The sequence below is a fragment of the Saccopteryx bilineata genome, chromosome 10 (genome assembly GCF_036850765.1).
Source record: "Saccopteryx bilineata isolate mSacBil1 chromosome 10, mSacBil1_pri_phased_curated, whole genome shotgun sequence".
Lineage (NCBI taxonomy): Eukaryota > Metazoa > Chordata > Mammalia > Chiroptera > Emballonuridae > Saccopteryx > Saccopteryx bilineata.
Window position 1 is genome coordinate 49655251 of NC_089499.1, and position 114263 is coordinate 49769513.

The 114263-nt window shown below is 47.0% G+C and overlaps 1 protein-coding gene across 1 annotated transcript; it reads right to left on the bottom strand.

Annotated features, from left to right (window-relative positions):
- Positions 1–24269: 24269 nt before the first annotated feature.
- Positions 24270–67512, bottom strand: SLC6A1 (solute carrier family 6 member 1). The gene is made up of 16 exons (XM_066245023.1): positions 67339–67512; positions 45311–45373; positions 43721–44062; positions 43185–43316; positions 42543–42643; positions 41585–41694; positions 39831–39963; positions 35946–36080; positions 35613–35716; positions 35236–35360; positions 33869–33981; positions 33357–33488; positions 31880–31982; positions 30555–30655; positions 29488–29655; positions 24270–26568 (listed from the first exon to the last, which is right to left on the bottom strand). Exons 3-16 carry the CDS (start codon positions 43956–43958, stop codon positions 26464–26466), a joined length of 1800 nt encoding a protein of 599 aa, XP_066101120.1. The 5' UTR covers positions 43959–44062; positions 45311–45373; positions 67339–67512; the 3' UTR covers positions 24270–26463.
- Positions 67513–114263: the final 46751 nt, after the last annotated feature.

The following is a 114263-nucleotide window of genomic DNA, read 5'->3' on the forward strand; positions in this document are numbered from 1 at the left end:
TTCCGGCATTGGTGTGAGGCTTCTGTGTGTATACTTTCTCTGAGTGTGTATTCATGTGCTATAAGTATGCATGCATGGGCATACTCTGGAAGCTTCTCTGCTCATGTGTCTCAGCAAGTGTGAGCTTTCCTAAATGGGTTCCAGGTGTTGTGGGCTGAGGAGAGCGCCAAGTCAATGAAGGTGCCCCCCCAAACCCCAATGCCAGCTGGATTCTACAGTCTCTGTGTCCTTGCCTGTCACTTCCCCAAAACAGGCAACTGTTAGAGGGACATGAGCACCAGCTTTAAAATCAGGAAGGCCAGATTCAGATATCAGCTCTGCCACTGACTGGCTTGATGAATGACTCCAGTCTGTTTTCTGATCTGTAAAATGGAGACAGCACTTCCTAGTTCCCTGTGAGGTAATGCTTGTGAAAGGGCTTTGTTCGTTATGGAGATGCTGAAGGAGTGATTTCCCTTCCCACTCCATTTTCAAAGGCTTGACCCTCTCCAGATGCTGGAACTGGAGGTGGCTCTGCATCTCTTATGTGCTGCCATGGCAACAACCACTGCCTCCTGTTCAAATGTCAGCAGTGCAGGATGGAGTTCTGTCGCCCCCTCACTGCTGGGCCCAGGGTGGCAGGTCAGGGTAGAGGAGCAGGCTCTCTGGCAGTCGCTTCGCTTCCTAAGTGGGTCAGGGAAGGATTCAAGGAGAATCTGTTATCTGTCTTTGCTGCTTCTGCTCTCCTCCTTTGTCTTGCCCTCTCTAATGGCAGCTCAGTTTGGTGCTGGAGCAGTATCTTAAAACTTAGCCAACCTCAAAATCACCCAGGCAGTTTTGAAAAATCCAGACCCCTGTGTCTCATCCCAGAAAATCTGATTCTGTTGGTCTGAGCTGGGTACTGGGCACTCACATTTTTAATATTCTCCCCAGGAACCACACCTGAAAGAACCCTGTGCCCTTAGTACAGGACCTGGCATAACCCGCTGGCATATCTTGCTGGTCCCCAGAACATAGCCATTCACTCATTCATTCATTTATCCACTTATTCATTCATTTATCCATTCATTCACTTAGTCATCAGTGTATTTGCTCTCTCATTCAATCATTCATCCATCCACTCACACTTAAAAGAACCATTTCCTCATTTATTTGCTTATTTATGTAAACACACATTTATTAATGTCTTAAGCTCTGGTAGAGGGAAGATAATTAAGTATCTAACCCCTGTGGCCCTGCAGGAAGTTCTGGAGCAGTGTTTTTCAGACTGTAGCAAAATGAATTTAATCCATTTTGACTAGCATGTTTTAGAAAATGAAACAGAATAGACTATAATAGAAAATATTACTGTGCATAGCAGGTAGCGCAGGAAATCAGAGTTTGGGAAACTTTTGCATCTGATGTGCTTTTAAGCGTGGGCATTGGATTTCAATGTGAAATGCATTTTCTGGTAGGGGTATGGAGGCATGGAAACAAATGTCAATGGTGCATGCTGGTGCTAGAGTGGGGATGTGCTGGGGGCACTCACAGAGCTCAGTCCCTCTGCCAGAGTGGCAGTGGGGAAGCTTCACATAGAAGGCAACATTTCAGCCAGATCTTGAACCATGAGCAGGAGTTTCCTCACTGAAAAATAAGGAATGGCCCTGGCCGGTTGGCTCAGCGGTAGAGCGTCGGCCTAGCGTGCGGAGGACCCGGGTTCGATTCCCGGCCAGGGCACACAGGAGAAGCGCCCATTTGCTTCTCCACCCCTCCACCGCGCTTTCCTCTCTGTCTCTCTCGTCCCCTCCCGCAGCCAAGGCTCCATTGGAGCAAAGATGGCCCGGGCGCTGGGGATGGCTCTGTGGCCTCTGCCCCAGGCGCTAGAGTGGCTCTGGTAGCAACATGGCGACGCCCAGGATGGGCAGAGCATCGCCCCCTGGTGGGCAGAGCGTCGCCCCTGGTGGGCGTGCCGGGTGGATCCCGGTCGGGCGCATGCGGGAGTCTGTCTGACTGTCTCTCCCTGTTTCCAGCTTCAGAAAAATGGAAAAAAAAAAAATAATAAGGAATGGAATTGCCGGGAGAAAGAACAGTATGTGCAAAAGCGCAGAGGCATGAAAAAGCAGAGAGAAGAGCCAGACAACCAGTGGGCCTGTATGGCTAGAAATGGTGGGAAAGGAGGCTGGAGAGTCAGAGGAGAATGGGTCCCAAAGGGCCTTGAAGGCCAGAGAAAGTGCTTGGGTTTTACTATGACATTGTCTGGAGAGAAAGTAGGGAAGTGTCATGATCAGAGTGAACATTTGGAGAGACCACACCTGCAAGACGATGGGAGACTGTGGCTATTACATAGTGAGCAACAGCGGTAAATGGAGCCAGGTAAGTGGAGTTTGTGGTTGGGGCTGAGAGATAAGGGTACACTTGAGAAATGTTTTAGGATAGGGGTCCCCAAACTATGGCCCTTGGGCTGCATGCGGCCCCTGAGGCCATTTATCGGCCCCCCGCCACACTTCTGGAAAGGGCACTTCTTTCACTGGTGGTCAGTGAGAGGAGCACTGTCTGTGGCGTGGCTGCAAAGTGCAGCCTGGCTCACGTACAGTACTACTTCCGGTGACACGGGATGCACGCGTCATGGCTCCGGAAGCGCGTCATATCACTTGTTACGGCTAGTAGTGACAAATATGGAACCAGACATTGACCATCTCAGCCTAAAGCAGGCCCATAGTTCCCATTGAAATACTGGCCAGTTTGTTGATTTAAATTTACTTGTTCTTTATTTTAAATATTGTATTTGTTCCCATTTTGTTTTTTTACTTTAAAATAAGATCTGTGCAGTGTGCATAGGGATTTGTTCATAGTTCTTTTTATGGTCTGGCCCTCCAACGGTCTGAGGGACAGTGAACTGGCCCCCTGTGTAAAAAGTTTGGGGACCCCTGTTTTAGGAGGTAAAAGTATAGGAAATGGTGACTGGACATGGGAGGAGGCATTGGGAAGAGTTCACAATGAGGCCTGGGTTCCTGATGTGAAAAGCTGGATAGTTGGAAAAACTATTTACTAAAATAGGGACCCTTGATTTGCCTCTTGGTAAAGGTCTTCACCTGATTTTAGCACAGCCTGTCGCTCTGGGTTGGAGGTAGTTACCCATAATTCCAAATGGGAGGGGCAGGTTTTATACCTTAATAATTAAATACAAATTAAGCCAGTAATAGAGGCTCGCTGTGGGAATAATAAGAATAGCAGTGTGGTACCCATTGTTAATTCAATACCCCCTATTCTGAGAACCTGGAGGACCACACTTCCCCTCCTTCTCTGTGATGAGTGATTTTATGTATCAACTTGATTGGACTATGGGCTGCCTGAATGTCTGACTGATTAAACATTATTTCCGAGTGTGTCTGCGAAGGTGTTTCTGGAAGAAATCAGCATTTGAATCTGTACTGAATAAAAGGACTGCCCTTCCCAATGCAGCTAGGCATCAGCCAATCTGTTAAGGGTCTGAACAGAACACAAAGGCAGAGGAAGGGAGAATCTTTCTGCCTAGCCCTAACCGCTTGAGCTGGGGCCTTGTTTTCCTGCCCTTGGACTCAGACTTACACCATCTCCTGGCTCTCAGGCCTTTGGACTCAGACTACAACTATACCATCTGGCCTCCTGAGTCTCCAGCTTGCAGACGGCAGACTGTGGGACTTCTCAGCCTCCATAACAGCATGAGCCAATTCCTATATTAAATCTCTTTATATAGAGAGACATAGATATAGGTATGGGTTTAGATAGATATAGATATCTATATATTTCCTACTGATTCTGTTTCTCTGGAGAACCCTGACTTATGATTACACCCTTGAAGTTGGACATAGGGCCTGTAACTAATTCTGTGAGAGGCAGTGATGTATGTCATTTCTAATCAGGAGCATCCAGTTGCTACAGCTGCTGCTCAATCTTTCACCCCTCCCTTCCCCTGGCTTGGTGAACTCTGAACTCGTATGTCAAAACATCAGCATCATAAATTGGTAGCACCTTAATCAGCTGGATCTCTAAGTGGAGGGCCTTCACCTGGACCTATCTTTTGTTGGACATGTAATTTGAGCCAGATATGATTCTTGGTTGCTTTAAGCCACTGAGATGTGGAGTTATTTGATATCCAGCATAACCTAGGGCCTAGGCCAGTGGTCAGCAAACTCATTAGTCAACAGAGCCAAATATCAACAGTACACGATTGGAATTTCTTTTGAGAGCTAAATTTTTTAAACTTAAACTATATAGGTAGGTACATTCCTTATCGATGTAGTGCCCACATGTAGTATTTTGTGGAAGAGCCACACTCAAGAAGCCAAAGAGCCACATGTGGCTTGCGAGCCGTGGTTTGCCGACCAGGGGCCTAGGCCATTCTGACTGTATAAAAAGCCACCAGTAATTAAGCATATACTATGTGCCAGGTTCCTTCCTTATGGAATAGCTAGAAGGACCATGTTACTAGATAAGATGCATGACACTCCATTGTTGAGAACCTTCTTAGCTTCCCATCCCATTCAGAGTGAAAGCCCTTCTCTTTCCACTGTGACCTGGAAAGCCCTCCTTGTCTGGTACCCTGCTCTGACCTCCTCTACTACCACTCTCCTAGCTTCCTCCACTCCAGTCCTACCAGTCTTCATGCTGTTTCTTCAGCACACCAAGAACATTCCCACCTCAGGGCCTTTGCACTTGCTTCCTTCTGCCTGGAATGTTAGTTTCATTGTGGTTTGCCATCTCACCTCCTTTGCTCAAACATCACTTTTTCAGCAAGGTGTTCCTTGGCATCTAACTTGATTATTTAAATGTTTAACCCCCTGATGACAGACTTCCCAACTGCCTTCTCTGCTTTACTGTTTTTCTTTATCATCTTTGCCTGATTGAATACATACTTATTTCTCTGTTTATGCTCTATCTCCCCACTGGAATGGGGTCTCCCCAAGGGCAGAGAATTTTGTAGGCTTTCATTCCCGCTGAATCCCCAGGCCTGGCACATAAAAGTTCTTGGATAATTCATCTGAATAGGTGACTACATGAGCTCCTTGAATCTTTCCCACAGCCTGTGAGGAAGGGATTGTTAGCCTCGTCTTCAGAGGAGAAAGCAGAGGCTAAGCATCTGGCCCGAGGTCACACAGTAGTAAGTGACTCACAGGGCTGATGTTCTACAGCTGGCCCGTCTGTCTCATAGGCACCGCGATAACAATACTGTGGAGGATTTTCATCTTTTTCTGAAGTGCTGGACAGGCTAGTAGCACTTCAGGCAGGTTCTACTAAGTCCCTTTTCAAAGACTGGCATAGACTGATCTGAGAGGGGCTAGGGCTCTGGGCTCGTACTGCAGGGGTGGCTGGGGCAAACAGCAGCGCCACCTACTGGTCACACGAATCCTTTTGCGTTTCTTGGTGAGGCCTGGTAGCTGGGAGGAAGTGTTAGGCTCACACCCTGGGACTTAGCCTTGAGGGCCTCAGAGAGCCTACAGGGCATGAGCTGAGAGACTCCATCATTCCTGCACTTATTCACAGCCTGCTTAAGAGCTCCAGGGCTAGGATCCAACAGACCTGGATTTAATTCCTGGCTGGACCCCTTTCGAGCTGTGCAACCTGAGCAACACCCCTGAACCTCGGATGCCTCATCTGTAAAAAAGAGATAATCTTAGAACCCACCTCAGGGATGTGGTGAAGATCAAGCTGGTACTGCCCAAATGCCGTGACTTCAGAGAGACCTACCCTCAATTACACTCCTCTAAAAGAGCTCCGTCATCTCTAGCCAAGATATTCATCATCCTTTTGCTTTGCCTTAAGTTTTCTTGATAGCATATAACACCATCTGACACTTTAATAATTCTTATTTACTGTTTTTCCCACAAAATTTCAGCTCCATCACAGTAGGGACTTTGCTCGTGCCATAACCCCAAAGACTTCAGCTATGCTAGGTGCATCACAGGGCTTCAAAATATTTGAGTTCACACATACTTTTTACAATGATTAACAGGTACAAATTATGCCTGACTATTATTATCATGATTATGCATTTAGTAATTCACTTATGCATTTATTCATTTGCTTACTTCTTAGTTGATTTACTCACATATATTTTTTTAATGTGATAAAACATACATAAAAATAATTTATTGTTTTTTCCATTTTCAAGTGCGCAGTTCTAATACATTAAGTACATTCACATTGTTGTGCACCCATCACTGCTATCCATCTCCAGAACCTTGTCGTTTTCCTCAACTGAAACTCTGTGCCCATTATGCCCCAATTTCCCATTCACCCTCTTTGTCCAGGGCCTGGAAACCACCATCCTACTTTCTTTCTCTATGATGTGACTGCTCTAGGGACCTCATATGCTATAAGTAGAATTATACAGTGTTTATCTTTTTGTCACATATATTTCTTGAACCCCTAGTACATGCATAGCGAGTAGTTCTCGTAGTGCTAAAGTGAGAATTGAATGAGATCAATGCAGGTAAAGCACCCAACACAGGGTGAGTCACAGAAGAGCCCAAAATGTCCCAGTACCCTGCACATCCTCTCGGAGCCATGAGGTGAGGTGATGGTCCCACTCTGGGCAGGGAATTCTCAAACTCCTGTCTGTATTTCCTTCAGTGCTGCTGTGTCCCTCACAGAAACCAGGTGGCAGCCTTGTGCCATGGAGCAACCTTTGCCAGCCTAGGGGGGAGAGAGAGAGAGAGAGAGAGAGAGAGAGAGAGAGATATGCTGGGGGAAGAGGGAGTCCGTCTAGAGGTTCAGGGACAGCAGGAAGTGATTAAGAAGAAAGCTCCTTGGGATGGGACACAGGGGCCTCAGTCCTTCTGGGTTTGAATCCTGTGCGGGCAGTAAGACCCCCAACAAAAAGAGGGAATGGGCTTCATGCTGCAGGAAAAAGAGTCAGGGGTTGGTACTGGGCCACATGTGGGCTCAGGTCCATCTCAGCCACTTTTCTGCTGTGTGTCGCCTCTTCACCTCTCTGAGCCTCTACTTCAGCATCTGTAAAATGGGTCTTCTGATAAACCCCTAGCAGGGTTGTAGGGAAGAGTAAGTGAAAAGGAGACTGAAGCTTTGGGAACACAGCAAGCACTCGTGTTTTGTTGGCGTTTACTGGTGTTGATTATTAACAGAGGCAAGAGAAGTACATAACCAGGAGGTGAGTGGAATCTTTATTCCTCCTCATGCTATTCACGAAAGGTCATTTTAATTCTTATTTAATAAGTTTCCACTACAGCGTACTAAGTTCTTACTATTGCCAGATGTTAAGCCAGGTCCTTGGCAAACCCCAGGAGGTCAGCAGGTATCCTGGTCCACTTTGCAGCCTATGGGTCTGGGGTCCTCTTCCAGCCTGAGGCTTGGCACCCGGTGCTTCCGCACGCTCTCCTATCTTCCAAGCAGTAGCGGCTAAGCAGGGTTGTTGTGTTTCCATGTTCCAGATTCCTCCCTGACCGCAGAAAATAGCTTTTATTGTCCACAAAAAGCCTGATATAAGAAGCCAGACACAAAAGGTCACATACTGTATGATTCCATGACATGTCCAGAAAAGATACATTTTTTTTAGTTGTTAGTGGCTAGCAGCGGCCGGGGGAGGGGAGGATGGATGCTTAATGAGGTTTTGTTTGGGGGGGGTGTGAAATGATTTGGAACTACATAGAGGTGATAGTTGGACAGCATTATGAATGTACTAAACGCCACCAAATTTTTTACTTAAAAATAGTTACATTTATGTTATGTGAATTTCATCTCAATTTTTAAAAAAATTCTGATTTAAGAATATGTAACCATTGTTGTAACCATTAAAGATAAAAGCTGAGGGCAGGCAGAATGGCCTTCCAAACCTTAAAGTCCAAAATTGGAGCTTTTCTCCCTTTCATGCCAGGGGAAGGACCAGCACCTTCCCTCTGTCTGTCTATGTGTCCACGAGCCTTGGCAATCACTCATCTACCCATCCATTCACCCACTCACCCACTAGCTAGATCATAATACAGTATGTCTACTCTCCTATTACTCACCCACCAATATATCATTTCCTCTCTCCTCTCACTTACTTGTCTATTTACCCATTCATCTGTCCCACTATCCATCTATCCATCCACTCATTCACCCACTTATTCATCCATCCATCCATCCATCCATCCATCCGTCCATCCAATTATTTATCTATTTTTCCATTCACCTATCTACTCGTTCACTCACTTATCCACCCATCTATCTGACTATCTATCCATCCATTCATCCTTCTATCCATCCAACTATTTAACATCTACTCTGTTTCAAGCATCATAATTTCAATAATAAACAGCTCCAACTTGGTTTGTATCTTCAAGGAGTTACCTAAATACAAAAGGAAATAACACAGTTTCAAGTAATTACAACAGAGTATGATAAATGGTTTAAAAAAAAAAAAGGAGCCCTGGCTGGTTGGCTCAGCGGTAGAGCGTCGGCCTGGCGTGCAGGGGACCTGGGTTCGATTCCCGGCCAGGGCACATAGGAGAAGCGCCCATCTGCTTCTCCACCCCCTCCCCCTCCTTCCTCTCTGTCTCTCTCTTCCCCTCCCGCAGCCGAGGCTCCATTGGAGCAAAGATGGCCCGGGCGCTGGGGATGGCTCCTTGGCCTCTGCCCCAGGCGCTAGAGTGGCTCTGGTCGCGGCAGAGTGACACCCCGGAGGGGCAGAGCATCGCCCCCTGGTGGGCAGAGCATCTCCCCCTGGTGGGCATGCTGGGTGGATCCCGGTCGGGTGCATGCGGGAGTCTGTCTGACTGTCTCTCCCCATTTCCAGCTTCAGAAAAATACAAAAAAAAAAAAAGGAAAGCTTAGGAGGTTGTAGAAATCCTCAGCGGGGAAAGCTAACTCAGTTTAGAGTTAGGGGAGTATTGGGGAGGATTTCTTCAAGGAAGTGATGTATAAAGTTTAGCAGTTGTGGTGAGGGCAGAGGGAATAGGTAGGCAGCTTCTTGCAGAGGAAACTGCGTGGTCATATGCAGAGGTGAGAAAACATGGCACAAAGCAATGTTCAGAGTGATCAGAATTGAGTGGTTGAAGTGTGTGTGTGGGGGGGGGCAGAGTCCAGAAAGGATGGAAGAGGGATGCCAGTCCCAGACCAGATGGACAGGAGCTTCAGGGTCATGACAAAGAGTTTGGATGCCCTTGGAGGGTTTTAGTCTACATGGACAAGACCAGATCAGATCTGCATTTTGGACAGATCCCTCAGCTGCAGAGTAGAGGTTGGATTTGAGGAAGCAGGAGGGTGGGGACAGGGGAGAGCCATCTTTGTGGTCCCGGCTCCAATGGAAGTGACAAGATGGAGATGGCCCACGTGACGGGTGTTCTTACTCACCTCCTCACATCCCTAGCTGCCTCAGCAAGGCCACCCTTACTGCTCCTTTAAGCCCAGCCTGCTGGGATCTTATGCCATGGGGGCTTCATGCTTCATCCCTCCCCATTATGTGGTGGTAACCTGGTTCAAGGGGTCTGCCTCTGGCTGCCATGTGCACTCTGGGCTGCGGTGAGGGGCAGGGAATGAAGAGGGGAGAAGGAGCCCCTTCCAGGGGTGGGGTCCAGGACCCATTGGAGACAGGTCCTTCTCCAAGTGCCCCTCCCATGTCCACCTCCATCTCACAACCCTTCACAGAGATGGTATTACACCACCTCTTACTCTATTGCAGACCTGGACAGGGACAGGGATTCTATTTCATAGACTAGGCAATGAAGGCACAGAGAAACCAAATGACTTCCCCAAAACAATGCACCTAGAAAGCAGCCACACTAAGGCTTGAACAGAAGTCTCCCTGACCCATCAGCCTCCTGCTCTTGCAACTCTGACAACCACCTTCTTAATATTCATTGTCTTTTAAAAAAATTGCTACAAACTACTATTCATGCTTACATTTTCACATCTACACATTCACGCAGAAACAGAATAAAATGGTGGCTGTGCATATGGGCTATGGAGCCCTAGGGCCTGGATTTGAATCCTGTTCCTCTCCTTACTAGGTGAGCTCTGTAACCTGGGGAGTTACTTAGCTTTTCTGTGCCTCTGTGTTTGCATCTGTCAAGAGGAATAATGAAAAAAATTAGAGGGATAATGAAAGTGATTACCACATGGGCTATTGAGATGGATCAATGAGTTAACCTGTATAAATGTAAAATAATTTAATAACAGCTAACATTTATTGCCAGAAGGAAAAGGGGGTGGAGGGAGGGGAGTGGGAAGAGGGGAAAATGGAGTGGAAAGTGACTTTGCATGGGGCTTGGTGGACACGATGTGGTGGGTAGAGGGAGTTATATTGAGTGGGACACTTGAAACCATGTCATCACAATAAATTAAAAAGAAAAATTAAAAAGAAAACAGCTAATATTTATTGAGTGTGGGCCATGTACCAGGCACTGTTCTTACATTTCACACATGTTTACTAATTTAATTCTAACAACAGTCCTGTGAGATAGTCTTGAGATACTATCCCTGTTTTACAGGTGAGGAAACTGAGGCCCAGAAAGGCTGTGTTCCAACATCTGCACTCTTTCTATGCACCTCATGGTCATTGTAGCCATCATCATCACTGTCACCATCATCACCTCCCCTCATCTGAGCCTCCAACTCTGGGTCCAGGAAGGGGATGTGTCACTTCACTCGGGAGAAGTGACAGTGTTGAACAGAAAACCTGAGAAGCCAGGCTGGCTCCTCAAGTGGAGCAAGAGAGAATGGGAGAGGAAGTAAGAAAGCCTGGAGACTCAGAGCTCTCCTTGGGCCACACCCGGAGCCTGCTCCCAGCTAGGTTTACACATGCTGTCTCCCTACGTTTCCTACACTCTTAATAGTACTGGTAATGACCGCATCTCAGGGGATGGGCCAAGGGGGTCTTCGCTTCTAATAACTGGTGCCGTTGGAGATTAGCGGCCTTTCTCAATGCCATTCGGATGCCTGAAGCTTACAGGAGACTAAGTGGAAATGCAGGAGCAGGAGGGTAGCTCCCTTCTCCCCGCCACCCCACTCCTCTGGCATCACCCGCCTGCCCTGCCCTGCCTGGCCCTTTTCTCTCAAGGATACCTCCGTGGCCAACCTTAAATTTCTTCAGAGAGCAGTTTAGAGCCACCCTGATCCTCACTTTAATTAAAAGGAACTGTCCTCCCGGTGTTTTGGGGCTGATTTGTCTTTTCCTCCCCGGAATATTTGCTCAGCCTCTGAGCTAGAGCCTGGTGCCTGATTAATTGAAAGTTCCAGATGAGCAAGGACACGACTCCCTTGGGAGGAAACAGGAGAAACACAAGCTGGTGTTGGCCTGTGCTCGTCCTGTGGGAGGGAGCAGCCATGCCCCAGGCTGGTGGGCAGAAGGAGGGCCGTGGTCTGGGGTGCCACTCCCACATCCCAGCAGGTGCTGGCCTGTGCTCGTCCTGTGGGAGGGAGCAGCCATGCCCCAGGCTGGTGGGCAGAAGGAGGGCTGTGGTCTGGGGTGCCACTCCCCACATCACAAGCTGGTGCTGGCCCGTGCTCGTCCTGTGGGAGGGAGCAGCCATGCCCCAGGCTGGTGGGCAGAAGGAGGGCCGTGGTCTGGGGTGCCACTCCCACATCCCAGCAGGCCTCCTCCAGCTGCTGTGGACCCCGTGGAAGCCCCAGTTGCCAACTTACCCAATTTCTAAATAACTCATGTGCTTACTTTCCGTAGAGAAATAACAAACTTGAATAAAATGAAGGTCCCAGAATGCTTCAGTCCTCCTGCCAGCTGGAGATAATCATTGCTCACATTTGGGTGTGTACAGCCTTCCAGAACTTTCTGGACACTTTGCATAAGTAAACAATTTTATTGCCTTTCCCCCTTGATTATGTAAGTGATAGATGTTCACTGTAAAAAGCTTGGGGAACAGTTTCCAAAGCATACAAACATTTTAAACTGTCTACTCATAATATTATACCAAAAGACTATGTACAGAGGAGTAGAGAATGGAAGTGTGGGCCTGAGTGCGGGCTCTGGAGTTGGACAGGCCTGGCCTTGGTGAGGAATTTAATTTCTTGTGCCTTAGTGGTCCCATCTGAATGGGAATCATGCAATAGGGACTATCTCAGAGCTATTATGAGGTTAGACCATTGACTATCCTGCATAGCCCTACTCAATACATTTAACCAATATTGCACGGAGTAAATTCTTGAGAAGATGTCCTTCCAGGTATATAATAATAGAATACAATACAACAGAACAAAACACAATACCACACAATACAACACAATACACTACTATGCAATACAATATTAATGATACTATGTATTTATAATTTTGAATCCTATTCATTTTTACTCATTGAATTTTGGGCACTTTTAGAAAAATGAGATTTACTTTTCTTTTATACTGTCAGTTTTAGTAGCTGGGTCATGATTTATGTGCTGAGACTGCATTGTTTATCCCACAGGCCTACTGTTGACCTTTTAGGTGAAGGCCTTTCTTTTGCTGTTATTGCTATGTATAATGGTGCAATAAAAACTTTTGAATACAAATTTTGGCAGCATTTCTCAGTATTTTCTGAAAAAGAGATTCCTAGAGTGGAATTGGTAAGTCAGAAAAATCTTCTAACTATATTTTATTACCAAATTATGTCCAGAAAGTTTTTTAAAAATAAGATTAGGCATCTGTCCTACCTCTAAGAATGAGTTTGTTTCCCTGCATTCTTGCAAATACCCCTCAGATGGTTTTTTTGGGTTTTTTTTCCTGGTTGCTTTGGATACTAGGTGAAAAGATGGGTATTTTGGTATTTTTTAAAATATATTATTTATTTATTTATTTGTGACAGAGATAGAGAGAGGGACAGATAGGAACAGACAGACAGGAAGGGAGAGAGATGAGAAGTATCAACTCCTCCTTGCGGCATTGTAGTTGCTCATCGATAGCTTTCTCTTATGTTCCTTGACCAGGGGGGCTACAGCAGACTGAGTGACCCCTTGCTCAAGCCAGCAACCTTGGGCTCAAGCTGGTGAGCCTTGCTCAAACCAGATGAACCCACACTCAAGCTGGCAAGCTCAGGGTTTACAAACCTGGGTCCTCTGCATCCCAGTCCGATGCCCTATTCACTGCGCCACCCCCTGGTCAGGCTATTTTGGTATTTGGTAGTTGAGAAAGCAGGTTTCTTGTCTCGCTGCTTTTCTGGTTTCTCATCTATAAAACAGGGATAAAACTAATACTTATTTCACAGGGCTGTTGTGAAGATTATATGAGTTAATATAAAACTTTCAGAGCCCTTGTTATCAATGCCAAGTAAAACTCAGCAAGTGTTACTATCTTGGTTGCTATTGCCTAATTCCCCGCATAATCAGCAGGGTGGGTAGGGTGGGGTGGGGTGGGGGCACTGTTTTCAGATTAAAACAACGCTCTAACTGTGTAGATCTCTTGTCCTCTTTGTCTTCAATTTCTTTTTTTGTTTTTTGTTTTTTTGTTTTGTTTTGTTTTGTGGGGGTTTTTTTTGTATTTTTCTGAAGCTGGAAATGGGGAGAGACAGTCAGACTCCCGTATGCGCCCGACCGGGATCCACCCGGCACGCCCACCAGGGGCGATGCTCTGCCCACCAGGGGGCGATGCTCTGCCCATCCTGGGCGTCGCCATGTTGCGACCAGAGCCACTCTAGCGCCTGAGGCAGAGGCCACAGAGCCATCCCCAGCGCCCAGGCCATCTTGGCTCCAATGGAGCCTTGGCTGCGGGAGGGGAAGAGAGAGACAGAAAGGAAGGAGGGAGGGGTGGAGAAGCAAATGGGCGCTTCTCCTGTGTGCCCTGTCCGGGAATCGAACCCGGGTCCCCCGCACGCCAGGCCGATGCTCTACCGCTGAGCCAACCGGCCAGGGCCTGTCTTCAATTTCTTAACCTGTCAGTGGGGCAGAGAAGGCCTGTCTTACCTGCCTGTGAAGGATGCTAAGAGAACTGGATGAGGATTTGCCTCAAGAGAGTTGGGCATGTGTGAAGGTTTACAGTCTCTCTTCTTGCTTGATGGGTCTCAGAATCCATAGAATGGCCCTGACAGTCCAGGAAGTTTTCCTGGATGGTGAGTACCAAAACCAAGACTTGGAAGAGAAATTGGAGTTAGCCAGCTGGATGTAGCCCAAGGCTGCCTGACATCTGAACAGTATCAGGGCATCGTGCTGAGGAAGAAGGGGAAAATGGCAGTTGGTTTAACAGCCAACTATGTCTTTCATGATGTCTTCAAAGAACACCTTGACAGGTGGGAAAATGGGCTTGGCGGAACCCAAGCATCCCCTGAGGAAGGGAACATCCCAGGTGGCTGTCAGCCAGGAGCCTCCAGTTGGCTGTCTTGCCTCATTTGCTTCCGGTTATGTTCCCCGTGGGTCTTGGCAGGCCCTGGAGACTCAAGAAGCAAGGGATAGAACCACTTCTCCCATTAGGGTATGAGGGAAGTGGGGAGCAGGAAGCCCGGCCAGCCCTTGCCTCTCCCCAGTCCCCAGTGAGTTGGAGCTGAGCTGCCACCAGTGAACTTCCATCCCTAGGGTTTCAACTTTGGGGAGCTAGTGCCAATTTGGAAGGGGATAGGGCTGAGTTAAGATGCCTGCCCTCTAATTCACAGCAGTGCTCAATTAATATTCCATTAAATCAGTTTTGAAAAGGATTTGATCCTGGATTTTGAGCAAATTACTGATACTCCTCTGGCCTCAAGTTCCTTATTTATATTTATAAATGGGAAAGTAAAGAAAAAGGAGAAAATTTAGTAAAGGAATCTCTGTCCATCCTTATGGCACTTGCTTTCCCCAGACCAGCAAGCACTATCTGTAACCCCTCCCATCCTTCTCCTTTCTCAGCAAAGGGCTAGAAAGAACACTTCTAGAGCCCTGGACCTCCAGTGCACCCCACACACACACACACACACAGCCAGTAGCCATAGCAGCATCGAAACTTGTTAGAAATGCAGGTGACCATGACCCATTCCTGACTCCTGGATCAGTGATGACCACGCTCGTTTGAGAAACACTGATCCTTCCAGGTGGCACGGACGGTGTTGGTGCAGGGACCACACTCTGAGAACTACTCAACCCTGGCTGCGTGTTAGAATCGCCAGGGACTTTGAAAACCCTGAAGCCTCAGTCTTCCCGCTACAGACTCCAAGTTAGTGGATCTGAGATGGGTCCACTGGCATATTTCCAAAGCTCCCAGAAAGTTCCTACATGGAGCCAGGGTTGAAAATCATTACTTTCAACATTTTGGAGGAAATGTTCTCTCACTTTTTTATGTATTCATCCTTTTAATTGTTTGTGTTTATATTTATTTGTTTATATTTGTTGGTTTCTTTCTGCTAGGAATGCTGTTTAATCTGTTTTCTGGCATTCTTACTGCTTCATGCATCTACGCATTTCAATCAGCACATGGTTATGGAGCCTTGACAGTGTGACAAGCAGGTGTTTGGTGCTGGGGAAACAGTGTGAGCAGAATGGTCCCTGTCCTCATGGGACTGACAGTCTGGCTGGAGAATGGAAGTGGGAAGAGATGAGAATGCAGTGCATTTGTGCCCAGCCAAGCAGGTCTGGCAGCCTCCCGAGCATGGGAGGAAAGGGGCCTGGCTCAGGAAAGGGGCCTGGTGAGAAGGACACTCCAGAGGGCTCTTGAAGTATGAGCAGAAGTTTACAAAACAGAGTTGGGGTTGGGGGGAGAGGGTGTACTTGGCAGAGGGCTGGCTCGAACAAAACCAGAGATGAGAACAGGCAGCAAGTGTGCAGAGAACAAGGAACAGCTGGATGTGGCTGGAGGTGGGAGACCTGGTCAGACAGGACCCTGCAGGGTACAGTGAGGAGTTGAACTTGATCCTCAGCACAGCAGGAAGCTGTTGGAGGGTTTTCAGCAGGTCAGTCTTATGACCTGACTTCTCCTTTAGAAAGAGCTCTCCTGCTATATGGAGAACAGGTAAAAAGGTCTAGAGTGAAAGCCAGCAACTAGTTAGGAGGCCACTGCAGCCACCAGGTAAACCATGATGGTGGCCTGGGTGGGGGAGGGGACGAGGAGAGGCTCTGAGTTGAGTTATATACGAAGGGGCGAACCTCCAGGTGAAGGCCCCACATCAAGAGCTAGTGGTGGTCTGGGTGGGAGAGCTGGGGGGCTTCTGGCTGAGGCTGAGAGGGTGCAAACAGCCTAGCTGGCTCTCAAGCCCCAGATGGGCCAGCTGCGGGGCCACAGGACCACTATTAGTCTCATTGGAGGCTGCTTCCTTGCTTTAAATAAAGTCTAATGAGGCCATGATTTTGTTGAAAAGCTTCAGCTTAAAAATACTCTAAGTGCAAGGGCCATTTTTTAAAATGAATGCTTTAATGGATCAGGACTCGGCCATTAGAAAAATATTTTTCTTGGGTTGAGGGTTAGGCAACAGCAAGGAAAAGAGAGCAAATGGTTATCTTCAAGCAGCCAGTGTCCCAAGTCCTTTCTCCTGTGGACCAGGTCAGCAAGCATCTGCTGCCAGGAGAATCATAGAATAAGCCCTTCCCAGGTGTGCAGCCACCTGTCATCTTCCTTTCATCTCTGTCAAGGTGGGGGCCTCTGCTTGCACACCTCTAGGAATGAGGAGCTCCCCTCCTATCTAGGCAGCTTGTTTTGTTATTGGATAGTCCTGACTCTGAGACCATGCTTCCTTTGGTTGAACTGGGATCTGTCTCCTGGAGTTCCCCTCACACCCCTAAACACACACCTTTGGCCCCTTCGAGATCATAGAACACTCCGTACATTCTGCCTTATTCATTCATTTATTTATGCATTCATTCACTAAGTGGTTTTTTAAAGCAAGTCACTCATTTCTCTCTAAGCATCAGTTTTTCATCCATAAGATGAGAGTAATCAGACCTAGCTCAGGGCTTGATAGGTACTAATGAAACAGAGGTTAACTTAGTTAACTCGTGTGTATTGTAAAGTACAGGGTCTCGGGAACAGGAAATCAAAGGTGGCATGTGGCAAACATCGTACCAGGATTGGAAGCACAGGACAAATGAGACCCAGCAGACATCCCCTCCCAGCCCCATGGGGCTCACTGACCAGTGAGGGCAACAGTGCTGTGACAGGGAGCTCTGGGAGCATGGGGCACCCAGCGCAGCCTGGACAGTGGTGATGCTGAAGGGCTTCAAGGAGGGAACACTGCAGCTGAGACCTGAAGGAGGAGTTTTCCCGAAGAAGAGGGGCTATCAAGGGCTAGGAGTGTGTGAGTGAGCGGCTGTCCTGGTCCAGGCCAAAGCCAGTGTCTCCTTCTCCCCACCTCCCTCATCCCTGCAGGCATCTCCATCCCCAACACTCTGTATGGGCTCTCAGTGGAGGACCGTGACACCAGGCTCTTCCTAGATTGTGTGTTTAAACCATTTCAGACTTAGAAGTTTCAGAATTAGTATAATCTGTATACCCCTAACCCAGACTTCTCAAGTATTACCTGCTTTATCACTCTCTTTCTCTCTCACTCTACACACACACACACACACACACACACACACACATGTGTATATTATTATTTTTCCTCAATTATTTAAGAATAGGTTATAGACATAATGTCCCTTTACCCCTAAATATTTCAGCATGCATTTTCCAAAAGCAAGGACATTCTCTTACAGAACCACAGTGGATTGATCAAAATCAGGAAATTAACACTGATACAATACTGTATAATTATCTAATCTACATATCTTATTCAAATTTCACTTATTGTTCCACTAATGCCCTTTACAACAAAAGAAAAGCAAACTCTTTTTCTGGCCCAGAATCTAATTCAGGATTATCCATTGCATTCAGTTGTCATGTCTGTCACCATAACTAGAACATTCTCCAATCTTTGCCTTTTATGACCTTGACATTTTTCAAGAGCATAGGCTGGTTGTTTTATAAAATGTTCCCAAATTTGGGCTTCTGGATTGTCTTAAAATGTTTCTTGGTGTGATCAGCGGCAAAATTTCCCCATGAGAAAGGGTTGGGCTGCTTTGCAGAAGGCCACTCCTGGGCCCCAGCCCGGACTTTCTGTATCAGGATGGGGGGTGGGCCTCGGAATCAGCTCTACGTCTGACAACTTGCGAATTCTCAGGGGCATTGCGGTCTAAAGCTATCTTCTGAAGAGTCAGTTAAGGTTCTTTTGTTCCCTGGGCCTCTGGGCTGGGCCACGTGGGTACTTTGTCCTGTATCTCTCCCCTTGAGCCCCTCACAGACTCACTGGGTCAGTGTAAGGCGTTACTCCAGATTGTCCTCAGAAGAGACAGGGGACAATCTCAGGCTCCAGCAGAAAGGGGGCAGAAGCCCCTGACATCCACACCATGGAATTGTCTGGATCTCCCTCTGGTCTGAACTCCGCCTGGCCTGAGACCGTTGCCCATGCCCTGTGTCTCTGTCCATAGAGGCGACTGTGGTGTCCAGTCCCATGACTTACAGCGTGTGCGCTTGGGGGAGCTGTTTTCCCTCTCTGAGCACCAAGATCTCACCTGTAAGTAGAAATAATAACCCCCACCTTTGGGCAGATTGGTGGTGGAGAGTAACAGCATTGCATGAGAAAGTGCCTGGCAGGTAGAAGGCATTCGGGAAATGTGGCATCCTTCCCTTGCCCCTGCATTCCTGTGACTCGACCTGCTGTGGAGAGCAGCCACCGGCAGCCTCCAGCTGCAGCGCCTTCAGGGTCTGCCATGGTGTTTGAACAAGTCCGTACTCTCCCTGGCAGCCCCGGTCAGGGACTGAGCATTTCTTCAGTGTGAGACTCCTCTAATGACAGTCATTGCACTGGGGCTGTCCACTGGTCTGGCTGACCCTGTCCCAGCACTGCCTGCAGCCTTAGGCTCTTCTTACCCCAGCTTGCTTTCCTCCCCCTCTCCTTGCACTGGTGCTGGCGTCACAGCAGAGGGCTGAGTATCCCCCCACCTGCTCCTGCCCTTTCTCCCCTGTCATTTAAAGGCAGTCACCCAAGCAAAGCTATCTGGCTTTTCATTCTGTCTTGGTGTCTGCTTCTTTTCAGACCTGAACTGACCCAAACTTCAAAGAAAATACCAACAAATCCCCTCAAAAACATCCGGTGGAACCTCGTGAACACATCACTGGAGCCCCTGGCTTCTCCTTGGATGATGTGATTATTAGAGTTGTCCACCGTAGCTGGCCTCGCCACATGTCCTCAGGAACACTTTTTAGTCCAAGAAGACTGTCCTCCCAAAGCAAGATATGTATAGTCCTTAATTATATGTGCATTGTAATGAGGTGATCTTGTTGGTAAATTGTCCTCCTCCACATTGGCAAGCTCATGTGGCTTTGTACTTTCTAAAAAATACAGCTTATTATGTATTTTCCATGATAAAAGGCAATGCTGTGTCTTTGGTCTAGACAAGAGGTGATAGATACGCACAAGAATAAAAACGGGAAGGGGCCCGAGGAGGTGCAGCTGGGGCACTAACCTGAGGATCAGCCACACCCTGTGGGCTATTGGGAGGGGCCATGAGAAAACACTTGGCACATGGTTGGCACCTCCTTCTTATCTAATGGGGCTTTAATAAGTGCTCATCAGCATTATCACTGTGTTACTGACACTACTGGGTGGCTTCTCTACATGGCCCTGACAGCTTGGTGAGCCTGAGTTGTGACCCAGGGGAGTTTCTGAGAGGACCATGAAAGGGACGGTTTGTCAGGACAGAGAGAGGAGACACAAAATAAATACAAAAAGACCAGGAACACATGGAAAACAGAAAAGACCAGCATTAGTGAAATTCAAAGAAATATAAGCTCAGTTATTAAGATATCTTTGGTTGTGACATTGGAAATGATTTTTTTCTTTTTTTTTTTTTTTTTTCATTTTTCTGAAGCTGGAAACAGGGAGAGACAGTCAGACAGACTCCCGCATGCGCCCGACCGGGATCCACCCGGCACGCCCACCAGGGGCGGTGCTCTGCCCCCCAGGGGGCGATGCTCTGCCCATCCTGGGCGTCGCCATATTGCGACCAGAGCCACTCTAGCGCCTGAGGCAGAGGCCACAGAGCCATCCCCAGCGCCCGGGCCATCTTTGCTCCAATGGAGCCTTGGCTGCCGGAGGGGAAGAGAGAGACAGAGAGGAAAGCGCGGCGGAGGGGTGGAGAAGCAAATGGACGCTTCTCCTGTGTGCCCTGGCCGGAAATCGAACCCGGGTCCTCAGCACGCTAGGCCGACGCTCTACCGCTGAGCCAACCGGCCAGGGCCTGGAAATGATTTTTGAAAATAACAAGACCTGGTTGGAGAAAAGTCATGGGGGAATTATCACCATTGATGGTTCGGGTGTGAAATGAAAATGGACATAACTTACTTGGAAGACAATTTAGCCCTGGGCGTGAGTGCCCTTAAACGCACGTAAGCCTCAAAATTCATTCAGCAGTCCCACTGCTGCAAGCTCATCTGAAAAGAGAGATGTGCACACATTTGAGCTTCAAACCATGAGCCACGTTTTGTGATCTTTTCTATTAACTTGACCCCCTGGGTTGTGGTCACCATGCTTCCTCAAAGCAATCTTCATGGCTTTGACTTTAGAGAGGAGAAATGCAAAGTCTGCAACCAAGTATTTCATGAGCTGTAGGAGACAGAGATACCACCGAGCCCTGGACCAGTGAAGGTCCTTGGAGAGACCCGTAGGATGTCTGGAGCCTCTTTTTTCATAGGACATGGAACCCAGAGGAATCACGTAATTACTCACTGCCAGGGTGAGCTGGGTTCCTAAAATGCCACATTGCTTTATTTTTGTCTGAAGTCATATCAGCTCAATGCTGTCACCCTGGATACCTCATGCTAATCAGGAGCTCTAATTAGCAGCCACATCTGATTAATAAAAAAGAGGACTTATTATTAAGTGACAGTTTGATAAAAAAAAAATCCTTCAAAACACAGGGCTCTGGGTGAGGGATGACCCTAATTAAAAATATTCTTTTGCCTGACGAGGCAGTGGTGCAGTGGATAGAGCGTCAGACTGGGATGTGGAGGACCCAGGTTCGAGACCCCGAGGTTGCCAGCTTGAGTGTGGACTCATTGGGTTTGACCAAGGCTCACCAGCTGGAGCCCAAGGTTGCTGGCTTGAGCAAGGGGTCACTTGGTCTGCTGTAGCCCCCTGGAAAAAGGCACATATGAGAAATCAATCAATGAACAAATAAGGAACCACAACGAAGAATTGATGTTTCTCATCTCTCTCCCTTCCTGTCTGTCACTATCTGTCCCTATCTGTCCCTCTCTCTGACTTTCTCTGTCTCTGCCACAAAAAAAAGAAAGAAAGAAAGAAAGAAAGAAACATGTGAGCATTAAAGTAAAAAAAGAAAAGTGCTTCCCTTCTAAGGGAAGCACTGCTATAATAAACTTGGTGTTTGGTGCATGCTCATTTTGGGTCAGGCACTGTGCTATGTGCTTTCCTTGTTTTAACTCATTTCACTTTAACCACAATTTTGTGAGGAAACTGAGGCAGCAAGAGTTTTAACTAACATGTTCAGAGATGTATGGAGGGAGAGTGAGCAAAAGAGCCAGAACTCATGTCCAGGGCTGTCTGATCCCAAAGCCAGGCACCTTGATGGCTGTTACCATTTCATTCCCTGTCCATATTCATTCATTCGTTAGTTCATTCATTCATGTCTTTACTGAGCTCCTACTGTGCGTCCAGCATTTAGGACACAGCAGTGAATCAGAAAGTCTTTGTTCTTCCAGAGCTTCTGTTATACTGGAGGGGCAGACAAACTAATAAACATATGAATGGTGAAAATAAGAAAAAAAGCATTAGGGGATAGATAGAGATGGAGAAAGTGTTATTGTAGGTAGGGCAGTCAGGGAAGGCCTCTTGGAGGAAATGACATTTGAACAGAGACCTGAATGAAGGGGAAAGAGCCGGGCTGAGGCTATCTAGAGGAAGAGCCACAGGCAGAACATGTCCCTGGTTCGCCCAATACAAGAACTGTGATTTGTTTTGGTTTTTTTATTTTGTCAAATCAAGCCTGAGTGAGTTTGGGCGTCTCATTGTGTCAGGTCTGTCTGGCAAGTAGAGGTGCTCAAAAGTGATTCCAGGAGACATAAAACTCAGTACAACGTCTGATTCAAGATCAGACAAAAGTTGCTATAAAGGGCATTATCAGGACAATTAGAGAAATTAGACATGGTCTATAGCAGGGGTCCCCAAACTTTTTACACAGGGGGCCAGTTCACTGTCCCTCAGACTGTTGGAGGGCCGGACTATAAAAAAAAACTATGAAGAAATCCCTATGCACAGTGCACATATCTTATTTTAAAGTAAAAAAACAAAACGGGAACAAATACCATATTTAAAATAAGAACAAGTAAATTTAAATCAACAAACTGACCAGTATTTCAATGGAAACTATGGGCCTGCTTTTGGCTAATGAGATGGTCAATGTGCTCCTCTCACTGACCACCAATGAAAGAGGTGCCCCTTCCGGAAGTGTGGCGGGGGCCGGATAAATGGCCTCAGGGGGCCGCATGCGGCCCACGGGCCGTAGTTTGGGGACCCCTGGTCCATAGATTAGATCATTGTATTATAACTGAAATTTTCTGCATTTGATAAATGTCCTTTTTCCTAGAGGAGATATGTTCATGTTTTAAGAGAAGCAGTGTCCAAGTGTCAGTAACTTACTCACAAATGGGTTAGAAAAATCATCATCATCATCATATTATTATTATTATTGTTGTTATGTTTGTGTGTGGGAGAAGGGAGTTGTATTGTTCTACTTGGTTAAGCTAAAGGGCATTTCTCAGAACCTCCTTCTCTGTTCTGGTTCTGGATTAGAGTTGGCCAAAAGCAACATTTGCCCAAGATTTGGAAAGCAGAAGTAAAGCAGGAGCCATTACTCTCTGAAGGTCTTCAAGGTCAGAGGCAGTGAGATACCTGTGGGCTCCCAGAGGTGTGGGAGAGGTCTAGCTTGTTCTTGTTCTCCCTTACACGGTGTCCTACTGACCAGTGGCTCCAGGTCATCTGCCAGACATCCAGAGGTGGAAGCTATGCAGAGGCAATACCCTTCCCAAGACTTTCCCCATGGCCCACTACTTTATTTGAAGGTTATAGTTCACAAGGTAAATGTTCAAAAAGCAGGAAAAAGACTATTTAAAGGACTAAAAATAAGGCTTTTCCTTCCTTCTATGGTCTTTCTCTCAATTGGCCATGGTGTTTTTTAAATACAGTCCTAAGTAAAGAAAAAAAAACGTAAAATCTAAATCTTTAACGTAAATTTTACTGTTCACTTTTATAGTATGCAAATGTATTTAATTTGTATGTGAATTATACAATATGTATTTTGAAGCTTGTACATGTTATGCATTTCATTCTTGGCAGAACTGTAGAAGCCTGCACAAAACAGTTGTTTTTGTATCCCTTCTTTGATATGCACACATGCTGCCAATACTATCTTCAGCTTGCTGATAAGGAAAAGAAAGTATGGGTTAGCATCTTTCTCTTTCCTTCTATGCAATCATTTTCAGTGTAAGTAGTTGGCTTTCATAGGGAAGTAACTTGAGTAGGAAAGACCATGATGACGGTTCCTTGGGTGATGGGTGTTTCTTAGAACACCGTTGCCTTCCTTCTGCTTTGGAACCAAGTTCTAGTTCAAGTAGTGCAAGGCCTGTGAGGGCTCTCCGAGCCCCTGCTCACTCAGTTGTAGGCATAACACACTTACCTTGTGCTGGCTTTGAGTCTCACTCAACTCCCACACATTGTAGGTCCACTGGAATTCTGTGTTCGTGGGACATTGAGAATATAGCAAGGAACTGTGGGGACACACACACATTGCCCACACCTCTTCTACGCAAGTTGGTTAGTGACTTAGCACTGACCGCCAACTCTCTCTTTCAGGTCCTTACTTTCGAACTTCTACCTCAGTTACATAAGGTCTTCTTCCTGTAATAAACCCCTCAGGCTCTAATACTCCTGTGGTTATGCTTTCCAGACTGAACTCAGACTGACAGTATCATCACCAAGTTGACAAATGGTGAATTCAGGTGTCCACTGAACCATTCTTATAACTTCTCTGTGGAATTCAAATTTTTCTAAAAAGATTTTAAAAAAACTAAAACAATTTAAAAATAATAGTATTTTGAGGAATGAATGAATGAATGAATGAGTGTCCTTGTTAACCAAATGTGTTCCTATTTACCCCTGGTTTTAGACCTTTATTTAGTTGATCACATTAAAGTTTTTTTTAGAACATTAATATACCTCCCTTATGTAGCTCAGTCATTTTTTATCCACACATTACAAGTCCAAATCTCTGTGTGTGTGTGTCAGGGAAAAATATTCTATGTGTTGGTCTGATTAAAGAGGTTATTGTGCCCACACCCCAAAGAACTGAAGGTCTGATGTTGTATATCATAGAACCTTTATTATTTTTGCTCTAAATTCTTAGACATGTACATAATGTCCGTGCTCTAGTTATGACACCATTTATAGACATTTAAAATGCATCTTCATTTATAAATATTTTACATTTGGTCCATAGAACAGATAATTTTACTAAATACTGTATTTTTTAAAACAGGCTCTGTATATAGTTTGAATATGTTTATATTACATATATTTTTTTATATAGAGATAGATTTACTTGGTGTTCTGAGAATAAATCCTTATTGCAAAAAAGAAAAGCATATATGATAATACAATATCTTTTTCCTCCAGGGCAAATACCAAAAAAAGTTACACATATTCACAGTTCTCACAGTAATTGTAAATTGTACAAACATAATATTGTGCTATATAAGTAGGTTTGGATGGAAATCAGTTAGGGGATTTCTTGCCAAACATCTCACTTAGATTTGCTTACAAACATGAAATACACTGCATTTGTTTTAAAAAGACTTGGTCTTACTTTCACATTGAAGAGTAAAGAGAAAGTCTGAAGTCTTCCTGCCCTTATTCTAAAAGAAGTCACACAGGATGTGGGGGTGAGGCCGTGAGACACAGTGAAGGGTTCCTTTCAGTCTAAATCCTATAATATAACAACACATATGCAGTTTGATCATGGATTCACCAGTTGGCATTCGGGATGCCTTAGCAATGAGACTATTTTACAGATGACCTCAGGAAAAGGTTTTAGATTTCCTACACAATATCAAACAAGACCTTATATACCACATGTGAGGATGAGTGTACGCGTGTGTGCATTTATATGTGTACAAGTACTTTTTGTTTTCTCTACAATAATGTGCTTAATATTCTGAGGGTAATACCTTATTGCAAGAACTGGTATGCTGGTCACTGGTCACTTTCAGATGAGAATGACAAGAGATTAAAAAACCCACAGTCACAGTTATTTATCATAGTTATTAAGGACTAGTTGTAAAACAGTTTGTGAGCTGACTAGCTAAGGAGCTATAGGGCACAACAGACAATTTGCTACATGGGAACCCATCTTCCTGGCAAATGAGAAATGTTGAGTTACTGGGACTTGCAAGGAGCTGTCTTCACCCGATTTGCCAATTTGCCAACCACCATGGAGCCCCTTCCAGGAAGAAACAAAAACCACTTCCCAGCGAAGCAGTTTTACTCTTGGAAGCACTTTGGGGGGGAGGGGGCTGCTTTAACACTAGCTTCTTAGTTAGTGGCTGGGTGGATTTTAGTGGCAGTGAGGGGAATCCCACTGAGGAACTTCAGAGGTGAGAAGCAGCAGCTTTGAATGGGGTGGCAGTGAGGGAGATAGTCTGAAAAGGATAACTGGATCCATTCTGACTCAGGGACAGGACTTCACTTTGATGTCCTCTGCAACTGCTCTGTGCTCTGTGCAGCTGGGCATCCTAAGAGAAACCGGAGCTTTGATTAGGGAACTTTCCCAGCAGGATCTTAGGTTCCCCAGAGCAGTGATACAAGAATTAACTGTGCTGTGGCAGTGTTCCCACCAGCGCGGCCAGGTGCTATCAGAACAGCCTGGAGAGGAGGGGCAGGAAAGCTTGAACACAGACGCTCACTCGGCCGGCAGCAGGGGAACAGGACATGGTGCAGATTGCTTGAGAACAGCTCTGGGAATGCTGACCGAGGTCCTTGGGGCTTGTTTGAAAGTCAAGCTGCCTCAGGAAGGAGAAAACCAAAAAAATGAAAGAGCTCCGCTGGCTCCCTGGTACTTAAGAGTGAGCTCTCCCTAGAAATCTGTTATACAAAATGCCCTTTTCATGTGTGCAGAGCAGCGTTCCGACAGTAATGAACTCCTGCAAAGTCCAAGGTAACAGTCGTGGGTTTCGGCAGTTAGGAGAACAGTCAGGAAAATAACTAGCAGCCAGGAGGGGGCAGCCTCACCACGTCACCGCTGGTGGGATAAAAAGGATCCACCATGGCAGTCACAAATGCCGACTGCTTGATGCTTGTGAGGCCCGGGTTAAAAAGGTCACTGGCCTGTGGGTGCCAGAGCCACAAGTTTCTTTGCCCAAGGTAGGACCCACCAGGGGTGAGACTGTCCCCCACCTCCCTTCTCCGTGTGGTGATGGTGTCTGGACTCGCCACTCGAGGTAGGTTGAGATAGACGGTATCTTCAGACATCAAGTGGTGGTCACGCTCAGCCAGGTTGAGGGGTGAGAGTGTTAGGTTGGTGAGCTGCCCTGCACCCCTAGATGTAGGCCTCTTTGCTGGCCGAGCTGCTGGCCTGGGGCTGCTCTGGACCATTCTCTGGGCGAACAATGTCTTCACTGGGCTGGATCATAACCTGAATGCGCTGTGGGCACCGGGAAGAATGTGGGTTGAGATGGAAGGAAAAAGGTCCCTCCATTGCCCCACCTTTTCAAGTCTATTCTGTCTGCTCTGCCTTCAAACTCTGCTCACGTCTGCACATCCTCTACACCCTCCGATGTTCCCATGCACACCTCTTCTCATTTGGGTTAGAGCAATAACTACTCACTGGACCTCCACATCCATTCTTGACTATCATTCCTTTTGTTCTATACTCTACTCAGCAGTTGGAGGGGTGATGTTGCATCCCTCCTCAGGATGCAACAATAGCTCCTCCCATTTCACCAAAGTCCTACGAAGCCCCATATGATCTGGCTTCTGTCATCTCAGACCTCCATCCTCTGTTTATACCCTCCCTTACTTCACTCCAGTCATGCTTGCCTCCTCACTGTTCCTTACACATCCCAAGCATGCACCTGCCTCAGGGCATTGGCACTTACCCTCTGACTGGTACATCCTTCCTTTCAAATAGTAACACAGTTTGATCTATACTTCCTTAGGTCTTGGGTGTTATCTCCTCAGTGAGGCCTCACCCAGCACTCCCTAAATCCCTTCCTACTTTATGTTTCTCCATAGTACTTCTCTTCCCCATCTAATGTGTTTTCATTTTGTTATTTATCCATCTTCTTCCACTAACATGTAAGCTCCAAGAGGATGAGATTTTTGCCTGTTTTGTTCAATGCTGTGGCCCTGTTCTGACAATAGTGTCTGGCATGTAGTAGGTGTTCAATACAAATTCTCTGGGTGGATGAATCTCCCACTGCCTTCTCCACACACATCCCCTGCAATCCAGTCTCATCAGCTACCACACCATCTTCAGACATGCCCTGCCTTTCCTACCACTGTGCCTTTGCACAGGCTGTGCTCTCTTCCATAAAAGCAGACCTGATTTCCTTCTGAGGCTAAACCAAGGATAATGGAAAATGAAAACATTAAACCTAGAGTTGGTGCCTGGCCAGGTGGAGGCACAGTGGATAGAGCATCGGACTGGGACACGGAGGACCCGGGTTTGAGACCCTGAGGTCACCAGCTTGAGCACGGGCTCATCGGGTTTGAGCAAGGCTCACCAGCTTGAGCCCAAGGTCGCTGGCTCAAGCAAGGGGTCACTTGGTCTGCTGTATTCCCCAGTCAAGGCTCATATAAGAAATCAATCAATGAACAACTAAGGAACTGCAACGAAGAATTGATGTTTCTCGTCTCTCTCCCTTCCTGTCTGTCTGTCCCTCTCTCTGACTCTCTCTGTTTCTGCCACACAAAAAAACAAACAAAAACCAAAAACACCTAGAGTTGGAAAAAAAGGGCTGCAAGCCCCAGCTCTGCTAATAACTTACTGTATGTGAGGAATGGGTAAGTGGTTCCCTCACTTGGGCTCAGTTTCTCCATCCGTGATAAAAGGAGGCTGCCCACCAACTCTAGGGGCTGCACACAACCCACTATCCACTTACCCTGCACTGCAGACCTGAGAGCCCATCCTTCTGACTCTGAGTGGGTCTAGTGTGTACACCCTGGTGGGTATTAAGGTTGACAGTCACTGATCTGGGGCCCTCCATAATCTGATTCTCCACTAGTGGTGAGATTCAAATAATTTAACAACCAGTTCTCTGCCTTAGTGACCATTTTAAGTATAAAAAAAAACAATATACTAAAAGGTAGTTTATTATTTCATGCATTTAATACTTAAATAAGAATAAAAAAGGTACACAAAACTAGATTATGTTATAAGAAAGAATTTTAAAACATTAATGAAATAATATTAAATAACACCTGCCAAAAAACAAAACATTTATTTCCATATTGCTTCTTGACTGGCACCCTCACTTCCTACTGAAGTAACAAACGCAAGGAAATTAAAATGTAGCATTTCATCAAAGGTATAATGAGTTTTATGAAATGAATAAAAAAGTAGTATAAGCATAGTTCTGTCAGATATTTTTCACCTATGGATGGAAAGAACATTATTACTATGGGCGCTTAGAATACACTGTTGCGCAGATGAATGTTAGAAAAGAGTAAGGATGTAAATTTGTGATTTCTACATTGGGCAGCTGCCCAGGTGCTCACCATAGAGAGAACCCTGATTACAAGTGCCATTTTAACAACTGGTTTGCCGAACTCAACAAAAAATTAGGTATTAGTTCTGCCGAACCAGTGCAAACCGGCTGAATCCCACCACTGTTCTCCAGCCTTCCTCAGTGAAATCTTCCCAGCCTACACTTACTCATTAATTTCTCTAGCCCTTGGGTGCCTCCCACGCTGCCTTGTTTCACTTTAGAATTTAACATAATTTACAAAGAGCTGGCATGGACCTAGTATGTGCTTGGGCCCCTGCTAGGGGCAGTGTGCCTGACATGCTTTGTCTTTCCTTAAGGGTAAGACCATATTTTCTCTTTACCAAGCTCACAAATGAGCTTCAAGCTTTATGTGCTCTGAACTCTCAATGGCTCCCAATTACCTTCAGGATAAAGTCCAAAGTTCATGTTCTGATTTTCAAAGCCTCCATGATCTGGCCAAACCTTCTCAAATTTACAACCTCATCTCTTATCACCCCCCCCCCCCCCATACACACACACCTCTTCACTCTACCCTCCAGCTACATGGATCAGGTCACACCTGTGGACCTTTGCACATGCTTCCCACCCTCTTCTAGGAACATGACTTCTGCTTCTACTTTTAACTCTGGCTCACACTTAGCTCTCCTCTCTTTCAGCTATCACCTCCTCAACCCAAGTAGGGCTTACCCACTTCCCTGGTTTAACCCAATCATGATACCTCTAACACTCCATTGTCACTGACCATTGATTTGTTTCTCTCTCCAGCCAGACTATGAGCTCCACCAAGGTAGGGGCTGTGCCCAGCACAGTGGGGGAAGGGGACCAACAATGCAAAGGGTGGAGAAGGGGCTTACCTGCTTCAGGGAGCCCTTTAAGGTGAGGAACATGTAGGCCATGTACCCAGGAATGAGGACCATGGAAGACAGAGCCATGAGCCAGCCCACGCCCTGGCCCCACTTGGGGAAAACATAGCTTCCCATGGTGAGAGGAGTCATCTGCACAGCACTAAAAATGAACACGCCCTGGGAGAGTGAAGGAGAAGGGGTGGGGGGCAGTCAGGCACACATATTGGACAATCAAGGCCCCTCCTTAGGTCCTACAGCTGATAGGTCCACTGTCCTCCACACCTACCCTGTGGTTGATCCTCACAAGGGCCCAACATCTTGGGAATCCTATAATCAAGGGCACTTCAGTACATCAGGTGCCTTTGTATATGAGAGAAGAAGGTATCCCTTCTGGGAGAACCAACAGCAAACAGAGCCTTCTTTGTGACAACCAATAGAAAAGGATACCCTTCCCGGGAAAACAAATATGAAGAAGGTACACTCTCTGGAAGAACCAACAGAAAATTCTCTGAGAGGACCAATAGAAAAGAACATCTCTTTCTCTAAGTTAACCAACTTGGCAAACAGAACAGGGGTGGGTGTTAGTCCCCATCAGCCGTTGGCTGGGTACCCTTGTGCAGGATACAACACATGCAGTGGCCCAGCCCCCACCCAAGAACTGGGGCAACCCAAGGCCTGCTTATGCCTCAGCTTCCCCTTGCAGAACGGAATGGGAGATGCTGAAAATGAGAGGCTTCCCTGTAAAAATAGTTTGGGCTTCAGAATCAGGCCAACCTGGTTTGAATACAGCACCAATACCCTGGGTATGCTGGCTGGGTGGGTGCTGGATCCCTCAGCAGTAAGGTGGGTCAATAATGCCGATTTTTCTGAAGTTTGTGAGGATAATGTAATGTGCCTAGTATTATGCAGAGCACAGAATAGATGCTCAACAAATGGGAGGGAGTGGTATTACTAGGGAACAGGGGTGTGGGGCCTCTTCTACCTACTTCTGCCTCCAGAAGTTTCTCTCTGGACTGAGTTGCCCCAGGGCCTAGTTGGTTCTCATCCTAACAGGGCTGGTCAAGCCTTGTCCTTACCGCCACAATGATTGGGGTGAAGAAGGACCAGCAGAGCTTCCACCAGATGCAGGGCCTGGAGCCAACCATCTCTTGGATGTTGTCATAGAATCGGTTGACACCTGCAACATTTGGAACAAAAGCAGGAGGGATGGATGAGTTGTGGACACTACAGGCTAAACTCAATCTGTCACTTTTTCACAGTATGACCACAGGCAAGTCACCTAGCCTCTCTGAGCCTTGTCTGTAGCATGGGGCTAATGCACTGAGGGGTGCTCGTTATTTAAGTATTCAGTAACTAAATCCCCATAGCAAGTGTGTTGTGGGAAAGCAAATCATCTTTCCTTACAAAACTTGTCCCTATCACTCTTAATGTCCCTCCAAGGCAACATCTAGCCCAACCATTCCTGTGAAGCCTTGCTGGGCAGGGATGGTTTTTCCTGATGACCTGATGCTATCAACTATTGGTGACAAATCACAAAGAACTGCAAATCTTGCAAAGGCCCACGGATGTTATGAAGTTCATGAGAGGAATGTTGGGTACTTCTTCAATTATAAGCTAAGTCACTAGACCAGTTAGAGTTGAGGAAAGGAAAATGAGGAGGAGGGTGAGGTGGCAAAGAAGATACAATGATTATCATGTACTAAGAAGGACCTTGGAGAACATTTCTCTCAAGCACACCATCTTGTGATAGAGTATAGGAAAGGATATATCCTTTGACTATCATGCCATTGGGTCTGGAAAACTAGCCAACAAAACAAACAAACAAAATCATTACTTCTTTCTTTTTTTTTTTTTTTTTTTAAATATTTTATTTATTGATTTTTAGAGAGAGGGGAGAGAGAGAGAGAGAGAGAGAGAGAGAGAGAGAGAGAGAAGGGGGGAGGAGCAGGAAGCATCAACTCCCATATGTGCCTTGACCAGGCAGGCCAGGGTTTCGAACCGGCAACCTCAGTGTTCCAGGTCGACGCTTTATCCCACTGCGCCACCACAAGTCAGGCTCATTACTTCTTTCATTCTTTGTTCTAAGATAGAGCATACTTTTAGCTTTAGAATTTTTTTTTCCCATAGTTTTGGTTTCCCTTTTCTAGATAAAATTTCAAACAAATCATTTTATCTCAAAATTCATGAAGAAATTTTGGTTCCTATTTTAAATGAGTTTAACTGTTCTTACATGGGGCCTCCTGTGCTAACATAATTGAGCTGTTGTGAGAACTAAATTCATGAATGTATGGAAAGGGCCTGGTGTTCAAATTGTATTGGTTAAATGATAATTGAAGGAAGGAAAAGAATGAATAAATGAGTAGGGTGGGGGGTGAGGTGGGGAGAACAGATTGATGCTTACCGTAAAACCAGGAAATGGAGACACATTCAAAGAACACGAGGAACAGCAGGCTCATGCCACTGGCAGAGTAGTAATCAAAAAGCTTGAAGACATAAATGCCCCCCTGCAAGAGGAAAGGGGTGAGGATGAGGCCACTTCCATCAGGGACCAGTGCATTCAGTCAACCCATGCTTTACAGTCTGATAAGGTTGGGTTTAAGCTAAACTGCAGCAAGAAGGCTTGTGAGTAGATTCAAGGAAGCTCTTGTGACCCTGAGAGGATGTGAGTGTTGATTATCTGGGGATTGGGAAGAAAAAAGTGAGGGGTGGAGGGATATGCCCTATTTTGTTAAGACTGGAGGGCAGAAAGAGGAGCCATCTGTCCACAATTTAAATCAGTCATGTCCCTCCCCTGCTTAAAACCTTCCATGGCTTAAATGAGACAATAACACAATACATAAATAAGTAGAAAGGTATAAAATAAAATAATAAAATAAAATACGAATGCCTTGGCCTTCAAGATCCTGCATGATCTTGGTTCTGCATCCCCCACTTAGTTCCTCACTCCCTTTGTCCCCACCACACTGGTCTTTTTGTTCCTCAAGTTCACCAGGCCCATTCCCACCTCAGGGCCTTTGCACCTGCTGTACTTTCTTCCTCTAGCTAGATCTTTCCTGGCTGACTCTTCCTTGCATTTGTGTCTCAGCTCAACTATCACTTGCTCAGACGAACTGCCCCTGGTTACTCTGTCGAGGTAGTATCTTTCCAATGCCTGCTGGCCATCCTCTGTTCTACTATCCTCTTTTCTTCAGGTTAATATGTCAGTCTTGCCCACCAAACTGAAGCTCCAAGACAGCAGATACTGTCACGTTAACGGCTGAATCTCTAGTGTCACACCAGGCCCATAGTAGATGTTCATCAACTATGAGAGAGTGAATGAACAATAATTCTATGTCTGCACTGTATTTGGTTCCAGGGGTGTTTTTGTGGATTGTAAATCATACATACTCACAGGGCTGAGCTCATGACTTTAAGGTCATTTATTTTTACTGTATAACTTATCAGTTATGTTTCAGTTTTCTGAGCAAACTGGGATGGCTTTTGAATGCAGAGAGCCTTACTCATTAATATCCATAGAAAAAGAAAAGTAGGAATGAGAGAAAAGGGCAGTGTTAACTTCAAAGGCCCAACTTGACTCTCCAGTTAATTTTTTTGTGAATCCTTTAAAACATAGCCCATCTCCCCTCCTCCAGGAAGCAGTCCTGGGTGCTCCAGGACAGGAACTGTATTCTCTAGCTTTGTCTATTTCCAGCTCAGTGTCTGAGTCTCCCACTAGCCCAGGGGTCCCTTGAGGGCAGGGGCCCCACCTCACTCCTTGCAGTGTGTGCCAGTCTTGGCACGGAGATGGTGTTCAATGAACAGGGGGAAGGCAGGCTAAGACAAGGCCGGGGGAAAGAGGGCCTGGGGCAGGGGGTGTGCCAGGTGCTGCCTGTGCTTACCTGAGTGATGTTAGAGAGGCCAATTAGGTAAGAGACGACGCAGACGGCAGCAATGAAGAGCTCCCTGCGGTTGCGGAGGAGTCTGGGGTACTCGTCTACCAGGGCTGTGATGAAGCCCTCCACGGTGCAGAACTTCATGGGGAATGGGGTCAGCCACCCGTGGCAGACACCAACCCCAGCCCGCCCAAAGCCTGACTCTCATGAAGACCAGGGAGCCCAGCAATATTGGGACATCAGGGCCACTTGGGCCCTGGGATCCAAGTCTGACCTGCCTCTACCTCCCTTTGTGAAATCAGGGGACCCCTTCCCTCTGCATCCCTTTCCCCATCTCAAGAATGGGGAAGGTGGCGGGGCTGTTCCCTCAAGTTTCATGCAGTGGGACGTTCTAGGGGTCTGAAACTCTTGGCCATCTTCTCAGGGGGCCCAGGGCAGTGGTCTCCTCTCCCTGCTTTCTCCTATGTGGGCGAGGCTGGGTGAGGGGCCCCTCGAGGTGCCAGGGAGAACGTCCTCACCTGGCTGTCAATACCCAGCATCAGCAGCATTGAGAAGAAGAGGATGGCCCAGAGGGGAGAGATGGGCAGCTGGGTCACTGCCTCTGGGTATGCCAGGAATGCCAACCCAGGGCCTGCGGGGGAAAGGATAAAAAATAAGTATGTAAATAAACAAGCACGTCCAGCATGTTTGGTACACACCCCGTTCTAAGCTTTATTTCATTTCATCTTCCCAGAATCCACTTGGGTGAGTGTGGCCAGCCCCTTTTTTTAATGAGGAGAAAGTGTGTGTGTGGTGGGAGCAGTTGTAGGGTCAGGTCCGGAGACAAGGGACCAATGAAATGAGATGAGGAACCGCAGTGGCCTGGCCAGCAGTGGGAACAGTGTGAGGGCAGAGAGATGACCAGATGGAGAAGCAGGAGGTGGAATGAGCAGGTCCTGGCACTGGTCGGTTTGCGAGTGAACGGTCCAGGGCGATGGTGGGGCTCTGGCCGAACCTGCTGCTGCCACGAGGAGCAGGGAGGAGGAGGAGGTCGAGGAGGTCAGTTTGGGACACGTGTCTGAGTGTCTGGGTGGGGTGATAGTAAAGCAATCAGGAAAATCTTGGCAGGAAAAGAAGCCACTGTAGCCTCCCTGGGATCTGGCTTTGGAAAGAGGGGTGGTAGCTGTGAGCTTCAGAGAAATGAGGTGGCAGGCCGCCCGAGTAGGGGAGATTGGAAGCTCAGTGGAAAACCGTGACCAGCTCCTTCTGCATGACCAGCTCAGTTCTCCGTGTTGGGGACGGGGCAAATCACGTTTCCTTCCCGCACCTCGGAGCCCAGGGCCTCTGCTGTAAACAGCAGGTCCTCATGTTTGCTGCCTTCCTGGCTGAGCAGGGAGGTAGGGGTTGCCTGGGTTCTTCCTTGGATGCTGTGGCTCACTGTGCGGAGAGCAGAGTGGACACAGCCCACTTGGGGAGAACATTCTTAACTGGGGCAGACGCATAGACTCGGTGTCATGGTGTGAACATGTCTGAGTTGGACCAGAGTTTATATCCCGGAGGGCAAGAGTGAATCCTCTCCCCTCTGATGTCCAGGGCTGTGCTGGAAATGCCAGTATGGCCAGGCTTTGCAATCAGCCAGGCCTAGTCAACTCCAAAGTTCTACCATCTGTCTAGCTCCCTGAGTCAGGTAACCTCAGGCAGTCTGTTTCCTCATCCATGAAATGGGGATAACAAGAGTCAGTGTTAGAAAGATTCAGGGATACAGTCCACTTAAATGCTCAGTGCACTGCCTGGCACCTAGGGACCTCAATGTCAGGGAGTCAACGTGGTGGTGATATGATGACCGCAAATGCCAGTGCAGTTAGCCCCTCCCTCTCCAGAATCCCTGGTCTGATGTGGCGCTAACCTGAGGCCGCTACATCAGCAATGGACCTCTTGGTGACATGGGCCATGAAGCCCACGATGGAGAAGATGACAAATCCTGCAAACATACTGGTGCACGAATTGATGCAGCAAACAATTATGGAGTCCCTGTAAAGAGGAAAAGGCATAGTCAGGGAGCTGAGGCTGGCAGGAAGGTCACCCAGCAGGCAGTGTCTAGCAAAGGCTAGGTGGGGAGGATGTCTGGGACTGGGGTTACAGGGAAGACGGGTCCATCCCACCCCTAGGGAAGGAGCAGAACCAAAAGAAGTGGCCAGAGGGATTGGCTCTGAGAAAGATGGAGTCAACAGTGGAGAAAGGCCTGGGGGTAGCGTGGCGGAGGGTGCTCCTGTACGCGGGCACCTGTAGACATTGTTATGGAAAGAGTTGTAGCTCCCAAGTGCAATCAAGGATCCTAGGCCCAGCCCATAGGAGAAGAAAATCTGAGTAGCAGCATCCAGCCACACCTACAGGTAGAATGATAAAAAATAGTCAAAATTATAATCATAAAGCCACGGCATCCCAGAGCCTCTTAACATGGGCTAACCAGTTCTACCTGACAACGATTCCGTTTACATAGGAGGGTTGGAGAGCTGCAATAACTTATCTTAAAGCTGGTGAACTCTGGCTCAGGACTCAGTGTGCACTTAACCCAGCCAGCGCCCTCTAGTACCTGGGGCCAGGAGGACCGCTCACCTCGGAGTCCGACAGCTTGCGGAAGTTGGGTGTGATGTAGAAGAGGATGCCCTCCTTGGCGCCCGGCAGCGTCACTCCCCGGAAGAACAGGATGATTAGCATAATGTAGGGATATGTGGCTGAGAAGTAGACCACCTGGGAGGAGAGTGGGTGACAGGCTCACACCCCCTCTGGTGCACCTATGCCTCCCTATTCCCCGCTTCACCTACATCTGTACCTGTTATGGCTCTGGGCTTGGTTCCAGTTCTCTTCCTCCAGAAAGCATCCCTGGAGTCCTACCCTGCTCTGCTTGGCCACTTTTCTGCTGCCCTCCTTGGAGTCTGAACCAACCACATCTGTACCTAAATTATTACTTCCCCTTCCCCTGCTACTTTTTGATTTCTGAAATTAAAGTAATACATGTGGTGACAGGAAAAATTTAAAAACCACATATGAACACATGAAGTTCCTTTCAACAGTCTCTAAAATGTAAGTTACATGAAGAACAGGGCTTGTCCTGTTCCCTTCTGTTTTCCTAGGACCTAGAACAGTCCATGGAATATAGTAGACACTCAATAAATGCCAGACAAATACATAAATACATGAATGTTAGTATTTTATTGCTCTTGAGACTTCCCTCAAAAGATATATATGATCACATTTTCTTACAAAATGAGGTTCAAATTATGTACCTGCATTTTCATTTAACATGTTTAAAATTAAAAAAACAGTGCATACAAAGTTGTTTCTGGCTTTGTTAAAGATTGTTTTATTGTCTCATAACAATGTAATTTTTAATTACACAAAATAGTACCGTGGGAAGTTCCAGCATCCACTGAGGTTACCTTCAATTTTATGTGAATCTCAGTAATACTACATTGGCCACCCCTGTACATAAAACTTGCCAAAAAAAAGTAGATGATTAAAAAATTACTACAACTTATGCTAAAAAAAAATTAGACTAGTCTTTGGAAAATTTTCCAGAAGTGGAATTACTGTGAAAAAAGGAATAAACTTCTCAAAGGCTTTTTATCCATATTGCCTAATTACCTTCTAGAAACTGAACTTGGTCCAGCATTACAGAGAGTACTTAGCCTGCAAAGATGCCAGCCCTGGGTATAATTACCTTAAAATTTAATTTTTTTTTTGCCAAGTTGATAATCAAAAGACTGAGATCATTGTCAGAAATTACATTTCTTTACTCACTAGTGTGAAAGAGCAATTTTCAAGTTCAATGACCTTAGTAACTCAGAGTCATGCTCAGCATAAATTGTTCTCCTGGTCAGTTTCATCTCTCTGATTTGACTCGGAGATTCTTCAGGGTTAGGAAAGGCAGTCACAATCCCATAGCAAAATCATTCTACTCAGAATTAGGAAAAGGCAAGGGGATTCAAAACCATCTACATCACCTACAAGCTACGTGACATTGGATCAATTTCATATCCTCGCCTGACCTGTGGTGGCGCAGTGGATAAAGCATCAACCTGGAAATGCTGAGGTCGCTGGTTCAAAACCCTGGGCTTGCCTGGTCAAGGCACATATGGGAGTTGATGCTTTCAGCTCCTCCCCCTGTCTCTCTCTCCTCTCTCTCTCTCTCTCTCTCTCTATCCCTCTCTCTCTCCTCTCTAAAATGAATTAAAAAATTAAAAAAAAAATTTCATTCCCTGAGCCCATTTTTTTTCTTGTCTGGAAAATGGGTACAATCAACCTTGCTACTCAGAAAGGTTGGTTACATGAAGACATACACCATGCTTAAAATTGGTTGCAGGATCATGCACTTCACTATGTCTTCCATGTTCAGCATAGAGCCAGGTACACAGTAGGTGCTCAGTAAATGCTTACTGATGGATTGGTTGACTCGCCCAAAAGATGCAGTGAGAGAGGCCCTACTCTCTGTCCCCAAGAAGTAGCCAGTCTCATAATGTAGCAGAAACTCCAGATACCACCCAAAAATGATTATAACTGCTGTCATGTATTGAGTGCCTACCATGTGCTACACACTCTGCACAGATTATCCCCCTTAGTCTTCATGACAACCCTGTAAGGTACTATTATTGTGACCTCTTCACAGATGAGGAGATAAGGCCTTGAGAAGTGAAATGACTTGCCCAAAAGCACATAGCTAGGAACCAGGGGACTGAGATTCAAACTCAGCTCTATCTCTTTTGAACCCCTTAGGACCTACATTCTTCTCCTTCCAAAGGCTGGGCCTGGAGACCACTATGCTCTCCTCCTCCCTGTGCAGCCTAGGGACAGAGGAGAGATGCTTTGAAACCAGCCTTGAATCTGAGAAGCTTTTGGGTCCAAAGGTCCCACCAGACTGAAATAGGGCAGTTTTTCATTAGCTATGCCCTTGTTCAAGTGTGGGATTCATGAAGTTCTGTTTTGCTCATTCAGCTTCTTATGTAGTTTAAACCTCCCTGTCACTAGTCTTAGTCAGCTCAAATCCTTTCTCTCCCTTACTTGCTCTAAAGCCTCAGATACCATACTTGCCCTGAGTTCATCAGGCTAAAACCAGTGAAAGACATGGCCATCTTCTGTCCCCGGACTCATGGGGTGGGGCTTAAAAAAATGTATTGCCCTAGATGGGTGGCTCAGTGGATAGAGCATTGGCCTGACTTATGGACACCCTGGGTTGGATTTCCAGTCAGGGCACACAGAAAAAGCAACTACCTACTTCTTTTCTCCTCCCTCTCCCCTTCTCTCCCTCTTCCCCTCCCATAGCCAGTGGCTTGATAGGCTCAAGTGTTGGTCGGGGCACTAAGGATAGCTCGGCTGGTCTGAGTGTCAGCCTTAGGTGCTAAAAATAGCTCAGTTGATTCTTGCATCGGCCCCAGCAGGGGTTGCTGGGTGGATCCCAGTCGGGGTGCATGTTGCAATCTGTCTATCTTCCCTCCCCTCACTTAAAAAAACCATTTATTGAATTTTAAAAATTTATTGAGTTTATTGGGGTAACATTGGTTAATAAAATTATATAGGTTTCAGGTGTACAAATCTATAAAACATCATCTGTAAATTGTACTGTGTTCCCATCCCAAGTCAAGTCTCCTTTCATCACCAATTTACCCCCTTTACGCTCTTCTATCTCCGCCGCCCCTTTCTCTCTTGTAATCCCCACACTGTTGTCCTGCCATTGTCTGTGTCAGTGAGTTTGTTTTCTTTGCTTACTTCTCCCCCCAGTTTGATCGGCAAGCTCCCCTGATGTCTACAGGCTGGATACCCCAACTTGGTCTGGATCTGCCTTTGCCAATAGTAAAAATAAAAACAAGAACTTCCCTTGCTGGCTGCTGAGTGCCTTATAAAATCCTCAGCTCATTTGATCTGCATAACAAACCAACAGATAAATATAGGTATTAGCCCCATTTTTAGAGGAAGAAATTGAGTTTCAGAGAGGTGAAGTGACTTGCCCAAGGTCACAGGCCAACTTAGTGGCCTACTTGGGATCCGAACTTAGGACTATTTGAATACAAGGCCTGAGTATTCAACTATTAGCTATCCAAGGCTGGGATATGTAATGTTCACCTCTGGACCCACCCACACCTAGAAAAAGGCTTTGAGCAGAGTAGTTGCTCAGGGACAGTTTGTTTAACAGTCCAGGAGTAACATTCGCCTGCAGTTTTGTGATGACTCTGCCAGGCCTGAGATTTAATCGCAAGAGATTTAATGCAAGCCTAGCATCGTGTTAAGTGCTTGACTTGCATTATTTCTTTTAATCCTCACACCTCCTAAGAAGGCAGGTAATGTTATTCCCATTTTATAGGAAAGGAAACTAAGGCACAGAGAGATGAAGGAGCCTGCTTAAATTAAGGTTGGATAGAGTTCCTGGGAGGCACAGACAGCTTACCCTTGGCAGAGGTCCCCTTGTAGACCTAGCCCTCTCCAGTTCCCACTGGGCACATCTCTTACCTTTCCAGTCCAGCCAACACCTTTCCAAATACAGAAATACACAAGGATCCAGGCGATGGCCAAGGTAATGGCAAGAGGCCAGCGGATCTGACCCGGCTTATCCAGCCCGTCTGTCATCTGATGCATATTGCGCCTGATGGAACAGTGCAGGAGAAAGTCACATGGGTCTGGAGTGACTCGGGGAGCACAGGCCAGTGTGTGGACATGAGTGATATCCTCTACTGTGACTGTGCTCACTTCTGAGATCACTGCTATCTAAAAGCTGGGTGGGGACTGCGTTATAGCGGTAGAAAGCACTAACCTGCCAGTGCCTTTATTCAGCCATTGTTGCCCACCTGGATACTGCAGCAGCCTCCGAGCAGGACCAGTTCCCATCTTTACTTTCTCTCTGTCCCCACTCCAGTGCCTAGGGATCTTTCTAATTGCAAATTTGGTCATGTCATTCCTCCACTTAAAATTCTGCAATGAATAGCTCCCTACAGTTTTCAAAATGAAGCCCAAACTCTCCAGGTAGACCTTATAAAGTCTAGATGAGATTCTCTCTAATCTTGGTTCTCACCACAGCCCCCTCAAACTCACATAAACTAGACTATTTATTATCCCCTCACTACAGCCTTGCTTGCTCTCACCTGCCTTCAAGCCTTCACTCATACTCTTCTTCTTGCCAACACCTATCTTCCCGACACTGCTTTTCATCCTTAGATGCCACTCTTCTCTCAGGCTGGTCCAGGCACCTCTTTGGGGCCTCCACAGCCTTCCGTGTGTCCCTCCTCTTAACACTGGTCATCTAGTGTTGCCACTGCCTATTTACTTATCCACGTCTCTCACCACACTAGCCCATCACAGGTGCTCAAAAAGTGTTTACTGAATAAAAGGTTGAATGAAAAGCCTGAACATGTGTGAAACAACTGTATGCAGGAGATGCTAGAAAGCAGAAGCAGCCGGAGCAGAGTCTGATTGGTACTTGGAAGGAGAGAGCCTAGCCAAAGGCATTTCAGCACAAAGTGATTGGCATCACATGTCCTGACACCTCCTGAGGATGGCTCCTCCTGGCAGCTTGTCCAAGGTGCAGCGGAACCTTCCAGGTTGCTCCCGGGAGAACTTTTCAAGCAGCCCAGCATAGATGCTTCCCTCATGCCAGAGATTTGGGCCCCTGGACCTCATTTTGGAAATTTAATGCCTCCAGCATGCATCTTGTATGATTAAAAATCGTCACGGCCTTCGCTATGAACATGTATGTGTGTGCATGCGCGCGCACAGGCGCACCTTCCTTTCCAGTGACTCTGCACTGGTTTTCAGGTGCATTGGGACTTGATTGGTCTCTCCTGGTGATTCCTCTTGGCCTGTGATAGTTTGATGGTTATTCCTCTCTGTTGCTTGCCACCCTTCACCCTGCTCCGTACCCTGGAAGCTGAATACTATGGCTGCATCACCAGCTCCTTTGCCTCTTCCAGGTTTGACCAATAGCAGGAACTTGGGGGGTAGGAGGTGAGAAATGTCAGGGATGTATTCTCCCCACTTTATCTGCAACTGGGCTTCTCTATCGAAGGTCTAGTGCATGTCTAATGGCCTTTCCAAGGCTCAGCTCTCTCTGGGGGTGGAAGGGGCTTCACCCTTTCTTGTGGCTTCCTTATCCCTGCCTACACCTCCACAAACAGTCCTGCACCTAACTCCTCCATCAACCTTTTGAGTGTGCCTCTGTGCCTGTTGGCCCTGGCTGATATGCCACCCACCAGGAAAAACCGTGCACTTACTCCCAGAACTCTACCACAGCGCTGGTCATGTTGGTGGTGTTCACAATGCTGTAGTTGGAGAAGCAGCGCTCTGTGTTCCAGGGGTTGTCGCACTGTTTCCACGGCAGTGTCTGCAAAGATACAGTGGCACAGATAAACCCTACTGAGCCCCTAGGGGCTAGCAACAGTGGTCCTAGTGCACTGTTATAGTCTCCTGGGCTTCCTCACAGGCATTATCTCACCTCCCCTTCCCAAGGGTTTCCAGTTGCAGGTCATGCTGTGAACCCCGTTTTAGAGATCAGAAAGGGGCAGCAACTTGCTCGAGATCACACAGCTCCTAAGTTTCACTGCTGAGAGTTGAACCTCTACCTTTTCATTCTGAAAATGAGCTTTCCAAGCTGCACTGTAAAGTTTTGTGCGTCCATCTTCAGGCCACTTCCCAGCTATGTAACTTTGGGAAAGAGACCTCACCGTTTGAGCCTGTGTACTCTGACATAAATAGTGCATACTTACAGTGCTTGCTCTTTGCCAGGCACAGATCTATGCACGTTACACACGTTTACTGCTTAATTCTTACAATTCTGGAAGGTGGGTTTCCCTTTTACCCTCATTTTATAAATGAGGGCATGGAGGCTCAGAGAGGTTAAGTCCCATTCCCAAAGCTGCACAGCTGGTATATAGTAGGCTCTGGGTTTGAATCTGGGTCCATATAAAATAGGCTAACAGTGCCTATTTGACACCTTAGAGGGGTGTCATGAAGATTAGATGTTAGCCCACAAAGTGCCTGGCTCAGTGCCTGGCTTGGAGCAGGGGCTCAGGTCACAGTGCTGTATTTGTGGGGAGACAAGGACTGCTAAAGACCACCCCACACTCCTGCGGCTGAAGGAATAGCCCTGTCAGCAGAATGGTGGTCCCAGGGGATAGAAGGTGGGCTCCGGGTCTTGCTCCTTCTCGAGGAGCAGCTGGAGGGGCCACTCACTGTGGTGAAGGAATTGTATAGGTAGTAGATAGCCCAGGAGATGATGACGATGTAGTAGATGTTCAGCCAGAAGGACAGCACGGCAGCAGCAAGGCCCACACCTGGAAGTGGACGCACCATTTAATAACCACAAGTTCCCCAGTGTGTGTCGTTGTTACCATTTCTTACAACGTCACAACTCACTCAGCCTTGGAGAGAGGCAAGACTTGGCTAACGTCACAGGCACCTGGCATGTGAGGGAGCCAGGCCTTGCATCTGGCTGAAGACAGGGCTGGGGCTGGGTTTGCCAGACAAGCAAGATTCCCCACACGTTCACCTGAGTGTCTGTCAGCACTGAGCAAGGAAACTAAGAAAGTCACACCCAGCACATGCCAGAGAAACTCCGGGAAATGGGCTCACAGAACAGGGCAGGCTGATGAGCATGTGGGGGCCTCTGGATTGGGTCCTCCTCTCCACTGCCCTAGGTTCCGACCAGTGTGACCATATGTCACCTGGTCCCTATCAGTGGCTCACTCTGCTCAGATGTGGCTGAGCAGCACCCTCTGCCCAAAGGGCTTGAGCATGTTGGAAATGTCCTGGCTTCACCACCATCCCGTGGGCAGGATCACCACCATGACCCACAGCCCCACTTTGCAGACTTACCCTTGAACATGGGGGCCAGCTTCCACACCCCCAGGCCCCCGATGGATGTGTACTGGCCCAGAGAGCACTCCAGCAGAAAGAGTGGGACCCCCGCAAAGATGAGCGTCAGGAAGTAGGGGATCAGGAAGGCCCCTGTGGGGTCGAGAAGAGAGATGCTCGTGGCCCCACAGATCTGGAGAAACCCCGGCCGGAGAGAGCATGATGGCAGGGCCTTCTGGGGTCTCTGCCACAGTTTCCTTATACTCTGTCTCAAAAGCAGCACCCACAGCCAAAGTGAGGCCCAAGGACATTCTCTGCTCACAACACATGCCCCACATTTTTCAAATGAAGAGGTAAACTTTTTGGTATCATTGACTTAGGACCATCGCCCTTTGAGAATCCTTTGGTAAAAAGACAAGAAACAGGGAGTGGGGCTTGACACTACTTCTGGAGTCCTTAGGAGACCCATTCAACTAAGGTTTCCCCAGAAAAAGTCTAAGAGGGACACTTTCTCTGGAGTCCAGGCCTAGCTGGAAGGTGGCCAGGCCAGCACCTACCGCCGCCGTTTTTTCCACAGAGATAGGGGAATCTCCAGACGTTGCCCAGACCAATGGCGTAGCCCACGCAGGACATGAGGAAGTCGAAACGACCCTTCCATGTGTCCCGGTCCGGAAGGTCTGCCGCTTTCTTCTGCACTTTGACCACCAGGGTTTTGGGCTTGTCATTGGCCACAGGAACCTCGCTAACCTCTGTAGAGATCTGCCCATCAGCCACCTTGCTGCCATTAGTCGCCATGTCTCGGAGTTTGGACACAGGGATCCTGGCAGATGGATGTGCGATGTCAGCCCCAGTCCACGTGGACAGCAGTTTTGCGGCTCAAGGTCACCTGAAAGAGAGGGCTGGGGTAACAGGTAATGGAGGGTAAGATTATGGAGTTGCCCCCAAATAACAAAAACAAAATAGGTCACAAAATAACTAGGGGCCCAAGAAAGCTCTCCTACAAGTCTTCCTCCTTCTAGGTTTTGCTTCCAAAGAAAGGGAGGTGCCTTTTGTTTCCAAAGACAACATCTAAGGGTGTGGTTTGCAGTCTGCTGGACTAGCTTCAACTCTGGCTGTGTCATGTGCCCTCCATTATACATCATGCTCAGTAGAGAAACCCAAGGTGACCAAACTTCCAAATATAAATATTAAGTGCTCCTCATCTTTGCCTCCCTGAATGCAATCAGGATATTTCATTTCCTGCTGCTGTAATAGCCGTAGCAGGGTAAGCGATCACGGACCTGAACGTGGGGCTGACCAGGGAGGTCTCCTGCGGCAGGTGGTGGGTGAAGGTGGTATATGACCATGAACATTGCCCATGATCAAAGTCTTCTTTACCACTTTCAAGCTGCGTGACTTTGAGTAAACTTCTTAACCCTTCTGGGCCTCACTCTCCCTATCTTTTAAACTGAGGCCGATAATATACAGTTCATGAAAAGTAGGGGATATTTAAATATGAAGTAATAAGTATCTCCTACTTTTTGTGAGTAGTGTAGTATGTCCCTCATTGGGCTGTTCTTCACTTATTTATTGAAATACATTGTGTCTGGCAAACAATGAAAACTTGTTGCTATTTCATCAGCAGTTTCTGAAGCATGGCTGTGTTTCCAAGTTATTTGGGAAGCTCTGTAAAGACACCTTCCCAGCTCCCACCCAAGATGTGCCACATCAAAATGTCCACACGAGCCCAAAATCTACCCTTCTAACAAACTTGCTACAGGAGATTCTTACCCTGGGAGCCCAGCCCCACCCCTCAGCTGGAGGAAGAACCACTGACTTAGATCCTCCCGGACCATCGGTCATCCCCAGACAATCTGTCTACACTGCACCCTTCTTACCTCTAGTTCCAGAGAAATTGAGGAGTAGAGGACAGTGTGTGACATTGAACTCAGTCCTGTCCTGGGTTCAAATCTCCACACTGTCTTTTACCAGCTGAATGGCCCTACATAATATTCCCTTCTGCTCTAGGCTCAGTTTCCCCATCTATAAGACGTGGGTAATGGTATCTGCCTTGTAAAATTGTGGCAAAAATGAGTTTTCATGACTTGTAAGAGTGCTTTTCACCTGACCGGTTTAGAAATGGTTACGCTTTCGGCTGTTGATGTTACCTGATGATTTTCTGTGGTGGGTCAGCTCCAAAGCTGCTCCCTCTGCAACCCCTGAGCTAGAGCCTGCAAAGCAGAAGAGAGGGGGCAGTGAACTGGCAGGCAGCACTGACGGGCAGCCCTGGGCAGGGACAGGGGTGCAGGAAGCCTGCCCGCGTCCGTGCTGTGTACAAGCCCTTTGGAGCCACCCAGCTGGGGTGAGCTCAGCAAGTCCATGCAGCATGACTGGCCCATGAGGTCCTGGGAACATGCAGGAGTGGGGCCCACTGCCCCGGAACAGCTGTGGGAGTGAGCATGAGGGTCCTGTGAGGAAGACGTTCCACAATTTTATCAGAAACAAAAGATAAAGCACAGAGGGGCTGCAGTTTCTCAGGGCGCCACTGGGAGCCAGTGCACACAGCTGATACTTTTCTTCATCCACCATCAACCTGTAGTAATGTGAAAAACTGGAAGAAGTCCTTGTTTTGTGGAATGAGAAAAGCAGGTTTCAAAAGTTTATTTAGTATGATCCTATTTTTTACCTCTACCCCAAATCTGTTCATTAAAAAAGAAAACAACAACAACAAAAAATGAAAAAAACACTAACAGATTTACCCTAATATGTTCCCAGTGATTAGTTTCTAAGTGATTTTTGAGAGTTTTTTTCCCCCCACACTTTTATGGATTTCTAGAATTATTTTTAAATTTCTATTAAAGTTTTAAAATAAAATAAATTTCTACAAAATATTTTAAATAAAATCACACAGAATAAACTTACGGAACTCTCAGAGCAAAAAGGAACATATGGAGCACTGGTCTTTGGACTCTCAGATGAAGGAGCCGAAGGACCGTGTAGCCCCTGCTCCAAATGAACTCTTCCCCTTGGCCTTGCCCTGCCGGGGGACCCAGGTTTGCTTTGCACTCATGTTCTGGCCCCTGGCATGCACCCCCATTACCAAACACCATTGCCTCTTCCTAGCGTTCACGGAGAACCGAACAACTTCAGACAATCCAAACTTTATGGCCAACCCTGCTCTCAAAAATGACCCACAGGCTTGTCTTGGATGCCCATCTAGGTCCAGACCTGGCATGGCACAGGAGGAAGTCTAGAATCATGTTGTCAGGAATGGCAGAAGGAGGGTGATTCTGTGGCTTATCATAAAGTCTCAAGGGAGAGAGCAGCCTCAGGGAAGTGGGGGAGGCTAAACTGGACCCCCGTTTGGGGTCAGCCACTAACTGTGATGCCCTTGTAACGGTCCCCATGATCTACCTTGTGCACTCCGGCCACCATGGTTGTTTAAAATGATGCGATCATGGACCAGGGCAGATCACCTGACTGGCTACCAATCAAAGCTCCTTCCCTGGGATTTTGGCATGGGATGGAGAAAGAAGACCAGTCTCTCAGTGACTTGTTACCACTGAGGCAGCCAATCTTCTGACCACATTGTACTCAGAGTGGCAGAGAGAGCTGTTCTGCTGAAGAGGAAAGAGCAGAGATCAAAGGATGACGAGAATCTTGAAGGCATTCTACTTTGTAGTTCCAGGCTTTCTTAAGACTGGCTATGTTTCTGCTCTTGGAGTTTACAAAGCAATCCCACAGTCATAAAATAAATTCTCTACTTTTTGCTTACATTGGGCTCAGGGGATTTCTGCTACAATCTCAAATCTCTGCACACTACCTCTCACCACTTGACCAAGTTCTCAGGAATGTCTATCGCCTGTGGGAACAACTTCTGGCCCCCACTCTAGATTTACTGGTTGATTATCATGGAGACTCAAACCAAACTCCAAAATCTACTAGGTTTTTAAAGCTGGTGCTATGCACTGGGCCTCAGGATCACCCATCACCATTCAGAGAGAGAGAGAGAGAGAGAGAGAGAGAGAGAGAGAGAGAGAGAGACAGGTGCAGCTCTGGTTCACTCCCTGCAAGCAGGCAAGAGAGCAGGACATGTTTCCCAGGGTGAAACTTAGTGTGTATGTCCTTTGAAGAAACCATTCAACAGCAACATAAAGGAAGGTCAAAAGGTCGGGGTGGGGAGAGTTCTTTTCACCAGGAAGTTTATGCTGTTCTCTTCTTCATGAGCACAGTACCTCCTTGTGCCAAGTCTGGAGGGATCAGACACAGTGGCTGCTCTGGAGAAGTTCACCATAAGGAAGCCGGACATGTGATCTCCAAACTACAGAAAAGCGCATCTAGATTTGACCCTATGAAGAACCACATAAGCATATGTAGAATGTTCCTTTTAGAACATGTGCGATATATGAAGATCAAAGACATAAAAGCCACAAATTAATAAAACTGATGCTTCTTTGAGGATTCAGATTAACAAGACCTGTTGACTTGCATGGCAGCAAGACTACCCCAGTGCTAATCAAGATCTCAGCTCCTTCTAACACTTACTAACGCTGGGTGAGTTACTTCCCCATTTTGATCTTCATTTCTCAAGTGGGATCACTTCTTTCATAGGTTTGTGGTGAAGATGAAATGAGAAGCATGTGAAAGAATGCGTGGCTCAGAGTGAGGGCTCAGGAATCTCCACCGGCATCATCACTGTGACTGTTGCCATCTGTGTAAGGATTGTGCTTCTTAATCTGGTATTCACAGCTTCCTAGTGGCTATAATAGTGATGAGGGCAACAACGATGATAGTGGCAAACCTCCACTGAGGGTTCATTATTTGGGCCCTTCAGTATCTTTCAGCATTTTCAAAAGCCAGTCAGAAATCATTCTTTTAGTTGCCATGGGGAATACTAGCTAATAAAAATGTCAAGTCCTTTGCTTTGGCTCTTTTTATACCAGTTCAAAGTGGTCTAGCTGATCACTTAGGGCCAGTCAGAAGGTGGGAGTATATGTTAAAATAATAAAGAAACATTCTGTAATAAGTGTGGTAAGGGGGGGACCATGTAGTAGATGGGAGGAAAAGGATAAAGGAGCCCCTGTAGTGAAAAAGCCTGGACCCACTGCTTACATAGCAGTTCCAGAGCTGCCTCGCTCACACACTCAAGGGGAGAAGCTGCGTGGGAATTTTAACTCCTGGCACCAGCTGGTTAACCTGTTGCTTCTCTCATGACAAACAGCACACAGAAAGCACAGGCATGTGCAAGTTCACAGTAAGGGAACCTGGCTGTCTTTCTAGAAAATTAATGCCCTCTGAAGCAAAACTAACCTTTCACTATTGTTACCTCCCCTTTCCTGACACAGGCTCCTGTGCTCTGTGGAGCAGAGGCTGCTCTGGGTGGGAGGACGGCTCTGGGTCTGCTGCTGTAAGATCACACATCTCCCGGCTCCTGAGGGCCAGCCTGTGGCCCATCTTCACCTGCTGGCAGAGCGGGTGGAAGAAAGACCTCTCACCAGCTCACGACATAAGGCCTTTATTTTTCCAAGGCCACCTTCCACACTCTTCTAGTTCTTCCTCATCAGGTGAACAAGTACCTAGTTTCCATGGTCCTCCAGGTCCTTGATACTCTACCATTAACTGAATCCCACCAAAGCAACGTTCAAAAGGGCACTCTTACTGTGAGATCACAAGTGTATTCACTCACCTACACATTCACTCCTTCATTTATTCAATAAGTCTTTACTGAGCACATGCTAGGAGCTGGAATGGCGCTGCAGCAATTGTTTCAAGCATTTTGTGTTCCGAACTATGTATTCTCCGGTCACCAGAGTTTGAATCAGTGAACTAACAGGGGCCAGCAGAAAGAGTTAATTCTGTAAATACTTACTGAGGGCCTATTGTGTACATGGCGCTGAGTTGGAACTCGGGTTGCAACAATTAATAAGGTAAGGTCCCTGACCCTGACAAGGTCATGGCCTAGAAGGAGAAATATCTCTGCCTATAGCTAATCATAATCGTAAGTACTGCAAGTAAGTGTATAAATAAGACACTGTAGGCCTAGAAGGCATGAGTTAATTCAACCAGAGAAGATATCCCAGCTGAGGGAACATTTGATCTGGGTTTTAAAGGTTGAATAGGTGTTTATCAGGTTCAGAAAGAAGGGAGAGCATCTGAAATGGAGAAAAATACATGAATGAAAGTAGGGAGGTTTGAAGCTTGGAAGGTCAGTTTGTGAAGGGTCTTGAAAGCCAGACTAATTAGGAACCAATTGCAGGAATGGGACAGGGGTGATAATGTGATCAGATTACTATTATGGAAGAAGACTCATTTGGGGGTGGGGGTGGCTCTGGGAAGGAGTTAAAGAAAGAGACTTAAGGCAGGAGTGTTGAAAATGTTCCCATGAAGCCCCATGCTTCCTTGATGTGCTCTCTGTGACAGGGTCCAAAAGTCATTGATAAAAATGGGCCAAACAAAACAGAAAGAATACTTCTAGTAGTCCCTGAATGAGGAGATGCCCTGTACGAAAAACAAATGTGGAGTTTGGAAGCTCAAATGGGTCAAAATTGGCCCTTGGGACTGTCTTATTTGGCCTGAACAACCCCTCCTCCCCCCCCCCCCAGTTTGAATTAGGAGCCAGAAATTTGACTCTCTGGGTTACAGCATTTCAAACAGAGGAACAGCAAGTGCAAAGGCCCCAAGGCAGATATTAGCTTGGCTTGTTTGAGAGAGCATGGAGGCCAAGGTGGTTGCAGTCCAGTGCAGCAGGGAACAGAGCCAGTCAGAGGCAGGAGGATCACACAAGGTCTGACACTACACGGGGGTTCAGATTTTATTCTACATGGGACTGGAGCAACTGGAGGTTTAAGCAGTGGGGCGATCTGACTGTTGTTTGTTAGTCTCACTCTGGCTGCCCAGATGAGACTGTGGGGCAAATGTGGAAGCACGAAAGCTCATTAAGGGGCTGAGTCCAGGCAAGAGATGTTGGTGACTTGAATGGCAGCAGCTAGGGCGGAGATGGTAAGGAATGGCACTGGGGATCTATTTTGGAGGTGGGGCCTGCGGGCCTTGCTGGTGGTTTAGCTGTCAGCAGCCCAGCCCTGGGCCAGATGGCAGGCTGGGGGGTGGGGAGCATGTGGCAGTCACTTGGACAATCCGCCTCTGTCCTCCTGCATCACAGGGACAGAAGGCTGTGTGGGATGGGAACTTAGGCAGAGGCCAAAGAGCCAAGGCCAGAGTCTTAGGGCTGCTATTGTCCAGGGCCAGCTCTGGGCCCAGAAAGTACTTGGAGTTTGTGAGGTGCCATGCAGAGCCGGGGAGGCAGGAGAGCAGTGGACGGGGAGTAGGGCCCCACTCCTTCCCATGACAACTGTGTGCATTCCTGCTTTGTTTTGCTTCTGTTCTGTTCTGTAATTACAGAAATTACAGAGGTTTGCTTCAGACTGCAATCACTCTACTTGCTTTTATTTCTTTCTGAAGCTGCGGTTCAGGGAAAAAAAATTAATATTGGGTTTGGCTTTATTCCAAGAGGAAACATAATGCAGTTTATTCTCCACTTTAGGGGAAAATGCTAGGCTCAATCAATTGGACAAGTCTTTACTAAGCATCTGTTGTGCACCCAGACCCATGCCAGCTCCTATCAAGGGAGAAGAGCCAGCATTTATCGAGCACCTATTGTGTGCCAGGCATTTCACAGGTGCTATAACATCCACTCCTCAGTCCAGTTCTGTCAGCTGAACGTAAATTCACACAGCTGACAGATAAGGAAACTGAGTCTTGCCAGCCTGAGGCTATTGCAAAGGAGTCTCAAATCGCTTAGTGATTTAGTGCCTTGCTACTCAAAGTGTGGTTCTCTGAGGGTAGTATTGGCACCACCAAGGAGCCTGTTAAAAATGCAGAATCGTGGGCCCCCCTCCAGACCATGGAATCAGAAGCTGCATTTTAACCAGGCCCTTCTGATTCAAGTGCACATGGCAGCTGCAGAAGCTGCAGGGCAGGGATGACCCCGATTCTTTCACGGAGCTTAATTCCGAGGCTGAATATTTAGCTTGTTTGCATCTCAGTTTCCTCATCTGTAAACATGAACTTCACAGGATTGTTGTGAAACTCTGAAGCGAGATGATGCATGGAAAAAGGCCGGGGAAAGCAGAGGGCCTGGCACACAGGAAGTCCTCAATAAAGAGCAGCTTAGAGTGTCATTCAAAGAGATGAATGGCCACGGAAGTGCTTTGTAATTTAGAAAACGTTGCAGGAATGTGAGGACCAATTAATGGCTGATGATCAGGTGCAGAAAGTTAGAGGAGCGTTGGAATTGTGCAGGTGGATGGCAGGTGCTGTGGCAGCCCTTGTAATGCACTGCCCCTGAGGTCAGGGAAAGCTCTCTGGGGAAGGGGCTCTGATGAAGAGGCAGCTGGACAGGGTTTCAAGGCCTCATGGTTTAGGCCTCAGAGGCTTGAACCCAGTTTAGGGACAAGGAGTCTGTATTTGCCAGGGTACAAGCTACAAGCAGAACGAACAGCGGCAGGTCTGTGTGGTAGGCTCTCGTTCCTGGATGCTCAGCCAGCAGGGAACGGGACCAGGAACCATGCAGGCCCCTTTCCAGTCCACGCCACACCACCTGGTCTACACTAGCAGTCCACAGATAAAGCAAAGGCCCAGAGAGGGCTGTTGGCTGGCCCAAGGTCACACAGCACACAAGTGTATGATCCTTACAGACCTTTACAACCCCAACTCTTGGCTTGTCGCACACTTTTAAAAGATGAAGGAAACCAGCTCTGCATCTTGGCATGAACCCCTCAGCTGCCTTAACCTACCTGAGAGGTAATATGCAGACCAGGATGCATTTCTCAATAGCACTTATTGAATGCCTAATCTTCACAACATCCCAGTGTGATTTTCAAGTAAGTTATTTTCTCTAGTGTTTGTTTCCTCGTCAGGAAATGAGGCCAACAGTAATCACTCACAATGACTGGATTTGTATTTTCTGGCACTGTGCCCAGCCAAGTGCTAAAGATAGCAAAGCTAAAATGATTATTAGTCCCATTTTGCAGATGATGATACTGAGGCTCAGAGAGGTCAAATGAGCTGCCCAAGGTCACAAAGGATTTCACCCTAGCCCTCTGAATCACAGTCCGGTGGTATCTGTTTACCCAGCAGGTGCCCCCCAGATACTGGCCTCTGTGAAGTTCTTTGCAGCCTTTAGAATGTGGCCCTATGACCTACCCGAGCCTGTCTGCTGGATTCCAGACGAGAGGGACTTCACTGCATGGAAGTGAGTCCCCTGGCCTCACAGCCCTATGACAGCCGAGAAAATGGAGGCTCCCACCCTTCCCCTCTGCTTGCAGCCTCTGAGAGCCTGGAAGTCTGGTTTTCTGGGTGTCTCCAAAACCAGCAGGGAATGGGAATGTAGAAGAAGAATGTAGAAGAAGGCTAAAGGACATCCCAACCCAATAACCAGAGTGAAAAAAATATCAGCTTTATAACTGCTGAAAACTCAACAGAGCCATCCAAAGGTGAGATGAACTCTAGAAGTCATGGTTCTCTTTCTCCTGTGGTTGCATACAAAACAAAAACTAAATCTAAAAATATCCCCAACTTTTCATTAACAAAGGGAAAGAAAAGGAGAGCTCAGAGTGTAGGAAAGAGGTGAGCTGGGCACTACCAGGGCCTCTAAATGTTTTATGTATATTAATTTGCTATTATCACCCCTCCCTATTTTATTGATGGATAAACTGAGGCACAGAAAGGTAAACTGACTTGTTCAAGGTCTCCCAGTTAGGAACCAGGAGGGTTAGACTTGAACCCAGGCAGCCAGGCTCCTGTGCCCATGCTATTAACCACTCTATTCTGTTGTCTCATCTGAGGTGCTGTGGCACCCCCAGCCCACCTTTGGTGAGTCTGAGAGCAGCCCATTTCCAGCAGGCAACTCCCTCCAAGACAAATCCCCACAAGGATAAGGTCTGCTGCTCTTTTTAAGCCCAAGAAAGCTGCTGGCATGAGAACTTCTGAGCTCTGGCTCCAGGCAAGACCCATGGTTGTATTGAGCAAACCCTGCAGGTATCCCAGGAGCCAAAGACAGGTCACATGGGATCCCAGCAGAACAGCTCTCACCAGGCCCTGGGGCTGGGGGCTCTAATTAGTCTCTCCCAGGAGGCAGCGGAGGCACCAGCTGTGCTCCAACTGCAAATATTGCTTGTTTTTGCAGTAGCCAGGTGGCTCAGCCTTAGCACCTGTCTAAAGAGGAGATCCTTTCCAGAGGAGGAAACACAGTTAGTTTGAGACTGTAGTCCACAGACCCCGTTTGAATCCTGGATCTGTACTTGACTAGCTGTGTAATCCTGAGCCAGTCCCTTTCACTCTCTGTGCCTGTTCTGTTCCATGTTCAAGAAGAGTTGGACTCTGAATTCTAGTGCATTTTGACTTTCATCCTCATTCCCATCTCATCCTGCTTGTCTTGCTCACACAATCAGTGGTTTGCAAACATCTGTTCTGGCCCTTAATTGTCTGCAAAGCCAGACTGAGCACTGCTTTGTCACAGCAATTTTCAAACCAATCCAATCCCTATCAACTGTGCACCTCCAGGGACTCAGGTCCCATGCTGGGTGCAGGGGAATAAAGATACAGTCAGAGTCTGAGGCTCGCTGCCACTGAACTCTCAGGACCGCTGGGATATGGCCATGGAACCACATCCACATGATAAGTTCTTCTGCAGCCCAGAGAAGGAGGGATGGCACCCTGCCAAGCAGACCTGGGTTTCAGCGAGCAAACAGGAGAGGACAGCATTTGGGTTGGTGGGAAGGGAACAGAAGTGAAGACATTCTTTTATAATCACAGCTACTGAAGCAGGACTAGAATCCTCAACTGGTTCTGGTTCATTCCAGATAGAGCGACCAGAGCAAAATGCATAATGTATTTTGAGATGGTGAGGAACCTGGGTTGGTTGGTGAGAATCTGGGGTGATTTAGGGATCCTGGCTGGGGAGATGGTCAGTAGCAGTAAAAGGCTATGAATGCAGGGAAAGGGCAGAGGATTGTTGTATCCTGTAATAGAATAATGATCATTCAGGTTGTTTATTAAGTTGTTATTATGTTTAGTGCATTCGTGGATGATAACATTTAACTTTCACAAAACTCCATTGCTCAGATGTGGAAAATAAGCCTCAAGAAGTAAAGCAATTTGCCCAGGGTCCCAGGTCCAGGAGGCGGAAATTTGATTCTAAAGCCCATGCTTCTAACATCCCCTCCCCACTGTGGGCATTGGGGGAATTTAGGGGCTACTGGAGACTTTTAGGTGGGGAGCTTTCATTGCATGGTGATTTGGTAAGATCCTGGCAGCTGTGTGAGCGAGTGGGAGGGTGGTGAGAGGATGAGAGGACAGTGCCTGAGCTGGGACCGTGGTAGGGGCGATGGGGAAGGCCTGGTCACTCTACACAACTTGGCTTCTGTCCTAATTCTTCTGTCCTATCTCCCCACCTACAGGACAATAACAAATAGGACCTGGGTTGTCAACTGCCTCTGCTTCTCCTCTAGCACAGCTCAAACAGTGATATACACAAACTTGCTCTCCTGAGTCCCACAGTCTGTGACAGGGGACATCGTTATTACAAGACCTCAAGAAATGTGTTTTGGAGCAGGTGGCACCAGTCCCCAAAGCAGTGCTGTGACGGCCAGTGTTTAACAAAGAGCTCTCGTGAAAGCATGAAAGAGGCCCGTTTTGGGGCAGCTGCTGATTTCTGCGGTGTGAATGCTCCCACCACAGCTGTTTTGGGGACCAACAAGGTCAAGGACTGTGAAGAGATGTGCAAACGCTGCAAGTGGGCTCTCGCTTGCTTCCTGGATGGAAAGCTCCAGGCATCACCTCCTGGGCTGGCATCAGAGCAGATGCTGCAGCTCCTGTTGGTGCTGCTGGAGGGAGGGGTTTAGAGCCCCTAATGAATGCTTTGGAGTAGGAGACAAGAAGGCAGGAAGGTGGAAAGGTAGGAAGGTGAGGTGGAGAGGAAAAGGAGAGTGAAGATAATTCCCCCAATGCCCACAGTGGGGAGGGGATGTTAGAAGCATGGGCTTTGGAATCAAATTGCCGCCTCCTGGACCTGGGACCCTGGGCAAATTGCTTTACTTCTTGAGGCTTATTTTCCACATCTGAGCAATGGAGTTTTGTGAAAGTTAAATGTTATCATCCACGAATGCACTAAACATAATAACAACTTAATAAACAACCTGAATGATCATTATTCTATTACAGGATACAACAATCCTCTGCCCTTTCCCTGCATTCATAGCCTTTTACTGCTACTGACCATCTCCCCAGCCAGGATCCCTAAATCACCCCAGATTCTCACCAACCAACCCAGGTTCCTCACCATCTCAAAATACATTATGCATTTTGCTCTGGTCGCTCTATCTGGAATGAACCAGACCAGTGAGGTGGAGAGGAAAAGGAGAGTGAAGATAAGAAGAGACCAGTTGAGTGACAGGGAAAAGGGCACAGGAGGAACACAGATACTCAGTGATTTCACTGAACCTTCGGGAGAACCCAAGGAGGGAGGGAGCCTGCATTTTAGCAATAAGAAACCTGTGGCTGGAGGAGCACAAGGTCACAAATGGTTGAGGAGCTGAAGGGCCTCCCTGCTGAATTCCTTTAGTTGGTTCTAACTGGATTTTTGGTGGGTGAGCCCATCAGTTTCAGTCTTCCAAGGAGGGCCCGAGGCACTAATAGAGAATGTACCGGAGCCAGGCACAATGGGAACCCCCAGTGGAATAGGTCAAGGCTCCCAGCCTCCAGGCCCTCGCAGTCCTGTTCCAGCTTGCTTCTTTCTTCCCATCTTCCTCTGGCTGGTGTGCGGAATTCTCAAGCATTTCCATTCCAGGGGATGCCTCTGAAAAGGCCCCTGTTTCAACAGGCCTTAATTCAGATCAGAAAATAAAAGTGGTATGATGACTACCTGGCATTCTTTGATATCACTCTCTGCCTTTTGTAAGAAAAGCAGGGGGTTAAATCACCATTTCCTCCTGCTCAAGATACAACTGAAAGGCTCTGAAGGGCACTGGGATAAAGGCCTTTAAGATCTCAGTTTTGGGAAAATAACACTGCAGGGACTGGCTGAACTAAATGACAACCTGTAATAAATCACACACAGACACACAGCCCAAATGGAGCGCTGACTTTGTGTCATAGAATGGCACTTCAATGACAGTGGTCTTGGGCATCTCCACGGTTCCTTGTCAAATGTCCACACCATTTCCACCTCCCAACAACTCTGCAGGCTTTATCAGCCCTTCTAAAGATGAACACACTGAAGCCCCAAAGATAAACTGTCTGGATCAATGGTAGTCAACCTGGTCCCTACCGCCCACTAGTGGGCATTCCAGCCTTCATGGTGGGTGATAGTGGAGCAACCAAAGTATAAATAAAAAGATAGATTTAACTGTAGTAAGTTGTCTTATAAAGATTTATTCTGCCAAACTTAGCAAAAATCCGACATAAAGTACTTGGTAAGTAATTATTATTATATACTTTAACTTGCTGTAACTCTGCTTTATAAATTTTATAAAGTAAAGTTACTTTCCTACTTTATAAATCACCATTACTGTGGAACCAGTGGGCGGTTAGAAAATTTTACTAATAACAGATACACAAAAGTGGGCAGTAGGTATAAAAAGGTTGACTACCCCTGGTCTGGATCAAGATTACACAGTCACAATAATTTGTGTTACAGTAATTGAGATCTTCTACCAGGGATCTCAAATTAGTGGCCTGCAGGCCAAATGGGTCTCACATATGTGTTTGGTTGAGTGGTATCATCTTAGAATTTTAAAATTTGAATTTTCATGCTTTGTGGGTGTTTTCCAATTTACTACAAGTCCCACCATGACTTTCATCTTGTACATGACATCTTTACTCATTTCTTTGACCTATCTGGCTCTCAATGGCCTTTGGATTTGCAATGCTAACATACATGGTACAATCTAGTCACTCCAAAGAGCTTTCTCTAAAGTGGCAGAAAAAGGACTAGATTAGTGTTGCCCTAAGGGAGATGCTAAGTTGGGGGGGGTGATGTTTATAAAAGCACATTCAGTATTATAATTTTATATTGGGAAACAACAAACCCTACTGTTATCTCAAGCTCAGATGGATTTTAAATAAGATGTCAAGAGACCTGCTTTAGGATAGTTTGCAAGAAAGTGGAGGTTGTGTATCTTCACATTAAGGTTCAGATTCCAGGGTCTCAAATATTTCCCACAAGAGAATGTTGATTTTCTTTTTAAAAGACTTGAATGAAGCCTGACATGTGGTGGCACAGTGGATAAAGCGTCGACCTGGAAATGCTGAGGTCGCCGGTTCAAAACCCTGGGCTTGCCTGGTCAAGGCACATATGAGAGTTGATGCTTCCAGCTCCTCCCCCCTGTCTCTCTCTCTCCTCTCTCTCTTCTCTCTAAAAATGAATAAACTAAAAAAAAATAAATTAAAAAAAAGACTTGAATGAAGGCTCATTTCAGCTAATGCTTCTGTTCTTGATTCATTCACTTAAGCTTTTAAAAAGAATCTTTATAGTATGAATCCCCCCTTCTTTGTAAAGTGACACATCCCACAAAGCAAGAATAACCTACCCATTGGGGGAAGTGGGATTTTTACTGAGCAACTTTTGTTAAGTTCCATGCACAATAAACAAATTCAAGGGGTATTCAGATATTTACTTGTCATGAGCCATGATAGGGGCAGGCAGAATAAGGCACAGGCCTGAGGGGAAGAACATGTGGTTTTGAGTCTTAGCTCAGGTGCTGTGTGGCTGAAGCCACCAACCTCTCTGTCTAAGACAAAGGTAATATCTACTGTTAGGGCTGCTGTGAGGATTAAATACAGGAATATGTAAAGTAGTTAGTACAGCACCTGCAAGATAGTATGCTCGATACCTGGCAGATATTATAATAAGTCACCTGATTGGCCTAGTATTATTTGTATTTGTGTTTTACAGCTGTGGGAAAAAGTCTTGAGTAGAATGTCACAAGTATCTTAACCTATAGGCAATCAATACACAGGAATGGTGGGAGCCACTGGGCAGAGCTGACCTAACCAAATTCTCGGAGCAAATTGTTCGTTAAACATGATGCCCAAATTGGACATGTGTACCTATTCTGTAATTAGCACATTCATTCAAATCCTGGTTAATGTCAACTGTCTTCATTTGTCCCCTGCCCCTCTCCTGCTTGCAAGGGCTGGAGGTGTCAGAACCTGAGGTCTCAGGCTCACTGCTTTTCACCCTGTCATCCAGCCCCAGGGTGGGCAGTGGGCAAATGGCCCTGGCTCTCCTGCAACCCAGAATCAGGCTGCTACCTCCGGGGGTGAACTGACTCAGACAGGTTTGCAGGAACAAACAAAATGGTTGCTTGCCTCCAAGTAGCCAGGACCTCAGCTCTCACCATTGCTTTTGAAACAGCCAAATGCCTGAGCCCAGCACCCTCTTTCTGCTTCCAAAATGGAATGGGGTTGTCTGCCAACTCTCATCACATCTCTGCCAGCATGCAAATGATGAATTTGGGGTTTCTCAGGGCGTTAACCCCATACTCTCCAATCCCCGATTAGGAAAGTAAATATATTGAGCCAGCTGTGCAGGGGAGAGAGATGAATAGAGAAATGAAGAATGTGGGTTTGCAGTGCAGAGTCATTTAGATAGCCGGCATGGAGAAAACACAATTTCCCCGAACGTGGCTTACACGTAGGCTTTTAGGAACAGTACATTTGCAGGGAGGAACATCAATCATGTTTTCCAAATGCAAATATTTATGCCTATTTTTGGTGATGGGGGCCGTTCATTCTGATATTCACCAGCCTGGAATGAAGAGCCTGTTATTTATCATTCTTATACTTCCTTTAGCCATTCCACTCTTCTAACCCCATAAATTAGAAGCAATACATGGTTGGGAGCAAACGGACCGTTCTCCTAGCCTATCCTCTCTGGTTAATAATAATAGTGACTGTTGATTGAGCTATGCCCAAGAGTGGGGCTTGATGCTCTATCTACCTTACCTTAGTTAGTCTCACAAAAATCCTATGAGGTAGGCCTGTTACTATCTCCATTTTGCAGATGAGGACGCAAGCTCAGACTTGCCCAGGTCACACAGCTTGAAAGTGGAAGGAAGGGCACTGACTTTGGTGCCAAAGCTGAGATTTGGAGCTTTCCCCATTCCTCCCGTGCTGGAATTGTCGCTCCTGGTCCATCCGATCCTCTTAACACTCTCGTTAGCACTGTCCTTAACAGCTTTTAGAGAGATCCAGGTGCTCTGACTGCAGGGCTCAGAGCTGGCTCCCTTCTGGGTCCTTATGCCACCAACCGCCCTGCCCCTCACAGTGTCCCCTTCCAGCCTTCCCCCGCTACCCCCTGCAATAATTTGGGGTTTAAATCCCAGCTTCACCTCTGGCCTGCTTGTGTGACATGCAGAAAGATTCACTTCACCTTTCTTCACCTCACTTTGTGCCTCCATGAAGATGTGAAGGTGATTATCCCTTTCTGCCAAGGTCATAGGGAGGCTGGAACTAGACAAAGCACATGTCCTTACACCTGCCCCTAGCCACACCAGCCCTGAGTATCCTTTACGGGGAATATCAACCCCTAGACACAGTCCCCTCCACTTTCGTGCTTGCTCCAGCAGCTCCCAAATCAGCATTCAACACACATCATTCTGCCTTGTACAACGCCATTATCTCCCGAGGACACAGGCTCCGTTGCCAAGGCAACCAGAGTCCTTCCACCAACTCTATTTAATAATTTCTCAACAGTGGAGTTGGGCTGGCTTGGGGCAGGGGAAAGAGCACTGGGCTAAGGTTTTAGAATCTCTAGTTTGTAGTACCTGTGGGCCTAGGATGTTTCTCTAGGCCTCAGTTTACCCATCTGTAACGTAGAGGTGTCTGAAATGGGTAGGTTTTGTGGCTTTCTCTGGCCTAGAAAAAAACTGAAAACTAGCTTTTGAGGTCCAGGAAGTAGGACGCAGGGGACCAGAGCCACTGTAGAGGGGCTGGAGGTCTAAGGGACATTTCAAGTCCACAAGAACAAGAAGCTGCTCTTGGTGACCACATTTCCTCCTGCTGATTTGCCTCCAAAATGTTACTTTTCAGACATTTATGCAATCTCCGTGACCCACCATGTTCAGGGTGGGGTTGGTTAGGGGACATAGTTTTTCTCGCAGCCATCACAGCCCCATTCTGCCCAATCTGCAGATGTGCAAACTGAGACTCAGAAAGGGCAAAGGGGTTGTCCATGGTTACCCAGCAAGTAAAAAGTCAAGCCACCCAGAAAGGCTGGGTGGGTGGTGCCTACAGAATAGAGACAGTCACCTTCCCTGTTCCTCTGCCCCGCTCAGCCCACGGCTGATTCTGCTCTGGCCTCCACCTGTGTGGCCGCTGGTTCTCAATTAAGGAGCCACACAATCAAAAGCAAGAGGTAAGTACCTAGCATGTGTCTTTGACTATGCTGGCCACTGAAGACCCGGAAGACACGGCACTTCTACTCTTAGGAAATGTACACGACTTTGACTGTGAGCAGCAATTCAAAACAGAAACAAGACCTGGTTTACCTCCATAGTAGTGCCTGGCACAGAGTAGGTGCTCAAAGTTTTATTTGGAATAGTTGTTTGCCCACATCTGCTCCTGAAGGTAACTTGTCTAGCTCCCCCCAGAGACCTCTAAGAATATCTCCAAGGAACTACTGCACACTGTGCTAGGGACAAGACTGGTGTGAATGAGGCTTTGTGATTTCAGCCTGGCTCTAAGGTTGGGAGGGGGTCGTCTGCCTTGGCCCAGGACGAAGGTATCACTTCTAGGCACAGCCATTGTAGCCCAGCGAGGCTATTTAATTCCTCTGAGGTTGGCAATCTCATTTAATACCCTTGGCATAATTAACAGTGCCACATCTGCTCTGTCATTAATGGCATTCACTGCCTTTTGAGAAAGGGCTCTTATTTTCCCCAGTCATTAGTCTAGGGAGGCTATTATGGGGGAAATGGGAGAGGAAGTGAGGCGTGCAGCCTCCCTTCCCCTGCCTAGGCACCAGGAAGAGCCAGCACCCTGCCCACAGTTCTCAGCAGGCTTGGGGCCACTGGACTAGAGGCTGCTCTTCCACTTTTTTCTTAGGTCTGTAAGCCCAGGTGTTGGGATCCTGCAGACCCAGATCTGAGTCCCAGCTCTGCCACATGCCAGTGGGTGACCTTGGACAACCATACAAGCTCAATGGGCCTCAGTTTCCGTATTGAGGATCCTATACACTGCTTGTAAAGTACTCTGCTCAGGGTCACAGTCAGAGCTCAAAATGGGCTTGTATGTATCGAATTATTTGGGGTCACCATGCTGAACAAACATGTTAAATAGGTACATATAATACACATATACATTTAAATTCTATCTTCATAGAATTCTCTCCAGTAAGACTTCTTCTTCCCCATCCCCAAGCCCACTTCTGTTTTTTAATCATAGGTGAGTTCTTGACCTCAAGCTCTGGAAACATCTGAGCAAAGGGGTTCAGGTGGCAGTGAGGCTGGGCCGTAACATGGAGCACAGACAGAGCACAGAGAGCCAGTGGCCTCTGTTCAGTCTGCTGGGCCACTTGGAGTTAGCAGGTTTACCTTCCTCAGCCCAGGATGCTGCTGAGGAGACTTTCCATATTTGGTGGTCAGGGCCAGACTGGCCACACACACAGGGAACGTCAAACTCTCAGGTGTCCCTCCTCTCTCCCCCAGCACCCCAGAAATAAGTTCCCAGAACTTGTGATATTTCACAATCTTTAGCATGGATAGCAGTTCAAGGACAGGAGAAGGAGGGGGGAGGCATTGCCAGGGTGAGTGGTTTCCATTCCAGAGCCTCTCTGTTCCCTACCCTGTTGTCTGGGCACAGCTCAGCATCACACAGTCCATTCCTTCGGGTGGGTGGGGGATCCCAAATATTCTGAGGCTCAAGTCTGAACATTTCCCCACACCATCTTGGTTATCACGGCCCTTAAATCCTTCTAGGGGCCCCTAGTGTTCATCTTCACCCAAATCCATCTAGGTAAGCACACCTGTGCCTGCCTATATGTCTGAATCATCCCTTCCTTTCTTTCCACGCCCCACCACTGCTGGGGACTCCCTGGCCAAAGGAGCACACTTCAGACCCCAAACTCTGGTTGTGACTGAGGACACATTAGCCTCCAGCCAGAGCTCAAGTAAGATGCCTTGGCTCTTTCCCCCTGAACCCCATGGCCATGCGTCCCCACGCTGCCCTGCAATCTCCATCTGTGTGCGCTCTGTGCCCTGCCTCCTGCAGATCGGGCTTGTCTGGACACCTTCTCAAGGGCCTAGCTGGTGAATTTGGATCTGTGCTTAGTAAAGGTGATTCCCATTAGCTGGGAAACCAGAGGTTAGGGATAAGGGTGTTCAGGGCTCCCTCAGCCTCAGTTTCTTCATCCAAAAAATGAAGACAATGGTAATAATAATATTACTTTCACTTGAAGCTCCCAGGGCTATTGCATGCTTCAATGGAGAAAGCACTTAATAAAATTTACATAAATGTTAAGTGTGCATGTACTCACGTGTGTGCAAAGAGGCCTTATTTGCGTCAAGGTCATTCTGATTTGAGCTTTATGAGGAAACTAATTTTAAAATGTCTATCTTTGTTTGAGAGAAGATTCTTCCCCAGGATATCAAGGAACATATTTTCTTCCCCTGAAATATCATACTTAATACAGGACCATAAGAAAGAATAGTAGCAGAGCATTTTTTTTTCTTTCTGCGAAGCATAAAGTGTTGTCCTCATGTCTGGGAATGTTGTCATAAGCACTAAGTTCCAGCAAACAGCAATACTGATACCAAATGTCATTGCTCACCTCCTTGTGGCTGCTGCCCTCATCCTGCACAGAACCTCCTTACCAAACAGTAAGGCCATGAAAGCAACCTGGTGTCAATGTCTTTCAGGCCATCTTTGACCTTGAACGTTCCTCTGGCCAGGGCTCAGTTATCTCAAGAGCTGGCATTTCACACTGATCTCGCAGACACTATGCAACTGACAGGTGGGCAGAGCTGCAGGTCACTGTCCAAGGCAGCACCCTTCAGCCTGCCTTTGTGCCAGGATCCCATCCAGCTCTGGAAGTTGTGGACCCCTTTGCCAAGAGTCAAGCCCAAGAGGGCCCCTGAACCCCTAATGTGGCCCGTTCCGCCTAGCTGCACAGCCCCTGCTTTCTGAGCACCACAGCCAATCGCTCTGCAAGACCTGGCCTCCTTGTAATTTCCAATTTGTGAGAAATGTAAAAATAGAAGGCCATTCGCTGCAGGCAGCTTGCATCAAATCAGATGCCACTTTTGTGTCATGTCAGATCACGGTAAATGGAGCTGATGGCTTTGTCGGCAGCTCTCAATGGCTTCCAGTGCAGCGAGAGTGGTGACAAATTGGGGGACACATAAGAATGAGGGAGAGATGGCTGGGTGCACAATGTCAACACCAGTTTTAAATGAATTTAAAGTCTAGATCACAAATATGTTGTAATAGCCTTGGCACCTGAGTGCGAATTCCAGTTCTACAACTTAGCAGCGGAGGGATGCCTGGCCCTAGCTTCCCCAGTTATTAAACAGTGGCTGCTGCGCCATCAGCCACCAGAACTGTGGAAAAGCTCCACTGATGGAAACGGAAGGGGGAAGTGCATTCTAACAGTGCAGCTCCTTAAATGGGGAGTCGTGGTCCTAGCTAAGCTAAGTGACACTACCATTGTGGTTGAATTGGGGCTCCAGGGCCAGTTAGCAGCCCAGCAATCCTGTAGCTAGTACCCCAACCTCTCTTCTTATATGTTCCTCCCTCTGTACAGGGACAATTCTACTGTGTATCTCATAGGGTTTTGTGGAAATTAAATGCAATAATATAAGTAAAGCACATGGCATATTCCCTGGCAGTCATCAACTTGCAATAACTATTAGTTATTATTATCAATGATATTATCATTGGAAAAATACTGATTTTTTCCTTCTGTTTGTGACTGAATCCAGACCTGCGCTGAAATATCACAGCTTGCATTCACACCTACCGTCTATGCCAGCCAACCCTTATCTCCACTGTTAGCTGGCTTCCCACTCACTCCCACGTTCCCTTTCCCTGGCTCCTGAGAGCTTCAGGTGAGCTCCAACGGAACATGCTGAAAGTTCACAAAGCTTTCTGTGGCACATTTCCTAGAAAGCACTATTTTGGGGTTCACATCTGGCCTCCCTTTACTCTCCTAAGGACCCTTTTCTTTCCCTCCACCTCCCAGTGACCTTCAGAGAATGGGGGAAAGGTGACAAAAAGGATTGCCGACACTGGGCCCACTTGAGGAGCTGGAGCCAAGCAATGCCACAGGGCAGTGGACAAACATCTGATGATCTCCTTCCTGAGAGGGGGCCCTGCTGCTCTTTGCAATTGGAGTCAATTCAAGGTTGTTTTCATCATGCCAGGGGCTGTGTTCTGCCCACCATTTTGGGGGCACAAAGAAGCTGGTGTGACTGCATGGTTCCACTGAAGTAGCAGTTCTGATGCAGGCAAAGACAGCCCTGAAGCTGGGCATACCTCAGGCCAGGTGACAGGGACAAGCTTCAGCATCCCACTGGATCCCAAGGACAAAGGGGATGTATTTCAGGATGCAGGCAGCAGGAGATGACAGGCAAGGCTTAATAGCTAGGGGCTGACACTCTGCCAGTGATGTATATACAAGCAAGAAGGGGGGTAAAGATGCATCCAAATTCCAAGTGGTTTGAAATATCTTTGTCTCCACTGACAAGAAGTGTCTTTATGTGATGGTGAGAAGCCGCGGACATTTATGCTTTATTCAATGTCGCTCTTAGCATATGCCAGAAAAGTAGAGGAGCAGCCTCAAGGCAGGCCCAAGGGGCCTATCTATCATCAAGTCCTGATCATCTCCCCACCATATCAATTTATGGAGCTGAAAACCTAGGCCTAGAGACTCAGCAGTGGGGTATTGGCTAGGGAATCAGAAGAGTAGGGTTCAAATCCCTGCCCTACCTCCTTCTAGCTGTGTGACCTTGGGCAAGTCATTTCCCCTCCTCTGAACTGCAGTTTCATAACCTCTGCAGTGGAGGATTAGTATTGTGCCTGCTGTACAGGGTTATTGCAGGAATTACAAGCTGGGCATGTTGGAAGTTTTTGGTACTCCATTCCTCCATTCCAGTGCTGCCAAGAACTTACCCAAGGTCATTTGGCCAGAAAAAGGAAGCACCCCAGCTCAAAGTCAACCAACTCATTCCTGGTATCATCTCAAAGGCCACCTCTTATAGCCTTCCTGGCTCAATGATATTGGTATATATTGTAGGTAGGTCCACGCTAGTGCTGTCATCACCTTCCATCCATGCTAGCTTTATTCTAAGACACTTATTGAATGCCTGCTGTGTGCTGGGCATAAACAAATTCATACACTTAGAGCTCCTGGTTGCCAGGCATGTGAAGTCCGGGAGCCACAGAGCTGTTGTGCTTCCTTCAGCTTTGAAGAAGCAGGTTGTTTCTTTATCGTTACCCTCTGAGTTGCCTACTCCTTGGCTTCTAGAAGCACCTCCCAGCCCCATCTGGAGTTCCTGGGGACCTTACTTCTCACCATGCTTCTAGCAATGGCATAAAGAGTCACGAATTAGGTGAGATAGTTCCCGCTTCCTCTCCCAGGCAGCTGCCTCTCTCCTGTGTGGATCACCCCACTCTCCAGATGCTCTGCCAGACAAGCCAGGCTGTGTGTCCCGCTGAACTCACTGTTTGTCCTTCAAGGACTGGCCACTGAGCCAGTGCTTGGCTGGAGAGAGAGCGCTTTCTTTGTTTGCCGCCTGCCTCACAATTTATTTCTGAGGCTCAGGGGAGGCTCAGCCATTTTACCCTGGTTGCTCTGGGAAAACGTCCCTCCCACTCCTTGCTCCAAAGACAGAGACAGAGGGTGCAAGAAGCCTGTAGTCCCAGTGACCTCTGTTCTGGAATTTGGGAGTTGGGGTAGCCTTTGCAGACTCCATTATGAATACATTTTCCCCAAAGTTGCCAAAGACAAAAGCTAGGCAATACCCATTACCGTAAAACCACTCTCTCACCAAGCACCCACCTTGTATGTCACAGAAAAATGAAGGTCAGTTCCAAAGTCCACTTGTATAGCTTGACAGTCTCTCATTTGGGGGTGTCACCAAAGCTCAGAAGCCATTTCATTCAGTGCCCCCCTCCCAGTTCTTCATGGGGGTGAGGCTGAGCTTCCTGAGAGAGAGGGGGCAAAGCTCCAGCCTCACATTAGAAAGCAACGGGGTATAATCATCTGCCTTTTAAAAATCCAATTTTTTCCTTGGGTTCATGTCTATTTTGGGAGGGTACTAGCTCAGAGTTTCAGTAGGGGGCTGCCAGGTCTGAATTCCTTGTCTGTAGATCAAGCCAAGCTAGAGAGCATCTGTGGGTGCCACCCGTGTGGATGTAGGGGTGCACGGAGACCTGATGGTCTTTGCCTCGGGGTCATCGCAGCAGGCAGAGTTAGTTGCCTCTTTCCCCCATCCCCAGGGAGTAAATGCCAGGAAACAAGCAAGAAGGTGAGAGTGGTCCCGCAGTGGCAAGGGGACACAGTCCTCAAAACCTCAGGTGGATCCCCCTCAGCCCACATCCCTAGGGGAAAGAAGTGGGGAGAATGGCGCAAGCTTGTGCGCTCTCAGACCAAGCTGTGGTGTGCTTTTTAGGTAACATTTCTTGAGAGCTGGAGCTGCCCCGGGATAGGAAGGAGGTGTCCCATCCCCAGGTCGCCGGCCTACTTAATCCTTGAAGAATAAATGAGGGGCATGGCTCTGACTCCACGCAGCTGACCCTGAGATAGAAAAGTGGAGCAGCGTTCCCCAAACATTCACTCCCGGGTCCCTCACTATTCCCTGGGGAAAGGACGCGACGCTTCGACGGCTTCAGCAGCAACCAGGACCAACCTGGGGGTCCATGGGGGCCCCGCGACAAAGAACGGGCATGGCGATTCTGGCGACTCTCCCGCGAGACCCCTTGCCCTTCGAGCCTCCCAAGGGAACAGGCAGGACGCGCGTCGACGGGCGGAGCGGCGCCCTGGCTCCTTCATGTGGCCCGAGGCGAGGCGCTGGGGTTGTAATCTCCGGGGTCCGCCCCCCACCCCTCGTGGCCCGCGGCGGCGGCTCGGGGCGTCCAGACGTCCGGCCCGGCCGACCCGGGCTCTGAGCCCCGCGCCCCGACGCCGTCCGTTCGATCCTACCTGCAGCCGGGACTGCGCCGCCCAAGGCAGGCGTTACGCGTGCAGCTTGGCCACTTCGGTGACTACGAGCGCAGGACCGCTCCCGGCTCGGGCCGCGCTGCGCTCCCAGTTTCTTGGGTCCTCCGGTCCGCGCAGCTAACCCGCAACCTCGTCGTCGCTCGCTGGGTCTTTCGAGGGCGGGAGGAGGGACGCGGAGAAGTGGGGGGCGGGGGAGAGCGGGACGGAGGGGCGGGAAGCTCAGGCAGGGGCGTGGCCCTGAGCAGGAGCCCGCCCACCGGGGGAGGGGCTTGTCCGTACCGCCCGGCCCCCAACCCTGTCCACCTCCCCACCGCCCCCCTTCCCGGCCCGGCAGCTCGCAGACCTCCTTGCTGCCTCCGCGACGTGTCGGTGCCCTCAGCCCTAGCACTTTACCTCATCTTCTCTCCCTTCCTTTTCCAACCCTACTTCCCTCTTTCTCCCATTTCCGTCTTCCAATTTTCCCTTCAACATCTGTCCTACTTCTCACCCCCCCCACACACACACCTACCCCGCCTCTCCTTTTCTTCTCTGCCTTCTCTCCCCACCTCTCCCAAACCCTCTCTTCTGCTTGGCTTCCTCTCCCTTCCTCCTCTCACTCCTCCTCCAGTCTGTTGCCCTGTTCCCTACCTTGGCTTTGGGGTCCTCAGCCTGTCTTGGTCTCAGCCTCCTAGTCCTTTTCAATATGGATTTCTCTCTTGGTTTTTCTCTTTCCACCTTGCAGGTCAGCTTCTGTTGGTCTGTCTTTTTTGTTTCACTTTGTCCCCCTCGTCTCAGTAGGTTATAGGGACCTCTGTGGGTATGGGATTAGCTTCTGCCCCTTCTTCCCTCTTGTCCTCCCCAACCCTCCCCCTCAACAACTCACCTGACTGTTTGATACAAGGGGAACACAGCTTATGGCCTGGAGCTAAAACCTCTTGGGATCAGTCTGAGTGTTTGCATGTGGCAGGGAGCAGCGGGTTAGAAGGGACTCCCTGTCTACTGCCAGGGGTTGGTCATGGAGACACAAGTGACTCTGTGTGTGGATGGACAGATGAATAAACAGATGATGGAAAAGCGAAGCACACCCTGAAAAAACACACCCAGGGATGACAGCAGACCCCAGAGACACCCTCCTCTGGGGTGTCAGAAAAGCCTTCCTCCCAGCCAATCCCAGCCTCGTGCCTGAGGATGCCCTTCCCTCTCTCTTGCTAAGTTTGACCACCTCTTCCTTTCACAAATGCTCCTGGGAATGGAGCCATGACTGCATTTTTCTTTGGGTTCCCCAAGGACCCACAAAAAAGATTTCTTCTCTCCAGCCCAGATTTAACTCTTTATCTCCTCTCTCCATCCCCAGGATTAGCATTTGCTGATTGACTTCCCATTCCCCCACCACGCATCACACTCTGGTCATCCAAGAGTTTCAAGGTCACCTTGTCTTCTCTCACCTCTTTCTCCACTCTCTCAACCACAAGCATGGAATTTTCCTTCCTTCCTCCCTCCCTCCCTCCCTCTCTCCCTCCCTCCCTCCCTCCCTCCCTCCCTTCCTTCCTTCCTTCCTTCCTTCCTTCCTTCCTTCCTTCCTTCCTTTCTTCCTTCCTTCATTCCTTCATTCCTTCTTTCCTTTCTTCCTTCTTTTTTTCCTTCCTCTTCTTTCTTTCTTTCTTTCTTTCTTTCTTTCTTTCTTTCTCCCTCTCTTTCTTTCTTTCTTTAACATTTTACTTACTGATTTTACAGAGAGAGGAGGGGGATGAGAAACAGTTGTTTCACTCAAGCTGTTCATTGGTAGTTTGTCATATATGTCTTGACCGAGCAAACCCAGGGTTCAAACTGGTGAACTCAGTGTTCTAGGTCAGCGCTCTGTCCACTGCGCCACCACAGGTCAGGCCTTTATCTTTCTTGACCCTTCCATTCCTCACCCCTCACTGGTCACCAGTTCACATACATATTTATTGAGCTGTTTCTATTTGCCAGGCACTTTCCTAGGTTTTGGAGACACAGCAATGAACAAGACAGGCCACAGACCTCAAGGTGGTCCTGGACCAGCATGGGTGACAGGCTTTTGTCAAATACTATAACGACACAAGACCAGAGTGACAAGATCTGCCTAGAACACACATTTCAGGGGCTCCCAGTTCAATTTGGAGTAGCGTGGGAAGGTTTCTTCAGGAAAGTACCATTTTTGAGCCATTTGTCATCCAAAGGATGGCCAGGAGCATCTGAATGGAGATGTGAGGCACAGCTCTGAGCAAGGTTATGAAGTTCGCAAAGATGGAAGCTATTTTTGCTTGCCTGATATTCACTTTGACTTTTTTCAGTGATAGCACCTCAACTATGATTTGGGGAACTTTTCCTCCTCTATTCACATTCATATGGTTGGATGGGGTTCCCTCCTTCCAGAGGGGGCATGTGGCAGGCACAGCCAGAGCACATTACTACCATGGCCTCAGTGGGAGAAACATGTGACATGTGTTGGGTCAATGAGGACTTTCCCTGGGACTTTTGTTAAAATTATTGTCAAATAGAAGCTTGGTTGATCTGCTATGGTTCCTAAGCCTGGAGCTGCTAACGGCTGTCCTTGTCACATCTTGAGCAGACCCCACCTGAGGATGAAGCCACCATAGAGGGAGGCAGAACTGAGAGAGGGAGAGTAGAATGAAGCCTGATGAATATTGTGTGAGTCCCTGGATTCAGCCATGCCTAAAGGCAGTTTAGTTATTTAAATCTTATTAAGTTCCTTTTTGTTACTTATGCAAATCTGCATTCTTATGCTGCTTAAAACCAAAAATAGTCCTGATGAATCTATTACTGGATTAAGAAATATGAAGCATTACTTATATAAAGAAATAATACTAACCATTTCCATCTTCCTTCCTTCCTTCCTTCCTTCCTTCCTTTAGGTCTCCTGAATAGCTTCACACTCAATTTGACTCTTTTTTTTCTGTATTTCTGATCAGAAGTTAATTCCCTTCTATTTTCATTGCTATAAATGTGTTTTGCCCACATATGAAAGCGAACTCTGGCTGTCAGGTCAATTTCATAGGCTGACTGTCTGATACTTGAATTATCTCCACAACATTCTCTGATCCCTGCTCCTCTCTCCACTCTCCCATGATGGTCCAGTATCTATCTTCTGTACATCTCCAGTGATGCGGACCTCATTATTCTACCAGGCAAATAGTTTCAAACAACAAACTCTTATATTGGTTTAGTTCTAAGAACTGCAGTGGGATTTCAGACAAGGGACACTACTGTGAAATTGAGGTGGCTGCATGCAGGGTCTCTGTGTCTTTCCCAAAAGCCTAGGTTAAAGTCTTTCAGAGAACTCACATGAATTCCCATGGGTTAGAGTGATGGGTTCTGTTAAGCAGGGTTCCCAGAATGTGGGCTGGCAACCACTGGTGGTAGCTAGGATAATTTTCAGTGTAGTGTAATAACTTGACATGCACAAACTTCTTCATACTCATCTGCCTGTAACATCCTTGTGATTTTCTGTTTGTGAGCAAGCCTCAGGCTAGTGCTAATTTGTCTTTAACACCTCTTCAAAGCATTTACTAATCCCAATTTAACTAGGAGAGGTAGCCCTAGGACTCCAGCCTTGGTAGATAGACAACAATATGTAGTTAGAATTGGATGCACTCTTTAGTTGTCCTTGTGATTATTTTAATGGAGACCTATTTCTGGCAAGTAATACTGATCTTCTAGTTATAGTATGATGCACAGTTTCTTTTTGAGATACATTAACCTAAAAAAGGAAAATATTTAAGTAAATAAAAATAGACACAGTGCACAGATTTTTGCAAAACTCTTGTGGCTGGTTTGCAAATGACTAAAGTTTGAGTAGCCTAATTTAGAGAAGCATTTCACCTATGTATTTATTTACTCAACCAATGTTTATTGAGCACCTCTGAGCACAAAGCTCAGAGATGTCTAGATAAAGAGATAACACAATTGATAGGAGATTCCATTAGAGATGGCAGGCTTAAGCTCCACATCAAAGAATTAGACTTGACCTTGGTGGGCACTGGAGAGCCATTGAAAATGCTGTAGCAGAAGAGTGAAGTAGGGTTTGAGAGAGCTGAGATTGGCCAAGTGTGCAAGGTAGATTGATAGGGAGAAAATTGGATGCCAGGAGACAAGCAGGGGCTGCTGTAGTACTGTAGGTGTGACATGAGAAGGACTGGCACCAAGCAGAGTTCCTAACACACAGTAGGTACTCAGTAAATGATTGAACAATTATTGTTAATATGGTTATAGTTCTCTTCCTTTCTTGACGTGGGGTAATTCACTGAGTCATAGATTTACAGTGTCAGATGGGAAATGGCCCTTAGATATTACCTAATCAAATCCTTTTACTTTGAGAATGGGTAAACTGAGGCTTAGATAGAGACAGTGACTTGCCTGAGGGCACCTATCTATCTGGTGGAAGAGCCAGGAAGATGATGACTACCAGCTACATTTTGGAGTACTTGCTATGTGCTAATCATTGACACATGGAGAAAGAGAGGTATAGAGAGTCGCCAACACAAAGTCACAGAGTAGGAGAGAAGCAGAGCTGGGGTCCCACTCAGGCCCAGCCACCTCCAAAGCCACGTGCTCTAGGCCATTAAACTCATTAATCTTGCCCTTGGGGCTTTCTTGCCACCCCAGACAACCTCCCTTCAGGCTACAGGTGGCGCTGTGAGATCAGGATGACCAGCTATGTCTCTGACAATCTTGGTGTGACCTCAGGCAAGTTCCTTCCACTTTCTGAGCCCCAGGTTCCTCCCTGTAAATGAAAGAGATTGCATTTCCCAGCTGCCATCCCAAGTCACCAGACTGCTGGGTGAGGGCTCAGGGGAGGCCATGCCCACTTCTGCTCCCCAACCTCTTGCCCAGGCCCCCTGCCTGCACCTCCATCAGCTGCTTGGAGCAGACTCAGTCTCTGTGGACAACAGAACGCCATCTTTCAGATTCTCCAAAATTATAGTAAGAATGAGAAGCTTCCCTTCCACCTAAGAAAACATCTCCCGTGGGGAAACAGAACTTCACGTTTATTTACTGAAGAGAGGTTATTACTTTAACCACATTCCCTCCATGCCAGAAATTCCCCCATTAGCAAAAGCACCACTGCATTGATGTTTGTAACCACTTGAAAAACCATAATAAACCTCGCGGGGGATAATAGGACATAAGATCATTTTGTTATCCTGTCCGAGTCATGCTGGGGCAAGTCCCTAGAGGTGGCATCATTGCTGAGTGTTCAAATATTTGTGTATCTCATACTGTGTTTAGTTCAATACTTTCTCACTTCGCCAGACTGCTGTTTCCAAAGAGGTAAGCCCCCAGAAAGGGTAGGCGGGAAGCAGCTGTGGAGAATTAGCCTATCCTTGAGTAGATGGCCCAATAAATATTTCTTTGTAGTATGCAGCATTGTGGATAACATGCAGGCTTTGGAACTAGACAGATCTTGAACAATGACCTCACCTTCCTTGGCCTCAGTTTCCTCATCTATAAAATGGGAATAATAATAGCATCTACCTGCCAAGGTTGCTAGAGAAAGCCAGATAACACTCTGGTGCATGATAACTGCTCAATATAAGTTTTTCATTCTGCTGCCTTTCACACAAAATTGCCCTGCTCTTCCTCCACAGTAGGCAAGATTTTAATTGAGGGTTGAAGGCAATCTCAAATGTTACCATCTCCAAAAACAGTGCCTGATTTTTGCCCGATTGTGTATGATTTCTTCTTCCTTCAAATGCCCACATAGATCTTGTTCCTGTCTCCCTTTGGATACTATTGCTTTCTCTTTGGTGGGGACAAGGACTGTTGTCCCTTGAAGTTTTGCATATAATAGGTGCTAAGTACTTGTTGATCCTAACATTCCTTTCCAGTGAAGGGAGCCTGGGACTCTTGGATTCCTTCCACATTCATTATCTGCATCCAGTCACATAAGTCTACGTTCAGTGTCCCACATGTTTCCCACCTCCAGGCCTTCACAGACGGCATTCCCTCTGCCAGGAACACTGTTCTCTTATCCTTTTCTCCTGGTGGATTCTTCTTTACTCCGTAGGTTTCGGCTTGAAGGGGAGTGCGACTCACCTTGTCCTCCTGGCTTGGTCCAGCTCCCCAGCTGAATTGACTCTACATAGAAATGCACATACTGGGCTAACTCTTGGCTTCATCCTCTGTTTTTCCTCCTTGACTCTAACCTACATAAGGTCAGGAATGGGTAGATAGCCCATTCACTAAATATCTGTTTACTAGAGGATTGCACACATGAAAATCATGTGTTCATGCCTCACTCAATGTCAGGTTCAGGGACCTGCATATCTGTCCCTAGACAGACAGAGTGTGAGAAGGGCTCACAGTTATGGAAACCCTTATTTGTTCTCTGGGCTCTGCCAGGAGCCTGGGAGCAAAAGCCTTGCCTAACTGGCGAGCATCACAGTAGCTTGCCAGGATGGGTTCAAATGTCACATGTCAGCTGTGGACAACCAACTGAGGCTGGTTCTTATATGTGGGTCACTGAGGACACTAAGGTTTCTTTGGAAGCCCAGGAGGATATGAAGGGAGTAAGGTAACTGAACTGGAAAGAAATCAGAGGCCTGGAATAAAGGCAGAAAGAACAGGGTCTCAGGGTGGGAAGATTGATTCACATCCTGGCAAGCTAGCCAGGAGCTACTCAACTTGAGCAAATCATGCCATTAAAATTCTAAGTAACTATCTAGGTATTTATTGAGCTTCTACTTGTTGCCTAAACCCTTCACATGAATCATTGCAATACTCTCTTAATGACCCCATAAAATAGGTGGCATGATTCCCAATATGCAGATTAAGCTGACTAAAGGGTGAAATGACTTATCTAAGGTCATGCAGCTAGTAAGACCTGGTTCAAATTCTGGCTGTGCCACTTACTCTCTGGGGGCCTTCTGTTTGCAAAAGTCATTCATCTTTCTAAACCTCTGTTGCATGGTCTGTGAAATGGGAATGAGACAGAACCCTCCAGCGGCATCCTGAAATCTGAATGAGACTGTCTGCAAGGGTGTGCGCCTTGGAAAGGGCGCAGTCAATGCTGTTGAGTAACATACAAATAGTTAGCACGATCAAGAGCATACTTGCTCAAGACTGTTCTAGCTGCTTTACTGACAGTAATCCTCTCTGACAAGTCTGAGGGAAGTACTATTAATAGTCCCATTTTACATGTGAAGAAACTGAGGCCCAGAGAGGTTAGGTAACCTGCCCAAGAGCTGACCTAGAAATGCTGAGCTGAGATTTGAAGCCAGGTAGTTTAGCTAGGGCTTCCAACCATTTTTAAAATATGTATAAACTGGCCTGACCTATAGTGGCTCAGTGGATAAGGTGTTGACTGGAGCACTGAGGTCGCTGGTTTGCGACCCTGAGCTTGCTTGGCCAAGGCACGTATGGGAGGCAACTATGAGTTGATGTTCCCATTCCTTCCCCCCAACCATCTTTCGTTCTCTCTAAAGTCAATAATAAAGTCAATAAATAAAGTCTTTTAAAAATATATATAAAATGTCACACCTTTGTTAAGGATTATTTTTTTAGCTTAGTCTATGGAATATTAATATGTGCTGCATATGTGAGAAAGAGCTCTAGTTAAATAAGAAAGAGCTAAAAAGCATATCGCCCCTTATCAGCTGTGTGACTGCAAGCAAGTTGCTTAAACTCTGCTGTGTCTACTTCTCGGGCTGGCTGGTTGTCTGGGTTCAGTAGGGTAATGGGTACCATGTGCCCTGTGCTGCCCCCCGCCCCCAGCCAAATGGGTGGTGAACCACCAATCTAGCTGAGGGCTTTTGATGGTTTTAAAAATGATGGCACCTTGAGTGCAACTTTTGAGACAAGCATCTATGTGGGATGTGCTTCTTCTAAGAAGGAAGTAGGGAAAGAGTTTCCCAGCTGCCCAGTCCTCAGGTGCCTCTCTGACCCCACCCTTGCCCCAACTGGGTAACCAAAGCCACTACAGCTAGATCTTATCAACCTCACTTCCCTGCCTGTCCCTGGTGGTACAGTGACCCATAGAAGCCAACGCACCTTACCTTTTGGCCAAGCCAGCAGCCTACATACAATTTTTCAAATAGAAGTATAACATGCATACATTGAGATGTGTGGAGAGCACTGACCCTGTGTGTACAGCTCAATGAATTTTACATGTGCACACACCCATGCAACCACAAATCAGAGCTAGATTTAGAGCATTTTTAGCTTTCCAGAGATTCCCAGTCAATACATCACCCAAGAGGTAATCGCTATTCTGACTTCCAGCATCATGCATTATTAGCTTTGCCTGTCCTTTTTTTATTTTGTATTCTATATCTTTTTAAATTAATTTTTTTAATTTATTTTTTTTTTCTTTTCCAAGTGAGAGGAGGGGAGATAGAGAGACAGACTCCTGCATGTGCCCTGACCAGGATCCACCTGGCGACCCCTGTCTGGGGCTGATGCTCTGTCCATCTGGGGCCATGCTCACAACTGAGCCATTTTTAGTGCCTGAAGCAGAGGCTCCACAGAGCCATCCTCAGCGCCTGGGGCTGATGAGCTTGAGTAAATTGAACTATGGCTGCAGTAGGAGAAGGGAGGGGTGGGTTGAAGAAGCAGATGGTCACTTCTCCTGTGTGCCCTGACCGAGAATCGAACCCAGGACATCCACATGCTGGGCCGACGCTCTACTGCTGAGCCAACTGGCCAGGGCCTAAATTTTATTTTTCAACTAAAGCTTACATTTAATATTATTCTGTATTAGTTTCAGGTGTATAGCATAGTGAAAGGCAATCATGTACATTACAGAGTGATCCCCCTGATACTTAGAGTACCACTTAGTTTTGCTTGTTCTTAAACTTCACATAAATAGAGTCTGGCTTCTTTTACTCTTGTGTGTCTGGTTTCTTTCATCATGTCATGAGATTCATCTACACTGTTGGTTGTAACAATAGGCCATTCTTTTTGAGGCTGTGTAGTATTCCACTACAGATATGCTATAATTTATGCATTTTGCTGTTAAAGGACATTTACGTTTTTTTCCATTTGGAGCTGTTATAAGCAGTGCTGCTGAGAACATTTTCATACATGCCTTTTGGTGCACATGTGAACACATTTCTGTTCAGGGCTCTTCTTCACACAGATTCACTGATAATATGTTGTGCATTTTTAAAGCCAAGAATCACTCACAGAAATTGTCTTTCCAATCTCTTGAGTGGGATTACTGGGTGTGTGTTTAACTTTGGTAGAGATGCCAGCAGCCTATTTAAGAGCTCTGGGTCCTTGTTAGTAAGAATCCAAAATCATCCTCTTTTGACGGAGAAGAAGGATCCCTGAAAATGGGCTCTTATTTAAGTTCCCCACCCAGCCCAGGAAAGAGAGAAGATGTGTGTGGGCTTCTGGCTCCACAATCTGCAGGTACCAAAGGGAGCATTCAAGGGCTACTTAATTCCCTTATCTGACAGTTCTGCTTTTTGTCCCATCAATATGTTTTACCATTTGGTGTGATTCTTGTTGATGCTGCATTCCATATAAGCACCTTTATTTGTTATGCATTTTAAAAAACTCAAATGTTCTTCATTTCCAGCCCTAGCTGAGGGTGAGTGGCAAAGATGGCAGGTGGACTTATCTCTTTGACTTCCTTTACCCTGGCTGTCATCAGTCCCCTCATCCTGTGGCCTTGCACAGAGACTTGGGAGGATCTGGTCCCTCTTCCTAGCACAAGAGGTCATGATACAGACCAGTAACTGACCAAATTTTCTCCACAAAGAGCCAGATAGTAAAGTTTTTACAGGACATATGGTCCCTGTTGCAACTACTCAACTCTGCTGTTTTAGCGAGAAAGATAATATAATTATATATAAACAAATGAGCATGGCAGTATTAAATAAAACTTTATTTATAAAACAGATGTGATGCAGATTTAGCCAGTGGTCCATAGTTTCCTGACTCCTGGTCTAGATTCTCCTCCAGGGACCAGCAGCAACATTGGCCTCATCTGGGAGCTTATTGATTATTAACACAGAACCTCAGTCCTCTTTCCACAAGCTGCTTAATTAGAATCTGCATTTAACAAAATCTCCAGGAAAATCATGTGTACCTTGAAGTTTCAGAAGCATTGGACTATGGCAGAGTTTCCTTCATGTGAGAGGTCTACCACTGGGGGACCAGGAGGGGATTCCAGGTGGCACCAGAACATGGCATTCAACAACATTGACTCACAAATATGGAAAGTGACTTACTTTGCAATTCACCTCCAATCTTCAGTTTACTTCAAAAAGAGTCTTGGTTTGGTGCTACCTCACCTTTAGCACCTCTCCAATACTTGCAAATCTTCCTTTCTAACAAAATGAGCTGGCTTCAGCCTCCCTCCTGCAACCTAGAATTGACTAACATTGTTCTTTGTCATTATTATTGTAATGATTTGATGTTGGTTTCTATTTTGGCAAGGGATACTGGCTTTCTATTTGCAGTGGTGAAATGTTTCCTTTTAAATAAATGCATTGCAGTTTAAAGAGGAATTGATTTAAAGAAATATCTGAGTACTATCCGGGTCTGGCAAAATTCCTAAAGTGGGCAATGGATGTTGAGAAAAATAAAAAAGGTCATTGTGGCAGATGAGTGGCTGAAACTTAGGAAACAGGGGACAGAAGGGGGAGTCAGAGTCTCTTCTGGATTCCAGTTGTTGCTCTAAATGAGTGACCTTGGGTAAGTCACTTCCTCTGCATCAGCTGGATAGTTACGGGCTGAGACAGGATGTTGGTCTGGATCTTCTCGTAGAGATGGCCCTGGGAAGCAGCAAAGTGTAAGTGGGGGTTGTGGTAGGTCTCAAGGATCTCCATCTCTGATTCAACCAGAACAGTTCCACTTTAATAAGCTGGATTTCTTATGGTTTTGTTTGATATGATTTTGGGGTGACTAAAGATAAGAGGAAGGAACATTAGGATCTCAAAGGGCTATCTGACTCACTCAATTTGAGTGAGTCTCCATTCCAAATTCCTTTGGTTGCAGGATATGGAATCTGAGCTCAAACCACTCAAAACATCAAATGGAATTTATGGACTTGTACAGCTATGTAGGAGGTCTTATTCTTGTCGCTTGTCATATTAAGGATAAAGGCTCAGTGGAGCTAAGAACTTGCCCACATCACCCAGGCAGGATTCAAATGCACACACTCAACCACAGCCTTGATGAGGATATTATCCGATGTCCTGTTTGAACTGAATTTGGGAGAAGTAACCTTTGCCCTTCTGTCCCGCCCCCCAAATTGAGGGTTTGTAACCAGATCAGGGAAAATGTTTGCTGAACAGGCAAAACCTCTAAATGTCCAAATACCACCATAAGGAGTTTGAACTTAACCTAGGGAGCTCTGGAGAAGGATGTGATCAAATCTGATCTTAGGAAGTTCTTCCTAGAAGATTGGCTGCTGGTGTCCAAAGCTCTGTTAGTGTCTGGATCTTGGCTTCAGAGGGGTTCTTTGTTCGGGTTTCCCCAGAGGCAAACCCTGAAACTAGAACTTGAGTGTAAGCAGTTTATTTGGGAGACGCAGGGAGCCGGTAGGGAAGTAGGATGTGCTATTGGGAAGGGAAGGCAGCCTGTACAGGGTGCACTGCTCATCCAGCTAGCGGGTGAGCAAGTGATACAATTTCAGCAGGGAAAGTCGAGGAAACAGTATAGTACAGACAACTCAGAATGATTTCACCCCAGGGGCAAGGGAGCCTTGGTGTTTATACACCAGATGATGCCAGCCCTTGGTTGAGGTGTGCTCCAAAGGTGCTAATTCCTTGGAACTTCTGGCCCAGTGAGCACTTGGGAGAGCAGCCTTCTGGAGTTGTGTTTTGGGAAAGCCCCTAGGCACAGAGATGCCGGTTTCAGAGTGAGAGGTCAGCCAGAGCCCCTGGGAAAGGTCAGACCTGAAGTTATGGATGACACACTGTGGCTCCTCCAGTAGGGAAAAGGTGGGCACTGCAAAGTAGCTGATGCCTGATGGGACCAAGCCATGGCACATTACCCGAGTCCACTCACCCTCATTCATTTTCTGGAATTTTTGTCTTCCAAGAATAAGGAGGATCTGGGATGTAGGGGTACAAATCCTGATCTTGGTGTCAGAAGGACTCCATAGCTGGGTGACATCACTGTGTCACAGTTCCTTTCTAGGTTATATAGGCACAGCCATGGCTACCCAGAGAGGCATTGAGAGGTGGAAGGACTCAAAGCTTGGCACAGAGTGGATGCTCCATCAGGACTCGTGGCGTCTATACATCTCTATCTTAGGAAATCCAGAAGCAGCAACGTGCGCTCCACTTTCTTTATCTGCCATCAGAATGGCAGCTGATCACAATATAATTATTTATGAGAAAAATGGATTCAGCATTTTTATGCCAAACGGAAGCTATTGACATTCCTAGAATAGACTCAGGAGCGGGGAAAACCCATTGCAAAATGTTCCTTCAGAAACAATTTGCAATCAGTGGGGCCAGCCATGTGGTCCTTGCTGGTTCTTACTGATAAGGGGAATAAAGTGCTCTGCAGGAGGTCAGGGCTAGGGGCAGGCAGGAGCCAGGGGCAGACTTGACCATCTTAATGTGAGAGACCGAGAGACCGTTGCAGAGCCCTGGGATTTCAGCTTGTCTTCCCAGCAGTGTGAGCTGCAGCTCTTAGCATGTGGAGGTGGATGAGGAGCGGGCCACAAGGGGTTTCCACACCATCTGCTTCCTCTCCCTCCCTCACTCTCTCCCCTCCCTCACTTTCTCTCTGACTCGTTCTCTTACTTTCCTTTCTCCCTCCTCTATCTCTCTCCTTTCTTCCCTTATTTTGTACACCTTCACTTTTCTCTTTAGAAAATATCACTACTTCCATAAGTATTTCTGGTATTTACTCCTTGTGGTTTATTATAGTATATAAGACAGAAGTTCCTTTTAATCATCCCACTTAATCCTCGGTCACTCCTTCTCACTGCCCAGATGTAATATGAACAGTTTGCTCCATGTCCTTCCAGACTTGTTTTTCATTTGCATACATCTATATATACCTAGAAAAAAAATAAAATAGTGTTTTGGGGGTTTTTGAGTGTTTTGTTCATATTATAGAAATAATATCATACTCTAGTTATCATTCTGCCACTTTTTAAATATGACCTTTAAAAAAAAAAGAGAGAAGTTTTAAGTTTAAAGCAAAAATAAGAAGAAGGTAACACAGATTTACCATTAATCTCCTGACTCCACACATGCACAACCTCCCCAATTATCAGCATCTCCCACCACAGGGTTGCATCGGCTACAATTCATAAACTTACAGTGACGCATTATTATCCAAAGTCCATAGTTTAACATTATAGTTCACTCTTGGGGTTGTACATTTTGTGAGTTTGGACAAATGTATAACGGCCTATATTCATCATTATAGTATCATGCAGAATAGTTTCACTGCCCTAGAAATCTTCTGTGTTCCACCTATCCAGCCTTCTTCTCCCCAAGTCTCTGGAAACCACTGATCTTTTTACTGTCTCCATAGTTTTGCCTTTTTCTGAATGCCTTGTAGTCAGAATCATAAGGTATAGAGCATTTTCACAGTGGCTTCTTTCCCTAAGCAATGTTTATTTAAGATTCCTCCATGGCTTTTTGTAGTTTGGTACTTCATTTCTTTCTAGTGTTAAATAACATTTCATTGTCTGAATGTACCACAATTTATTTGGTACAAGATGTCTAAAGGACATCTTGGATCATGCCTCTGCGGTTTTATCTAAAACGTCATTGCCGTACCCAACACTGTATACTCTTATGTTAACTTCTCAGGGTTTTATCTTTTTGAGTTTCACATTTAGGTCTATGATCAGTTTTGTGTAAATTTTTGTGAATGGTGTAAGGTCATTGTCTAGGTTTGCTCTTTTCTTCAGATGAATGTCCAGTTGTTCCAGAACCACTTTTTGAAAAGATTGTCTTTGCTCTAATGCATTGCCTTTGCTTCTTTGTCAAAGATTAGTTAACTGTATCTGCATGAGTTTATTCCTGGGCTCTCTCTTCTGTTCCATCTACCTATTTGTCTATTCTTATTCCAGTACTACACTGCCTTAATTACTGTAGCTTTATAATATGTCTTGAAATCAGGTAGTGTCAATTCTCCAACTCTGTTCTTTTTGTGTGTGTGTGTGTCAGAGACAGAGAGAGGAAAAGATAGGGACAGACAGGCAGGTAGGGAGAGAGATAAGAAGTATCTTGCAGCTCCTTAGTCTCCTTAGTTGTTCATTGATTGCTTTCTCATATGTGCCTTGACTGGGGTGGGGGGCTACAGTAGAGCGAGTGACCCCTGTTCAAGCCAGAGACCTTGGGTCTCAATCCGGCAACCATGAGGTCATGTCTATGATCCCATGCTCAAGCCAGTGACCCATGCTCAAGCTGGTGAGCCTGTGCTCAAGCTGGTAACCTCAGGATTTTGAACCTGGTTCCTCTGCATCCCAGTCCAAAGCTCTATCCACTGTGCCACCACCTGGTCAGGCTCCAGTTCTGTTCTTTTACTTCAATATTATGTTGGTTATTCTGAATCTTTGCCCTTCCATATAAACTTTAGAATTAATCAGTAAACATCTTCAAAATAAAGTTGGGATTTTAAATCAATAGATCGAGTTAAAAAGAACTGACATCTTGACTGCATCGAGTCTTTCTATCCATGAACACGGAATAGCTCTTCATTTGTTTAGTGCTTTGGTTTCATTCATCAGAGTTTTGTAGTAGTCCTTATATAAACTTTGTACATAGTTTGATAAATTTTTATCTAATATTTTGTTTGGGGGATGTCAATTAAATGATATTGGCAATTGGTGATAAAATCAATGAAATGTAAATTATAACTATTACCAGGGGCCCATCTGAATTAACAAGCTGGGGAGTCCTGGGGCAACTCATGATGTAATAATAACAACACTTTGTATCTGTATAATATTTTACAGTTAAAAAAATGACTCATGTTTCTCAAGACATACCCATTATTATCCCCAATTTACAGATAAGGAGGCTAAGGACCCAGAAGGACAATAATTTGTTTAAGGACACACTAGTGAACAGTAATGCCAACTCAAGTCTTGAACTCTTAGTCCAGCATAGAGGAGTGAAGCAATGAGGTTGAAAAGAATAATTAAGCTGATACTTTGGGGGCCTTATGTATTAGGCTGAGGCATGAAAATCTTGTTTTTCATGACAGTTGGAAGCCAGTAAAGGTTATTGAGCAAGGGAGGTGACTTGGAAGCTACAGAAAGATAAATTTGGTGATGGTGTGTATTGTGTGGGTTGGATGGAGAAAGTGAATGGGGATTGAGAAGCATTCAAGTGGTGACTGCAGTTATCCAGAGGTATGCAGAGAATACTTGATTGTCCACTCTGAGGGCTACATAGACATCTCATGGTGTCCACTGCCCCTACCCTTACTTACCAAATGACAAGTAGGTCTGAAATTCAATCTGTGCATTACTAGCCACAGATTATGTATGACTATGTCCACCTTGAGAAAGGTACTGTTGTAATTCCTATGAATGCTCACTCTAGGCAAGTAAATCCTGTTTATTGACTCAAATTCCCTCTGGGGAACCACTCCTCCACCCCTCACAGGTCATATGATTTAGGTGGGGCTAGACTTACTTCCAGCTCTAGAGATAAGCACATGACCCAAGCCTGGCCAAAATGGGTAATGGGTAACTTCATCACCTCCACCAGAGTGATTGGTTCATGGAAGTGCACAGGAGCAATGCTAGCCCAATCAGAATAAATCCTGGGACTTTGGGTACTGAGAGCCATGTTGTCCTCACAAGAAGAGTGCCTTCTAAAATCAAAGTCAAAATAGAGGCAAATGTAGCCAAGGAATGGTAGAGTTAAACTCAGTCATAATGCATCTTAGTGATATCATCTGAATCTCTGGATCCAGCCATACCTGAAGTTTCCCTCAGACTTTCCTCTTATGTGACCCCAATAAGTTCTCATCTCTTAGATAATGTTTAGCTTGTGCCAAGTTAAGAGTATAACCTGTTTTTGTTTTTATAAATAGTTGCAACAGAGACCTGAGAGCCCACAAAGCCTAAACATTTATGTGTGGACTTTCACAAAAAATATTCATCACCCCTGACCTAGATCAATCTGTTTCACCTCTTATTCCAGTGGAAACTGGGGCCTAGAGAAGGGCTTGTTTAAAATTGGGGCACAGTCAGGACTCAAACCCAGGTCTTCTGACTCTCAACCTAGGGTCCTCTTTTCTGTCTCTCTTGGTCCCTCAGCCACTGCCCTGAAATGTCACTGGACTCTTCTAAGGGTCATTTGAGTCACTTGCTAGTTGAAGACCTCTCTTAAACCCAGACAAAATTCATTCTTCAGCCTCCCTATGTTGCTCCAGGAAGTTACAGGAGCTGGGGAAATTGAATTCCATAAATAACCCAGCCTCTTGTCCCAGCCAGCCTCACCCAGGGACCTGGTAACTGAAGCTGGAGCTGACACAGAGGACAACTGTCCTGTTTGGGACCCTCCCCAAATTTCATAGATAATCTGGCCACGGGTCCTGGGACAAAAGGAAGACCCACTTATAAAATGTTTTTTACATCCTCTGAAAAAGACCAGACAGGTGTTTGGAAACTCCTCCATCTTGAGGAAACTGAGAGGTGATGTAGGTCATCAGGGACAGGGAGAGCTCAGAGGCAGGAGGAATGTAGTCAGAAAAGGCTTTCCAGCAGAGATGGTCTGGAGCATTCAAAGGCAAAATGAAAAAATGCTCAGGAAACTCTTTGCTACCACTCTGAATCACTCCCCAACCCCCCAAGCTCTCTACACTCTACCCACAGGGATGTAACTCAAAAAGGCCAAACCCACTCCAACCTCAGGGCCTTTGTACTTGCAGCTTCTTCAGCCAGGAGTCCCCTACTCTCAGAGCTTTGCATGGCTGTTTTTTTCTTATCATCAGTATACTTGTCACCACCTCTGGGAAGCCTTTTCTGATCACCTTTCTTAAAGCTGCAGCACAACCCTAGTCACTTTCCATCTAAATCCCCTTTTATTGTTTTCTTCTATCACTGGCCTCTAGACTAGTCTCTGGCCTGGGGTAGGGGAGCTAAATAATTTTTTAAGTGAGTGACTGAGGATACTGCTGGTAACAGTACTGTAGCACTTGACTCCAGGAAACTCATAGTTCAGTGGTGGAGTGAGAGGCACCTGTAAAGAAGGAGAAGGGACTGCGGCAGCACAGAGACAGGATCCCTGACCCGGACCTGGGAGGAAGGGAAGGCTTTCTTGAGAAGGTCAGGGTGGTCAGGAGTCAGCCTGGGAAGAGTGAAGGAGAAGGCAAGGGCTCCTGAAAGACAGAGCGTGTGTAAAAGGGTCAGCGGTGAAAGAGTGTGGGTGAGAAACACAAAGCAAGGGAGGAGGGGAGCATGGGTGATGAGGCTGGACAGGTAGGCCATGCCCAAGGTCAGCTCCCACTACAGCATGTTAGGGAGGCTGGACTTCATCCCAAGGCTGATAGGGTACCAGGCCAAGAGTTGAAGAGGGAACTGGAAACATCAGTCATGGGTCTGGAAGGCTCATTTCAAGGCAGTGTTAGACTCAGAAGACAGGGCCAAAGTGAGAGGTCTGTCTGAGGAGAGGCTCTTTCCTCAGAAAGGGCTAGGGTGCTGTCAGAGAAGAACACAGGTGAGTCGCACTCTCTGCTCCATCTCCTTACCCCCAGCATCCACCTCCAGGGCTGCTGTCCTGCCACAGCCCCAGATCTGGCCCCTCTAGGTTGTTAGTCCTAGCGGCTCTTGCAGGAGGGGGTCTAGAGCAGCCCCACACCCATTCAAAAAGGCTGAACAGGGAGACCTTAGCACAGACTCAATTTTGCTACAAGTGGGATGTTTGAGCTCTGGCATTCTTTGTACCTCAGTTTCCTCATCTCTCAAATGAAGAAACAATAACACCTGTCTCTCAGATTTTGTTAGGATTAAATGAGACTGCATGTCAATCACTTAGCACAGAGCCTGCTTCCAGGACAGCACCCAGAGGAGTAGTGACTCTCCCAGCAGTTATGAGGGGCTGGCTGTTCTAGCTGGATGTGCCTATAGGGAAAGACAGGGCAAGATGAGAGAAGAGGAAGTTTGTTGGAGTTTTGGGGGAGTCCAACACATTTTGGAGACTCCCTAATTCCTTCTGTTTTTGGAGACAGCTCAGAACTGGGTCTGTCCCCCACTGGGCTCCTATGCCCCAGGGCAGCTCCAAAAGGGTCGGTCCTGGTACTGAAAGGCAGACCCCAGACTCTGGACTTGGTAGCTTGGACAGAATCCCTGCCTTCAAGTCCTGCCACCATTCCTTTGCAGTCACTGTGCACAGGCCAGGTGGAGACAGTGCTGTGTGGAAGGTGACAGATGGCCACAAATGAGGGGTGAATAACACTGCTAAATCATCAGCTGGGAAATTGAGCATCTCACCATCTGCAAGAGCCTCTTCCCTCTGGAAGGGAGCGTATGCTTGGGTGTGAGTGTGGGGGGCACTGGGTGCAGGCACAGATGGACGCAGAGAGTGCCGTGCTGGGTCACGCTGTCATATGCTCACACACATGCACATGCCCACACACCTTCATGCTAACACCCCTTGACCTACATTCTTTCCATCACATGCTCACTTGCATTTGTCCATCCATCCACAGGCTCTTTTATATACTTTGTTGCACATTTTTTAACATCCAGAAACACCACCCTATACCTGTCCAGATCCAGGGCACAAGGCACCCCAACAGGTAGATTTGCACACCTGTACTTTCTCACACACAACACACTGAGATGTTAAAGCTCCTTGGTTTCTCACACACCTGAATCACAACAGGGTAAGCTGTCTTCTTTTTTTTTATTTTTTATTTTTTACTTTTATTTTTTTATTATTTTTTTAAAGATTTTATTTATTCATTATAGAGAGGAGAGAGAGAGAGAGAGAAGGGGGAGGAGCACGAAGCATCAACTCCCATATGTGCCTTGACCAGGCAAGCCCAGGGTTTCGAACCGGCAACCTCAGTGTTTCCAGGTTGACGCTTTATCCACTGCGCCACCACAGGTCAGGCTAAGCTGTCTTCTTGTTCACAGGTATTTCTTGCCTGCCGGAGACAGGGGTCTACTTCCCATCCTGTTGAAGACAGGCCCACTCATGTGACTTGCTCCAGCCCGAGAAACAGGAGTGTAGTCTCTGCGTGTACTTCTGAGCAAGAGCTTTAAGAATAAGCGAGAGGTTCCTCTATGTCATGGGTAGTCAACCTTTTTATACCTACTGCCCACTTCTGTATCTCTGTTAGTAGTAAAATTTTCTAACCGCCCACCGGTTCCACAGTAATGGTGATTTATAAAGTAGGGAAGTAATATTTATTTTATAAAATTTGTAAAGCAGAGTTACAGCAAGTTAAAGCATATAATAATAATTACTTACCGTGCTCGCTTCAGCAGCACATATACTAAAAAAAATAATAATTACTTACCAAGTACTTTATGTAGGATTTTCGCTAAGTTTGGCAGAATAAATCCTTATAAAACAACTTACTACTGCCCACCATGAAAGCTGGAACACCCACTAGTGGTAGGGGCCCTGTTGACTGCTCTATGTTGTCTTGTCCCTGCCATGGTGACCGGCAGTGTTCTAGGTAGGGGCATCATTTACTCTGGGTCCGGAGGTGCAGTTGACAGGAAGCAGAGCCATAGGGGACCTGTCAATTAGCTGGTAGGCAGGCATTGAGAAATAAATCTCTGCTGCTATGAGTTACTGAGATTGGGAGCCATTTGTTACTGCAGCATTGCACAGCTTTGGCTGACTGAAACAGACAGACACACACACGCACTCCCCTGGGTCACACACTGTCCTCAGCATTCTCCAGGCTAGTCTGATGTGTGGTGCATCCAACTTCTGATTAGGAACAGGGAACAGGGAGAGGACAGAATGAGATGGCTCTGTGATGGAGTTGCATTTGAATTATCTCATTAGAAGAGGCTTTTGTGTCATCAAAGAATGCAGAGCTCAACAGAGGTTGAGTGGGCAGGTTTCTGAGGGTCAAGGGGCACTTCCTGAGGAGTCAGGAGTTGAGAAATTTGGCTTTGAACCTCATGTGGCCATGTGACCATCCCTGCTCTGCCCTTCTCTGGAGACAGGAATTACTTTGAGTCCAGCAAGGGGTGCTGATCGAGCCCAAATAACACCAGCAACCTTCCCCTGTTATAAATGCTTAGTATGTGCTCAGCACTGAGCACACTGATGGAGTCCTTGCAGCAACCCACTGTGGAGGGTGGTTTTGAAATCGCAGGTTTCATTGAATTAAAGTCCTATCGGCAGACATCTGTGGAGGCTCCCAGCCTGCAGAGCCCTGTGCTGGGTGTGGGTGTGGGTGATGTCGTGATAACCCTTCCCCCGTGGACATATCTGACTGGAACCCATGGCAGGAGGGAGCAAGTAATCTGAGGATGGAAACCTGGCTTAACAATCCAGCTCCTTTCTTTCTTGATGGTGGAACCTTAGGTAAAGGACTTCTCCTGACCAGGCCTCAGTCTCTTTATCTGTAAAGTGGATATAATCATTGCTCTAATTATTCTTGAGTTGTTGTGAGGCTAAAATGAGAAGATGCTCGAGAAAGCCCCATGCAGGGTGAGTCTGGACCTTTTTACTTTAAAGTCCATTTCTGATGTTCTTTCCTCCAGGAAGCCTTCCTTGATGTGTTCCTCTTCCAAACTCACAGATTAATTTGTATCTGTTTTTAAAAGACCCATTCACATTCTGGCATGAATTAGAGTTTACTCTTTTGTGAATTTGTTTTAGAATTTATTAAGCAACTTCTCTATACCAGGCCCTGGACTGGGGTGTGGAGTTAGATAAGAAGAGATTGCTGCCCTTTCAGAAATGTCCCCTGTGTTTACCTGTAGTGAGACTGAGGGTTGGTTGTGGCCATGCTCTGTTATTTCCAACTGCCTGGCGTGGTGACTGGCAGACAGGTGTGGATCAAGGGCTAGAAGACAGAGGAGCAGAGTGGACAGGGTTCAGGCTTGAGTCAAGTTCAAGCTCTTCTTGCTGAATGACTGCACAAACTCCTGCACGGACCTGAGCCTTAGTTTTTTAACCTGCAAATGGCAAGGGTTGGGCCTAATCCTGTCAAGTGCCACTGGGTTCTGGCCCTTGAGAGTTTCTGAGCATGAGTCTGTCTTTACACTGGAGGACTACTGGTGACCCAGAGCTCAGCCCTCATGCTCATGTCCTCCTGGTCCCGAGTGTGCCTGCCAAGGAAGTGAGGAAAAGGTTAATGCCTGAGTTCTCAGGAAGTTTATACTTTGTTCAGAGTGGCTTAATTTAGTATCTGTGGGCTAATCATTCTGGGTATCAATGAGCCATTAAGTCAGAGCCAGTTTTCCAGTGTATGTATTGTTGATGAGTTAATCACTCTGATAGCTTCGAATGCAAACACTGTTCACCGGAAATAAGTTGGAGATAGGTATCCAGGTCCTAGGCTGACTGAGCTGTCCTGGGCTTGATGTCACAGTTCAGCCTGGATTCCTGGCCTCCTTAATCTGGAAGCAGCCTCTCCCTCATTTTCATGTATCACTTTTCCTTACTCCCTAATCCGTGCCAAATCATTTAGCATCTCCAACTAGAATGGTAGTCTCTTTCCCTAATCCTGTCCTCCAGCTGAATAAAACAACATCTTCCCTTCTCTTTGGTAACAATGTGCAGAAAATTATACACTCTTAGAATCTTATTTCTTCCCTAGGAATATATGTATTTTATTTGAATAAATACTTGTATACTTTTGGGGGGATTGAAGATGAGATCTCCAATGGGAATGTTGGGCTAATTACCTTTGAGGAATGCAAGTTGGGGGCAGAGCAGAATTGCTCTAGCAGTAGTGGGAATTTTTAGAGACTGTGGAAAGAAGAAAAAAGGATAATGAGGGCACACTCTGGATGCTTGTGGCTTCCTGGCAATCCCAGCCACACTGTCTTTTCATACCCCTGGGCCTTTTCTCAAGCTGTTCCTTCTATCTGGAATGCCCAGACTTCTTCATGTGAGGAAACTTTCAATCATTCTTCAAAGGTCACTCTACTGTCTTCAGCCAGTTATTTTTGAATTCCTACTCAACTCTGAAAAGATTTCCTTAGAAGCATTTATAATTTTGCTCTGAATCTATTTGTGTACACATGAACCCCCCCCCCCCTAGCCTGTCTAAGAGCTCCTAATGGCTGGGACCTTGTCTTATTTGCCATCGTAGGCCTAAGGCCAGCCACAAATCCTTTATAGAGAGGTACTCAGGGAATGGTAGGGGGATGGGTAGAATTAGTCAAATACCAATGAAGATTAGATGATATCTTTTGGAGTTGAAAACATCTACATTGTGTTTTGGTTGTGTGTGCCCCCTAGACTGGTAGCCCCAGGAGAGCAGGGCTGTTATCTGAGTGCTCTCAGGGTCCCCACCATGGCCCGGACCATGAGTACTGACTGAGTGGAGAAACTAGGGCACTTAGATCAGAGTGAAGCCTGGTGGCTGACCAGAAAGAATCCCGGGGCCAAAGGCAGGAACAACCTTAGTTCTTTCCCCTGGCATCCTTCCCGTGTTCTAGGGATCTCAGGATCCTGACTCTGCCTAGGAACTAGGCATAGGCGGCAGCCTACACTGGACTGCTGTGTGCAGAAGGTGTCAGCTTTAAAACACAGAGCCCCAGATTATTGCTCCCCCTCTGTGTCTTTGGGAAGGTGACTTAACCTCCCAGAGCCTCATTTTCTCATGTCTGCAAAAAGGGACTATGATATTTCATAGGTCAGTCTTCTTTTTTGTTCCTTCTTTCTCTTCTTTCCTTCATTTTCTTCCCCTCTGAGCCTTATCTTTTCCTTTCTCTCTCAACCTTCCTAATTTATGAGAGAGAGAGAGAGAGAGAGAGAGAGAGAGAGAGAGAGAGAAGTGCACAATGCTTGATTTATAGGCTCTGTTGGGGAGATCAGGCATCTGTCAGCCGTGTTTGTGTCTGGTGCCCCGAGGCAGCTCTAGGCCTCCTCCCTTCAGAGCAAGGGTGCCTGCTTTGGAGTTTTGTTATTTCAGCAATTGTGCTGTTTCTCCTATTGGGTAAGATGGGTTGAACTGTTGTAGCAGCAGCCTGCTGCCTGGGGGCTGCAACCCAGGGGCTGGAGGAGGATGAGAAGGGCTGGCCTGGGGCCAAGAAAGCACACTCTAAGGGTAAACAGTCATCACAAAGCTTGTGATGATCCTCTCTGCATGGGGCTCACTTTCATGTCTGTGATCACACAAGCTCCCCCAGGTTGTGCTGGCAGCAGGAACCCAGGAATGGCAGGGACAGCTGGGAACACAGCAAAGACCATCAGCTGCCTGTGTGTTGGACCAAATTCTAGACTCTGTGTGCGGGTGAATTTCTACCCCTTCTTCTCTCTTGCCTCCTGTCTCTCCATAAAGTAAGTGATTGAGATTAATCTGTGAAAAGATACAAGGACACACATCCACACACTCACTCATTCACACATTACTTCACTCTTTATCTGGTAGCCAGAGGCATTTTGTTCAATGTAAACCAGAAGTAACCTCCCTCAGAGTGGAAATCAAGGTCCCTGCAAAGGCCTCTGAGTCTCTGTATGACCTGGCCCTGTATTCTCATCTCCTGGAAAGCCCACCCCCTCATCTCAGTCACACTAGCCTCCTAGATTTATTCTGTTCTCCATACCTAGCAAGACTCTTGTCTCAGGGGCTATATGCATTATTCACTCTACCCAGAACTTGGTTCCCTTGCAGGGATCCCCCCTGCTCTCGCCTCCTGCAAGTCTTGGCTCAAATGTTGCCATCTCAGAGAATTTTCCTCTCTGATCATCCTGTCTCATTTTGTTGTCCTCAATCCTCTGCCCTTCCTTATTTTTCTCCTCAGCACTCATTGCCTTTTAAAGCCCTATACATGTTACATATCTACTTTGTTTATAGTCTGTCTTCTCCAGGAATTTAAGCTATGTCTGGGCAGGGATTTTTATTTATTTTGTTCACTTACTAGCTGTGAGATCTTGGGAAAGTTATATAATCTCTATGCCTCAGTTTCTATAAAATGCAGATGACTTTTCAAAATCTCACAAAGCCATGTGAAAACTGCAATAAAGGATATATAAGGGACAAAACTGCACAGATGATGGTGATACAAACCCATGGACCAAGCAAAGGAGACATCATTGGAACATGGTAGGAGTGAGCCCTCCAGAAAAGGGCTGCCAGAAGGAGCTGTGACTTCATAGAGGAATATGGCTAACCTGCAGTCCCTCAGAAGGAAGGAACCAGGATAAAAGCACTCCATTGGGGGATGGGTAGCATACTCTTGGACCTGGGTATCCTCCCTCCTTCTGCCCTACTATCTCATGTCGGGCCCTCTCATTGGCCGAACCCAATCTGTTTGTCAGATGACAAGGGAGCCTGAGGATATAGTCCTTATAGGCCAGATCTCTGGTCCACAGAGCAGGGTGAGGAAGGCTGAATAGTGGATCTGCAGCAGGGAACAGGATATGTCCAGTGGAGGGAAGTGCTGTGATTATCATGCCCACACAAGACTGGCTAAGTGATTTTTAAGGGTCAGGGCATCACAAAAATTGTGATTTCCTTATTAAAAAATTATTAAGAATTTCAAGATAGTGACAGTAGTGTATTAAGCCACATTACATGCCCATGAAGCTGACCTTGTTCCCTTGTTACAGATGAGGAAACTGAGGCATAGAAAGCTAAGGCACTTCTCCAAGGCAATTATACCTGGGCTTTGAGTCCTGGTTTGCCGCTTCATAGCGGTGGAGCCTCAGACAAATCACTTCACTGACATACAGTAGGATCTTAAGACGACTGACTACTATAGAGGCGTTGCTGACAAGGAGAAAATAAAACCAGGCCCAGCAGGCTTACGCTAGGACCACCAGTTGGGAGCTGTCCAAGGTTCTGATTCTGCACTGGGCTCCCTGGACTCTGCATGTCTCTTGGATACTGAAGTTGGTAGCAACTTTTGAAATAACCTGTTTTCGCCCTGGCCGGTTGGCTCAGCGGTAGAGCGTCGGCCTAGCGTGCGGAGGACCCGGGTTTGATTCCCGGCCAGGGCACACAGGAGAAGCGCCCATTTGCTTCTCCACCCGGGCGCTGGGGATGGCTCTGTGGCCTCTGCCTCAGGCGCTAGAGTGGCTCTGGTCGCAACATGGCGACGCCCAGGATGGGCAGAGCATCGCCCCCTGGTGGGCAGAGCGTCGCCCCTGGTGGGCGTGCCGGGTGGATCCCGGTCGGTCGGGCGCATGCGGGAGTCTGTCTGACTGTCTCTCCCTGTTTCCAGCTTCAGAAAAATGAAAAAAAAAAAAAAAAAAGAAATAACCTGTTTTCACTCCCAATCTGTCTCTGGAATCCTCTAGTATTAGAACACGGAGTCCTGGAGTGTTATTATATTGAGTTTGGGAAGTGATGTGCTGAGATGGAAAGAGTACAGGAATGGAAGTCAGAAAAAATAGATTTAACTGGGGTGGTGTTGACATGATCTCATTTCATCCTTGCAACCATCCATCAGAATGACTACTTTTGCCACATCACATGCTTTATCAAACACTACTATGTGCCACTGCACAGTTAACCTATCACGCAGGTGCTGTTATCATTTTCAACTACAGACCAGGAATCTTAGAGCAAAAGAGAGGAAGTCACCACTGCAGTAGATATTGTCAGGGTATCATCCATCACACTTGCCTAGATCACAGGGCAAGCTGGAAGTGTTGGAGTTAAAACCCATGGAAACACCTATCAACAAATGGTGGGTGGGTTTTGAATGGAAAAATACTTCATCATCCTCACCTATGCATTTGGATAACTCTGAGGCATGTTCTAGACTGTCTCCCAGAGTCCCTCTGTGTGGCTAAATTCTAGTTGTCCACTGTGGGTTCTGGCTTGAAATACATCATCTATTGGCTGTCTTTGTTTTCTCCATCTCACTTTCTGTCACAGCCTGCTTCTAAGATGGCCTCATGGTCCCTACCTCCTGGTATTCACACCCTTATAGCCCCTCCCACACTATATCAGGATTTTTCTGTGTGAAATAAATATGACAAAAGTGATGGTATGTCACTTCTGAGATTAGATTATAAAAGACTGTGACTTCTGTCTTGGTCTCTCTCTCTCTCTGTCATCATTCACTCTGGAGTGAGCCTGCTTTCATGACATGGGCAGCCCTATGGAGAAGCCCATGCTGTGGGGAACTGAAGCCCCCATCCACCAGCCAGTGAGGAAGCAAGGGCTGCCAACAACCATGAGAGCTGGCTTTGGAGTAAATCCTTCAGCCTCAGTTAATTCTTCAAATGACTGGCAGTTCTGGATGACAGGGTGACTGAAACCTCAAGAGAGACTCTGAGCCAGAAAAACCAGCTAAACTGCTTTTAGATTCCTGACTCTCAAAAATTATTAAATGATAGACATTTGTTGTTTTATGTTGCAAATTTTGAGGTAATTGGTTATGGCAATAGATAACTAATACACCTTCTGATTTCACTATTAATGTTTGCTGGATTCACCTCATAAATAAACTACTTAAGCCTAAATCTTTTTTCCTTGTGCAGCTTCTAAGGAACTCAAACTCAAACCTTTACCAAGGGCACCTACCTGGTAATTGAAGGAATGAAGATTCAAGCCCAAGAGCCCAGTGTTATACATATCAGTACCTGTTGGCTTCAGCCTGAAAGTTCCTTGGTTCTGAGACTGGATATTGCTTCTCTTGGTGGCCTCACCACCCAACTTAGTGTCTTCCACATACCAGGTGCTGAATATAATTTGTTTTCTTCTTCTCCCTTCCTGCTCTGTATTATAAATGCTTGACTTTATCAAGCATAACTCTCCTATATTGAATAGAGATTTAAGAATATGAACTCAAGATTTAGGCTATCTGCTTTCAAATCTTGGCTCTGGAGCTCACTGGCAGGATGACCTTGGGTAAGATACTTAATCATTTTATGTCTCAGTTTCTTCTATCAAATGGGGTGATAATGGTAACCACCCCTGATTGTTTGGGGAGGATTAAATGCATGTATATATAGTCTTGGTAAAGACCAAGCACTTGGGAAGTGATATGTAAGAGCCTATTTGTTTTTTTAAGAATCATTTCATGCATGTCTTCACTCTCCCTGTACACACCATTAGATGGGAATACAATTCATGTAGCCATTGCCTGCCATAATTTGAGAAATGGCTTTGAGAAATGAGAGAAATTATTCCCTCCCCCCAATTTTCAGAGCCCTGTAGGGACTCTTACCAGACATGTATAACTTAGAATGAGCCTTCACCTTATCCTGAAACACAGAGATCAAACTTCTTGTGGAATGGCAAGAGGTTGAGGGTTTGGGGAATGGGAAATAGGGAGCACAGAGTCTGAACTTTAATTTTTTATTTTTTGCCAAGAACAGATTCTGGCTACTTTCCTAGCAGGTGTGCAGTAAATACTTATCAAAGGATGAATTGGAAAAATTCCAAGATGAGCACTGTTGCCTTAAAAACATGGGTGCATTTTATTAAAATATCTCTTGGGAACACTCACACAGCAACACCCCTGAACACAGACACATTTCCTGCTCACTTGTTTTCTTCCTAATAAGCTGGTGACCTCAACTCCTTGCTGCTGTTGATATGTCTACCAGAGACCCTGAAGATACCATAATTCATATTCATCTCCCATGTTGGGTTAGAAATATTGGCCCATTTATGCCTTAATTATGCTAATTAAGTAGTTTTTTTTTAAGAGACAATTATTACCTTCAGTTTGACAGTTTCTAACTCCATTAGCAGTCACAGCTGCCAGAATCATGGTGCTGATTAGTTACCTTGAATTTCTCAGCAAAAGACAATTATCGTCAGGATGCACCCCCAGACACTCCAGTAGTGATGGGGTCCCTAGGCTCAGTGATTTCCGCAGGGAGCCAGAACAGGGAGATGAGGCTGCAGTCGGCGAGGTGGTCAGCTCTGACCATGGTTTAGGCAAAGGCATTTGCAGTTGGAGCAGGAAGTCACTGGTGTGGAGATGTAGACAGCTGTGGCTGCTGCTCTCCAGACCAGGGGAGCCCTGTGACAGGGAGCCCCATTTATGACACCCATGTCGCTTTCCATGGTCCTGAAACACTATGCGCCCTTGACTTTGGTCCTGGAAACCCATGAGCAACTAACTATTCGCGCAGCTCATATATATTTTTTCTTTTTAAAAATTCTTTATATCTTGATAAACACTTTTGTCATTTTTATGCAGTCACTGAATAGTTAGGCCCGTGACTTATTAATAATTCACGGGAGAGATTTTATGTATCTTTGACAGTTTCATAATGCTTCTGACAGTTACATATTTTATTTTTGTCTCTGAGGCTGAGAAGGGGTCGTGTGTGACCTTAGCTGCCTTCCCCAAGGTTCTGCTTCTGAGCAGTGAGTGAATTTGGGGGAGGTAAGGATGAGGCCTGCAGAAACGCTGCCTTCCACCTTAGGTTGCCAAGGGGAAGGGACTGACTAGCGCCAGCACAGAGGCAGGAATAAGGGAGAAGAGAGTGGAGTCTGGACCCATGTCTCTGCCCCATCCGTGTTGTCCTAGGTGTAATCATATCCTCATTTACTACTACTTCCTCTATGCCAAGTACCAGACTAAAAGCACTCTGCGTGCACCACCCCACCCCGACATCCACTAGAATTCTGAGAAGTAGGAATCATTAGATCCATTTTACAGATGAGTATACTGACATTCAGAAATTTCAGGGTCCTTTTCCAAAGCTTGTGAGTGGTGGATGTAGGATTTGAACTTCAGAGTCTATATTAGCCTCTCCCCCTTTGCCACACTCCACTACCCCATCTGTAAGGTGGGTTTATAACTCTTACCTCATGGTTGTTGTTAGGACAAGAGGAGATAACATCTGTAGAAACCCTTGATACCAGTAACTGAGTTTCTTTCTTACTTCCTTCTCCTTAACCCCTCTACACACCACCCCTGCCAGAGCACATCTGCCTTCTCATGTCCTTACCAGCTCTCCTTGGGACTGACTGGCCAGGTCAGCAGTACAGACAGGTAACCTGTGGGCCTCTCTCTCAGGCTATGGGAACCTTGAACCCTTCTGCCTAATGGTAGCTGTGGCTGGATGGTGTTAGCACTCCTGGGTCACAATTCAGAGATTGGGAAAGCATGCACTTATGTGTACACACACAGTGGGTGGGTGAATCCTTGCATGTGCACTTGCACATATGGTGTTCATGTGGGTGCAAGACTTGAACACACATACACAGGGTAAGGACATGCACCTGTGGCTTTGCAGGTGGACAGACACCTGCTGCTGGGCTGCCTGAGCCAGCATACACCATGCTGAATGACACAGAGGCAGATGGTGGGAGAAGACCATGGAGGGTAAGGGAGGGAGATAGACAGAGGTCAGAAGGAGAGGCTTACAGGGAGGAGAGGGACAGGGGAGGGGAGCTTAGCCAGAGAACCTCCTGAATTTCCTTCAATACCTGTGACATTCACTGCCACAGGTCACTGTCATAAAGGTCGAGCCCACTCATGGAGCAGATAAAAAAACAACAAGACCCAGAGGGTGCACAGCCCTGCACAAATTCACATTGTATATAGGTGGCAGAGTCACCTGCATACCGGGTAGTACCCAGGTTCCTGAGTCAGGCTCAGCTTCCCCTGAATTCCAAATATGAGGCAAAGATTTGCTTGAGGTAGTTTCTGTGGAAGGAGATTCAGGGCGTAGGATTTGGGCAGCTGGGACAGTGAGGTCCAGAAGGAAGAGAAGCTAATGCAAGGATGTGTGATCCAGATTGCTGCTGTGGCAACAGGGCTCAAATCTGCTAGCACCTTCTGAGGGGTATACAGAAAACCCCTCAGAATGGTTCATCAGCTCTGGTCCTTCATTTGTCAAGGTTTCCCAAGAAAGGGTGCTGACTCCCCTGTACTTCTGAGCTGCACATGCATGAGGTCCCAGTAAGCTCCATAGGTATCCCCCACAATAAGGCAAAGACTGGCACATGCTTGAGCAAAGTGAGAAGGGCCTATACAAACAGTTGTGCTGCAATTAAAGGGATCAAGAGCGTGTGAGTCAAATCAGTTGTTAAATACATTTCAGGCACCAGAGCACATCTGCCATTTCCATAGGCTTCCTTTAGGTAACTCCTTGATAATTTACCTGTCTGTGCTCCTGCCCCTGGCTGAATTGCTCACTCTGATAGTAATTCCAGATAATACTCACTAAGCCTTTGCTATGTCCCAAGCCATATTCTTATCACTGTACATATATGGACTCCTTTAAACCTCCCTACCACCGTGCAAGGTCAGTACTATCACTGTTGTTGTTTCCATTGTACAGATGAGAAAACTGAGGTACAGCTTGTAAGTGGCAAAGGTTGAACACAAACCTGGGTTCCAGTCTGAGTCTCTAATTACTTTCCTGGGATACCCCAAATCTTGACCCTCTGGAGGAGTCCAGGGTTTCTATCTCAGCAGCATGTGGCCAGCAACTAGCTGAGGTTGCTTCCTGGGGAGGGCTCTTGGGTAGAGCAGTCAGCAGCACTGGAGTGGAGGAAAGGAGGGGGCTCTCCTGGGACTAATCTCTGCAGACGCCTCCAGGCTCTTTGTTCTGCCTTTGGCTGCTCACCCAGGCCTGGTCTCAGCAGAGCTTCATCTCACATCCTGGAGGTATGGGCACAAGAGCTGCCAAGAAATAGCTGCCCAGATCAAGTGGCCTCTGCAGCTTGATTTCCAGCAGCTGTGGCAGAGGAGTTGGTAGGTCATTGATAGCCAGGAAACTGGCCAAGCACAAATGCCTGCTGATTGCTTCTGAATGCACTGTTCCCTGGAGGCCCAAGGCCTTCTTCACGTGGGTGGGGGTTCAGGATCATTGAGGGAGGCAAATGCCATCAGGGAGGCAGCACTGTGTTCTGGGGCACCTTTTCATTAACTGGGTGACTTGGGGCCCATCACCCTCCCTTTGGAAAGCAAAGGGATTGGGCTAAGCCTGGTTTCCCCACAGTGGGTCATGGAGGATGAAGGAAGAGGGAGGATAACCTGCATTGGGATTGTCCATCCACTTGTCAGCAAGCTCTACCTCTGAGGCCCAGAGCCTCAGAGTTTCTTCCCTGTGAGACCCCAGGGCTGTGCATGCAGGGAAGTGCTCAGAAAATACAGAGTGCAAAGCTTCACACATGATTCCTCATTATCATTGGTAATAGCTATCACTGGCTGATAGTTTACTCTGCAAGAGGCTCTGTTACAAACATCATTGCAGCAGTTCCTAACAGGCCTGGGAGGTGAATGTCTTCATTTTGCAGATAAAAAAACAGACTGAGAGAAGTTAAGCCACTTGTTTCAAATCACACAACTCTTAGGGGCAGAGTCAGGTGTCTGCCCAGCTCTGACTTATCCCCAAGTTTGGCCTCATAGCCTCTGTTAGAATTACAGCCACTGTTCATGGAGCACTCCTCTTCACAAGCCCCCAGTAAGGACTTTTTAGGTATGATCTCATTTAACCTTTGCTGCAGCTCATTTTATGGATGAAGAAACAGAGACAATGAATAAACAAAGCAAATTGTGCAAGACCACACAGCCCAGAAGTGGGAGAGTTCGTTCTAGAACCCACATCTGGCTGCTCTAAAGCCTGTATTAGTTTGACCATGATAGTTTTCCACCCAACCCCTGGAATCCCCACTCCAAATTAAGTTGACATGCGGGTGACAAACCCTCATACAACACCTCCCATAAACCATAAGACCCTCCCTGCAGCCCCTGTGGTTTGCATTCAGATTGTTCAAACCTCCCTCTCCCTATGCTGGCAAGAGGTAAAAAAACCAAACGGGGTCAGAGTCGCCGGCAGGAGAGGAGTGAATGCAAGATGACAGTCCCGGGCCAGCGGGTGTGTGAGCAGGAGGGAGTGAAAATGGGTTAGTGTCCAGGGCAGTGCTGACCCACTTTGGGGCTCATTTCCTCTCTCTAAGTCTTTCCCAAGTCCCTCCTCCTCTACCCAGCAAGACTGGATAAATGGGCCTGCCCCCTCCCACAGGGAAGCCAGGGACCCTGGGACAATCCTTTCCTCTTTGCCTCTGCAGGGGAGAGCACGTGCCTGGTGCCATCAGTGCCAAGGAGACCTGCCTGAGAGATATCAGCATGCCCATCTGAGCAGGAACAAGGGGACAGCTCAGTGGGCCCTGGGAAATCATTTGGGGAGCGTTATAACCAGCAGTTTCTAGCTAAACATTCACGAGAAGGACATACCTCAAAGACAGCTGTGAAATATCTGCCATTCATTAAGTGCTCCCTATGTGCCAGGGACTTGACTTTCCTTGTGGTGGATGGAGGGACCAGTTATATTCAATTTCCCCACAATGAGTGGGGAAAGAGATTCAGAGAGGTTCAGCAACTTGCGCAGAGTTCACAGTAGTTCTACTAGGATTTAAGCCTGGGGTTTTCTGCTTCCAGGGCCCCAGTTTCCTCCTCTCTCCTACATGGAGGCTGGCCAGTTTCCTATTCCAGGGCAGTGGTTTCGGAACAGAATTCCCTGGGAGGTAGTGAACTGGCAAGCCAGGAATGGGTCCTGAGAACCTGGATTTTTTAGAAGTTTCTGGTGGTGTTAGGAGCCACACTTTAACAAGAGACCCAATCTGAATGTGGAAGGAAAGTTATAGCTGGAGATCTTAGTAACCAGGGGCCAGTGTCCATCTGTCCTTGCCTGGGTTGAATCCCCCAGACTGGGAGACCAGGGAACAGAATGAGCCATGAGGGAATTTGCTCTCTGACCTCTTGACATCTCTTCAGTTTCAATTCCAGCAGACGGGTCTCAGTCTAGAGTCTCTACCTGGTGCCAACATACCAAGCATGGCTGCATGTCAGGTGAAAGCAGCAAGGAGGGAGTGTTTTTGCAGCTGATGCTCTGAGCTGTCTCTGAAGCCCCATCTGACCAGAGGACTCAGTTTCCGAGCTGGGGTGGGAGGGGCAGCCATGGGCTCCTGACATCAGCTTGATGAGGCATCTGGGTCTGGCACATAGTAGACCCTCAAGAAATCACAGCAGTGGCCTCCCTTCGTCCAAAGGAGAAACGGACTACTCGTCTTTGTTTCCATTTCTCCCCCATGGCCCTGCTCCCTGCAGGCCACATCAGCCCCGCCACCAGGTCCTGCGGCCTGTCTAACCTCTGTCCTGCCATCTCTCCTCACCCACCACCCTCCGGAGCTCAGCCTCCTCTCTGTCCTTCACACACACCTGTGGGTTTATGTTGGCTGTTTATTTTCTCCTGTGATGATGTTCTCTTCACTATGCCTGACTGGCTCTTTCTCCTGAGTCCCTTTCAGAGGAGCATTTCTTGACCACTCTGTAAGGAGCAACCCACCCCAGCCTTAAGATTCAGCCTCAGGTCCTTGATCCTTTCTGAGCACACATCATTTTAATCATTTTATTTGTTTACTGGTGGTATTTATTAGTATATATACTCCACGCAGCAAGAAACATGCCTCCAGCGAGGTAGTTGGCTCATAGTAGGTGCTCAATAAATTTTTGTTAGTGAGGTAACAAGTGATTAATGAACTATCTCAAACCTGAGCTTCAACTGGATGTCTTCACTCCTAGTCCCAGATTTGTTACAAATGGAAGACAAAAGGGACTGACATAATCATAGTGAAAAGATGACTTTAACAAAATGTAAAAAGAAATCTGGGAAAGAGTGGTTCTGGGGAGAGTGCCCAAATCTATCAAAATAGACACACAAAGGCTGAGACAAAGTCCTTCGTCCAAATTAGGAGCAATGAGAACCAGTGCAGGCATAAAGGCTGGGCAAAGAGGCCAATAGGCCAGGGTCAGGGAGCCCCTCCTTCCCCTTGGGGGGCTATGGGCCTCCCTCTGAAGATGGGTCAAGCCCGACAAGCCCTTGGGCTGAGCAAAGCTGGTCACAGGGGGTCCTTGATGCCTGGTCCCATGCCTGCTCACCTCCTCTCAGCCACTGGTGTCCACAGGACACCACTGCTGGCCTCAGCCCACTCCTGGGGCCTTTGTGGCTGCCAATATCAGACACTGCTGTGTTCCTTGACCCAGCTGGGAATGGTTGTATTTGAGGTGAGAAGATTCAGAGGACAACAGAAACATTTCAAGGGGAGAAAACAGCTCTGTAGGGAAAATTGGCATGTGTGTACGTGTGTGTGTGTGTGTGTGTGTGGTGTCTGTGTATATGTGTGGTATATGGATGGGGAGCCCTTAGTAGGCCCTCCCCCAGCAGCCATCAGAGGCAGAGCTGGAGCATGGGGTCTGAGTTTGTGGAATGGGGGGAAAGAAGTTGAGAGGAAAGAAGGTTGCTGACTCTAAACCTCACACAGCCAGCCAGACACTCAGGTGGACGCCAGCCATTGCCAGGCAACAATTCTTTTCCTCAGTCTAATACCTGCCTATGGATAACCATCTTTTTCTTCCTTCTCCAGCCATGCCAAGGATCTAGTGAGCTCCAATTCTGGCTGCAACCTCCTCCACTCACCCTTAAACCCGTTTGTTGTGCAAACATCTGCCCCCAAGAATAGAGTGACTGGCAAAATCAGAACTGAGGAAGGTGTGCCCTGAGGGTGGTGGATGTCTTGGTTTCAGGCTGGCTACTGGAAAGCTCTGAAGGAGACAAACAAGAAAGGAAGGAGGGGTCAAAAATTCTTTGAGTGCTACCTCTGTGCCTGGCACCCTGGGGAGTGCTTGCACCCACTGCCCCATTTTGCCCCATTTAATTTTCACAGGGAAGGCTTGATATCATCAAACTCTTTCTCCACACATAGAATCTGAGGTTCAGAGAGGTCAAGGGGCTTGCCCACAGTCACACTAAGAATGGAGCTAAGGCCTGACCTGTGGTGGCGCAGTGGATAAAGCGTCGACCTGGAATGCTGAGGTCGCCGGTTCAAAACCCTAGGCTTGCCTGGTCAAGGCACATATGGGAGTTGATGCTTCCTACTCCTCCCCCTGTTCTCTCTCTATCTCTCCCTCTCTCTCTCTCTCCTCTCTCTCTCTAATAAAAATGAATAAATAAAATCTGAAAAAGTAAATAAATAAAAAACTTAAAATGCAAAAAAACAAAAACAAACAAAAAAACGGAGCTAAGACCTGTGGTTTTCTGACTCCCAGGCTCCATCTCATCCTGCCTCAGCATCCCCATCTATAAAATAAGAGGATTGAAGCAGATAGGAAATAATAAATAGATTTATCTTGTATGCCAGCTCGGATACATTGTTAGACCTGCTTGACCTCTGTGCTGAGAATCCTGAGGCTAAGCTTGGGATCTGTGGGAAGAAATATGGTCATTGATTAGCAATGTCTGCCCTGGCTCAGGAAATGAGTGTTATGGAACATATGCTCTTCATGAGCCTACTTTCTAAGGGTTGTGCTGGCCCTGACACTTAGGTGCTAGGATGTGTTAACTCTCATCTCTAATGGCCTTCGGCAAGTCTCTGAGGCTCAAATTCTCACTGGGCCTGGCCTGGCCTGGCAACAACTTCCACCAGACTCTTTGTGAAGGACAGAGCCAGCTGCTCAGCCTCCTTCTGCTCAACCTCTGCCTGTATCCTTGTCCCTGAGCAGCTGTTGCCTAGCAACAGGAGTGGGTGGGGGCTTCAGGGGTCTACAGAATCCCAGAATCTGGGAATGCATCTGCCCATCACCCACATCCCAGGCATAGCCTTGGAGACACTGAGCCAGCCCATAAGGGTCCCTGGAGCTGGGACTCCTACCAGGTAACGGAGGAGAAAGGTCTTGGGCTGCACAGCTGAGCTCAAGCCCTGGCCTTAGTAGACAGTCTGTAGCCTTGGGGCCCATGGCCTTACCTTCCCGAGATCTGTTTCTCTGTGTATAATGATGGGGTGAATCACACGCCCTCCAGCTTGAGGCTTTGGGAGGATTATGAAGATGATAATTCTGAAGGGAGTCTTAACCCTGGAGTCTTTTTTCCCTCTGAGGGCTCATCCAGAAACTCAGAGACTGGCTCGGATGTTCACCACCCCAGTGCAGATGTAAAGCTTTGGATCAAGGTCAGTCCCTAGACACCTACTAAAGATACTGAGAACCCAATGTGTATGGGCCCTGGTGCTAAGCACTTCACATACATTATTAACTCCTGAAATTCTTACAACAAGCCTGGGAGGCAGGAACTACCTTTATCCTACTTCACAGAAGGAAAACTGAGGCTCTTTTTATTTTCTTTAAATATTATTTTATTCAATTTTATTTTAAAAACAGCATTAAAGTCATCTATTGCTTTGAGGATATTTCTCCAAATATTTTGGATAGGACAGAAAGGAGCAGAGCCAGGACTTGAACTCAGGTTTGTGTGACACCAGAGCTAGTGCTCTTGAATCTTGACCTGATAAGGCCTCCTTTTGATCCCCCTTTGTTCTGTGTCTTCCTCCCACCACACTCAAGCCCCCTCCTGCCCCTAAGGGGAGGGCGTCTAAAGGCTGTGTCTCCCTCCTCTTCTCCTTCCTCAGGATGTGACATTGGAGCCCAGTCCCTAACAGTGGTCTAGGGGGCTTTGGAATCTGTGGGTAACAGCAAAGGGCTGCAGTCCAATTTCCTACCTGTTCTGTCCACAGGGAGGTTGTTTCTTCAGACCACCTGCCAAAACATCCTGGTCTAGTCTGGCACCTGCAGCCCTCCCCGGGACCTGGGCTGGGTGAACAGAGGTCCTGGGTCTGGAAAGCAAGTGGGAGTGGGAAGGGGGTCAGTGCTGTGGGGAGGGAGATAAACAGGACCCAGGCAGTCGGCCAGGAAGGGGTGTGAGAAGATGGGAAGGGAAGAGGAGGCAACAGGTGTGTGTAGAGGAGACAGAGCCTATGGAGTGTGGGTGGGAAAGGAGAGGAAGATGGGGGTAGGAGGATGGAAGAAGGGAATGGAGACATTGAAAAGGAAAAGAAGAAGGGCATAGGGAGAAGGATGGGGGATGCTGGAGAGAAAAGGGGTGTCAGAGTAGCAGAGGAGAGGAGAGAGCTGATCAACACACTCCTCAGAAATCCCTCAGGGTTTCAACTGCCTACCAACCAGGAGTCCAGGCGAATTGTTGCACTATGGGCACAGCCTCGGGACCAGGGACCAAGTGCAGAATCTAATGAGAATCCCAGTCTCTTTGCCAGAGCTCTGGAGCCCCTGCTGCTGCCAACAGGCCTTTGCTTACACTGCCTGGCATTCTGGGAGCCAGGGTCAGGTCTCCTCTGCTCCTTCACTCCACACCCCCCAGGAGGGCAAGACTCCCTTGCCCCAGATGCTACAGCTCTCCTTGATAGGAAGAAGGATCTAGGGCTTTAGACCAAATGAGACATCTTCTCCCTGACCTCCTTCCAAGCAGATATGTAGTATGTGTGTGTGTATGTGTGTGTGTGTGTGTATTTGGGTGTGTGTGGGGGGGAGGGGTATGTGTGTGTGTGACAAGAGACAGGGAGACAGAGAAAGGGACAGAGAGGGACAGATAGACAGGAAAGGAGAGAGATGAGAAGCATCAGTTCTTCGTTGTGGCACCTTAGTTGTTCATTGATTGCTTTCTCATATATGCCTAGACTGGGGGAATACAGCAGACCAAGTGACCCCTTGCTCAAGCCAGCGACCTTGGGCTCAAGCTGGTGAGCCTTGCTCAAACCAGATGAGCCCGCACTCAGGCCGGTGACCTGGGGGTTTTGAACCTGAGTCCTCTGCATCCCAGTCTGATGCTCTATCCACTGCTCCATTGCCTGGTCAGGTGATATGTAAAATATTTTTGCATCCCTCCCTGCATGGGGAGCTTACCACTATCAGGACAACTCAATCCCTCCCAGGATATTTCCATGAAGTGAGGTTTGAGCTCCATGTAATGAATGTGCAGGAGTTAACTGGAAGAAAAAGGGAGAGGTGTCCATGGAAACAGAACAGCAATGTGAAGGCCCTCTGGTGGATATACACATAGTGGGTCAAAAATGGTATCTGAAAGATGACCAGGGGACTTCAGGGAGAGAAACTGTGATATGAAATGAGTCTGGAAAGGAGGCAGGAGCCAGTCTATGCAAGTTTAACTGGCCACAGTGTGAAGTTTAGTCTCTATCTGTGGAGCAATGAGCAGTTATTGATGGCTTAAGATGGGGGTGGGGGAACACTGATGTTCATATTTCAAAATCCTTCAATCTGCTGTGAAGAAAATGGACCAGCAGAAAAAACCACCAACAAAATCCAAAGGACATTCTCCTGAGTGGAAGATATTTGCAAATGATACATCTGATAAGGGGTTAACACCCAAAATATATAAACAACTTATATAATTTAACATGGAAAAAACAAATAATCTGATTTAAAAAAATGGGCAGAGAACCAGAGAGACATTTTCCCAAGAGAACAGGTAGACGGCCAAAAGACACATGAAAAGACGTTCCCCATCACTGATGATCAGGGAAATGCAAACTAAAACCACAGTGAGACATCGCCTCACACCTGTCAGAATGGCTATCATTAGTAAATCAACAAATAAGTGCTGACAAGGATGTAGAGAAAAGGAACGCCTCGTGCACTGTTGGTGGGGTTATAAATTGGTGTAATCACTCTGGAAAACAGTATGAAGACTCTCCAAAAAATTAAAAATAGAACTACCATATAATCCAGCTATTCCACTTCTGTGTGTTTATCCAAAGAAATAAAAAACGCTAATTAAAATGATGTATGCACCCATGTTCATTGCAGCATTATTAGCATTGACCAAGATACGAAGCAACTTAGACGTCCATTGATAAATGAATTGGGCCAGGGGAAGCAATTCTTCAAAACATCCTATAGATAAATGAAGATGCGATACATATATATAATGGAATATTACTCAGACACAGAAAGGAATGAAATCTTGCCATTTGTGACAACATGGATGAAACCAGAGGGTATTATGCTACGTGAAGTAAATCAAAGACAAATACTGTACGTATGATCTAACATATGTGGAGTCTAAAAAAGAACCCAAAATAATTGAATAAAAAAAAAGAAGCAGACCTATGTGATGGTATTAGAAGGTGGGGTTGTTGGGAGGCAGAGAGAGAGAGAGAGAGAGAGAGGTGAAAAATCACACAGGTGAAGAATTAGTTCTGGACACAACTTGATTAAATGTACTCATCTATAGGGAAAAAAAGAAAAAGAGAAAAGGGAATGGATCAAAGAGGGGCAGAGTGGCAACAGGGAGTCCTGTACTTGCGCAGGCAAACGGTGATCAGGGCTAGGACCGGAGGCAGGAGGCAGAGAACTGGGTGGATTGGAGGCCTATCTGAGAGAACAGACAGGTCTTATGAATGGTTGGGGCTTGGGGACATGATGTGAGGGAGCCTGGGGTCAGAACTGACTGGTGTCAGACAAAACTACTGACCTTCACTTGGAGAGTACCTTAAAACCCAAATTCCTAGACCCTGCCCAGGCCTACAAATTTCAGATCCCTAAGGCTGGGGTCAAGATTTTTATTTTTAAAATGTGCTTCCAGGTTATTTCAAGAAACAGCCTATCCACCATGGGCAATGGCTTAAAGTTTGGGGCACCCTTAGTCAAACTCCCATTTTACAAAGGAAGAAACAGGCTGTGGGGGAAGATAAACCTTTCCCAGGACCACACACAGAGAACTAGCACAGTAGAAATAACTAGTATCAGATGGCTGATACACTGTTCCTATTTGTGGTTTCCCTTCAACCTGGTGAAGAACACTGAGTGGGCTGTGGAGTGGTGGGAAACAGGCTTTGCCTTTGAGGCAACCTTGGTTCAAATCCTGACTTCACCATTCAGCAGCCATCATGAGATGGGCTGGGGTCTGAGTCTGGGGAATGGGAGGGAATGTTGCTGACTCCAAACCTCACACAGCCATCCAGACACTCAGGTTGACCCCACAGTTGCCAAGCAATCATTCCCCTTTCTCAGACTGACACCTGCCTGCTGTTGATGGTTTTTGGTCCATGCTGGGCCAGTCACATCATCTCCATTAGCCTTGGGGTCCTCACCTGCACAATGGCACAAAATATGTGCCTCAAAAGATGACTGTGGTGTTTGCACATGATAATGTGCCCAAGGCAACTGAGAAGCTCTGGTTATAAAGTTCAATCCCACTTCACCAAGGGCAGCCTCAAGTACAGACAGAGGCAGGAGCCATCTCTGAGTCTGTGTGTGTCCGTGTACACACATTTCTGTGTGTGCATATGTGTGCGCTTGCATATGTGTGCTTGATGATATGTTTTGAAGAACTGCTTCCCCTGCCCAAACAACGTCCTTCCCCATCATAACTTACCACAATGTCTAAAGCCTACCATTAAAATGACATTTCTCTGGGCACTGTTTTGTTGGGTGCCTTCTTGAGCACAGAAGAATTTTGTTTTAGAGGTTGAGGAGAGGGGAGGTGACCTGCCCAGGTAGATGCCGAACGAGGACCACAGCCCCAGCGTGCTGCACACCTGTGGGTCTGGTGGCCCCTGGGTGCCAGTGGGGGCTGTGATGGAGTGGGAACATGACTCCCCATGGAGCCTGGGGAGGAGGCTGGGTGATGCACTCGCCATAATCAAGGCGCAATCAACGCTAATCAGCGTGTTCTTGAAATAGACCCAACTGGATGGGAGAAGCGAGCAGCCGCCTGGGTTTGTATAGCGGCAATCAGAGGGAAGCAATTTTAGATCCACAGGAACAACAGCTCTTTGTCCTTACCCAGGGACTGTGAGCTCTGCGGAGCCCACTGTGGCTTGGAGATAAAAAAACATGCCATTGGGACTGCAGCTGCCCAGCCCAGGAAGGGGGACTTTCAGGCAGTGGGTCCAGCTGCCTCCAGGTGAAGTCTAAATTCTTTAGCGCTTTAGCTGGGCACCTACTACTAACTGCTTCTTTTGTGAGAGGTGGGTTCCATTTTGTAGGGGAGGAGATAGACTCAGAGAAATGGGGGCTTTGACCTAGGTCACTAGGCTGGTAAGTGGCTGAGCTCTGATGGAAAACTAGTCTATCTGATTCCAAAGCTTGTGCCTATTTCTTTTATGGAATGTTAGGAGGCATTATCCTAGATTAAGCCAATATGCTAATGGAACTCCCAGATCTTGCAAACATCTGAGGCCTGAAGATTATTGATCTGAATTTGCAGATGATGTAAATTGAGGCTCAGAGAGGTGAAGGGACTTGCCAAAGGTCACCCAGATGGTGTAAGTGGTAGAACCAGCATTCAAACCCACATCTGTGAGACACCAGAGACCCCACTTGAAATTACTAAGCTCTGAGTTTCTTCAAAGAGCTAGCCTCTGCCACTGCCTCCAGGAAGCCTTCCCTGCCAGCTCGGGCTGCCATCTTCTTTTCCTCTGAATAATGGTTGGTTAACATGGAGCTGGCCCTGGCAGGTAGGTACAGCTGGGTGATAGACTTTGTGAGGTTTTCAGTGTACCAGTGGCCCTTGATCGCCTTTTGGAGTGGAAACTCTCAGGTGAAGGAAAACTCCGTGAGAGCAGTTGGCGAGTGAGGTGGGAAGTTCCTGGGCTTGGGTCAGCCCATCCAGGAGCACTGACAGGTGTGAAATGCCTTATCACAAAAGGAGAACTCATTGGAGAAGAGGCGGCAGACAGCCCAGGCAGAGCCACAGTAGAGGCTCAGGTGATAGTGGGTGGTCTAGGCCAATTGCTGGGATGGGGAAAAGTGAGTGGATTTGAGAGATTTTCTGGAGGAATAGCCAAGGAGACTCACTGATTGATAGAATGTGGGGAGTGAGGAGTATTTCTCACTTGATCTGCTTGCCCCACACCTCAGTCATCCTTGACTCCTCTCATACCTCACCTCTGATTCACCAGAAAATCCTGTCAGTTTACCTTCCAAATGTATCCAGAATTGATCACATCTCCCCTTCTCTCTCTCTCTCTGGTCCACCCACCATCATCTCTTCCCTGGATTACAGCAGCCTCCTCACTGGTCTGTTTGCTTCCACTTAAGCCTCCCACAATGGCCAGAGGGGACTTATTAAAAGAGAAACTGAGTTATGTCCCTCTCCTGCTCAAACATTCCTATGGTTCCTCGTCTCACATTTACACCAGCCTCCCGGACCCTTTGTGATCTGCCCACATCTTCCCTTCACTTTCCATACATCCTCCTTGTTTACTTTGCTTAGCCACCCTGGACTCCTAGCTATTCTGGGATCACTGCAGATAAGCTTTCACCCCAGGGACTTTGCACATGCTGTTTCTGCTGCCTGAAATGCTCTTCCCCAGATAGCCATAGGCTCCCTCCCTCACCTTCTCAGTGAGGCCTTCCCTGCCCATCATATTTAAAATTCTAATGCTATCCCATACTCCCTGGCCCTCTCTATACCTTTGTCCTACTTTATTTTCAGCCAGACCACTTATTATCTTCTGTTATACTATATATTTTTATTTTGTAAAATGTCTATTGTCCATCACCAGAACACAAGCTCCATGAGGGCAGGGTTATAGTGAGTGATCAATATTTGCTGAATGAAGAACTGGTTGGATGATGGTGTCATTTATTGAAATAAGAATGAGCAGACTGGCAGGAGTGGGACTTGGGAGATGAATTGGCAAAATTGAGTTTGAATTGACCCAACAGACACCCCCAAAAAGATATCCAGAAGGCAGTCAACATACAAGTGCACACCTTATTTTTCTCCCTGAACATTGGACTAATAACCCCAGCTCCCTCAGTGGATGTGTGTATGTGGGTTGGAGGGGGAGCTTGATGAGATACAAGGGGTGGCAGTAATCAGCAGAAACTCAGCCCTCAACAAAGTATGCCTGCCTTGCATATTTGCTTCCTTCTCTCCTCAAACAGCTGTGACAAGCCGCCTGTGACAAGCTCGAAGCTGCTGGAATGCCCATAAATGCTATGGAGAATCATATGGCCCAGATGAGGAATCCTGCTCCATTTGCTTCTCCCTCATTCTGAGCTCAGCTCCTGGCATGCCTGGATCCCACAGGGGAGACAGAGGGGATGCTTGCAGTGGCAACACCTCCTTCCCTTCTTCCTCTTGGCATTCCTTCCAACCACAGGAGAATCATTTTTCACTCCCCACTGGCCTTCATTTGCAACCAACTTCTCAATGGTAAGAAAAGGAATTTAAAAATAGCTTTATTGATTTTATTTTTTGGAATATAAAAGCAAATGTTCTTTGTTAAAGAAAAATTAGATGGTATAGAGAAAAGGGAAAAAATAGAAATCAGCCCAACCTCCCTCCTCAGAGATAATCATCATTTGCATTTCAGCATTTGGCCTTCTCATCTTTGTTCTAGATTTTTGTGCCCAAATGGGTTGGAGGCAGGACAGGTAGATGGAGGAAGGTAGGGACTGGGGGGAGTCAGGGAAGGTACCCAGTTAGTGTGTCTGGCTGACTGGGCCTGTGTTATTGCAGGCACATAGTCAGAGCAAAACCCACAGCCTGTCTCAGGTGCCTAGTCAGCGCTGAGGGGCTGCCCTGTGCTTCTCATGCCTTACCACCATTTGGATTTTTATCTAATCACATCACTTGGAATCCTTTAATAAAACTATTGTCAATAATCATTTTCCTGATTATTTGGAGCTCTATAAAACAAATGTCATATAGCCACTATCTATTCAGTTCTCATAAGAACCAAAAGAGAGAGTTCCTGTGATTAGTCCCATTTTACAATGAGGAAACTGAGGACCAGGGAAGCGAAGTGATTTTGTCCAAGGCACACAGAGAGCTCAGAACTAGGATGCAGGTCTCCTGACATTGGCCAGGGCCCTATGCCTCTTGTCCTGAGAAGAGTGACACGCAACAAGAACCACGTTGTAGGTGCCAGAGACCCTTAGGCACAGCAGTGACTCATTCAATCCTCTCTAGGTCCCTGCCAGAGGGGCTTATTCTGTCCATCTGCACAGATGAGGAAACTGAAATCAGAGAGATGAAGTCATTTGCCTAAGGCCACATAGCCAGTAACCAACCTCTCAGTGGTAATAAGAGGATTTTAAAAAATAGCTTCACTGATTTAATTTTTTGGAATATAAAAGTGAGTGGGGGAGTTGAACGCAGGCGTGTCTGGTGTCGGGGTTGTGTTGCAAACAGGAGCTGGGGCTGGGGCTGGGTGAGACGGGTAAATTGCGCATTTTTGTCAAGGACAGACTCTTTGTCCTCATCTGGGCATCCTGGACCCTGTAGTTTCAACTTCCTGTCATAGCTCCAGTTCTGACCTCACTGGTCAGAGCCTGGCCCACAGGGCGGGGGCTTGGGTTTAGCAACAGCACCACCTGGTGACAGATTTGCCTCCACTAGAGCCTGTCTGACTGGGTAGGAGGGCAGTGAGGATGAGAGGGATCCCCAGGGAGTCATTCTTCCCTCCTAGAGACCAGAGCAAAACCACCTAGTATAGAGAGAAGAAAACCAAGGTCTCTGGGTTTGTTATACCCAGCTTTGAATTCCAGCTCAGACTGTGTGACACTGGGCAAATTCCTGCACCTACCTCTCCCAGTTTTTTCCACATCTGAAAAATGAGAATAAATCACAGTGGCAGGGGTTGTTTTGAGGCTAATATCTGGTACAATCCCAGATGCATGGTAGGTTACTCAATAAATGATACTCTAGGGTGATCAGTAAATGATACTTGCCTTTGCTCTACTGTTTCCTCTGACACCCTGTCCACTATCTGACCAGGGGCTCCCATAGATCAGGCTCTCCTAAGTCACCTTTCTCTGACGGGGCCCAAGTTCTTTTTCAGACCAGGCTACAAGAGCCTTTGCAGTCCAGAGATGGCTGGATTTGGAAAGAGATGCAAAAGAAACGAAGAGAAAATTCCTGGGAGAATGAGAAAAGTCAAGTGTTGGCTAGAATTGGTCTGACACATGCAGATGGGTATTCTCTCGAAGAGCTTCACTTTCAATAGGTCAAGGTTATGAAGTCCTCCAGCCGGCCTGCTGCCTCTGTGGTCTGCGATTCTGGTTGGGCACTCCCTACTGTATTCACAGTCACGTAGACTCCACTGTCTGTAGCCCCACCTCTGGAAGCATTCCCAAGCACCCTCCTCACCTGCTGCTCTTTTCTCAAGGCTGCATTCTGCAGGGTGCTCTTCAGGATTACACTTCACACAAGGTGACCCCAAGGACCCCCTAGAACCCTGAATGGCTCCAATGCCCCCAACAATGACAAGGGCCCTAATACTTTTTATAACTCTTGATGGCCCTCTGACTCTGAAGTGCTCCCCAATGACCCTTCATTCTTCCCAGTGGTCCCCTACAACTCTCATACCCACCATCTAGTGAGTTCAACCCCTCACAAGTCCCAAGGACCCGACCACCTACTGAGGCTCCACACAATTCTACTAGATCTCTAGGACCCCCCCACCTTTCAGGTCTCTAGGGGTCCCAAGGGTCTCTTCCACCCTCAATGCCTCTCCCTGGCCCCAAATACCTCCTTGTCCATCTCAGTGAACCCTAGTGGTGTATATCATTTCTAAGGAACTATGCAGGCTTTCAGAGGTTCATAGTGTCAACAAAGGTATTTCAAGTCTCCTGAAGACCTTCCCTATGGGTAGCCTCTACCACCATCCATTGCTCCATGGCCTTGAGTGACCCAACAATGCTGATGGCCATGGTGGCATGTGGTGGCTTCGAAAAGTTATCTGTGGAATATGCATGAGCCTTGAAGCCAGAGACTCCTGGGCCTGCTACCACAGCTCACCTGCTATCCAGCTCCGGGACCCTGGGCAGCACACTCTGCTTCTCTGGGCCTGTTTCCTCATTGGTAAAATGTGAACACATCAACCCATAGGGTGACTGAGGGCAAGGTGACACATGAAAAGGCCCAGCATGATTGCCAATACTGGGTGAGTTTTCAGTGTTTATTTATTCCCTTTCTCATGGCTCCCCACTCTGGAGCCAGCAGGGTACTTCTTGATTAAATCTGCTGCCCCACGGAGCACCTTTTCTGTGCCAACCTACACCAGGTACCATCCCTGATGAGCATGAACTTACCTGATCAGCCTTGCTCTAACCAAGAGATTGTGGAAGGGCTGCCCCAGCCTCACAGCAGGTAAGGTTGCACAAGGGGTTATAGAAGTAGATCAGGGGTGGGGTGGACTTTGATTTCCACCCTCTTCCTTCAAAGACATTTTCCGGCCTCTACCTTTGCTCAGGCTGTTCCTTCACCTCAAGTTCCCTTCCCTGCCTGGCAAACTCTCCCCAATCCCTCAAAGTGCAGCTCAAGTCCTACATTCATGGTTAGGTGGTTAAGTATGGGAGCTCTATCTAGACCCAGCAAATCTGGTCCTTCCTAGTTCCTCGACCTCCCAGGAGGTATATTTGATATCTCTTTGGCCATCTTATTTAGTCTCTAAATCTTAGTTCCTTCATACAAAAAATGAGATTGACAACACTTACCTCTTAGATTTGCTGCGAGGCTCTTAGGAGGTAATGTAGGCGTAACTCCTGGAAATAGTTGGTGCTCAAGAAACAGTTCTTCTCGCTACCGCTAGCATCACCTGAGCTCTTGGTTCCTGGCACATTCTCCCCTGTGGTTTCTTGTGGGGGCGGTTCTGACACTTCAGCTAGCCTGGAGGTTCTGAGAGCAGTGCATGCATTCCTCTCTAAGCATGCCCCACAAAGTGGACCTTACTTAAAAAAGAGAGGCAGAGAAGAGAGGCAACAATTCCTCCCTTGTGGGCAACGAGGTCCCCAAGACAAGGGATTATTTGATTTTTAACAGCCTGGGATAGTGCAGGGGACTGAGTATGAAGCAGAGGGGCAGAGGACTTCCAGGGGAATCCTCAGCCAGCTATGCCTCCTCCCTGGGTCTCATTTTCTTACCATTCTACATATGGCTGACCTCAGGCCTAGAGAAGTGGGCAGGCCTGCACAGTGCCACACTACAGAGCTTAAACTGGAGGAAGCTGAGGACAGCTTCTCCCCACGCACTTACTGCCATCAAGAGGAGTGTGGACATCTGTCCTCTCGACTAAGAAGGGCAGAAACATTCAAGGGAAGGGGCTCTTCCATTTATCTC

Excerpts from the sequence above, each read along its gene's own strand:
- SLC6A1 (XM_066245023.1), bottom strand. The coding sequence starts at position 43,958 with ATGGCGACTAATGGCAGCAAGGTGGCTGATGGGCAGATCTCTACAGAG. Across the intron at positions 43,317-43,720 it reads CTGTGGAAAAAACGGCGGCG|GGGCCTTCCTGATCCCCTAC; the intron begins GTAGGTGCTGGC and ends TCGACCCCACAG. Across the intron at positions 42,644-43,184 it reads GCTGGCCCCCATGTTCAAGG|GTGTGGGCCTTGCTGCTGCC; the intron begins GTAAGTCTGCAA and ends GTCCACTTCCAG.